At 36.0% G+C, this 141,352-nt stretch overlaps 6 protein-coding genes across 11 annotated transcripts in view; 2 read left to right on the forward strand and 4 right to left on the reverse strand.

The window, feature by feature from the left end:
- Positions 1-1,585, forward strand: part of LOC109189612 — a 6,835-nt gene extending 5,250 nt beyond the window's left edge. For all 3 annotated transcript variants that reach the window (XM_019340225.1, XM_019340234.1, XM_019340240.1), the window contains 2 exons: positions 700-876; positions 1,336-1,585. In XM_019340225.1, the coding sequence (XP_019195770.1) occupies positions 700-876; positions 1,336-1,549 (391 nt within the window). In that variant the 3' untranslated portion in view covers positions 1,550-1,585. The remainder of the gene's footprint in view (positions 1-699; positions 877-1,335) is intronic.
- Positions 1,586-1,739: 154 nt separating this feature from the next.
- LOC109189641 (probable aquaporin TIP3-2) lies at positions 1,740-2,985 on the reverse strand. The gene is made up of 3 exons (XM_019340257.1): positions 2,702-2,985; positions 2,369-2,619; positions 1,740-2,286 (listed from the first exon to the last, which is right to left on the reverse strand). Exons 1-3 carry the CDS (start codon positions 2,835-2,837, stop codon positions 1,885-1,887), a joined length of 789 nt encoding a protein of 262 aa, XP_019195802.1. The 5' UTR covers positions 2,838-2,985; the 3' UTR covers positions 1,740-1,884.
- A 43,466-nt stretch (positions 2,986-46,451) lies between these two features.
- LOC109190613 (protein FAR1-RELATED SEQUENCE 5-like) lies at positions 46,452-47,732 on the reverse strand. Its single transcript, XM_019341140.1, has one exon. The coding sequence runs from the start codon at positions 47,730-47,732 to the stop codon at positions 46,452-46,454; it is 1,281 nt and encodes a 426-aa protein (XP_019196685.1).
- A 2,991-nt stretch (positions 47,733-50,723) lies between these two features.
- On the reverse strand, positions 50,724-51,092 carry LOC109190620. The gene has a single exon (XM_019341151.1). The coding sequence runs from the start codon at positions 51,090-51,092 to the stop codon at positions 50,724-50,726; it is 369 nt and encodes a 122-aa protein (XP_019196696.1).
- Positions 51,093-51,284: 192 nt separating this feature from the next.
- On the reverse strand, positions 51,285-89,574 carry LOC109190628. Its single transcript, XM_019341163.1, has 6 exons — positions 89,437-89,574; positions 86,983-87,083; positions 86,322-86,375; positions 58,926-59,210; positions 51,852-51,923; positions 51,285-51,684 (listed from the first exon to the last, which is right to left on the reverse strand). The coding sequence occupies exons 1-6, from the start codon at positions 89,572-89,574 to the stop codon at positions 51,669-51,671; spliced, it is 666 nt and encodes a 221-aa protein (XP_019196708.1). The 3' UTR covers positions 51,285-51,668.
- A 1,241-nt stretch (positions 89,575-90,815) lies between these two features.
- Positions 90,816-97,006, forward strand: LOC109189664. Of its 4 annotated transcripts, none has more exons than XM_019340286.1 (7): positions 90,816-90,999; positions 91,118-91,304; positions 92,829-93,162; positions 93,755-94,468; positions 95,344-95,537; positions 96,505-96,628; positions 96,720-97,006. In XM_019340286.1, the coding sequence occupies exons 1-6, from the start codon at positions 90,951-90,953 to the stop codon at positions 96,614-96,616; spliced, it is 1,590 nt and encodes a 529-aa protein (XP_019195831.1). In that variant the 5' UTR covers positions 90,816-90,950; the 3' UTR covers positions 96,617-96,628; positions 96,720-97,006. The 4 variants fall into 4 exon arrangements, with proteins under 4 accessions (XP_019195831.1, XP_019195828.1, XP_019195823.1 ...); XM_019340283.1 differs by having other exon boundaries at positions 96,743-97,006; XM_019340278.1 differs by having other exon boundaries at positions 96,505-97,006.
- Positions 97,007-141,352: the final 44,346 nt, after the last annotated feature.

The raw sequence follows: 141,352 nt of genomic DNA on the forward strand, positions 1-141,352 counted from the left end.
AGTACTTAGATTGGATACCTGATCACAATGTATAGTGTATAGGAGGAGTTTCTTGTGATCCATCCCTATACAAACAAAAACAAAATTGTTCTTAGGGTTCAACCCAAGTTTATTGAATTCTCACTAATCTTGTTTATGTCTTAATTTTTCTTTGAACTATGTAGAAAATATGAGATTTGAACTGAAATTGGACTGGTTTGGTTCATGGGGTTGGGTAAAGACTTGGAATATTGAATTAATAATTGTCTGATTTCCCTGCTTGGTTTTCTTTTGGTACCATCCCTATTCCCTACCAAAAGAGCCCTTATTTATTTTGTTTCGATTTTTGAAGGGGCTGCTGCCTGCTGGTGGTTGACGAATTTCCATTCTTTTATATCTTGCTCTACAGTTACAGTTGAAATTGTTTGTTTTTGTGAATAAGTTGAAAGTAAAATTCATTTGTTCTGTGCATATTTGAAATACATGGATGATAACCCTATATTTTGGGTGTAGCAAAAGATTTGTGTATAGCTTTTGTAATCTACTGTGAGCACTAATGGGTGCTTTGTTTTGTGAATTAAAAAAATGAATAGTCATCTTTACTTCAGCATAGCCTTAATAGTCATTTATCAAACCATTATTAATTATGATAAAAGAGTAATAATCTTAATTATTTTCTGCTACTCCTTTATTTATTTGCAGTCTAATTCTATTGTGCAGGCAAGAGCTGTGCCCAGAAAAGAGAATGCTTTTCTATCCCAATCTCCCTAAAATTGCTGGATCTGAGTTTCTTGAGGCTAGAATAAGACACATCCACGGAGCTGAAGGGAGTGATTTTGCGTGTCACGTGTTTGGTCATACACATTTCTGCTGGGATGCTGTCCTTGATGGTATCAGGTAATCTGTGAAATGATAAATGTTGTTTTGCTTATATGATGAGAATTAGAATCTGATCTCAAAGTAAAATATAATGCCTCTATTTGTTGTGGAATGATGAGTTGCGTTTGAAGCTATGATGAAAAGATGCAACCACAACATTGATATGCTCTTTCCTTTTGTTAATATAAAACTTGTTAGTGACACAAGAAGTCAATAAATCAAAGAACAAGACTGGATTGATTGCTTATAAAGAAGGGAAGATACTCAACTAATAGTACAGTTAATCCTTATTCTAAATATTAGTGAGATAAATTATTAAATTACATGGATTCCATTTCCTCTATATATATATATATATATTAAGCATTTTAATTTGTTTTGAATTTTATTTTTTTTAATAAGAAGCTGTAGTATTGTATTACCATAAAGATATTCTCATTTTGTTTTTTTTTAAAAAAAAAAAAAAATTGTATGCAGGTATGTGCAGGCGCCATTAGCATATCCAAGAGAACGTAAAAGGAGAATGAATGGGGGAGAAGAATGGGTGCCATATTGCATCTACTCCGGCGGAGAATTCTCAGAGCAAGTGTTACCCTGCTATTGGTCTGATTACTATGCACTCAATCCGAGAAATCCTAAAATTACTCAACTTGCCCCTTGGGTTGCTACATTTTATCGTAGATCATCTTAATTAATTTTGTATTATGTATGTATGCTCTTCCTATCTGGCTATCTATATCAATTTATTAGCTAGGGAGCTGCAGTATTAATATATATTGTGTTGGTCACCACATAACCAAATTTATTATTATTTATTATAATCAAAAGCTTACAAAATGGAAACAACTAACATACATGAAGCACCAAAAAAACGTAACAGAGAAGAGAAACTAAGGAAACAATTCAAAACTGGACAGACGAGTTTGAACAACACCCTTTGGTCACACATATAAGGGAAGAAGCGAAGGTGGGTGGTAGTATAGTTGTTTGATTTGATAGTATAGTAGTAGTAGTAAGTTGGAGGGTCTAGTAGTCTTCTGCAGCAAGAGGCTGGTGATGAGTGTGGTGGGTGTGGGGAGGATCTGCGGCGGGTGGTAGTATGCCGAACTCGTAGATAAGGCCGGCTAAGCCTGCACCAATAAAGGGGCCGACCCAATAGATCCAGTGGTACCTCCATCTCCACCCCACCAAAGCCGGCCCAAAAGCTCTGGCCGGGTTCATGGATGCTCCGGTGAAAGGTGCTCCCACGAAAACATTAGCCCCTACTATGAAAGCAATGGCAAGAGGTGCAATGGTGCCTAAACTTCCCCTCTTTGGATCGATGGCGGTTGCGTAAACTGTGTACATCAGCCCAAATGTCATTATTATCTCCAGCAGAAGCCCACTCCCCCAACCTTCTCCGGCGGCTAAAGAAAATCCCTGAGGCCTCTGCATGCATAGGCATATATGATATATGATATATCATTATCCATCCATTAAATTAAACTAAATTAGATATATATATATATACCATGCCATCCAGGGAGACCCTGAGCAAGAGACAAGCTACTATGGAACCCAAGAGCTGAGCAATCCAGTAGTAAAGGGCAAGGAGGAAGGAGATTCTGCCGCCAACGAGTGCACCGAAAGTGACGGCAGGGTTAACGTGTCCTCCAGACACGTTAAGGGAGGATGCAACCGCCGCAAAAAGAGCGAGTGCGTGAGCAAGTGCCAGAACCGTCAAGCCCGACGCACCTAAAGCCGAATCCCGGTACAACTTGTCTGTATATATATATGGTCGTCATTAAGAAGCCAAGATATGATAGACGATGGAGCGGCTAATAATTAACATATATATATATACCTATGGCAAGAACGGCGCCTTCACCAATGAAGACGAAAAGAGCAGTGGAGAGAAATTCGGACAAGGTGGCACGCATGGAGTCTGGGTGAGTTGCCTCATCCGCCCTCCCGAAGGCGTATCTACGTGGCGGCGCCATCTAATTCTCCAATCCGGCCTAGCTTAGCTTAGCTTAGCTTGCTTGATAAACCAGTTGGATCAGTCGGTCGGTATTTCTCTAACAACGTAACTTTGAAAATAAAATTGCCAAAGAAAGAGATTGAGGTGAGAATTGAAGATGAGATGAGAAGAGAAGATCGAAGAAAAAGGAGAGAGTGCATGAGAATGCATAAGTAGACAAAATGAGGGGTTTGGACACTTGGGAGAAGGAGTGCGGGAAATGTGACACGTACTACATGCGTTGGCGCACCTCTCTCAACTCTCAACTCTCAACTCTCATCTCATGCATCGATATGCTCGCCTCGTCGTCTCATCACCCTAATCCATTATTACTTTTCACTTTTCACACCATTTTATTTTTATTTTTATTTTTAAATTACAAAAACGTACTGGTATGCATAATAAATGCATGCTAAAATTAAATTTTCCTAATTAATCTAATCTATATTACATACTACACAATATATAACAATTATATATATTACTAGCTTTTTACGTGCATATAATGCCCCTTGCTTTTTTTTTTTTTTTTTTTAATAAGTACTTTAAAGTATATCAATGCAAGATTATATTGAAATTGTTCAAGCATAGATAATTGAATATTAAATTTGCGTATTTAAATAGGCAATTCTAAGTTTACAAATGCAAGATAATATATATAGTCAAGATTAATTATAATTGTCAATAAAATAATTGTATAGGTATGGTTGAAAACAAATACGGGACATAAGGGAGACCAAATAAAAATTAGGACACAAAATATTAAATATATACTAATATTGAAGAGCTAACTGTTGATTGCCAAATAAGGACATTGCAAGATAGTTTTCCACTTCAATTTGTTGTGTGATTTGAATACTCTTTTTTTTTTTTTTTTTTTTTTTTTTTCAATAAATCCCTAAGCAGTTAATATGATTGGCTTAATTATATATTTTTTTTATTTTTGTATTTTTTTAAAAACAATTATTATTATTGTTATTGTTATTATTATTATTATTATTATTATTATTATTATTATTATTATTATTATTATTATTATTATTATTATTATTATTATTATTATTATTGTGAGTAGTGTTATTATTATTGTTATTTGTTTTATAATATATAGTTTATATTTTGTGGCTTTAGACGTAGTCTTTAGTTTGTATCCTAATAGATAGGAGAGATTAGAGGTGTACTGAGATATACACTCGTGTAATCTCTCTGTTCTAACTGAATTGAAAGAATTGAATTTCCATCTGGTATCAGCCTAATCTTTCGATCCTCCTCTCACCAAATTTCCCCCCTCCAACCGTATCCCACCATGTCAGCCGGATCGTCTGAGCGTACTCCCTCCGCCACCGGCGGCTCGTCGCCGGCGACTCCCAACCCCCTAGCCGGCGCCCATCACTTCATCTCTATGAAGTTGAACTCCCGCAACTACCTCTTCTGGAGAACCCAACTGGTTCCGTTTCTCACCGGCCAAGATCTGATCGGCTATGTCGATGGATCGACTCCCTGCCCGCCGGCGATGATCACCAGCACAGGTTCCGGTGGCGCGACGTCGGCTTCGACTCCGAACCCGGCGTACAGGGCGTGGCGGCTTCAAGATCAATCCATCTTGTCGCTTTTAATATCTTCTATGTCGGACGAAGTGCTGCATCTCGCGGTCGGCCGGACTACCGCCGCCGCCGTTTGGCAGTCCATTACCGCAGCCTTGGGGTCCAATACGCAAGCCCGATGCTTGAGCTTGCTAGGCCAGTTCCAGGCTCTCCGACAAGGTGGCGCGACTCCGGGCGAGTATCTTGGCCGGGCAGAGTTGCTGGTTGAAGCATTGGCGCAAGCTGGGTAGTCATTATCGACGTCCGAGCAGAACCTCTACGTCCTGCGCGGGCTTCGGCCGGAGTATCGGGCATATGCTGCGTCGTTGACCGCCCACGCCCCTGTCTCCCTTCCACACCTTGCAGATCACCTCCAGGCCGCCGACTTCATATTGGCGGATGACTATCCGAGTGGTGGCAGCAGCAACACACCCACCGCTCTCTATGCGGGTCGCGGCAGTTCTGGCCGGAACTCCGGCAGCCACGGTGGCGGAGACGGCGGACGACGTGGAGGCCGTGGTGGTGGCCGCAATCATCGGGGTGGTGGACGCAATAATCGGGGTGTACCCCGTTGTCAAATCTGCAGGTCTCAAGGCCACACAGCGGTCTACTGTCACAAACGGTACACCACGCAACCTCCTGCCCAGGCACACGTTGCGGTTTCCGGAGAGTCCCCGGCCACATCCACACCGCCGGAGGACGCGTGGTACCCCGATACAGGTGCCACGGCGCATGCAACTCCAGATGCTGGCATGATGGCCTCATCTGAAGATTACACCGGCCCGGATACGCTCAGAGTTAGAAACGGTACAGGTTTAGTTATCTCCCGAGTGGGCCATGCATCAATCCCGTCAAATTCCAAATACTTGTCTCTATCTAATATTTTACACGTCCCGAAATTAACAGTTCCGTTATTATCTGTTCAAAAATTCGCTAACGAAAATGGTGTTTTTTTTGAATTTCATAATCATCATTTTTTTGTGAAGGATTCCACAACTCAGGAGGTGCTTCTTAAAGGCCACACCTCCGGAGGACTTTACAAGCTTCCAGTGTCTCGGAGTCAGTTCGCGTTCGTGACTACTCGTGCTACACCATCGACTTGGCACCGTAGGCTCGGGCATCCTCACAGTTTGGTCCAGAATAAAATCCTTCAACATTGTCCGGTCACCAAAATTAATAATAGTTTCGGGTCATGTACTGCTTGTCATCTCGGCAAGTCTTCTAGATTTAAATTAGATAGGGTCAGTGATTCTAGCGAAAATATTCTAGACTTATTGTATACAGACATTTGGGGTCCAGCTCCAGTACTCTCGTCTAGCGGTTATCGCTATTTTCTTCTGTTTGTTGACGATTACTCCCGTTATTGCTGGTTTTATCCATTAAGGGTAAAATCAGACATTTATAAAATATTTGAAACGTTTCGCGTGTTGGTAGAGCGGCAGTTTTCGCGCTCTATCAAATCGATTCAGTCGGACTTAGGGGGTGAGTACCGAAAATTACATACCACCCTCCAGTCCCTTGGCATTAATCATCGCCAATCCTGTGCATACACGCACGAACAAAATGGTCGCGTTGAGCGCCGTAACAGGCATGTCGTTGAAACAGGTCTGACTCTAATGGCCCAAGGGTTGGTCCCGCAACAATATTGGGACCACGCATTCGAAACAGCCACGTGTCTAATTAATTATCTCCCGTCTTCGGCTTTACAATTTGAAAGCCCATACTTCCGTGTCCACAAAAAGTTACCACCTTATCAATTCTTACGAGTCTTTGGGTGCTTATGCTACCCCTATCTAAGGTCGTACAATCGGCACAAGATAGAGTTGCGTTCCACTCCCTGTGTTTTCCTTGGCTACCCTCCGTCTTTTCGAGGGTATAGATGCATGGACCTATCGAGTGGGAAAACTTACATCTGTCGCCATGTGCGCTTTGACGAGACAATTTTCCCTTTTGCCGCAGGTACAACACCGCGGGTTAATGAGCCACAACCCGCGCCATGGGCCTCTGGGCCGATAGTTCCAGTGCCCACTATCACGTCTGCGCATGTTCCTACAGATGAGCCAGATGACTCTAGCCCTATTCCACTAGCCCAGGAGACTCCGCTTCTAGCCATTGAGCCTGCTACCCTAGCGACTCGGGGACGAGGTCGGGGTCGGGGTCGGGGTCGAGGCCGAGGTAGGACTCAACCTCAGGAAAGGGACCACAGCATGCGGCTACGTCACATGACTCAGGGCACTAATGAGGAATTTCAAGCCTTGGTAACTATAACAACGGACCCAACGTGTTACTCACAAGCTGTGGGCCACCCACACTGGCGGGATGCTATGGACCAAGAGTTCAATGCTCTTCTCCATAACAACACCTGGCGGCTTGTTGCACCTGCACCGGATATGAATATAATCGGATGCAAGTGGGTGTTCCGTACGAAGCGTACGGCTGATGGCACGGTTGAGCGGCACAAGGCACGCCTTGTTGCCAAGGGTTTCAATCAGGTAGCGGGCGAAGACTTCTTCGACACTTTTAGCCCGGTGGTTAAACCAACCACGGTGCGCATGCTACTGTCACTGGCCATCACCCACAGCTGGACTCTACGGCAGCTAGACGTCCACAATGCCTTCCTAAATGGGCACTTAGCCGAGACAGTCTACATGAAGCAACCACCTGGGTATGAAGATCCAGCACACCCAGATCACGTTTGTTTGCTCCAAAGGTCTCTCTATGGTCTGAAGCAGGCACCTCGGGCCTGGTTCAAACGCTTGCATGATTTCTTACTCACTACAGGGTTCTGTGCGTCGAAAACGGATGTCTCTCTATTCTACTATGTCTCGGATGGATCTCGTGTCTACCTCCTGGTCTACGTAGACGACATCATCATGATGGGCAGTAATCCTACTTTGGTCAACACCATATTAAATCGTTTGGCTACGGCTTTTCGGATCAGGGACCTTGGCAAACCGAGCTTCTTCCTAGGCATTGAAACAATACACACGAGTGCAGGAATGATCTTATCGCAAAGGCGTTATATGAATGACTTATTGAATCGGGCAGGGATGTCAGATTGCAAGCCTCTAGCAACTCCAGCGTCCACGACACAAGCAGTGACCCCGTCTGACGAGCTGTTTGATAATCCTACTCAGTATCGTCGTATAGTTGGCGCACTGCAGTATCTGACCATCACTCGTCCTGACTTATCCTATGCTGTCAACCGATTATGTCAATTCATGCACTCACCGACCGTTGATCACTGGGCCATGGTCAAGCGTGTGTTACGGTATGTCAAGGGCACTATGGATTACGGCCTCCGACTAACGCCTTCAACTTCCACGTCAGTACAGGCTTATTCCGACTCCGATTGGGCTGGTTGTCCGGTAGATAGGAAGAACACCAGTGGGTATGCAGTCTTTCTCGGAACCAATCTCATTTCCTGGCTTTCCCGGAAACAACGGACTGTGGCCCGGTCGTCCACAGAAGCAGAGTACAAGGCCTTAGCAGATGTGGCAGCTGAGGTTACGTGGGTTGTATCCCTTCTCCGTGAGCTAGGCCTGCACACGGGTCAGCCGTCCAGTCTGTGGTGTGATAATTTAGGGGCCACATACCTGTGCGCTAATCCAGTTTTTCACGCCAGAACGAAGCATGTTGAGATTGATTATCACTTCGTTCGAGATAAAGTCGCATCAGGGGAGTTTGTGGTTAATTTTGTTTCGACTAAAGACCAGCTAGCTGACATCCTCACCAAACCGCTACCGGGGGCTAGGTTCGTGGCTCTGCGAGGCAAGCTCAATGTGGTTTCTCACCAGCCTTGTGCTTGAGGGGGTGTGTGAGTAGTGTTATTATTATTGTTATTTGTTTTATAATATATAGTTTATATTTTGTGGCTTTAGACGTAGTCTTTAGTTTGTATCCTAATAGATAGGATAGATTAGAGGTGTACTGAGATATACACTCGTGTAATCTCTCTCTGTTCTAACTGAATTGAAAGAATTGAATTTCCATCATTATTATTATTAAATTAAATATATATATACCCTTAGGTCATTTTACACGTTAATCTAAACAACTAATTTTTTCAAATATTTTTTTACCAATCGTTGATATAATTCGCTGGTCGAATTCGCTAATATAATCCGCTAACGCTAACCGCTAACTGCTGATTGTCATACAAGGACATTGCGAGGTAGTTCTCACTTCAATTTGTTATGTGATTTGAATACTCTCTTTGTCAACAAATCTCTCATGTAGTTAATATGATTGGCTTTATTAATTATATATATATATATATATATATATATATATATATATATATATATATATATATATATATATATATATATATATATATATATATTTTGGTATTAATAAAATACTTGGTAAATAAATATATAGCATTATTTTGTATTATAACTTTGATATTTAATTAAAAATAGTTCAAAAAAAAAGATAATAGACAATGTAGTGAATATAATCAATTGATGAATTTGAATGTAAAGAATTTTTACATAGGAAAAATATAAAGACAATATAACTAATAAAATTATTTCTCTTAATTTTGTTCTACTCTATATTATTCATACACATACATACATACGGATTAATACTATCATTTTGGCGCTGTCTGCAATGTGGAAACTAAGTAAGGTTCAAACCCAGGTGATCATGCTGCCAAGCCAGTGCCCCAACCGCTCCACCACCCTGGTTGTTGATTATTTCTCTTAATTAATTTATTGATAATGTATAATTTTTTTTTAATAAAGACATTGTAGGGTCAATGTAGTGAATTTGAATGTAAAGAATTTTTATATTGGAGAAAAATAAATACAATATAATTAATGAAATTATTTCTCTTATTTAATTTATTGATAATGAATAATTTTTTTTTTGAATAAAGACATTGTAGACACATAATTCTAAATTAAAGAAATGCGTCTGCATTATTTTTTGTTGTAGCTACTAAATTATTATTTAATTTAATAACAGTAAAATAGAGTACTCTTTATGCCAACTAACTTTGATTGGGATGGGTTTCAAACCTAAGAACTTTCTTATTGAAATTAATGAGTAAGTTAACAGTGAACTAACAGAAATTAACGAAAAAGATACTATTTAACGAAAAAGTTAACAAGATAATCATATTCATTAAGGATAAATTAGAAAATCGTAAGAAAAAATTAAAATTTGATCAATCTTAGCCATTTATTTAATTAAAAAATTTGACCGTCATTTTTTCTACCCAGCCTAACTCTCTTGGGCTCTTATTAGTATATATAGTAGATAGTAGATAGATAGTAGATTATGAGGCAGGCAACTCAATATACATGCATGCATGCATATATTTATTATTTAACAACTTAATTATAATTAGCGGGAGATTATGACGACTATATGTTACTCAAATTTTATAACTTTGATTAATTTTTTCACCATACATTCATCACCAATTTAAAATTAAATTATTATTCCAAATAATTTGAATTATACTAGATGTGTCTAAAAGCCTACAACTTCTTCTACCAACAGGATGAATTTTCAACCCAATAAAATATTTTTTAAAAAATGTACCTAAATTTACCTACTAAATTAGTGAATTAAGTTCGTCCAGACAATAAAAGTCTAAAAGTAACCGTATAGCTAGTTTGACTAGCCAAGAATACGCGCTACACAATGATCTGTATGACACGTGTTATTTGCATTATCCAATTTAAATAAATAGTTTGACAAACCAATTCAATGATACTACATGCACAATGCTCCTGTATGAGATATGTGTTATTTGGTTTATATATCCGTCCAAATAGCTCGACTAATTAACCAAGAATGCTACACAACGATCCTATACGAGCTGAGACATGTGTTAAACAAGCTTAATTTGCTTAAACATACTACATCAGTGCATATCATGGTGTTAGTATATGAGAACACACCAAATTGAATTGTATACAGCCGCAATTTCTCTGATATCGATGTAGTTGATTATTACTCTCTCTCTCTCTCTCTCTCTCTATATATATATATATATATATATATATATATATATATATATATATATAAACCAAAACAGAACTTCAATTGATATGGTTGGTTTTACGGCCACGGAGTAGTCAGGCGACGGGTCAACACAACTGTAAAAATATTAAGTAAAAGTTAAGAGAATATGTGGAGATAGTAATTGCACTTGTATTGAAATTAGTTTTACGGTGGGCAGCCGGACGACAGGCCAACACTACCGTAAAAGTACTATGTAAAAAGAAAATATTACATGTACTCCTATTTCTTACCCCCAATTTGTACTCCCTCTCACAAATTCTTGATGTTGACATATTTTCTGGAAACCACATGATAAAAATATCCAATCTTTGTTTGCCATGTTATGGAGTAAAAGTGAGGGAGTAGAATTTGGGAGTACATGTAGTAGAAGTCAAGTAAAAGGGATAATATTTGAGAAAAATAAGACATAGTAACACTGATTGTATTGAATTCATAACCCTTTACAATGTGACCCCAAGAGATTATTTATCGAAGAGATTTGGCCTTGAAAAATGCAAAAAAGAAGAAATTAACTAATCTGAACTTAGAAAAGCTTTTAAAACTGCCATATTTACTTTCTAATGAGAAAAAGGAAAATTCCCTACCACCAATGGAAAGAATCTCCGTAGAATCTTTGATCACTGGAACCGGCACTCGGTTAGGACACCCTCGACTGCCTAGTCTGGTTGCTCGACCGGGCCGACTGGCGGGCTGAACAAGGTGGCAGACGAAGACTAGGCTGTTGATCGAAGTCCTGTCTTCTCTAATCTTCTAAATGATTAAGCCGCTCTCTCCCGACTGCCTAGGGGTACACATGATAAAATATTGATTAATTTGATCAATTAATTGAAACAATCAAAGTATTGGTTTGGTTGATTAGGTAACAATTTCACGCACACGATAATTCAATTTTAAATTAGTCAAATTATTGAACAAATTTAGTCTTTTTGTTATTTATGTACATTACCAAAAAACTAATTATTTAAAATATTAACTATAGTCAAATATTCTTTATTGTTATGCATTATTTCTTTAGTAATTATTTAGTAAATTTGGAAAGTAAATGATAAAAAAAGAAAGATATCTTCTCAGTCAGTGATACCTCAATTACTTTAATATTTTATTTTAAATATTATTTTGAAGGATGAAAGTCACACCTTCCAAGCTTTGGTATGGTTTGATTCCATTGTGGATTCAATTGTAGACAAACAAGCATTCCATGGACAAAACATTTATGAAGGGTATTGCAATATGAATATAGAATTTCCTGATGCCAAATTAATAATGGTTACCTGTGGAGAAGTTGATCATCAAACTCCCACTCCTCAGGTGAAAATTGATGCAGAAGTGGTAATCGAAAAAGAGATTGATGATAATGTGGTTGACAATATGAGTTTTGGTGCAATTGTTGGTGAGGACTATACTAATCAAGTCAATCAATAAGAAATTAAAAATTTTACTGAGGAGGAGGTAGATCCTGCACCAAATACTGTGGTGGAACACATCAAGGTCGGTGAGGATTCAGCCCAAATTGAAGCACCAATTAGAGATAAAGCAACAACTACAATTGTGCATATTAAGTCTCCCCAATTGTTTCAAGAATCCATTTTCACACCAATATAATAGTGTTTTTGGAGGAAATTCTCATCCACTTTGCAGTAGAAATGATTCTTGAAATGGTCTAAATCATGACACCAATAAGGAATTCTGTTATAGGACAATCCAGTGAACATGTCGTTTATGATGTTTGGCAAATCAATCAATTAGTATCATCAAGGCATGGATATGCTCATTTCCATACCTACACATTGAGGACAAGGTGTTTTTGAAGGGGTGAGAGTGATACACCCTTAATTGTAATCATGTAGTTTATAAATTAGGAAGAGTTAATTATATTTCTAGAATTAGTAAGATAATTAGGGTGGTAGAACTAGGGGTGGGCACTTCGGTTCGGTTTATCCGAATCGAACCGATCTGAACCAAATCGAACTAGTAATAGAAAACTGAATAGTTCGGGATTTTGTAACCCGAATGGTTTAGTACCGAACCGAACCGAAACCGAACGGTTTGGCAATAATCGAACCGAACCGAATGCTATATAATTTTTTTAATAAATAATAATAATAATAATAAATAAATAAATTAATAATATTAATAATAATAAATTAATAATAATAATAATAATAATTATTATTATTATTATTATTATTATACAGATAGATGATTATTCAATTAACTATATAGTAATTGACACTTGTTCTTTTAATATCAACTATACAGATAGATGATTATTCATCTTATCAATAAAAATATTCCAACTGAATATTTTTATTTGATGTTTCATGTTTGTACTCTTTAAACATTGGATTTGAAGTTTGAACTACATGATTCATGTTTGTAATGTTTGAACTTTGAACTTTGGATTCTAATTTCTAAGTATGTGATGTTTTGGTAATTAGATTGCTATTAGTATGTGATGTTAGTATTTACTATTTAGTAGTATGTTTAAACTTTGAATTATTATTTTGTTATATAACGTTTATATTTTTGATGTGGATTATGTAAATAGGTATTGTTTGGTAGTATGGAAAATTATGAAATGTTGAAATTTGATGATTGTAATTCTCGTAAAGTTTTAAACCGAACCGAAGCCCGAACCGAATTAAATCCGAATCGAAACCAAACCGATTGAAACCGAACCGAACTATAATATTAAACCGAATGGTTCAACTTTTCTAAAACCAAAAAACCGAAACCGAAACCGAAATCGAAACCCAAAAAAACCGAACCGAAGACCAAAGTGCCCAGCCCTAGGTAGAACTTAATTAGTGGGAAAGTTAATATTGTGTCTAAATTCATTAAATATATCATTACCTTACATAGTTAGTATAATTTTAGTAGGTTAATTATTATAGGTATTAGTAAATTAGTATAAATAGGTGATTGTATATGAAGATGAGGAAGGAAGAAATATATTGTTATTGTGGTCTTTTAGGTATTTTGTTGGAGCTCTCACACCAGAATCCAGAAGCCGATTTGTTTTGTTGGTACATAAGAGAGTACCGATTGCAGGGACGGAGCCAAAGAGGGGACAGGGGGGCAGTTGACCCCCTCACCCCACCCCTACCCCACCCCATATATAGTCTTTGTATGTATATATGTATATATAGTACAAGTTTTAATATTAGTATAAAAAAAACTATAAAATGTAAATAAGAAGTGAGTTAAATTATGTGGTAAAGCACATATTTGGCAATAGTTAGGTCATGGGTTCAAATCTTTGTATCAACATATTACACACACGTATATATAATGTGTTTATTAATTATGTTTTATATTTTGTTATGAATATTTTTATAAAGTTTCAAGGGAAAATGGCACTTTTTCCCCCTGAGTTATATACTTATAGCACTTTTTCCCCCTCAATTATTTAGGTAAGCACATTAGCCCCTTCAATTATTCTAAAAGTGGTGGTTTTTCCCCCTAATATATTAAATTGACATTTATACCCTTAAAATAAACATTTTATTTATTTTACTTCTCCAACAAATTATTGCGTATACGTAGGGATGACCACGATTCGGTTCGAACTGAATCGGACACTATAGCAATCGAATTAAAAGTTTTCGGTTATGATTCAGATCTAGAACCCAATATTTGGATTTCAATTTATTAAAATTATGAATCAAAGAAATTGGATCCTGAACCGTGAACCAGCGGTTCCGGACCCGATTCGCGATTTTGAACCGTTTTTATTTTAAAATTTTATTTTTATTTTAAAAATAATCTAAATTCAACAATAAATGTATTTTATTTTTTCAGTTCGGAACATGAACCGTCCATTCCGGGATTTTAATAAACTCTAAATATCGATTTTCGATTCTAAATTGTAATTGGAATATTTCGGTTTGGTTGCTATAGTGTTTATTTGGTTTGAACCAAATTATGGTCATAATTTGTTGGAGAAGAAAAATAAATAAAATATTTATTTTAAGGATAAATATGTCCATTTAACATTTTAGGGGGAAAAACAGCCACTTGAATAATTGAGGGGGGAAAAGTGCTATAAGTATATAACTCAGGGGGAAAAAGTGCTATTTTCCCAAGTTTCAATGTGTTTCCGCCCCCCTCAATTGAATTTCTGGCTTCGTCCCAGGCGGGTTGTAGTTTCTTTTGTTCATACGTATTGTTTTCTTGCATTTAACCGGGCGTGTGTTCCAGGCGCATTTGCAGGTTACGTTGTGAAAACGAAATGGGGAACGGTCCCAAAAATCCCTGCAGAGGATGAAGGTTTTGGTGTGAGAAAGAAATTTGGGGTTCCTCAACAACACGAGGGAATTGGAAGTTGAGGGTGAGGAGTGCAAACTTTTGAAGCATTTGTTCTTGGAGCTGATGATGTTTTGGTGTGTGTACTTGGTCGTTTCCCGGGCATGAAGGCCATTGGCGGTGTGGGTGATTCGTGGGGTGTGAATTGTAAAACGGAAGCCCATGTTTTGTTCTGGTTCAAGAGCAACGCAGATAGACAGAGTGTTCTCAGATCACTGTATGCCTCCCCGGAAGATTTTGGGTAAGGATTCCTGGGCTGCCAAAACCTTGCTGGAATGTGAAGGCATTAAGTAAAATGGGTTATTCAGAGACAGAGCAACCAAGGAAATGAAGAGGCTTGCATTTGCCCGTATTGACTGCTCGGTCAAACAGCTAGACCATATATATAACTATCGAGCTTTGAACAACCAGTGGTTTTTGAAAATATAATCTTCCAGTATTCTGTTCTCGCTGTGGTAGTGGTAAGCATGTCACTCATGAGTGCTCCGCTGCAAAATGTTGATTGAATTGGTTATGTTGCTGGAAAGTGAGGCCCTCAAAATCAACAACGTAACTTGTCTGTGTGGAAACAAAACTTACATTAATTAAGGATATATATGTTATCACTCTACTTTGATATATGGCCTGGGAAGATATATGGCCAATGAGGTTCCAACTAGTGCCATAATAATCAACAGTACAACATCTTCCAAGTCATGGAAACATATTTTGAATTAATTAGTGTTTTTTTATCCTAATTTGTTTGTGGGCGTCTGTGTAAAACTGGCTGGATTTCATGGCTTATTTTGCTTTGTCTTGCTGTTCAATTCCTTTCTTTGGTTTCATTGTTGTTGCTTTGTCTTGGGCTTCCATGTTGTGGTTTTACAGGTTGGGTATTCTATTGTTGTGAATGTATTTCACAATTGGTTTTGGTTTAGTGCTCCATACGGCTTTTGGCTTGGGATATTTGTTCAGCTTGTATTTTCACTGTTTTTTTGGTCTGCTGTATTTTTCCTTTATATATATAAAAAAAAAAAAAAAAAAAAAATTGATGCTGCTGCTGTTATTTGGTTTTCTTGTTGAATTCAATATATTTTGAATTCAAATTTGGTTTTGGTAATCCACATGTCTACGGTAATCTTGGTGGGCTAATTTAATGCTTCACCTTAGGATTGCACGTGCTTATGATTGCGCAAATTATGCCGTGGAAACGTGTTCAGCATGCTTTGTGAACACGGTCTCAAACGACATTATTTTTACGAGAAAAAAAATAGTTAATGTGTTAACGACGTTTTGCATTCTATGTTCAAATTATGAATTTACATTTATTAAATTATAAATTTTCTGTTATGAGATTACGAATTTACAGTTATGTAATTATGAATTTTCTGTACACTCATAATCTCATAACAGAAAATTCATAATCTCATAAAAGAAAAACATTTATTAAATTATGAATTTTTTGTTATGAGATTATGAATTTACAGTTATGTAATTATGAATTTTCTGTACATTCATAATCTCATAACAGAAAATTCATAATCTCATAAAAGAAAATTCAAAATTTATAACTGCACATTCATAAATCCATGCATGCACATTCATAATTTATGAGTGTTGAAGAAACTTGCACGAAGAGGAAGTGAAACCGCAAAATGTGAATATGATGAAGAAAAGTCGCGCTATAAATTAATTAAAAAAAGAAAGATTGGTGGAAGATAACGATGCCCGTAAGCACCGTTACCGTTTCCATGGTGAACACAGTTCTATGGCATAACGATGGGGAGGGGGGGGGGGGGGGGGGGGGGGGGTGATTTAGGGCTATGCACTTTTTGTTTTCTAGTTTGTATTGGGCATTTGGGCTATTGGATATTTGGGTGGGCATGGGTTATTGGGTTTTGGCAAAATGAAATACAGTGTTGGACGATTGGTCCATTGGATATATATATATATATATATATATATATATATATATATATATATATATATATATAATTCAGTTCCCATGCGTTTATGCGGTTAAATCTGAGCCATTGATTTTCTTAAATCAACGTTTAGAATTATCAAAAAAAAAAATTAAAAAAAAAAACACGGTAGCAATTTGATCATTTTTGTCTCTAGGTCAAATTAAGGTGTGTGATTTTCCTTCTTAAGGTGAGTGATTTTTGTGTTTAAGGTGCATGAGTTTTGTGCTTAAGGTGAGTGTGTTGTGTGTTTAATGTGAGTAGTTGTGAAACTTAAGGTGCATTGTTTTCCTTTTTAAGGTGCGTGATTTTTGTGTTTAATGTGCGTGAGTTTTGTGCTTAAGGTAAGGTGCGTGAGTTTTGTGCTTAATGTGAGTAGTTGTTGAAACTTAATGTGCGTGATTTTCCCTTCTTAAAATTTGTTTGTTTGTTTTTTTTTTTTTTCTCAAGGTACGTCAGTTTGTGAAACTTAAGGTAAGCCATTTTAAAACCTTAGGTGCGTGATTTGTGTTTTGAAGGTGCGCTAACCGCACGGAAAGCCATTTTAAAACCTTAGGTGCGTGATTTGTGTTTTGAAGGTGCGCTAACCGCACGGAAAGCCATACCCGCACATAGTATCTATCCATATACTGAAACACAAAGAGCTAATAACGCCTCCACTGAGGCTCGAACTCACAACCTTCCAAATGGAAGTCCAACCCGGGTACCATTGGACCACATAGTCCTGGTATATATATATATATATATATATATATATATATATATATATATATATATATATATGTATGTATGTATGTATGTATGTATGTATGTATGTATGTATGTATGTATGTATGTATGTATGTATGTATGTATGTATGTATTTGCCCGACGATGCACAGAAAATAAAATTTATAAGTATTGTTGTAATGTTATGATACTATGCAGACTTAATTTTATTAAAAATGTAAATATAACTATACAATGTAATATTTAGTATTTTGGAAAGTTTAATTATGTAATTATTATGTGAGTTAATACCATATGAGGTCCTCCGAGTATAGTGATTTTGTCACGTTTAGTCCTAAACTTTCAAATTGACCATCTGTGGTCCTTCAACTTTCAAATTTAACCATTCGCCGTCCAAGTTAACCACCCATGGTCCTTCAAGTTTCGAAATTTAACCAGCTATGGTCCTCTTGAAAGGACCATGGTTGGTTAAAATTTAATAGTTTAAGGACCATGGGTGGTTAACTTGGACCACGAATGGTTAAATTTGAAAGTCGAAGGACCACAGATGGTCAATTTGATAGTTTAGGACTAAACGTGGCAAAACCACTATACTCGGAGGACCTCATATGGTATTAACTCTTATTATGTTGATTTTAAAGTTTATTGCTACTTGTATTATTATTTGAATTTGAATTTGAAATAACTAATTTAATTATATAGCTAATGTATTTAAATAAAATTTGTAAATAAAATGACAGGCAATATTTGTCGAAAATCTCCACCAAAAACTTATTCATTTAAAAAAGATTATTTATATAAGATTATGTTTATTTTACATCTAATTATTCCTTTTTATATATGTGTGACTTGACTCATTTGCACCCCTATCCATGCGAACCAACCGTTGGCACCTTACAGTGATAGTGTACAAATGAGCAAAAGCGTGGACCCAAGCTTATTATAATACGGACTCTTAAAGCGGTCCACCCGGTTCGCTCCGAGAGGCACTGAAGCTGGCCCAAAGGGGATCGTCACTTGTGGGAATTGAACTCGGGTTATCCCAAAATTCTCCCCCACAAAAAAAGCTCATTTGCCACTTGAGCTACCCTATTGGGTTGTTTGGTTCATAGGTTTACACACTAAGAATGGAAATCAAAATCATAGTTATTATTTGGTACTTTGGTTGACAACTTTTTTTTTTTTTTTTGATTAAAAGAGAGAGGGAGAAACCCTCGGGACTCAAACACGTCTAAAAGCTATCGCTCCCAGTTGATCGAGCTTGAGGTCCTCCATGATATCGATGGGTGCTTCCCGGAGATCCCGATAACCAACCTGGTGCTTGAGAGCCGCCGAGGCTAGCTTGTCAGCCACCACATTTCCTTCCCTGTGAGTGTGAGCAAACTCTATTTCCTGGAAGTGGGTTGCTTCGTGCAGGCACCTCCACACTGTATTAGTGGGGACCCCACCATCTCGTTGTGCTTTGTGTATGTCATCGATGAGGGCCTTCGAATCGTTTTCCACAATAAGTTTCGCAACACCCAGGTCTCTTGCCATTATCAGTCCTTTAAGAATCTCCCATGCCTCAGCTTCCATTGCAGTGCATCGTCCAATGTTGAAAGTGTAGCCCCGAACCCAGTTCCCGTGTTCGTCCCGAATCAAACCTCCACATCCCGCAGTCCCGTTTGATTTGCAACATCCATCAACATTCACTTTCAACCACCCTGCTGCCGGCTTCCTCCATTCCTTAATTAAAAAGAGTATCATTCCATTTTATTGGTAATCTAACTTTAAAGTTTGGATTAGTACTTTTAGATTTTTGTTTTGATTTTTTTTTTTTTTTTTGTTGTTGTTCATATTGATGCTTTGGATATCATTATATTAGGATCAATTGTCTTAATTTTTTATTTTTGAATTTTTAAAACATTTATTCCCATTATGGGATCCTACACAACCAAACATCAATATTGGTAATCATTCTAATTACACCATACTACCAAACATGCAAAATTAAATACTTTTATCAAAACTCATTACCATTACCAAATATTTGAATTAATTCCCATTCCGATTCCGATTCTGATTCTCATGTACGAACCAAATATACTCTCAATTCACGCGTATACAATGACTAATCAATTCACCCTCAGCTCGTCTCTTGTACTCAGTCTAGTTTCCATTAATTATCGTAACTTCATTCCTTATACTATTACATTTCAAACTAAGCTACGCTCCAGGCATCACAATATTAACCCAGGGTCGATTTTGAGCATGTCTAATATGTGCGACCGCACAGGACCCTCAATTTTTGGAGACCCTATATTAAAAAAAAAAAATTATATGTATAGTATACAGGGATTTCAAGCGAAGTGTAAGAAGATTAGATAAATTTGTGATAAGGTGAAATTGTGCCCAATTGGCAATTGCTTTAAAAATCCAATATATATATATATATATATATATATATATATATATATATATATATATATATGTATATATATATATATATATATATATATATATATATATATATATATATATATATATATATATATATATATATATATATATAGGGATGCACTCATGTGCGAATAAGTGCTCAGGAGGGAAATGCGAACGAATCAGCGCGAGACACGTGTCCAGATCTAATAACTTAAAAAAAATGCGGTGGCATTTTCGTAAATAATTGAACATCGAAGTGCAAGTAAAATCACTTACAAGTGCACCTACTTTCACCTATAAGTGCATGTAATTTTGCCTTGTTAGCATTCACTTTCCGCAAACATTCATGCACCTGGGTGTGCTTATAACTATATGTGCAACTATTTATAACTATAGGTGCAACTACTTATAACTATAGGTGCACCTACTTTTACCTATAAGTGCATGTAATTTTGCCTTGTTAGCATTCACTTTCCGCAAACATTCATGCACCTGGGTGTGCTTATAACTATATGTGCAACTATTTATAACTATAGGTGCAACTACTTATAACTATAGGTGCACCTACTTTCATCTATAAGTGCATGTAATTTTGCCTTGTTAACATTCATTGATCTGAGTTCAGCGGGTAGTAATACCCCTGAAAACCACTCGCAAACATTCATACACCTAGGTGCAACTATTTATAACTATGTGTGCAACTACTTAGAACTATAGGTGCAACTACTTATAACTATAGGTGCAACTAAGTATTGATGCTCATTGTAAATTTTTACTTGCACCGATAATACATTTTACATGCACTTGTAATACATTTTACTTGCACTTCGATGTTCAATTATTTATGAAAATGCCACCGCGTTTTTAAAAAAAATCAGTGTTTCTCATCCATTAGATCTGGACACGTGGACGGACAGAATCCATTCCTATTTCGCGCCTGGGCGAAGCATTCGCACCTGAGTGCGATTATATATATATATATATATATATATATATATATATATATATATATATATATATATATATATATATATATTGAATCCAGTGGAACCCCCCTAGTTAGGTGAGTTCGTGAGCCTAGATCTTATTCATTTATTTTTATTTTTGTACGGTTTAGATTTATAGATTGTTTTATTCCAAAATTACTGGTCTGCTATGCACATTTATTGTCTTACCGTGTCATAAGCGGTAAATGACATTTATTTCCTTTTTGTGTTTTGTGGATTTTGGATTCTCAAACGACGGTTCACCATTCCTCTCTCTCCATGGCTGGCTCATCCATCAAGCGCTCAAAACGTCGAAGGAGTTCTTCTGGCATTGGTATAGGTATTTCCTGCTTCATTCTTTGTTGCTGCTTAGATTTCTTTGGGTTTTTGTTGTTCCTTTTTTGGGGATTCGCACGGCGAAACGGGGGGTTTGGTGCGACAGGGGGGGTGAGTTTCCGGGGCGGCAGTGGATGTGTGTATGGTTGCAGATTTGTGCCTCTGACGGTTTACGGTGATTTTTGGAGTCAGGGGGTGCTTGGTATGGCGGGGATTTTGGGTTGGCCGGCGGTGGTGCGGTAGGGCTCTGGTGATTGAAGATTTGCAGTAGGTTTTTTTTTTTTTTTTTTTTTTTTTTTTTTTTTTGGCTTATATGAAACGGATTTTCAGTGTTTTTGGGCTAAAGGGGATGGGTGTATGGTACATTGAATTGTATTACCTTTAGCATATGCTTTTAATTGTGTTTTTTTTTGTATGTTCCTTATTTGTTTGCTTAAGAATATGTTAAGATTACAGTGTATGATTCCTTTTTAATTATGTGTTTGTTTTGCTGTCTGAGGGAATGGTATCTTTTAACTTTTTCCCATTAATGGTCCAATGAATTTTGGCAGGGGATGTTACAATTATGAATATAAACACATTTATGGTGTTTTAATGGTGGGAAAATTAGGTGGTATTCAAGTTAAGTTTTTGATTGTTTGTTGGATTTGTATATACAAGTATTTTCCAGAAGTTGTATTATCATTATATAGAGCTAGCAAAGTACTGTGAAATAATCTTCTGAAAATTAGGGAGGGGGTGGTCTGTATTTAAATGGTGGACTAGGGGTGTGCATTGGTGGAAAAAGGTTTGTGCATATTTGGGAAGAGGTGTGTGCATTTGATGTTCCAGATTGTTTGGCAGTGTAGTTTTTGTTATTTGGTTTGTGCATTGGAGACTTATGACGTGTGCGGTATCTTATTGCATCACTGTGTGTGGAAAAAATAGGTTTGGTGTGGTTGACTTCTTTAAATTCATTGGGTTTCTCTTTATAAAAAAAAATCTAAGTTCACCTGGTATGGTAGATACTTCTTTTGTTTGGTGTGTGCATTTTAGAGTGTTTTGGCGTGTGCAAATTACTTCTAGGGGGGATTTTGCATCACTTAAAAAAATAAGTGATTTTGTATGGCTGACTTCTTTTTATTGAACTACCCCTCACTTTATTGGTGTTTTTTTTTAATCATTTGTACGGTAAGATGGAATGAATTGTTGGAGCTTGTGGTTTGTGCCAATCATATATGTTAGTGTGTGCGTTTCAGTGTGACGCATGTGCGGAAAACACTGTGTTAATACTGTTGTATGTGCGTATTGTCAAGACTTAGGTGTGTGCGCTGTAGTTTACAAATTCATTATTTATTGTGATTTGAAAATTAAGAGTATATTGTTCACAATAAAATGCCATTTTATTTTTTTTTAATATGGCATAGCAGTTCAGCTTAGTTTAAAATAAAATGTCAAATTGTAGTTCCATTATATTGCAATTACCTAAAAATATAAGATGGGCGCTTAAAAAAGGGTCCCAAATTAAGATATTGCACAGGACCCCAATTTTTATTGGAACGGCCCTGTATTAACCACACAGGCTCCTCAACCCATTCATCCTCCTCTCTTCGGTGTGTAATTTTTTGGGTGTAACCCAAGTATTCATTGCCGTATACAGTAAGTCAGTAACTACTTATCCCTTTGCTGAATTATAAGCACTCTTTGGTGTGTAATTATTAATTTGTATCTGTCAAGCATCTTGTACTCAGATAGCATATAGTGACTCTCTTATATGGGAAGTTATGAGATCAATCCTCAGTGAAAGCGGTGCTGACTCTTTGTGCTTGAACAAGTTGAGAAAGTATGTTACATACTACAATATAATAGAGTCAGTAGTGTACTCAAAAAAATCTAAACTAGAGTTCACCATGCGTATTGTGAATTTTGATTAGTGATTAGACTATATAAATGTCATTAACATATTATATGCATATATATAAATAAACTCAAGGTCCACAATGTGCACGTTGAATGCGGGATTCGGTCTACAATGCACATATTGGACGTGGGTTCACGGTATAAGGAAATAAATTTTTACAAAAATAAAAGAATAAAAAAAATAAAAAAAGTTAAAATAATAATTAATAATTAATTAATCAATTCATAATTCAAAATTGATATTATGGAATATAATTTGATTGCCGGTCTCCTTCACATCAGACCAACACTTGGTTACATAAATGGAAAACAGACTATGATTCAACATAGATATAATTAATTATTATATATCTACTATCTACTATCTATCTATCTACTATCTACTATATACTATCTAACTATCTACTATATATATCTACTATCTATCTACTATTACTATACTAATAAGAGCCCAAGAGAGTTAGGCCTATAATGGGTAGAAAAAATGGCGGTCACAGATTTTAATCAAATGAATGGCTCAGATTAATTGAAAGATTGATCAGATTTAAATTTTACACTAAAATTTCCTAAAATACCCACACACCATTACTAATTCCGTTAAAATTTTAAGAATTGCCGTTAGTTCACCGTTAACTTACTCATTGATTTCAATAGAAAAAGGTCTTATGTTCGAATCTCAACCCAATCAAAGTTGGCATAATTAGTACTCTATTTTACTCTTATTAAATTATTATATAAATAATAATTTAGTAGTTACAACAAAAAATAATACATATGCATTTCTTTAATTTATAATTATGTGTCCACAACGCCTTTATTCAAAAAAAAAAAAATCATTATCAATAAATTAACTAAGAGAAATAATTTTATTAGTTATATTGTCTTTATTTTTCTTCAATATAAAAATTTTTTTATATTCAAATTTATTAATTGATTATATTCGCTACATTATCCTTACAATGTCTTTATTCAGTGAAAAAAAAAATTGTTAATTATCAATAAATTAATTAAAAGAAATATTTTCATTAGTTATATTGTATTTATTTTTCTCAAATGTAAAAATTTTTACATTCAAATTCATCAATTAATTATATTCACTATATTATCTATTATCTTTTTTCTGCACTATTTTTCTAATTAAATATCAAAGTTATAATACAAAATAATGCTATATATTTAATTACCAAGTATTTTATTAATACAATGAAAAAATTTAAAAAATATAATTAATAAAGTCAACCATATTAACTACTTGAGAGATTTTGTGACAAAGAGAGTATTCAAATCACACAACAAATTGAAGTAAGAACTACCTCGCAATGTCCTTGTTTGACAATCAGCAGTTAGGGGTTAGCGTTAGCGGATTATACTAGCGGATTTGACCAGCGAATTTATTTAATTATTAACATTTGGGTAGAAAAAATGACCGCCAAATTATTAAATCAAATGAATGGTTCATATTGTTCAGGTTTTAACTTTTTTCTTTTAAGATTTTCTAATTTATCCTTAATTATATGATTATCCATTTAACTTTTCCGTTAATTCACCGTTAGTCTAATTCTAATATTAAAGTCTAATATAAAATTATAACTACACCATTAATCTAATTCTAATATTAAAGTCTTAATAGAACTTAACCACAAATCCTAATGTCGGAATCTCCTCAAACAATATTAGTATATATTTAATATTTTATGCCCTAATTTTTATTTGTTCTCCCTTATGTCCCGTATTTGGTTTCAACCATACCTATACAATTATTTTATTGACAATTATAATCAATCTTGACTATATTATCTTGCATTTGTAAACTTAGAATTACCTATTTAACCCGCACCGGCTTAGCTCAATGGTTTTGAACCTCGGCGGCGGCAGTGCGGGAATTATGTCCAAAGTGGGCAGATTTCTTGTCCACAATGCTCTGTCGGGTCGGAGTGTGGGGGGCCCTTGGGGTTGGAGACTCAACCTTTGGGAGAAGAATTACCTATTTAAATACGCAAATTCAACCTTCAATTATCTATGCATGAACAATTTCAATATAATTCTGCCTTAATATACTTTAAAGTACTTATTTAAAAAAAAACATTGGGCATTATCCCAATCGCGCAATGCGCGTAAAAAACTAGTATACTAATAAGAGCCCAAGGGAGTTAGGCCTATAATTGGTAGAAAAAATGGCGGTCAAATTTTTTAATCAAATGAATGACTCAGATTGATCAGTTTTTAATTTTTCCTTAAGATTTCCTAATTTATCCTTAATGAATATGATTATCCGTTAACTTTTCTGTTAAATATTATCTTTTCCGTTAATTTCTGTTAGTTCACCGTTAACTTACTCATTGATTTCAACAAGAAAGGTCTTAGGTTCGAACTTCATCCCAATCAAAGTTGGCATAGTTAGAACTCTATTTTATTCTTATTAAATTAAATAATAATTTAGTAGCTACAACAAAAATAATAAATATGCATTTCCTTAATTTAGAATTATGTTATGTGTCTACAATATCTTTATTCAAAAAAAAATTAACATTATCAATAAATTAAATAAGAGAAATAGAGCTAGTAGCATTCAAAAAAAAAAAAAAAGAGAAATAATTTATTATTTATATTGTCTTTATTTTTCTCCAATATAAAAATTCTTTACATTCAAATTCATCAATTAATTATATTCTCCACATTGTCATTACAATGTCTTTATTAAAAAAAAGTTATTCATTATCAATAAATTAATTAAGAAAAATAATTTTATTTGTTATATTGTCTTTATATTTCCCCAATGTAAAAATTCTTAAATTCAAATTCATCAATTGATTATATTCACTACATTGTCTATTATATTTTTTTGTACACTATCTTTTAATTAAATATCAAAGGTATAATACAAAATAATGCTATATATTTAGTTACCAAGTATTTTATTAATACCATGAAAAAATTAAAAAAAAATTAATAAAGCTAATCATATTAACTACTTGAGGGATTTGTTGACAAAGAGAGTATTCAAATCACACAACAAATTGAAGTGAGAACTACCTCACAATGTCCTTGTTTGACAATCAGCAGTTAGTGAATTATATTAGCGGATTTGACAAGCAAATTATATCAACGGTTGGTAAAAAGATATTTGAAAAAAATTAACTGTTTAGATTAACATGTAAAATGACCTAAGGGTATACATATATTTAATAATAATAATAATAATAATAATAATAATAATAATAATAATAATAATAATAATAATAATAATAATAATTGTTTTTAAAAAATATATAATTAAGCCAATCATATTAACTACTTGGGGATTTATTGACAAAATTTAAATCACACAACAAATTGAAGTGGGAAACTACCTCGCAATGTCCTTGTTTGGGAATCAGCCGTTAGCTCTTCAATATTAGTATGTATTTAATATTTTATGCTCTAATTTTTATTTGCTCTCCCTTATGTCCCATATTTTGGTTCCAAATATACCTATACAATTATTTTATTGACAATTAAAATCAATCTTGACTATATTATCTTGCATTTGTAAACTTAGAATTACCTATTTAAATACGCAAATTCAACATTCAATTATCTATGCATGAACAATTCCAATATAATATTGCCTTTGATATACTTTTAAATACATATTTAAAAAAACATTGGGCATTATCCCAATCGCGCAATGCGCGTAAAAAACTAGTTATACTAATAAAAGCCCAAGAGAATTAGGCCTATAATGGGTAGAAAAAATGACGGTCAAATTTTTTAATCAAATGAATGGCTCAGATTGACCAGATTTTAATTTTTTCTTAAAATTTTCTAATTTATCCTTAATGAATATGATTATCCGTTAACTTTTTTGTTAAATATTATCTTTTCTGTTAATTTATGTTAGTTCACCGTTAACTTACAAATTGATTTCAATAATAAAGATGTTAGGTTCGAACCTCATCCCAATCAAAGTTGGCATAATTAGTGCTCTATTTTACTCTTATTAAATTACTAGTTTTTTACGCGCATTGCGCGATTTAGATAATGCCCAATATTTTTTTAAATAAGTATTTTAAAGTATATCAATGCAAGATTATATTGGAATTGTTCATGCATAGATAATTGAATGTTAAATTGGTGTATCTAAATAGGTAATTCTAAGTTTACAAATGCAAGATAATATAGTCAAGATTGATTATAGTTGTCAATAAAATAATTGTATAGGTATGGTTGAAACCAAATACAGGACATAAGGGAGAGAAAATAAAAATTAGGGCATAAATTATTAAATACCCCGTATATACTAATATTGAAGAGCTAACTAATGATTGCCAAACAAGGACATTGCGAGATAGTTTCCCACTTCAATTTGTTGTGTGATTTGAATACTCTTTTTGTCAATAAATCTTCCAAGTAGTTAATGTGATTACCTTAATTATATTTTTTATTTTTTTTAAAACAATTATTATTATTATTATTATTATTTTATTATTATTATTATTATTATTATTATTATTATTATTATTATTATTATTATTATTATTATTATTATTATTATTATTATTATTATATCATCATACCCTTAGGTCATTTTACATGTTAATCTTTTTTTTCGACAATTTTTACATGTTAATCTAAACAATTAATTTTTTCAAATATCTTGTTACCAACCATTAATATAATTCGCTGGTCAAATTCGCTAATATAATCCGCTAACGCTAACCGCTAACTGCTGATTGTCAAACAAGGATATTGCGAAGTTGTTCTCACTTCAATCTGTTGTGTGATTTGCATAGTCTTTTGTCAACAAATCCTTCAAGAAATTAATATGATTAGCTTTATTAATTATATTTTTTTAATTTTTTCATGGTATTAATAAAATACTTGGTAAATAAATATATAGCATTATTTTGTATTATAACTTTGATATTTAATTAAAAAAAAAATAGTGCACAAAAAAAAGGTAATAGACAATGTGTGAATATAATCAATTGATGAATTTGAATGTAAAGAATTTTTACATTGGAGAAATATAAAGACAATATAACTAATAAAATTATTTCTCTTAATTAATTTATTAATAATGAATTATTTTTTTAATAAAGACATTGTAGGGACAATGTAACAAATATAATCAATTGATGAATTTGAATATAAAGAATTTTTATATTGGAGAAAAATAAATACAATATAACTAATGAAATTATTTCTCTTATTTAATTTATTGATAATGAATAATTTTTTTTGAATAAAGACATTGTAGACACATAATTCTATATTAAAAAATAATATGTATTATTTTTTGTTGTAGCTATTAAATTATTATTTTTAATTAATTTAATAAGAGTAAAATAGAGTACTAATTATGCCAACTTTAATTGGGATGAGGCTCGAACCTAAGACCTTTAAATTCTTATTAAAATCCATGAGTAAGTTAACGGTGAACTAACAGAAATTAACGGAAAAGATAATATTTAACGGAAAATCACATTCATTAAGGATAAATTAAGAAATCTTAAGGAAAAATTAAAATCTGATCAATCTGAGCCATTCATTTGATTAAAAAATTTGACCGCCATTTTTTCTACCCATTATAGACCTAACTCTCTTGGGCTCTTATTAGTATAGTAGACTAGTTTTTTTTTACGCGCATTGCGCGATTGGGATAATGCCTAATATATATATATATATATATATATATATATATATATATATATATTTTAAATAAGTACTTTAAAGTATATTATGGCAAGATTATATTGGAATTGTTTATGCATAGATAATTGAATGTTGAATTTGCGTATTTAAATAGGTAATTCTAAGTTTTTTCATGGTATTAATAAAATAATTGGTAAATAAATATATAGCATTATTTTGTATTATAACTTTGATATTTAATTAAAAAATAATGCACAAAAAAAGATAATAGACAATGTAGTGAATATAATCTATTGATGAATTTGAATGTAAAGTTTTTTTACATTGAAAAAATATAAAGACAATATAACTAATAAAATTATTTCTCTTAATTAATTTATTGATAATGAATAATTTTTTTTTAATAAAGACATTTTAGGGACAATGTAGCGAATATAATCAATTGATGAATTTGAATGTAAAGAATTTTTATATTGGAGAAAAATAAAGACAATATAACTAATGAAATTATTTCTCTTATTTAATTTATTGATAATGAATAATTTTTTTTTTTGAATAAAGACATTGTAGACACATAATTCTAAATTAAAGAAATGCATATGTATTATTTTTTATTGTAGCTACTAAATTATTATTTCTACTATATATATATATATATATATATATATATATATATATATATATATATATATATATATATATATATATATATATATATATATACTAATAAGAGCCTAAGAGAGTTAGGCCTATAATCTCTTATGGTTGTTCGCTACATTGTCCCTAAAGTGTCTTTATTCAAAAAAAAAAAATTATTCATTATCAATAAATTAAATAAGAGAAATAATTTCATTAGTTATATTGTATTTATTTTTCTCCAATATAAAAATTTTTTATATTCAAATTCATCAATTTATTATATTCGCAACATTGTTCCTACAATGCCTTTATTAAAAAAAAATTATTCATTATCAATAAATTAAGGGAAAAGGGTCAAATAGGCCTTCGAACTTTAGCTTAAAAGTCAATTAGGCCCCTAAACTTTTTAAAGGTGCAATTACACCCCTCAACAATTCATTTAAGTGCAATGAAGCCCAAAAACAAATTAATGACCTGCTATCACAGGTCATTAGGGTTCAGGCCACCTTCCGGCGAATTTTCTGGCAAAAAAAAAAAGTGACCGACGAAATTTCTAATAAAAAAGTGACCGGCGAAATTTTCGACAAATCTAGGTCAGTTGCTGGTCACTTTTTTTTTTGCTGGAAAATTCGTCGAAAAGTGGCATGAACCCTAATGACCTGTGATAGCAGGTCATTAACTTGTTTTTGGGCTTCATTGCACCTAAATGAATTGTTGATGGGTGTAATTGCACCTTTAAAAAGTTTAGGGGCCTAATTGACTTTTAAGCTAAAGTTCGAGGGTCTATTTGACCCTTTTCCCATAATTAATTAAAAGAAATAATTTTTAATTTTTTTTTTGTTGGGAGAGAAATAATTTTATTAATTATATTGTCTTTATATTTCTCTAATGTAAAAATTCTTTACATTCAAATTCATCAATAGATTATATTCACTCATTGTCTATTATCTTTTGTGCACTATTTTTTAATTAAATATCAAAGTTATAATACAAAATAATGTTATATATTTATTTACCAAGTATTTTATTAATACCATGAAAAAATTAAAAAAATATATAATTAATAAAGTCAATCATATTAACTACTTGAGGGATTTGTTGACAAAGAGAGTATTCAAATCACACAACAAATTGAAGTGAGAATTATCGCGCAATGTCCTTGTTTGACAAGCAGCAGTTAGCGGATTATATTAGTGAATTTGACCAGCGAATTATATCAATGGTTGGTAAAAAAATATTTGAAAAAATTAACTGTTTAGATTAACATGTAAAATGACCTAAGTGTATACATAATAATAATAATAATAATAATAATAATAATAATAATAATAATAATAATAATAATAATAATAATAATAATTATTATTATTATTATTATTATTATTATTATTATTAGGGGTGGGCATTTCGGTTCGGTTTATCCGAACCGAACTGAACCAAACCGAACCGAACCGATCTGAACCAAATCAAACTAGTAATAGAAAATCGAATGGTTCGGGATTTTGTAACCCGAATGGTTTAGTACCGAACCGAACCGAAACCGAACGGTTTGGCAAAAATTGAACCGAACCGAATGTTATATAATTTTTTAATAAATAATAATAATAATAATAATAATAATAATAATAATAATAATAATAATAAATTAATAATAATAATAATAATAATAATAATAATAATTATTATTATTATTATTATTATTATTATTATACAGATAGATGATTATTCAATTAACTATATAGTAATTGACACTTGTTCATTTAATATCAACTATACAGATAGATGATTATTCATCTTATCAATAAAAATATTCCAACTGAATATTTTTATTTGATGTTTCATATTTGTACTCTTTAAACATTGGATTTGAAGTTTGAACTACGTGATTCATGTTTGTAATGTTTGAACTTTGAACTTTGGATTCTAATTTCTAAGTATGTGATGTTTTGGTAATTAGATTGCTATTAGTATGTGATGTTAGTATTTACTATTTAGTAGTATGTTTAAACTTTGAATTATTATTTTGTTATATAACGTTTATATTTTAGATGTGGATTATGTAAATAGGTATTGTTTGGTAGTATGGAAAATTATGAAATGTTGAAATTTGATGATTGTAATTCTCGTAAAGTTTTAAACCGAACCGAATTAAATCCGAATCGAAACCAAACCGATTGAAACCGAACCGAAGCCGAACCGAACTATAATATTAAACCGAATGGTTCAACTTTTCTAAAATCGAAAACCGAAACCGAAACCGAAACCCAAAAAAACCAAACCGAAGACCGAAGTGCCTAGCCCTAATAATAATAATAATAATAATAATAATAATAATAATAATAATAATAATAATAATAATAATAATAATAATAATATAATAATAATAATAATAATAATAATAATAATAATAATAATAATAATAATAATAATAATAATAATAATAATAATAATAATAATAATAATAATAATAATAATAATAATAATAATAATAATAATAATAATAATAATAATAATAATAATAATAATAATAATAATAATAATAATAATAATAATAATAATAATAATAATAATAATAATAATAATAATAATAATAATAATTGTTTTAAAAAAATAAAATAAAAATATAATTAAACCAATCATATTAACTACTTGGGGGATTTATTGACAAAAAGAGTATTCAAATCACACAACAAATGGAAGTGGGAAACTATCGCGCAATGTCCTTGTTTGGCAATCAGCAAGTTAGCTCTTCAATATTAGTATATATTTAATATTTGAGTTAATACCCATTTATGTCACTCGACTATTCGGTAATGCGCAATTTAGTCCCATAATATTAAAAGTACCCAATTTAGTCCTCTAACTTGTAAAGTCATACCCAATTTGGTCCTCCGTTACAATTTACATCCATCCACCGTTATAGAGATAGACAAAAATGTCCTTTTATCTAATAGTTGAGTGACCAAAATGGGTATTAACTATTATTATCTAATAGTCGAAGGACTACCACCACTACCACTACCACTACCACTACCACCACCACTACCACCACCACTACTACCACCATACCACCACTACTACTACTACTACTACTACTACTACCACTACCACTACCACTACCACTACCACGACCACCACCACCACCACCATACCACCACTACTACCACTACCACTACCACCACCATTACCACTACCACTACCACTACTACTACTACTACCACCATACCACCACTACTACCACCACCACTACCACCACTACCACCACGACCACCACACCACCACCACCACCACCACTACTACTACTACTACTGGGACAACGTCACCCACCACCATATTACTTCCAATAGTATTATTTTAAAAAATAAAATGTAAACTACTATAGTCAGTCTGTTTGTCCTTAAATGTGGTGTGAGTTAATTGACTAAAAAAAACTAATGAAATCTCAATTTATTTTCTTTTACTTAAATAAACATATATGATTAGAGTATACTAATTATTATCCTCTTGAATCTAACCTTATAATTGTTATTTGCTTCCCAGAGTTGACATATCCATTACGACATCATATGATGTATTCTAAGATTTCTCCCATTTTTAATTTGTTTAATGTGGTCTTTGTTCTTGGAAAATGATTTTCACAAAACATTCTTTAGGCTGATCTCGATGAATCCACTATCAAGATGTCTTCTCTTTATTTATTTATTTGGTGAAGAGAAAATTTCGCAATCATTATTTTATATGTGCCCGAAACTCGAGAGAGTGCTGACAAAAATCAAACTCTATAATGATCTTCAAATAATGCTTCACTCACTTGACCACTCTTTAGTCCTTTTGGAACATAACAATATCTTTTGATGATTTGATTTGGTTAACGGTTAATTCTGTTTGAAATTGTCGATTAACTCCCAAATTTTAAATATATAAATAAATAAATAAATAAATAATCTAATATGTAAAAATCCCTATAAATTTGTAATGTTGTTATGGTATTGTTTTTGTATATTCCTTATGGATTTATTATTATACTAGTATTTGTCCTGTGCGATGCACGAGAAACATGTTATAAAAATATGCCCTATATGAGGTTTATTCATATATAAAAATTTATTATTTAATAATTATGTGTGAATTGCTATGATAAAATTATGAACATAAATATATTTACAATTAAAATAAGAATTGATATTTAAGGAGGGTGTTTACTACAAATCTTAAACTCTAGAAATCTCAAAGGTCTAAAAATTTTTATCCGTGGTGACTGAAAATTGTAATTCAATTACTATTGTAGTTTACTAAGTTCTTAAAAATGTGTAATATTAAATACTATGTACTAAATTTTTAAGATTGACCTTATTAGAATAATCTCAATTGAAGTTATTTGTGAGTTTTTGGATGGATTGAATGAGGCAAGAGAGATGAAAATGAATTAAGGTTAATTTGAATTTTTATACACCATGTAATAAATAAATAAATAAATCTTAACTATAATATAACCATATGGTTTGATGAGCAATTATTGTTACAATAATTACTCACCAAACCATATGGCTATATTATAATTAAGATGTATTATGTTAATTAGATTTATTATTATGTGTATTATTTTTACGATTTAACCGATCGATTAACCAAAAAAACTTCAGTTCGGTTAATTCGGTAATACAAAGTTCGATTCGATTAACGGTTAATGTTTTAAAAACTTCAGTTAAAACGGTTCGGTTAACCGATTGCACACCCGTAGTCTTGATATACAAAACTAAACTAAGAGCAATCCCATTTATGATTTTTTTGTGGGGTCCAATATGGGTTGGAGAATAGAGAAGAAGGAGAGAGAGAGAGTGTGCATTTTGAACTCCTGAGAGATAGTAATTTTTTGTAGGTCCAGGAGAGAAAAAAAATGTAGGAAAGACCGCGCATGATTTTTTGTGGTACATTTTAGTTTTTAAAATAATAAAAAGTAATATGGTGGCAAGCGGAGACATTGTCCCACTATCAATAAATAATAATAATAATAATAATAATAATAATAATAATAATAATAATAATAATAATAATAATACCCATTTTGGTCCCTCGACTATTAGATAATAATAGTTAATACCTATTTTGGTCCCTCGACTATTAGATAAAAATAGTTTATACCTATTTTGGTCCCTCGACTATTAGATAAAACGACGTTTTTGACCGTCTCTATACCGGTGGATGGATGACAATTGTAACAGAGGACCAAATTGGGTATGATTTACAAGTTAGAGGACTAAATTGGGTACTTTTAATAGTATGAGACTAAATTGCACATTACCTAATAGTCAAGGGACCAAAATGGGTATTAACTCTTTTATATTTTATGCCCTAATTTTTATTTTCTCTCCCTTATGTCCCGTATTTGGTTTCACCATACCTATACAGTTATTTTATTGACAATTATAATCAATCTTGACTATATTATCTTGCATTTGTAAACCTAGAATTGCCTATTTAAATACGCAAATTTAACATTCAATTATCTATGCATGAACAATTTCAATATAATCTTGCCTTGATATACATTAAAGTACTTATTTAACGCAATGCGCGTAAAAAACTAGTAATATAATAATATTGCCTGCTGCAAAAGGCAGAGAAAAGTCAATGAACCAATACCGCCTCCACTAAGGCTCGAACTCACAATCTTCCAAATGAAAGTCCAACTCGAGTACCATTAAATCACATAGTCTTGGTCTTCTATACATCATATTAAAAGTTTTTATATATAGAATTGCTTCAACATTTCAAATTAAAAACTATGATCCGCTTAGAAATTCAAAATAAAATAAAATAAAATAAAGAATTTTTAAAGTCATTTTGTAGTGTTTGTGTATCAATGAAAAATGAAGTGGAAAATACTCATTCTATTCAAAAGAATGAAAAATGAAGTAAAAAATAATCATTCTATTCAATTAAAGGAAAAAATTACTAATTTTGGCGAGGTCCCATCTCCCATGCTCAGCTCTCCCACTGGCATAACGGCGAATGTGGTTAGCAAGTGCAAGCGTTAGATGTAGATGCATGCAGTGATAAGTCTAGGTCGCTCATATTTATAGAGAACAAAATAGAGTTGCTGATATATATGTTGGCAAGGAAATCATTGAAGTATACATAATATATTGAAGTGTGTTATTTCTGCCTCAACCGAAGAATGATGTTCTTGAGCTCTGAACAATGACTTCATGAGTGTCAATTTGGCTCATGTAGTCATTAGAGATAGTTAGTTGGGGTCTCCCCCTTCATTCGAAAAAAGAATATTGTCTTAAAAATGATTGAATAATTGTAACAATTTTTTAAAAGTTATTGATAGTACAATAGTAACGAAAGATGACTACTTTTGGTGACCAAAACTGAAGGTTCTAGTGACAGTTTTAATTTTGTTATTACTAAGTATACAATTTCTTGCAGTGTGTGATTTGAATTAGTATAAATATATCACAACCTTCTTAAGGTTGTGTATAGCTGTATGCACGTATGCACTTACATAGACAAAAAGTTTGTTACACGCTTAGTTTCTAATAAAAGATATTGTTTCCTACCACTTATGGGATCCACACAATTGCTTATTTGTATTGCCGACAACCAATCAATATTACTAATCACTTTTTTTTTTTTTTTTTAATATCATTTTCAAACAAATTTGATTAGTAGCCCCCCAAAGGAGTTACGAAACGGATGGAGCTCTTATATAGTTTGCGAGCTATTATACAATAATAATATAATTTACCCAATTTAAATTTTCAGATAATGACAATAAATTTATCTCATCACAAACAAAATAAAAAAAAATAAAAAAATAATAATAATAATAATAAACAAATAATCAATTAGCAGTCCTAGCTATGTTTGGCATATATATATCTTAAAAGTTAATTTAAATGCTTAAAAGTTAATAACTATTAGCTTATTTTGAAACTCTATATATCTCTTACAAAAAAAAAATAATAATAAAAAAAAAAATAAAAGTTTAGAACTTAGGATGTGTTTGAAAATTCGAAAAATGATTTCCGAAAATCATTTTCCAGATTTCCTGTATTTGGTAAGCAAAGGAAAACTTGGAGTCAACGGAAAATAAGTCTTGGTCAAAGGAAAATGAGCCTATTTCTTTTGGGAAACAACCCCCCCCCCCCCCCCCCCCCCCCCCCCCCCCTTTTTTTTTTTTTTGGGAGAAGCCATTTTCTGAGTACATTGTGCGACCTTCAGTAGCTCAGTCTTCTTCTTCAGCACAACCTTCTTCATATTCAGCATGAACTTTTGGCACTCTGGTCCGCTGAAAACGAGATGGAAACCATAATGCCAAATTTCTAACCGCTGAAAACAATCCACATGGTTTCCGTGCAGAAACCAAAGATTTGTTCTAGTTTTCATGCCAAAAACCAGAGATCTATTCTGGTTTCCACCGAAAATCAATGAAGTTTTCATTTTGTTTTGTTTTGTTTTTTAATATTGCTTGATTTTTTAATATTGTAGTATTATATTTAAAATTGTATTATTATTATTATTATTATTATTATTATTATTATTATTATTATAAATATTGTTATATTATAAATAAAATAAATCAAATATTTTTTTTTTGAAAATAAAGTGGGAATTTCATTAGAAATAAGCCGCTATAAATAAAATATTTAATTATACAATTCTGCTTATTTTCCACTGTAGGAAAATAGTAGCTTTGTTACCCGGGGTGCTAGCCCTAATAATAAAATAGGGCCCAAAGTGGTTGCTGAATAATAAATAATACGTGTTTCCGAATAATAAATAATACAAGTTATAACTCTAATAATGAAATAGAAACAATAATGTTACTATTAGGAATTGAACCTTGGCGTGTCAATAAGAGAGAGATGATTTAAACCAATGAACCAAAAAGGATTTGGTAGTGAGCTAAGGGAGGGAATGATACCTATTTATATTGTTGAAGAGCTCACGGATGGTTGACAAATGGACGACATCAGGCACCCTACACTTTGCTTCCAACGCACTCCCATGCATAAGTAGAGCTTCCTATACTTTAATACAATAGATCTTGAATAGCTTGGTTGTTTGAAACTTGTGTTGTTATAAATGGGAGGTTGTGGGTTTGATACCCCTTTATAACACTTCTTATAATATTTTGCTCCAAGCTTTCTTATTTTCTTAGCCCAATAGATTTCCATTATTCTTATTAGGCCGACACTTTACCATAAAGATGGACACCCCCGCTTGGACGGTTGGACCAAGACTTTTCTAATAAAATGGACCTCCAGGTCCTATGTTCCCATCACACATTTTGAAAATGTTTTTTTTTTTTTTAGAAAATGACTCATTTTTCAGAAAACATTTGCCAGAAGTCATTTTTCAGGTTTCCAAACACAACCTTATTTGTAAATTAAAATAAGCAATAAGCTCTACCAAACCATATTGATCTGTTGGCTTTGATTCTGGTATGTCTCCTAGCTTTTTGGCATATCCTTTTGACGGTAAGTATGTTACCGAAAATATAATAGAATAACGAATTGTATTGCTTCAGTATTTCAGTACAGAATATTCAGCGTGTCCTCTGCTAAGCTAGGAGAGCCATACTTATACTGAGTCCCTAACGGTAACATCATAATGAGGCATAATGAGGAGCTGAGCATTCATTTCTCTTTCTTCAGTGCGCGTAGTAAATGACCTGTAGTAATGCTTCCACCCGTTGGAATTCTGTCTGTTGGAGTCTTTTACCGTTGTTCTCTCTGTTGCACCCGGGTCAGATATTTGTTGGTGGTTCGAATCGGGTGCTTGACCCATTACTCAGTCTCTTCCTATATAATGCTTCTAAATTTCCAGCAACTATACACTTGTGGAAGAACAAACATCTTTTCCTTTTGTTTTCTTCAATTCCGGATTTCCACTGGACGATGGGGAGCTTAGCAAGTGAGATATGTTTATACACGAAGTCGTCACCGCCCAATTCATTCCATCTCCTACAGCTTAATCTGGCATTGAGGAGATCATCCCATGAATGCGCAGAAACCCTTGCAAGAATCTCGACGACCAATTCTTGAGGAAGCGAATGAATAGAAGACGGAACAATATTATTAGTTGTTTTGGCGGCGGCAGTTCTCCTCCTCTTCCTTCTACGGCGTCCTCCCTGGGAATAGGATTAGGAAACAGTAGGAATAGGAAACAAATTAAGGAAGCTGAGCTGGATTTCTAATTTCGTTTAGGAAACAATATAATGCTTCCAAATTAATTGTTTGTTGCTGTTAGGTCATGGCACGCGGTGCATGTATTCAGCTTCTTTAATTTATTTGAAGTTCCCAGCCCTAATGTATTCAAATTCTGAGCTAATGATTTCCATTCCTATTTATTTCCTAATCCTATTCCCAAGGAGGACGCCGCAGAAGGAAGATGAGGAGAACCGACGCAGCCAAAACAACTAATAATGTTATTCCGTCTTCTATTCATTCTCTTTCTCAAGAATTGGTCGTCGAGATTCTTGCAAGGGTCTCTGCTCATTCATGGGATGATCTCCTCAATGCCAGATTAAGCTGTAGGAGATGGAATGAATTGGGCGGTGACGACTTCGTATATAAACATATATCACTTGCTAAGCTCCCCATCGTCTAGTGGAAACCATAAATTGAAGAAAACAAAAAGAAAAGATGTTTGTTCTTCCACAAGTGTATAGTTGCTAGAAATTTAGAAGCATTATATAGGAATGGACTGAGTAATGGGTCAAGCACTCGACCCGAACCACCAACAAATACCTAACCCGAGTGCAACAGAGAGAACAACGGTAAAATACTCCAACGGACAGAATTCCAACGGGTGGAAACATTATTGCAGGTCATTTACTGCGCGCATTGAAGAAAGAGAAATGAATGCTCCTCAGCTCCTCATTATGATGTTACCGTTAGGGACTCAGTATAAGTAGAGCTCTCCTACCTTAGGAGAGGACACGCTGAATATTCTGTACTGAAATACTGAAGCAATACAATTCGTTATTCTTTTATTATATTTCCGGTAACATACTTACCGCCGCCTTCGATTCCATTGTCTTTTTATTTGTCATATTGGATTGAACCCTAAGGGCATCCACAACTCTTCTTCCATGATCTCCCTTTATGTGGCCCTTTAATTGAAACGACATCGTTTTCATCTTCATATTTAAACGGATTTTGCAGTTTAATTTTCTCATTTTCTATGTATCTACACATCTACTAATCTATTTCAAGTACACAATTCATACTCTTAATATACACAATTCCATAACACAAGACACAAAAGTTATTTGGGTTAGGGTTAGTTATTTGGGTTGGGTTGGATTTTGTTTTTTTGTTTTTTGTTTTTTGTTTTTTGTTGTTTTTTTTTTTTTTTTTTAAAGTTTTGAGCCGAGTTTTGGCCATATGAAGAAGGACTTTGATTTTAAAGGTTAAATAAATGGGCCGAATAATTAAGTTGATTGTTATTGCAGGTAATTTATATCCTACACTACGGCGCGTGTTGCACTATGCGCCCAGATGCAAAACGAGGTCATTTTAATTTTTTTTTTTCCGAAATTTCCCGCCCCAGTGAATGGCAGTAGTTTTTTCTTTAAAAAAAATCCGCTATTCAAGAATGTACATAATGTTATACTAGAATACACATAATTGTATACATGAATGTACATAATTATATAACAAAATATACATACTCTTTTTAAAAGATAATACACATAATCTAACATAATACATAATAAACATAAACTTTTAACATAATACACACAAATTTTTTGATTCGGATGTACATAATTGTATAAAAAGAATGTACATAATTGTATAAAAAATGTACATAACTGTATGAACCAATACACATAACTGTATGAACAAATACACATAACTGTGTGAACAAATACACATAATCCCAGGAACTTCCTACCGCACCTCCCAAAACGACGTCGTTTTGGGAGGCGCGCGGCGCACAGTGCTATGTGCGCCGTGGTGTAGGGTATAAAGACTGGTTATATTTGATAAACAATATTTATGCTGTGGAACTGTGTTCATAATGCGCATGGTGAACACGAGATAGATTCATAATTTCTAAACTTTAGATTTATAACATTTATATTGTAGATTCATAATTTCTAGATTCATAATTTCTATACTGTAGATTCATAATTTCTGTACTCCGAAGACGAAATAATGCGATTGCGAAGAGAGAAACGTCGTTAACAACAAATGAAAAATAAAAAAAAATTATGAATCTACAGCATAGAAATTATAGATCTACCCCTGTGTTCACCATGCGCATGATGAAAACGTTTCCACAGCATAATTTGCGTTTGATAAATTAGCCAATTATTATTGCATGGTCCACATAATTGTATGGACCATAAATAAAAAATATATTCTTAATATACTAAGGGTACATTATTTATGTACGTAATGTACATTTTTTGAAAGTACATTTTTAATATACTAAGGGTACATTATTTTATATAATATACTTTCAGTACAAAAAGAATGTACCTTTAGTACAAAAATAATGTACTTTTAATATATTAAAAATGTAGTTGGTATTCATGGTCCACACAATAATTTGCCTAAATTAGCTGGGTTTAACTACATAAATTTACACATGTAATTATTCTTTTTGTTTTTCTTTTAAATTTTATATTTATATAAGATATAATTTATGTAATTATTTTTCCATCTAATTTTTTAGTTTTATATTTATAATAATTTACAAATTGTGAGGCATGCTGGATTTTTTAAAGAAATTAGTATTTAATCATGGATAGTTATATATATATATATATATATATATATATATATATATATATATATATATAGAGGAGTGATCACATATGGCATATACATTAGGTGTGGCAGTGTGGTCAAATAAGAGCCGTCTGATCATTTCAATCCAACGGACAAGATTATAATTTTATGGCGCGCCTATTTATCTATAGCGTAGCAGAGAGGGGTAGATCTGTCATTTCATTCTATTCAAACACTGTGTGAAGCTTCCTTCTACAAGTCATATCGATTCATAATCCCAAAGCACAAGAGAACCGCTCCACTTCTCTCACTCTCTCGGCGACGACGTACTCTCCTTACTCCACGAAAGACGGCGAATAATGGTGAAAAAGGGCAAGGAACCGGCGCGCATGGGTATGAACTCACTGCATTCTGTAATATATACTCGAAATAGACCTTTTTGTGTGTTTTAATTGATGATCGGTGTATACTAAATAGGTAATTAGAGTATTTTCAGTGCCCTACATGCTTCCACTCGTCCATATCGTTTTTGTTCTGTGCATTGTCAATGGCATCGTGTAATATATTTCAATAAATACTGGTGTAATGGTGTATTTTTTCATTGTGCTTGTGTGTTGACTGTAGTGTACATTTCAATACCTACTGGTGTATTCTGACATACCTCAGTTGAGTATTGTAACCAACATTGTTGTGTGTTTTTCTTTGATATTGGTGTATTTTTTCGTTGTGCTTGTGTGTTGACTGTAGTGTACATTTCAATACCTACTGGTGTATTCTGACATACCTCAGTTGAGTATTGTAACCAACATTGTTGTGTGTTTTTCTTTGATATTGGTGTATTTTTTGATTGTGCTTGTGTGTTGACTGTAGTGTACATTTCAATACCTACTGGTGTATTCTGACCTACCTAAGTTGAGTATGGTAACTAAAATTGTTGTGTGTTTTATTTTGATATTGGTGTATATTTCACTAAGTAATAGTGTATATTTCACTAAGTAATAGTGTATTCTGGACTACATCACTTGAATATAATAAAAAACGTTGTTGTGTGTTTTAGTTTTATATTGGTGTATTATTTCTTGTGTTTGTGTTGTTGATTGTAGTGTATATTTCAATAAGTAATAGTGTATTCTGGACTGCATCACTTGAATAGAGTGAAAAACATTGTTGTGTGTTTTAGTTTGATATTGGTGTATTTTTCAACATTGAGCTTATATCATGCAGACACCAAGAGGAAAACATTAGAACTAGAAGATCCCCCGGCAGCAAAACAAATAAGGAGGCAACAAGCCCTTGACTTCATTGATAGAATCGAGGTTGAGCTGCAAAATGAAGATTCCGAGCAACAAAATCAAGATGAGTCCAGCTCAAATGATGAGGAAGATGTACTGGATGTTGAAGACAAAGAAGCCGGCCTGAAGATACGACCCCTTCCCACCCAATTAATGAACCCAATTGCAGACCTAACTGATCCCCAACGCAGAAGTGTAGAAGATATTGGACTAGGGAGACTTCTTGACCTGAATATTACCAATGTCCCAAGGAAGTTGGGGCTCTGGCTTGTTCAAAACTATGACGCTAGGAGCAACACGTTAAACCTGCCAACTGGTGAACGACTACCCATCACAGAACATGATGTTGCTGCCACAATGGGGCTGCCGATGGGAGGCATTGAAATTGTTAAAAGGGCATCCAAGGAAGTGTCTACACTATTGGCTGGCTGGAGAGCAATGTTTGGAAAGACTAACGGCCACATCACCCCCCATATTATGTCTGAGCATATGTTGAGACTAAATGCTCCTGATCCTTGGTTCAAAAGGCAGTTTGCACTGCTTGTAATGAGTGTATTGGTTGAGCCCCAAGTCAATGGTTATGTCAACCAAAGCTACATTGATAACTTCCAAAATGTTGACAACATCAAGAATCTAAATTGGTGTAGAATGCTCATCAATTCGCTCATCACCAGCAAGCAGTCATGGCTGGACAGTGTTGATGGGAGATACGGAGGACCAATTATTTTCCTGATGGTAAATATACTACCAGCAAGATGCATCTAATTTATTACCCACCGATCAATTAATACTCTAAAATGCAAAATGCAGATATTCTATGTTGACCGTGTGGTGCTCTACCGGAGGACAGTCCCAAGAAGCTTCCCTGCCATGAAGAGCTGGACATTTAAGCTGCTCCGTCAACGAGAACAAGCAGAGATAAAATCTGGTGGCTTTGGATATGGCCGTCTTGAAGATGCCTTGCCATTGGACAGCACACCGTTCAAAGAAGGAAGTCCCCCCCCCCCCCCCCCCCCCCCCCCCCATTGATACAATCTGATGTTCGACCCCAACCACTGGCTATTGAAAGTAATGCACCACTTCCCACTGCGTTACAGGTAAAACAGACCACTTGAGTCACATTCATGGTGTACTCCCTTATATCTCTTTTACTGTTTTTAAACCTATTGACTGTTGTGCATCTTACAATGCGGTACCTTAATCAGTTTGTGTGAATAAGATAATGTACTATAATGGTGTGCTTCTTAATAGTATTTAGTGCATATTTTGATATACATTGGTGTGTTTTATTATATCCTTGATGTGTATATGCAGGAGTTTGTTGATGAGATTACTAGCAACACAAGGACAATTGCAACAAGTTTGCTGAGAATATCCAGACTGATTGAAAATGCACCTGCTGCTGTTTTGGAACATCATACATTCAAGCAAGTTTTTGAGTTTGCTAGACAAATGCTAGGATTCAAAGCACAGGAAGATGGACAAATGACATTTACCCAAAGCGAAGACGCCTACTGGAGTGACCCTGAGTTTCTGAAAGCAGTTGATGAGATTGTACGTGCGGTGAACAAAAGGAACTTCTTAAATGATATACCCTCTTTCAGCTTGGGATTGTCACAGGATGAACCAAACAAAAGCTGGGCAGATGTGAGTGAAATTGCACGTGACTACCAGGATGTTAACGAAGCTGATGAGCCTGCTGAAGTTCAATTGGGTGTGGATGATGATCAAGCAGCAAACAGACACCAAGAATGCCCTGAGACAGCTCAACAAGAACCCCTCTCTGACCACCATAAACAGGCCTTGCATGAGACTCACGCAGCTGACACTAATACTGAGGTAATAAACTATAATAAATCCAACATTAACACACTATAAAACCTGATGCTCTCACCTTTAAATATTACAGGTCACACCAGAATGCCAAGGGCAGCCAGCCCCTGCATCGAGTCCACCCCCCCCACCCCAACCAGCAGACAAGGGAAAAGGCCCAGCTAGAGTGCACAGCCCAATTGCACGAAGACCGATCACATACGTTCTTGACATTGACACACCATTATCTGCAACAGAGGAAGCTATCAGGCAGTGGGTGTTGGAAAGTCCTAATCCAAATCTGTAAGCACAACACATTCTAGAAACAATAGTGTGCTGTTTATAAATATTTGGTGCATTATATAATGATGTTGGTGTATAAATATCCTATGCACATTGATGTGCTATTCTATGTGATATTAGTGTATATTATGTTAACTATTGGTGTGTTTATACTAAATGATTAGTGACTGATTGTGTTTTATACCTAACATATTTCTTTTGTTTTCAATAGGACCCAAGAACTGTTCAAGTATGAAGGAAGGGTAATCCATTGGAAAGATATGCTGTCAATGAGGCCAGATTCACAGATCCCAGTCTCTATAATTGATGCTTGGGCAGCCATAATCAACATCCGTGAGTCAGAAAGAGGATGTACGAAGTTCATTGCTTCGTTATGGACAACAGTGAGTTGAACATATAAACCTAGCTTCAACTTTAACCAGCTTACAGTTCTAACAAAAATACCCTTACAATTTGCAGTTGTACACCGTTGTGGACCCACAGGGAGATGAGGACGTTAGATTTGCAAGATTCAAATCAAAGTACCTTGAAGACAAACTCATCGCTGGCGACGTTAGGTGGAACAGCATTCTATACGTAAGATGTTAATATACATTTGATGCATCCTACTGTTTATCTATTTGTGGTGCATTACCAAGATTCGTACTAATCCCCGTAAAAAACATATCTTTTTTCTATAACAGTTTTTGTTTCCAATTGTATCATGCAACCACTACTACCTGCTTTCCATTTGCCCACTAATGGAAAGATTTGACATTATTGACAACTCTTCTGTCACTGTGAAGAAAGAAAACAAGTATGGGACTGTGCTTGCAAATATGGTAACGCACTAAACCCTGTCTGATTACATATAATTACTGCACAACTACAACAAAAAATGCTCAGATTGTATTACTTGATGCAGCAAAAATTCTTGTCAAGGTTCTTGTCTGACCTGAAATCCTCATACAAGGCTGAGAAAGTGAACAAGGTGAAATCTAAGATAATGAAAATGCCTTGGAGAGATGCACACAACAAGGTAGATTGTGGGATCTTTCTCATGCGACATTTAGAGACTTTCCGAGGGCAGACATATGATCAGTGGCAGTGTGGACTTCAGAAGGACAACAAGGACCAGTTGAACAAGCTACGAGTTCGATACATGGCTGCCCTAATCATGTCAGACTTAAATGAACACAAACATAGAAACATTCAGCAGGCAGCAGAGTTCCGGCTTTGAGCATGACATTAATGTGGAAGAAAGACACTGTGAATATCTCTGACTTGACATGTTTTTTTGTGGTTTTTGATGACCAGCAGTTAATTTTTGTGATGCCAGACATCTAATCTGACAACTACATGTGCTCTTTTTGCGCTATAACAATGCACCATATGCTATAGTAAAACGCACCATGATATATTCTAACATGCACAAATATTTCTGTGTTATAAAACGTCTGCATACCTGTAAAATACACCAACCACACAAGTAAACACACACCATTGATATTTATTATAATCAATTTACATGATTCAGTATACACTATTCTGACTGTAATATACACTACATTCAAAACCATAATACATGGTTGAATATATATAAATATGCACCACTATATGACTGAAAACGCACCACTGTCTATTATAAAATGCACAATACCAACCACACTCCAAAAAATCTGATTCTGTGTTATGAATCATCTGCATACCTTTAAATACACCAATCACACATATAAAACACACCACAATCACACATGTAATTCAGAATACACTATAAAATACACCAAATTGTGTGTCAAAACGGACCGTTATGTATTGTAAAACGCACAATTCCACAATGTCTACAAAATCCGAATTCTTTGTGTTATAAAATGTCTACACAACTGTAAAAACATCAAATTCCACAATACAAACCAACTAAGAAAACAACACAAAACTCTAGCCATTTAATGGGCACGTCCTACTATTATGGCCATATTCATCACAAGTATGACATTTCCTTGATTGCTTTACGCACTTATTCACAGCTTTCTCCCTTGCACTCTTCATCTGCTTCCCGCCGCCCTTGTTCTTAGCTTTAATTGGATCACGCACCTCCACTGTTGACCCCTGAGACACATCACCACAAAATGATTTAATCACACTTTCTTTGCTGCTACCAGCTACCCCATTGTTATCCTCACACCCATCTTTGATAAAGAACTCCCTTTGCTCACAAATAACACGTCTTAGTTTTTCCAACCGTTCTACATTACCATCAGCCAATCCCACGCAAGCATAAATTTCAGACCACATTAGATTAGTAAGCACCCTAACATTGTCCACTTTAGCCGATTGGTCAACAACCGTATCATCAATATCAAATATTGGCTTCAAACTAGCACCTTTTGTCCACCGAGACACCAAATACATAGAAGGAATTCTCTCAAGTCCATGATCTTTAAACACAAAAAAAATATGCCTACACACCAACCCCATCCGCTCAAACATCTTGCATGAACATATAGCACTACAGTCAGCCAACAAAAACTCCACAGACCATGCCTTCTTGTCACCATCTTTTATCCCATAGCACACCTTACCCTCGCACTCACACAAAGACACCACTCGACAAGAAAAACAACCTTCACAAATCTCTACTTGCACATCATAAAATACAGAAATGGTATAGACATCCATTGCATGTTTCTCCAGCGCCAATGGAGTCTTCAAAACAGGAAAGCATGATTCAGAGTCAGCAGTCAATTTTGCTTGGGCATGTCGTTGTGCACTAATAGCACTATCAAAATGCACCAAAAACTCAACCAAACTGGAATGACCATTGGAGAAACTGCCAAAAAAACTATTTTGAGACTCTGATCGAGATGTTGTCCTAACAAATCCCGACATAAACTCATCATGAAAGTATGGAGATGCCCAAAATGTACGAGACTCAAACAAGTAACGAAACCAACCATTATCACCCAAACCATATTCCTCTATAATACGACTCCATAAATCCTCAAAAGTTTTGGAATCTATAGATTTGTTCCAAACAATGCCATTCAACTTCCTCCTAAACACCTCGTCCTTAGCTAAAACCGGTCCAACCTTCTCGCCAACCTTGCACATTATATGCCACATGCAGAATCTATGTTTTGATGTACCAAACACACGAGCAACTGCAATCTTGATAGCTGGATCTTGGTCAGTAACGACACAAATAGGTTCATGACGCATGGTTTTCTTAAATCTCTCCAAAAGCCAAACATATGAGTCTACGTCTTCCCTCGTAAGTAAACCAGCACCAAATGTGATGGATCTCTTATGGTTATCAATTCCAGTAAATGGGACAAACACCAAATTATACCTACATAATGCACAACCCAATAACTACTGAATATACTAAATATAACAAAACACACTATTTGAAATCAAAATATGCACCAATATATTATACATAATACACAATAACTATAAATTACTAACCTGTTAGATCGGTATGTAGCATCGAATAAAACAACATCACCAAACAATGCAAAGTTCTTCCTTGATACTGCATCTGCCCAAAAAACCCTTGTAAGCTGATCAACATCATCAACGTCATATTCAAACTCGAAAGCCTCACACAATTCACGCCTTTTAAAAAGCGTATCTATGAATAGTTGAGCATCACCATTCAATATGTATGCCATCAAATCACGCTTGAAATTCTTAAAATCCACCCCAGTAGCCCCAACATTGGAATACTCACCAACAATCTCCTTAAACAGCTTATACGATCGAACATACCCAATATTTGCCCGAACACAACTTGCAATGAACATTTGATGGCCAGTATCAAGACTACGATTCACCTTTAAAAACTGCTTAGCAATAATTGAACACATCACATGAGTGTGTCGTTCCTCCAAAAAATGCACAACAAACAGTCCATTAAACTTACGCTTAAACACCACTCTAGTCTTGCAGCCAACCCTATTTGTCACCCTCCGTCTCTTCACAACAATAGGCTTACCATCACCAACACACGTAGATTGAGTACTATAAATACTCTGTTTAAACCCCTCTCGGCTACAAAATACCTGTCTCTCCACAACAACACCATCCCTCCTCCTCCGAATTGTACCCTTTCTACAATCAAAACCAACATACCCAGCATACTGTTTATAAAAAACAATAGCACAATCCAATGAATCAAACGTTTGCCCCACCATAGGCTTCAAACTATCAGTGCAAACTGGACGCCAATACTTAGTCAACCCAGGAGACGTTTCCAAAACACATGCATTGTCTTCCGCCTCAACATCAGTCAAACAGTGTTCACTGGCACCCTGACCACTAGTCTCTACAGCAACATCAGTTGAATTCCCTTCATCACACTGACTCCCACTTCCTTCTACGCAACCATCAATATGACCACCATCAGTGGAATGCTCTGTATTGCATACACCACCACTGCCTTCTACACCGGCATCAATTGACGTATCTTTATCACAAACGAAGCCCACCGGGTCCATAATAATAGCTGCACACCATGTATATATAATAACACACTAAAATAACCAATGCATGACATTTGGTAACTACAAAACACATAAAATACTATACTACTTAATATGCACCACAATCATGCAACTTTCACACTATATTAACACAATAACACACAACATCGTAACAACAACAGTGACTTATCTCACCACCAGAAAAATATCAAACCAGATAAAAAAACGCTATACTACATTAATATGCACCACGATGATTCAAATTTCGCACTGTATTCACGCATTAACGCACAACGTCGTACAGCAACATCGACTTATCTCACCCCCAAGAACAATATCAATCCATATAAAACCGATATAACACATCCATGACATAACAAACGGATATTATTATGATCAAAATAAAACTACAAACGTCAATACATCAATACATACCATTCTCCATCGCACAAACTGCCCGGTATACTCAGATTGCCCTACCAACTGATCTCCGGCGACCTTCTCCGATTTGCGAACCGATCGCGATCTTGAACTTCCCGAAATTGCGATGTGATCGCTATCTTGATCTTCTCTTCACCAAGTTGCCGATTCTCTCTGAGTTTACATATATAGAACAGAATAGAATAGAAATTACCTTATATACATTCCCGTAACCATGTAAATGAAATTACATAACTACCCCCACTTACCAAAACGCGAACAACTCTTCCTTATTTTTGAAAATACGCCTCTGCCGTTAGATTGCCTTGATCCAACGGTTCAAATATAACCACACTGCCACACCTAACTACACTGCCACATTTGAGCATTATTCTATATATATATATATATATATATATATATATATATATATATATATATATATATATATATATATATATATATATATATATATATATATATATATATATATATATATATATATATATATATATATATATATATATATCTTTTCTAAAGAAAAATTTTATAATTTTAATTAATTTTTTAATAATTTGTAAAGAAATTTTTAATAATTTATAATTTTGATTTTTTTTATGTTACTGATTAACTTTTTATAATCAAAATAACGATTGATATGAGACCATAATATTATACTTAAATTTTTTATACAGTGTATCGCACGGGTAAAATACTAGTAACATTTTAATACAAGAATCATATATTTCACTAACTCATTCACCCTTTTTTAGCAAAAAATAAAAAATAAAAATAAAAATATAATAATTATTGTTTAGCCATTAGCCAAAAAAGGGACAACACACGATGATGAATAATGAATTGATGACTATTGATTCCAGGAATCTACCTAAGCCGGGTCTTCGTCTTAAAAGTCAACTTTGAATTACATTAAATTTTATTTTTCTCCAAATTTAGGGAAACAAACAAATTAAAATAATTTTTTTAAAAAAAAATTAAATTGCATGAAAAACTGAAAATTATTGTGTTAGTAATTACTGTTTGAAATTAAAGAATTATTACTGTTTGAATGCTACTGACTCTATTACAATTTAGTATCAGTTCATAAACTACTTTATCAACATACTGAAGCATAAAGAGTCAATGCCGCCTCCACTGAAACATGAATTTCAAAGAACATTGCTCATTTAATTTGTTCTCTCCCTCATCTCTCTCTCTCTATATATATATACGACTTCTCTTTCTTTGTTTCTGTTAAACATCTTTCTCACCTTTTTTTATAAAAGAGGGAGGAGTAAAACCAGGATTAATAACTAATCCTCACAATATTTGTGCCGCCCAAGAGACCAAGTTCATCTTCTCTTAAGGCTTCAAGAGCTGTTCCAGGGGGGTGCTCAAACCAACGGAAGGCTTCATTATGCTCATGAGCTTTCTTAGCCAGAATGTCGGCCACCTTGTTCTTCTCACGTGGTGCATAAATGAATGCAACCTCCCAGTGTCTTCTCTTTGCCTCTCTGCATTTCTCAATGAGGTTAGAAGCAGGGCCTCCATAATCGTTGCAGTTGTTGAGGATGGAAGTTGCCTTCGCACAATCTGACTCAATGACCAACTTCCGGAATCCCATCTCCCATGCTTTTTCCATTCCAGTATAGATTCCCCAACACTCGGCTTCCATGGCGCTGCAAGCACCAATCGCACCTTTCTTTGTTTCTGTTAAACATCTTTCTCACCTTTCACACCCTATATCCAGTACACCAAATTGGCGCCAAGAAATAAGCTAAGAAGATTGAAGATTAAAACTAACATCACAGAAATATGAAGTTTTCTTGCCCAGTTTTGAAGTGTTTCGGCTCTGCATCAGAAAGGTCAGAGGAGAGAGAAAGCCGACATGGTAAACACACACTTCAAATTAGAACTCCCTTTTGTTAATTTCTGTCTGGTTTTTGAAGCAAATGAGGTTTTAATGTCTGGGTACGAAACAGGAGAAGGAAACGGGGAGAGTTTCGGATATTTTCATACGAGGAGCTGAGATCTGCGACTCAAGGGTTCAGATCATACTGCAAGATTGAGGAGGGGGGATTTGGCATTGTGTACAAGGTGATTGAGACACGGTTTTCATCATTATTATTTATTAATTCATTATCCACTTGCAGGTTGGAGCAATTTTATAATGTTTCTCCATAGAACACGGATGATGATTGACAGACAACCTTGATTTTCTGGGTTTTTGTCATCTGCAGGGTCGACTTTTTCAGCAAATGCTAACCCTGTACCAGTGTACCACATTCTGTTAATTAACATAGACAATAAGTTGTACTCAAAAACTAAAAACAAATATAAAGGGAATACATTTCAGTCAACATATTGCATCAGATTGTTCACTGGCTCAAAATTCAGCTCACCTCAGTAGTTATACACAGCCTTATTTACTTACCTACTATAATTGTTGAATAATAAGCCTATCATATCTCTCAAGAGGGTGAAATGAACCATTATCCATTTTTTCCTACACTGGAGAAAGGTTTTAGCTAATATTTTACAGATTATTACTTAAGCTTGTTAACAGAGGAAATCTCGTGCCAAAAAGTAATAAATTTTCACTAATAAAGTGGCAATACCAAAATGCAGTCATATAACTGTAATATAAACACATCAAGTCCAAACACTTTTAGTATGTGACTAGTCATAACAACAACAAAGGCATAGATAAAGACCACCCTCTTCCTCTTTGATCCTAAAATCTGAATCACAGTTACCAGTACTACTGCTATTTACCAATCTTTTATCTGTATCTTAAGTATTCAACCTTTTAATGTGAGATTGGACAGAAATATTCCCCTTAAATGAAGCACTTGTTTGGATTGCACTGAGATTATTACAAATTTACAATACCTCACTACTTTGCAAGTAATGGATTTAGTTATCTATTTATTTTTTACTAAATCCTTCTGATTACAAAATTCATTATTAACAAAAAGCTGTCCTTTTATTGTATGTTTTGAATTAAAATCCCTACTTTTTGAACTATGTTGCCATGCCTACTTTTTGAAAAACCGACAATTGGTTTCGGTCAGTTATATGGGTTACCAAAAACCCTAAAGATTAACAAATTATCTGTTGACTCAAAGTGTTTTGTCAAAGTTATGTGCAAAAGGAATACCAGATCTATAAAGGAATACCAAGCCTAAGAGGAGTAGTTATTGAAGAGTACTAGTTCTAAAGGGAATTGTTATTGAAGTGTTTAGTTCTAGTCTGATTAGGAATAGCTTTATTATTCACGAATCTGTTAGGAATAGCTACTATAAATAGGGGTTGTCCTTTCTTGTAAAACTCAAGCATTCAACATTAATCTGGTGAGGTACGAGAGTCTTTGAGAATAGGATACTAAATTTCCCTAGAAAGTAGTACATGTGTTTAGGTTTCAATAGTTTGGTAGGAAAGATCATTCTATTGTGTAATCTCAGGTTCCAAACAGTGTACTTTAAATATTGAGCTTTTAGTGGATTTAGGCAAGTTCTCAAATTGAGAAGTGCCTCGCAGATTAGGGTTGTTTGCCCGAACTGCGTTACAGATCGTTTGTGTTACAACGTCAGTTTCAACATCATTGTGTGCTGCTGTTATGTTTTCGGGTGAAAGCACGCGTCAAAGGGCGAGTAGGGTTATTGGGGTTGTCTATGTTGAGAGATAAATATAAGGAACAAAGATAATAGGAACGTTTTGAGAGTTTTCCCACCTCTTGATTTTAACTTAACTTCTTTCTTGCTTGTCCTTTTATTAGAATGAAAATCCCCTTTATATAAGAGGGTTACAAAGACTAGTAAAACATAAAAAGGAAAGGAAGACTAGCAAAAACATAAAAAGGAAAGGAGAATCACTAAAGATCCTTACCCTAATTATTTGCTATCTCTAAAGGAAATAAATCAATTCTAATAGTAAAGATAATAAATCAGTTATAATAATAAAGATATTCCCTTAATCATCATATCATTACTCCCCTCTTGGACATCAAGCTTGTCCTCAAGCTTGAAATCTAGAAAAGTGGGAATTGATTAGTCTGGGGTCGTTGCGTCAATTGGCTCATCGTCCCCTTCGCCATTAAAGCCAAGCATGTATAGTTGTTGTTTGCAACGATGGCCCTTTACCCATGGTTCATCACAATTATAGCAGAGGCCACGCTTTTGGCGCTCTATCATTTCTGTCGGGGAGAGTTTATGGAACTGAGGGCGTGATTGTGGCTGTTGGTGCACTGTTATGGCGCAACTAGGGGGTGTTTGGGATGGGAAAGTTTGTCGGGGAGGTGCATTGTGAAGCAGGAGGCCTTTACGAGCATAATCTCGTGCTATGTTAATGGCCTCATCAAGAGAAACTGGCCGCATCCTTTCAACATCTATACGTAGAACCTCATCAAGGCCGGCTGTGAACAGATTGACTTGTTGAGAATAAAGGACGTTGTCAGCTCTAGCGAGGAGGGTCTGGAAATCATCTATGAATTCGTCTAAATCCCGACCATGTTGTTTGAGGTTTGCCAGTTCACCTAACGGGTTGATGCTCCGGGGTGGTCCAAAACGGAGGGTGCATGCACCTTTGAATTGATTCCAAGAAAATTGTTGACCATCCTGCATGCGACGTTTGTACCACAGTTGGGCGCTATCGAACAGATAATACGCTGCTGTGGTAACCTTCTCATGATCAGAATGCGGTGATTTATCAAAGAACAACTCACAGCGATGGAGCCAAACAAGAGGGTCCCCTTTGCCATCAAAAGTGGGGAACTCCAATCTGGTGAATCGTGTAGCCGGAATGGGAGCAGCTGGCTGCGGCAGTGCAGTCTCCGGAGTGGCTTGGTTGCCATGAGAGGCTGCCACAGTTGTGGAAGTGGTGGCCTGCGATGTGAAGAAAGAGTGCACCATCTGGGAGAGATTGGTTACTGTTTCGGTTAGAGAGTCCACAGCTGCAGGAAGGTGTTCCAGTTTTTCGATGGATGCCTGGATAGCTCGGACCTCGTCCTGGAGTTTCTTGATATCGCCCATATTGACGCCCGGCAACGGAACCAAAATGTTATGTTTTCGGGTGAAAGCACGCGTCAAAGGGCGAGTAGGGTTATTGGGGTTGTCTATGTTGAGAGATAAATATAAGGAACAAAGATAATAGGAACGTTTTGAGAGTTTTCCCACCTCTTGATTTTAACTTAACTTCTTTCTTGCTTGTCCTTTTATTAGAATGAAAATCCCCTTTATATAAGAGGGTTACAAAGACTAGTAAAACATAAAAAGGAAAGGAAGACTAGCAAAAACATAAAAAGGAAAGGAGAATCACTAAAGATCCTTACCCTAATTATTTGCTATCTCTAAAGGAAATAAATCAATTCTAATAGTAAAGATAATAAATCAGTTATAATAATAAAGATATTCCCTTAATCATCATATCAGCTGCGCTAATATATATTTAAATTGGTATCAGAGCCAAACTGCTTAAGTTATTAGCAGGATCCTAATGGAGTTTCCCAGAGAAGGACTGTCAAACACTAGGCCACCTGCCCTCATTGGCACGAATTTTTCCTACTGGAAAGCCAGAATGCAAATATACATCTTGGCACAAGGAGAAGGTGTCTGGAATGCTATAGAAAACGAATGGAAAACTCCCGTTGATGATAAAGGAAACATAAAACCTAAAATTGACTGGAGTGAAGAAGAAAAAACAGAATATAACTTCAACTCGAAGGCAATGAATGCAATCTATGGAGCTGTGAGCGAAGATACCTTCAAACTGATTGCCTCTACTCGCATAGCCAAAATTGCGTGGAGTATATTGTGCGATCATCATGAGGGAAACACAACTGTAAGACAATCTAAGCTTCAGATGATACAAACTGAATTTGAAAACCTGAAAATGGAAGAGGAAGAAAGCATCACCCAATTCAGTGCCAGAGTTTTAAGTATATCCGGAGATGCATTCAACTTAGGCGAACCTATACCCGAAACATAGGATCGTCAAAAAGGTACTACGCTCACTACCCGGAAGATTCCAAATGAAAGTCACCGCTATTCAAGAACATAAAGATCTAAACACCTACAAACTGAGTGATCTAATGGGAAATCTTCAAACATATGAGCTTGAGATACTGCAAAAAGGGAAAGATAATGACAAAGGAATTGCGTTCCAATCAAAGCAGAAAGGAAGTCCAGAAATTGATACTGAAACCATGGAACAATCAATTGCTCTCCTAACAAAGAATTTCAACAGAGTTCTCAAACAATTTAACAAATTTAGAAACAAAAGTGCTTCAATCAATCAAGGGGACTTCCCAACTGGACAAAATCAATCTATTTCAAAAAGAAGAGACAGTTCAAATACAGAAGGAATACAGTGCTATGAATGCAAAGGTTTTGGACACATCCAATCAGAATGTGCCACATACTTGAAAAGGAAAAATAAAACATATATATCAACCCTAAGCGACGACTCAGATAGTGAAGAAGATGATAGCAACACAAATTTCGTAGCCTTCACCGCTAGCCATGAAAGCAACAATAGCGATGACATGCAAGAGTTACTAGAGGCATACACTCAACTAAATGCCAAGTGGGAGCAAATCATCAAGAAAAATTTGGAACTCATGGAAGATAATCACTATTTGAAGAATGAAAAAGAACGAATAGAGAAACAATACAAAGAAGCTCAAAACGAACTATTAGACTTCAAAAACAAAGAAGCTAAACTTCTACAAGAAATCAAGGAGCTTACCGAAAGACCCAGGACTCCAAGCACAGACACTAGTGAGAATCATCAAACCGAGACACAGGAAGTGTCACAACAGCACTTCCGACACCGAAGAAGAATAAGGTGCTACTATTGCCGCAAACTAGGACACATCAAAACTCACTGCTACAAGAGACAGAATGATCTTTACTATAGACAAAACAACAGAGTGTGGCCAACACAGAACAGAAATAATAGTAAGAAAATCTGGGTAAGAAAAGACCAAAATGTTGCATATACCTCCAAAACAAACAAAGAGCAAGATATATGGTACTTTGACAGCGGATGTTCAAGGCATATGACTGGAAATTCAGAAAATCTTGAGAACATCCAGTACAAAAATGAAGGGCATGTCACTTTTGGAGACGGTGGAAAAGGACAAATTATTGCAAATGGTACCTTGAATGTCCATGGGCTGCCTAAGTTGTCAAAAGTCCTTTTAGTACAAAGCTTAAAAGCAAATCTAATCAGCATAAGTCAGCTTTGTGAAGATGAACTCAAAGTAGAGTTCTCTAGAGAGAGTTGCAATGTGTTTAATCAGAATCATGATTGTGTCATGATGGGAAAAAGGTCTACAAACAAATGCTACACATGGGATAGTGATCTATCCGGTTTACAGACAACCATCAGTCAAACACAATTATGGCACCAACGTATGGGACACATAAATTTTCATGACCAAGGAGTATCCCCAGGCTATTCATCAAATAGTGTGATCATTGATGATGTAACTCCAGCAATAACCACTGATGATGACAAAAGTCCAAGAGTTGTTGAAACAACTGTTCCAACACCTCTGACTAATGATATGCAGAATTGCAGAACAGAAACAAAGCCAAATGAAGAAAAGGATAAAAGTCATCCTACTGTCTTAAAAAATCAGAAAAATCATCCTTTGGAAAATATCATGGGAGATCTCAATCAAAGAATAAAGACTAGAGGAAAGAAACAAGATTTCCACAAAATAAAAGGAGTATACTGCCACACCTCCAAGTTTGATCCCAAAAAACATTGATGAAGCCTTAAACTGTAACAGATATACATGATTGGGGTATAAAGTTGAGCTATGACATATGTGAACAAAATATGAAGTTTGGATTGCACTTACAATGACTCCGAAATTCTGTCGAACAGTTGAGGCGCACCCAAATGCGAGAGGGGTTTGTATAAATGAATACAAGTACGAAACTAATTTCCAATCAAAACCCGTTACTGTCCGGTTATTATAATAATCTCCATGGAAGCCAATGACATGAGTCTTCGGGTGACTTCATTTTCTTGCTACTTCAGAAGAGAGCCTGGTGCGAAGGATCACCAGAAAATCAAAGAAGACGGGGAAATCAGCATCTTCAATGTATCTACCATGGATGAGCACGTCAGAACGGCTCCTCCGCCGTTTGATGACGGCGGTTACGGCGGATACGCGCCACCGTACCAATCAGCCGGGGGATTTCCGGGAGAGTACGATGAAGTGACAGTTGAGCACTTTCCTCAATCCGTCCACAGTCCCGATCCCTATGGATTCGGGTCGGATCCGCACCCAGCTTTCGAATCCTCTACCGTTCCGGTTTCAAACGGCAATGGAAATCCATATGATCTCGGAGAAGATTCCACCAGAATATTCATCTCTGATGGCCCGGTGCTTCCTCTTCCAAATGAAATGCATGATGCGGGCTTTGCCCTGCGTGAATGGCGAAATTTGATTTACAGATCCAAAACCACTTGAACTTATCTATGATCAAATCCTCTACTTTTGTGACTGTGTGGATCTACTTTACCACACATTGGTAAAATGTACAGAGACAGTGAAGAATTCTCTTCACTCACACATTCAAATACAAGTATCAAGTTTTTTTTTCCAAGAACTCCAGGAATCAAGTTTAGGGAGAGAAGAATCAACTAAGGGGGAGAAGAATAGGAAATCAAGCCACTATGAGATCAAGGTTTTTGCCAAAAATTTGACAAAGGGGGAGATTGTTGACTCAAAGTGTTTTGTCAAAGTTATGTGCAAAAGGAATACCAGATCTATAAAGGAATACCAAGCCTAAGAGGAGTAGTTATTGAAGAGTACTAGTTCTAAAGGGAATTGTTATTGAAGTGTTTAGTTCTAGTCTGATTAGGAATAGCTTTATTATTCACGAATCTGTTAGGAATAGCTACTATAAATAGGGGTTGTCCTTTCTTGTAAAACTCAAGCATTCAACATTAATCTGGTGAGGTACGAGAGTCTTTGAGAATAGGATACTAAATTCCCCTAGAAAGTAGTACATGTGTTTAGGTTTCAATAGTTTGGTGGGAAAGATCATTCTATTGTGTAATCTCAGGTTCCAAACAGTGTACTTTAAATATTGAGCTTTTAGTGGATTTAGGCAAGTTCTCAAATTGAGAAGTGCCTCGCAGATTAGGGTTGTTTGCCCGAACTGCGTTACAGATCTTTTGTGTTACAACGTCAGTTTCAACATCATTGTGTGCTGCGCTAATATATATTTAATTATCCAACAATTAATAGTTAAAAACTCCAATGTGCAATATAATTCCAAATATTTCGAACAACTGTACAAAAATTTACATAAAATATTTCAAACACACTGTACAAAAAAAGATTACATAAAATTCACAATAACACACTATCCAAACACATTAAAATTTCAAATATTAATGAAAAATTAAAGCGATGGCAGCATTATAATGTATGAAATCCCTTTTGATTTTAATATGTAAAAAATAAAAAAAATTACCTTAAAATTACAATGCTTGGCTGAGGGGCGTCGGGGCGAGGCTGTTGAGCGAAGCCGGAGGACCGTCGTGGCGTCGTGCGTTGCGCAAAACAGGAGAACTGGAGAACCATCGTGCGCCGCGCAGAACCGGAGAACCGTCGAGCAAGAGACTGGAGAACTGAAGAACGTCGTGCGTCACTGAGACCGGAGAAGCAGAACTGCAGTCTGCAGAAGGCTGTGAGAGTGTGATTGCCGCGTAGAACGGTAGAAGTGTAGAACCCAGAACAGGAGGGAATGAATTATGAATGGCAGAAAATCTGGGATTAGGGGGATTAGCCGATTAGGGGATTTAGGGCTATTTTATCAAAAAAAAAAAAAAAAAAAAAAAAAAAAAAAGGTGGGGGGATTTAGCCTTTAGGAGTCTGGTTCACGGAATGACAGATTATCTTAGGGAATGTTAAATTGCTGAGAATGTTAGATTATTGTGTTTGGTTAAAATTGGAGTATGTAATATACTCATGTTTGGTTTAGGGTTATCTTTATTAAATAAAATATTGAACTTGAGAAACAAAATTATTTTATATGCTAACCTAACATAATAAAAATAAAAAATATATAATTACAAAAATAATTATATATATATGTGTGTGTGTAATAAACTAACATAACCAAGGTTATCTTACATAACCTTAGAAATTGAAGGGAATCACATTCCCTTCAAAATCCTATGTGGAGGGAATGTGACATTCCTGGGGAATGTTAGATTCCATGAGATAATGTGAACCAAACATAGGAATGTGAGCTTTGAAATGTTATATTCCCTTGGTTATATTATATAACCTGAATCAAACGCCCCCTTAGGGCGCAAATTATGCTGTGGACTCGTGTCCACAATGCTTTGTAGACACGAATCCAAAACAATGTCGTTTTAAGGGAAAACGGGCGGCCTTTCACTTAAAAGAATTTTTTTGATTTTGTCTCACCGTTACGGTGTTATTCGTTTGTGACATTATGAATGTACAGTTATAGAATTATGAATGTAAGTTATGGAATTATGAACACAGAGCTTTGACATTATGAACATATAGTGATAAAATTATGAACATAGAGCTCTAAAATTGTGAACATAGAGTTTTGAAAATTATGAATTTACAGTTTTTGAATTATGAATGTACAGTTACGGAATTATGAATGTACAGTTATGCAATTATGAATATACAGTTATGGAATTATGAACACAGAGCTCTGACATTATGAACTTACAATTATGAACATATAGTGATAAAATTATGAACATATACTCCTATAACAAAGTGGTCTGAAATTATAATAAAAAAAAAAAAAGTGAAAGATAACGGTGTCACTAACGGTACCGTTACCGTGTCCAGCATGCATGCTGGACACAGGTCCATAGCATAACGATTGTTATGCTTGTGGAAAAGATTTGAATTGAGAACACTTGAGCTGATGTCTTCTCTCATTTCGACCGTTTGGACCTCGGCGCAATCATTATGATGTGAAACCGTGTCCACCTTGCAAAGTGGAAAGTGGACACAGTTCTATATTCATAATTACTGAACTATATATTCATAATTATAAAATTATATATTCATAATTTTTGAACTTCATATTCATAACTATTGAACTTTATATTCACAATTACATAACTCTATGTTCATAATTACTGAATTATATATTCATAATTATAAAGTTATATATTCATAATTTTTGAACTTCATATTCACAATTATTGAATCTCTATATTCATAATTACAGAACTATATGTTCATAATTATGTTCACAGCTCTATGTTCATAATTATAGAACTATATATTCATAATTTTTGAACTATAAATGTGACAACCCAAAATTTTATTTTATAAATTCGGTTTTAAGAAATTCCAAAATAACCATTTTTCACTCTTACAAAATTTTTGGGACAAACACGGTGCTTGAATAAATTATTTTAAGTGACTTTTTAAATAAATTCAACACCGAGAAGTTTTATTTCTAAAATCCTAAATTTTCGGGTACATTGCGTACCAAAGTTTTGAACTGGAATTTATTTTGAGTGAGACCGGGAGAAATCTGAGAAGCCTAAATCAAGTGTTTTACCTAGAAATCATTTTTGAGAAATTCATTTCTAACCCCAAACTATTTTGAATCTTGAATTCTAGCCCTTGGTCCATGATACAAGGTGGAGCCTAAAATTGTATCTTTACACTTCTACCCTCAAACCCTAAGTATAAAGTATAGGTTTCTTCCTTATAGCACTATTCATTTCCACTCAAATCAGCAGAAACCTTTCGTGCTTTCTCTTCCTCTCCCTATCATCTTCATCTCCTTCATTTTAGAGCTTCTACTAGCAAAGCCTAGGTCCAAGACTTGGTAAGGTTTCATCTCTTCTTCTCCATCTTCCTTTGTTGGCTTGTTTTCTAAGATGATGGTTTCTAAGCTTAGATGTATTTTTGGGTTGTTGTGGTTGCTTGAGAGTTGGAGATGGTGGAAGAAGATGAAACTAAGGAGATGAGTTTAGAAATGGTGTTGACTAGAACAAGGATGCTCAAGGTATAACCCATGGATTCCCAAATCTAGTATTTTTGCCCTAAGCTATGTGATTTAGTGATTCATGAGTGAAGATATTTATTTATTAGATGTTTAGAATGGTGAAATGTTTATTGTTGATGCTCAAAATGATGAATTTTGGTGTTGTGATGCTATGAAACTTAGTATGGATTTTTGGTATTTTTATCTGTGTTGTTTGGGTAGAAGCAGAAAATAGCAGAAGCCTCCCCACGGACCCTCCGTGCCCCGTAGTGGCTCACTGGTACGGGGCAACGGATCTACAGGAAGGAAATTCGTCACCCCGTAGTGGCTCACCGGTACGGGGTAACGGATCTACAGGAAGGAAATTCGTCACCCCGTAGTGGCTCACTGGTACGGGGCAACGAATCTACAGGAAGGAAATTCGGGGCAACGAATCTCCCCACGGACCCTCCGTGCCCCATAGTGGCTCACTGGTACGGGGCAACGGATCTACAGGAAGGAAATTTGGGGCAACGGATCTCCCCACGGACCACCGTAGTGGCTCACTGGTACGGGGCAACGGATCTACAGGAAGGAAATTCGTCACCCCGTAGTGGCTCACTGGTACAGGGCAACGGATCTACAGGAAGGAAATTCGTCACCCCACGGACCCTCCGTGCCCCGTAGTGGCTCACTGGTACGGGGCAACGGATCTACAGGAAGGAAATTTGGGGCAACGGATCTCTCCACGGACCCCCGTAGTGGCTCACTGGTACGAGGCAACGGATCTACAGGAAGGAAATTCGTCACCCCCACCCCGTAGTGGCTCACTGGTACAGGGCAACGGATCTACAGGAAGGAAATTCGTCACCCCGTAGTGGCTCACTGGTACGGGCGGGCAACGGATCTACATGAAGGAAATTCGCCACCCCGTAGTGGCTCACTGGTACGGGGCAACGGATCTACAGGAAGGAAATTCACGGATCTACATGAAGGAAATTCGTCACCCCGTAGTGGCTCACCGGTACGGGGCAACGGATCTACAGGAAGGAAATTCGTCACTAAGCCCCGTAGTGGCTCACTAGTTATGGTAGCAGAGTATTAAGCGTGTCATTAAGCCCCGTAGTGGCTCACTAGTTATGGTAGCAGAGTATTAAGCGTGAGGCCTGTGATTGATTCCCAGTGTCGAGAATCCTTTATCAATTTTAATTATGCTTGGTTTTGACTTGGAAAATTGTTTATGGTGGGATTTGAACCCCTAAACCCTTGTTTAATAATCAAAGCCTCTTCTACTTGAGCAACTACAACCTTCAAGAAATTATCTTGGTGTATATATTATATTATTTGGGCTTGAAGGTTTTATTTATATTTAAAAGTATTTTTATAGAAAATCATAAATATGTTGAGAAAGATTTGAATTACCAAAAGCTATGATTTGTCAAGAAAGCTCTATTTCAAGAATTATATATATGAGTATATATATTTTGGGAAATGTTATACTTGATTTTGAGAATATATACATATATAACTATGTATGAGATATATATTTGATCACAAAGATATTTGAAACTTATTCTTTTATTTTCCTAAAACTACTCAGATAGTAACATCGTATATTACCTAAGAGCTTTTGATCTATAAAGTATATAACCCTATGATCCGTGAGTTGCTCCCTGTGCAGTGGCGGGCCCTTGTGGCTCAGCTACGTGTCGTTGCGGACCAGGTGTTATGGGCCCTTGTGGCTTGGTACCTCGGGGCCGTCTTGACGCACGTTTGGGCTTTGATTTCGTTGAATTTGGTTTAGAATTGAGCATGTTATAGTAGAATTTGTGATGGAATGCTTCACATAAATGTTAGTCTGAGTTTTCTGGTTTTGGGATTTGCTTGCCATTGCCTTCCTGTTGATATTTGAGTATTTGAATAGAGAAGCATGAACACTTTGTGAATAAGCGTTGATAGAAAAGCATGAGCCTAAATGTTTTGGTTTTCGCTAGCAAAGCATGCCTAAAGTATTTGCAATAAATTGTTGAAGCTTCACTGCCAGTTTCATAATGTTGAGTATGTTTACTGTGAGTATATTTTTGAGTTCCAATGACATGTTAAATACTTGCTAAGTGTTAGTTGAGGAGATTTGTCAAGTTATGATTTACAAGAATGATTTATTGAATTATTGAGATTTCACAGTGATATATAGAAGTGAAGTATGGTTGTACGGTAATCTTACATTTCGAGCATATCATGTTTTATGAGTGTTGCAAAAATCGGGCCTAGGCGCTAGGCGGTCGGCCACCTAGACGCCGATTAATCGCTCTAGGCACGTCCCCAGGCGCCTAGCGATTTTTTCAACCTTGTGTTTTATAAGCGCATAAATGGCCAACGTGGGCCTAAGTACTATTTTCCAAAATTCATGAGCATGTGGTATGTCATTACCATGTTGAATTGAGAAATTATGTGCATTGTTTGCATGAGCAGAGATTTTGCATATCTTGAGATGCATGGGTGATATATCTATCTATAAATCTATGGTGAGGAAAACAGTTTTTGGAGGACCGTTTGTGTAACGCCCCTGATTTTCAACAACTTTTAAAACCAATTAAAGCTTAAGAAAGAGATAAAGTCTGCTCATTAAGATTAAATTAAGTGGAAGCTAATAAACAAGTACGGGAGATGTTATGCCACACCTACACATCTATAGCTGCACATGCTAAGTCTAACCAAAACGTCATAGTCATACTTATAAAAATCCACGGCTCACAGGCTACATGTCTAGCTAAAACAAGTCACAAGGAGCTACACTAACTAACGATCTGCTAGCGCGCTCTCCAAGATGCTACTCAAAACCTGTAAAGCAACATAAAGATAGGGGATGACACCCGGTCAGCGAACATTGCTGGTAACCCGTCAATACGCGTTAAATAGCATATATAAATAGTATAAGTTAAAACCATTTTCGAAACGGAATACAGTATATATCATTTCAAAAGCCATAGAGAAAAGTCAACTTCAAAGACTCATTCACACTCTCAAGGAAAAAGGAAATCAACATCCTTATGACAACAACAAGACAAGAATACCAACTGTAACCAATATAACTCGAGATGTATTTTACTGATCACAAAGTATAATACATCAAGACATGCTCATTAGCAAAGAATAGACATACACACATTGGCAACTACATGCCACAGTGACAACTACATGTCACAAGTTCTAACCTTATGCCCTGTTCCAACCTTATGGCTACCCCGGCCTTATTTCAGTTCCAACCATTACCTCCTAGTGCCACCCTGTACTTTTGAGTCCAACCTTTTGCCTCTGAGGACCGTCGTCCCCACCGCCGACACTCCTATTCACCACCGATCTCTCAGTACACGAGGGTACCATTCAATATCATATCACAAAACCGCCAATCTCATGAGCAAAGCTCAAATAACAAACCACCAATCTTAATCATGGCCACACGAGGACCTCATCATTACCAAGAAGACTAAGGCCCCATAAACCTTAATCAAGCATCAACCAAAGGGTACAACGATTACATATGTTCACATCATAAGAATCAATCAACGGATCACAACAAAGATATGAAACAATACTCAAAAACGAAGGATTACAATCCGACACCAAACGATGGTCAACACAAGTTGCCAATCTCACTAGGAAAGAACAAACCGCACACACTAGCATTTCAACATCAAACTAGCATGCTTATCAAACGGGTAAACCAAAAGTAGTTCCATAGAACATACAAGACTCAACATCAATCCAACGAATCACAAAGGTGGACCACAAGCACGATTCAAGACACCAAATCCTACGTGGATTCCTAACATACCGTTCTAGACATACGAAACATCAAAAAGACACTAAAATCGCCCAATAAAACAATATCGGGAGGTCAAAACATCAATACCGAGTCAAAAGAATCACGGGGAACAAATCCCCGCCACAATCCATATATGTTCCCCGCGGGTACACACCCACGATACCACGTTCCTCGCGGGTGGGGCGGCGGGTGGTGCCCTGCCCGCGGGTACCAACCTGTACTCCAAAATATCCCTTCGGGGATTTTCAACAAGTCCAAATTCAAGTCCAAAACACCCAAAATCTTACACAATACAATAATATGACTTGAACCCAAGAAATAGCCAAGCAATGACATACAAGAACCCTAAGAACAAGCTCTAAACATGCATTACCACAAGACAATGCATCAAATCTCACATTTCAACACAAGAATCACAAGTAGAAGCCAAGAAATCATCATATAAGTAAGAAAATAGGTTTTGTAAAGCATGGGTTACCTTTGTAGCCTACAACTTCACTTTCTCACCCTTAGAAAGCTTCTCCTAAAGTCCTTCTTCCACACCAACTTCATAAACAAACCAAAAGACAACAAAGATTTTATTTTTTTAGAAAAAAACAACTAAAAGGATGCTAAAAACACCAAGAGATCAAGAATCTTACCCTCACCTATGCTCAAGATTAGGAAAGTAGGAATCTTGGAAGACAACTTGTAAGATTTAGGATACCCAAATTTTAGCTTGGAGAAGAAGCTACCAAATTCTTAGAGAGAAGGTAGAGATTTTGTGTTTAGATTGTTGATGGATGAAATGAAGAGATGTCTCTAGGTTAGCTTGAAGCACAAACCTTAGGTAGAAAGACAACTTTGCCCTTACTAAAGTTGGAAGAATTAGGAGACAAGGGAACAACCCAACAAGCATAAGGTACCACCCTTTGACCTTGATTGACTAGTCAAATTCTAGTTCTTCGACTATTGAATTTTTAGGAATAAATTAACAAAGAGACTAGGATTAATTCTCTAATTAATCCTTAACTAGAGTTTGGATTTCCAGGATGCCACAGTTTGGACTATGTCCTTTCGGAGTAAAAGAAGAAGATTCAGACAATTGCGATCCGATAATCTGTAATGAGGCGTATTCCCACGTTACTAAGAGGTTGGAAACTGCCCGCCAGACTTGGAATCTTGGTCAGGGGGTGTGCACACTGATAGTTCGATACCTGATTCCACACAGAGAGAGAACCAACAGATTGGTTCTGTGGACGGGAGGAGATATTGGGTTGGCTATACGCCGTTCCCAATGGGTTAATTCACACCATGATGACTCCCTAAACCGTCCACGAGTGTGAGAAAGAGAGTGAGTCAAGAGAGACTCAAGAGAAAGAAAGTGAGTCAAGAGAGACTTAAGAGAAAGAAAACGAGTCAAGAGAGACTCAAGAGAAAGAAAAACAAGTCATTTATGACATCAGAAACCTCCACAGAAAAGTATTCTATTTTACAAACGAGTGTATAAGTATACTTATAGTATTGCACGATATTGCATAATAAGAATGTTTACACGAGATTGCATTTGAGTATAGTATTGCACGAGATTGCATAACGAGAATGTTTGCACTAGATTGCATAATGAGAATGATTAACCGAGAATGTATATTGAGCATGATTGCTTTAGTTGCATTTTGATGTCTTATATATCTAGTTTGCATGATGAGAACTTGAAAGCATGAGAATAATTTCGTATTGAATGATAGTATGCAATTACTTGATAGCATGAGTTTGTTACGATGAGTTTTGTTATGAGAGATATGTGTTGGAGTGGTTATGTTGATGAATTATTTATCGCTGAAGCATGCATGTTGATATTATAGGTTGCGAGCATATAGAAAGTCTGTGGATTATCTTAAAGTTGTCTAAGTGTAGAGATTGCTTGATTCGAGGTTATAAACAAACGTTTTTCCAAAGTATATACTGTAGTACTTTACAGGGTTGAGTGTGGTTATATTTAGCTTCGTGTTAACGGGTGTTTTCCTACTTGTCTACTTGTTGTTTTGCAAAACGCCTTTCAGGTGGGCCCAACATTTGAGAGTTGATCAAGTTAGACTAGCTTAGTAGATCTAGTAGTCTAAACTCTTTTTATCATTATGATGTTTTGATGATGGATTGTAGACTTATGCTATGTATTTTTGGTGATAGACACCGTGGTGTTTTTCCCCCAAGTGAATTTAAATTAAGTAATTTAAATGTTAGTTTGATTTAATGACTTAGTTTTATCCTTAGCCTGTGCAATCACCGTGGAGAGGTGGTTGTGGCGATGACATTCCCACTAGTTCGTTATTTAAGTTTGTTTATCCGCTGCTTAGCTTATCTTGATTTTGGTTTTAGAACTGTGAATAAGTTTAAGAAAAGTGGGGTGTTACAATATATTCATAATTATGAACAGTTTTGGAACCGTGTCCACCTTGCAAGGTGACATCCCCCCACCCCACCCAACATATAGCACGCCTCCATGCTAGGGGAAAAGGCCTCTGCCCAATGACTGCCGTGCTAAATATTGCATACGCGTCGCAATCGCCAGGACCGTTCCCGCAAAGCAGTCCGACTAAGCTGGCGGCCACCTGAGTCCTCTTTCCTTGCTAGGACCCATCCGCCCCCTACGGACCACCGGGGTGGAGCCGTCATAAGCATGTGCGCACCCCTCGCACCACCGTGCTCACATAGTCATACCTCTAGGACCCCAGCATAACGCACAACAATATAAGTATGTCCCGCTCTAATACCACTTTGACACGGGCATAGAGTCCGGCACAGCACACAATACCCGTGCAGCGTCCTGGGACCCCTTATACCCCACAGACCAACATTATCCTCATACGTGTCACACTGGTTTCACCATGCCATGGGCTCATCAGGGAAGCGACAATAGATCCCAACTAGCTGTGCCCTTCGAATCGCATCGGTCCCCTTCATAGTTAAGTCCAAGACAAGCGATAGACTCCCCAAACTAAATTGGGTCGCCGTGCCTAACTCAGCCAGACCTTAGCGTCTAAGGCAGAACAACCCTTAACGATATTGATGCCTCCTTCACCCATTTGGCATGCTAACCAGTTGCCATTTCAATCTTTGGGTCTTAACACGGTCACGGAAAAACAGTCTGTGAGCCTGTGACAGTAACAGCGCCGGAGGCACGACCCAACCAATTAAGGCAAGGAGCGCATTGCTTGCATAATGGACGACACGTTCGGTGCACACCCGTGGGGCGGACTGGTCAGCCCATCCCAAAGTCCAACTACGAGCTTTTTAACTATAACAACTTAAATATACGCTATTGGACCTGGAATTACCGTGGCTGCTAGCACCAGACTTGGCCTCCAATGGATCTTCGTTAAGGGATTTAGATTGTACTCATTCCAATTACCAGACTCAATTGAGTCCAGTATTGTTATTTATTGTTACTACCTCCTCGTGTTAGGATTGGGTAATTTGCGTGCTTGCTGCCTTCATTGGATTTGGTAGCTGTTTCTCAGGCTCTCTTTCCGGAATTGAACCCTAATTCTCCCTCACTCATCACCACCATGGTAGGCCACTATCTTACCATCGAAAGTTGATAGGGCAGAAATTTGAATGATGAGTCGTCGGTGCTATGGCCATGCGATCCATCGAGTTAACATGAATTATCGTAGCAATGGGCAGAGCCCGCGTCGGCCTTTTATCTTATAAATGCATCCTTTCCAAAATTTGGGGTTTGTTGCATGTATTAGCTCTAGAATTACTATGGTTATCCGAGTAGTAGTTACCATCAAACAAACTATAACTGATTTAATGAGTCATTTGCAGTTTCACAATCTAAATTAGTTCATACTTACACATGCATGGCTTAATCTTTGAGACAAGCATATGACTACTAACAGGATCAACCAGGTAGCATTCCTCAACGACGTCGCTGCTGCACAAGGCGCACGATATGCCCCCCTCACTCGCTCCTAGGAACAAGGGAAAACGAACACAATTGTTAGATATAGGCGATAGTTTCAGTCGTATAAAATGCGTCAAAAGGGACAGATTAGAGCTCGAGCCCCGTGCCCTCAAGGTGCACCGAATTATAGAGCTCGGGTAATTGATCGCGTGACAAGGCCGTGTCACTTTGCAACAACCGTGGAATGCTAGTGATGCCTTTGCATCCGTCCTGTGTCTGATCAACACTTGTTGCGAGGATGAACGCGCGACGAAATGTGAATACATTAAGCCATCAATGCCATGCGAGGTGTGCAACATATGAAACCATCTTGCAACAAAGGCCGTGCACGCTTGTGTCATCTTAAATGAAGAGGCGTACTTGGCAGGATGTCGCTGCTCGAGTAGGGATCCAACCTGACCGCACACGCCGATTACCACTCACGCACCGTCTTGCATCGCGAAACACGACATGTGCTTAACCGAGGACCGACAAGAATCGTGTTCGGACGAATCCACACACGAGCCCCCACCGATGCTGGTCGTCACGACAGTAGCGCCCGCGTCGATAGGTACGAAAGAAAACTGAATTCCAACTGAGATTGCACCGCATCTCCTTGCACACATCGATTGTTAGTCCATCGCACCGTTAAGTGAAAGCCCGCTCGAGGTACTCATGCCCCAACCGCCAGATGCTTAAACAACAATCGCTGTGCGCGATTCAAATTGGCAAAAAAAAAAAAAAAAAAAAAACTGAATTCTAACCAAGAACGTTCCACATCTCATTGCACACATCAATTTTCAAGCTGTCGCACCATTTAGTGAAATCCCTCACTAGTGATCCTCAAGCCCTAACCGCCTAGTGCTTAGCGAATGCTCGATGTGCGCAATTCAAATTGGCACAAAAAACCCGAATTCCGACCCTTAGACGCAACCCATCTTGTCAAACGACGCATTTGCTAGACAATTTTACCGACTTGTTTTAGCTCTCGCTCATAATTGAATCTAAAATTGAGCACCAACCTACCGACTTTTAGCTACCTCGTGTGTTGCCTACTTCGATGGGCGCGAATTCCCGCCTTCCCTCCGTCCAACGCACCGTGTAACACCCCCGATTTTCATGCCATTTTAAACTTAAACATGCAAGATATGCTAACCGTAAGCATAAGCAAAACACAGCGGAAGTCTAATTATATAAAACTGGAAAACGGAGAGTGTTATGCCACGTCCACACTAAGGGCATGTTTGGTTCATGGAAAATGTTTTCCAAATAAAATGTTTTCCTTGAATTTGAGGAAAACTAGATTTTCCTTTGTTTGGTTCATGGAAAACATTTTCCTCAAAAATGAGGAAAACATTTTCCATGGCCCCCCTTGGTATTTTGTTTTCCATGGAAAACAAGTAGGACAATTATACCTCATCAACTTTTCTTAATTACAATTATTATTATTGTTGTTATTATTATTTAGGGGTATAATTGTCTTTATACTCATTATTCCTTACAATTCCAAACTCAACCAAACAATAGAATCGATGTTCCTAGTAATTTATTTTCCACCAACCAAACAATGTAATTAATCTTCCCGGTAATTTCTTTTCCATGGAATTTCAATTCCATTTCCCCTCAAATATTTTCCGCGAACCAAACCGGGCCTAAGTGAACGCCTAGGCAACAACACCATCAACATCAATCTACGAAGTCTATCAAAAGAGGCACACAGGCCCAAAACATAACTAAAAGAGTCTAGGGGACTAAACTAGCCATCTCTATATCGCGCGCGCCACTACTCGGGACCTGAAAAACACATAAATAATGGGACGACGCCCGGTCAGCGAATGATGCTGGTAACCCATCAATACACGTTAATTATCATACATAGATAACATATACAAAATCATTTTCGAAATGGAATACTATATATATCAGTTCAAAATCATCAAGAGAGAAGTCAACCACAATGACTCTATACCACTCATAACAAGGATAAGGGAACACATCCCAAGACACATCAAGGAGTGACAACGACGACACAAGTAAGGCTCAAGGCGTATTCTACCATCACTCAGTAGAATATCACCCGACATGCTCAACACAAGAGAACAAAGAGACACACACTGGCAACACATGCCTTCATGACATCACTCGTCACGAATAGAGAAACACACATCGGCAACACATGCTTTCGTGACATCACACATCACGAATACAATAATCCTTCCTTATGCCCGGTTCCAACCTTATGACTACCCCCAATCTTATAGCTAGTTCCAACCATTACCTCCAGGACCCCTGTACATCCAAGTCCAACCTTATGCATCCGGGAACCGTCGTTCTCCCACCAACAACCACCAACAATTTCCACCAACAAGTAGTACACGAGGGTACCAATCACACACACGGCCGAAGCCCTCCCAAAACACATGAACCTTACACACAGGTCACAAACTCCACAATCACGTCATGGCCACCACGAGGACCACTGCCGTACCTTGGTGACTAATGTCCCATTCCATTAATCGTGCAATCCAGGTACAGCCACACACACAACACCATCATAGGAATCAATCAACGGATCACAACGAAGATATGAAACCATACTCAACAAGGAAAGGATCACAATCCGACAACAACGATGATAAACACAAGTCATCATCCACAATAGGAAAGGACAAACAACACACGCTAGCATTTCAACACCAAACTAGCATGCTTATCAAACAGGTAAACAAAACATAGTTTCGAAGAACACACAAGACTCGCCATGGTTCAATGAATCACAAGGTTGAACACTTAGCACGATTCAAGACACCAAAACCTACATGGAATCCTACCATATAGTTCTAGACATACAAAACATCAAGAAGACACTCAAATAGTTCCACAAAAGAACATCGGGAAGTCAAAACATCATTTACCGAGCTAAAAGAATCACGGGAACAAATCCCCAACCATCAACATATAAGTACCCCGCGGGTAGGGCCACGGGTGGACCCCCACCCGTAGTTCCAACCGCGGGAACCATGTTTCTCATTACTCGTACCCCGCGGGTGGGGCGGCGGGTGGTGCACTACCCGCCGTTCCGCCCGCGGGTACAATACCCTGTACAAAAATATCCCTTCGGGGATTTTCAACACCAAGCTCAAATTCAAGTCCAAAACACCCAAAATCTCACCAAATACAACAAAATGACTTGAATCAAAGGAATAGCCAAGCAATGGCATGTAAGAACCCTAATAACAAGCTCTAGATATGCATTTTCACAAGACAATGCATCAACACTCACATTTCATAGCAAAATCACATGTAGAATCCAAGAAACCATCATATAAGTAAGTAAAATAGATTTTGTAAAGCATGGGTTACCTCTTGTAGCCTAAACCTTCACTTAATACACCTTTTCAAGCTCCTAGCAAGGCTCTCCTTCAATCCCAACTTCAAGAACACACCAAAAGACCATAAAGATTTCATCTTTAGAAAAAGATACGTTAGAAAGCACTAAAAACACAAAAGGACCATAGATCTTACCCTCCTAGATGCTCAAGAGTAGGAAAGATGGAATCTTGGAGACAAACTTGGAAGATCTTGGAATACCCAACTTAGCTTGGAGAAAAAAACTAGCTAAATTCTAGAGAGAAGGAGGAGCTTTTTGTTTTGAGAGTGTAAGGGAAAGAATGAAAGGCAACTCTAGGTTAGCTTGGAATACAATCATGAGGTGAAATGTCTTCATTACCCTTACTAAGATGGAAAAGTGTAAGGGAACAAGGGAACTATTCACAAAGCTTAGAGTACAACTCATTGACTTGGGTTGACTAGTCAATTACTAATCCCCGACTATTGATTTTTCAGGAATTTAAAGAATAAATTACTAATTAGATTAGGATTAATTACTTAATTAATCCTTAAATGGAATTCGAATTTACGGGGTGTCACAATCATTATATTTCAAAAGAAAGGTTTAGGGTTCAAAACTCAATATAACCAATTTAATTTTTCTTACATATATAGATTGAACTTTTTACCTAATTAAATAATTTTAAAAAAAAATTCCTAAGTATAAGTCGGGGTATCACAGATACGTCCCGTCAACTTCGTATAAAGAGGCGGGCACCCTTTACGAAGCTGGCGAGACGACGGGGGGCGGGGGGGGGGGGGGGGGGGGGGGTTCCACCACTAGACAAAGCGAACCGGATCGGCCGACTGGCACCTCAAGTACCACCCCCCGTATAGTACATAAAAAATATAAAAACCCTAGTGACATGAGCACCTCAAGTACCACCCCCCGTATAGTACATAAAAAATATTAAAACCCTAGTGACATGAGCAGATATAGTTTGTCCCGAAAATCAACGAGGTTTTGGGGGTATTTCAGACATTTTTTCCCTATATTATTGCATGTCAATTTAGTTTAAAACATTTTAACAAGGCTTGATCAATTAGAAATAAATTTGGATGCATCGGGCAATGAAAACGATGATGTCCAATTCGGTCGTGCTGCTGGGCACACTAACCTAGCTGGCTTAGCCAAGTGGCTTGGGACAGTTGGGCTTGTAAGAGCAATATATAGCATATTTGTTGGGTCATTCATTAAGAAGTATAATAAGCTCTATAACAAATAAATATGATATTTTGGCAAGAGAACGACGTTGACCAACACATAACAGACCGTAGTTCTAAACGCAATCACAATCGTCGTCAATTTATGCCAAGGCATAACACATTGTTGTTCCCAACGTAGGAACCATTGTCACCCATTTTGGGCAAGGCATAGCACACTGCCGTAAGCAATGTAGGCATCACCATCAACAGTTTAGGCCAAGTATTGTCGTCACCCACCGTAGCACATCGTCGTTCACAACATAAGTACTTCCTGATGTTATGATCTCATTGTACTCCCCTCAAAAGAAGTAAGTAACTAAGTAATTGGACATTCTAATGTTGTGATCTCATTGGTATTCCCTCTGTATAGTTTAATAGATACTTACTCCCATTTATTTCATTGATCAAATAAATATAACATTTTGAAAAGAGAACAACATTCTACGACGTTGACCAAGACATAACACACTGTTATTCCTAACGTAGTAGCCCAATGTCACCCAGTTAGGATAAGGCATAGGCCATATAGCACACCTTTGTTCCCACCGTAGGAACTGTCGTCACCCAGTTAGCCCAAGGCCTAGCATCAGGGATATTGCACACCGTCGTAAAAGGTGCTTGGTTGGTTGGTCGGAAAATCTCTAATGGGTGATATTGCACATCGTCGTTCCTAGCATAAGGCCTATCGTGACGAACATAGGCACCGTCGTTCACAACACAAGGGCCTGTCGTTATCCAGTTAGGCCAATGCATAGCCTAACGGTCATCATAAGTACTTTGGCGGTTGGTCGGGGAACCTCTAATGGGTGATATCGCACACCGTCGTTCGTAACGTAGGGCTTGTGTAGCCCATCGTAGGCACCGTCGACACCCATTTAAGCCAAGGCATAGGGCCTATCATGCCCAACTTAGGCCATGTCGACACCCAGCTTAGCCAAGTCAAAGCACACTGTCAAGCCTAACTTAGGCACCGTAGGTACCCAGTTGGGCCAAGGCATAACACACCGTCGTTCCCAACACAGGGCCTGTCGTCACTGTCGTACCCTTGGTACATGCTGTCGACCTCTCGCCGGAGTTGCGGCGGCACAGTTTCTCTCGGAGATCTACGACAGAACACGGATGGCGATTGCGCAGGCCCCCTCACTAACGATCGCGGCAATGTTACTAGCGGTGATTGCAGCGACGACATTGCCAGCGTTTCTAGAGCATGGGGTTCTTCTCCACTTGTGGGTTTGTCTCATACCTCTTGGGCTTGGTCGGCTCATCCGCTCGAGGTTTCTTTAGGGAGCCTTCTTCTTCATGCCCCTTGATTCAGTTTGCCTCTTCAGCTTTTGCATATATGTCGGCTGTTGCCATTAGAGCGGCATTTGTTATCGGGGTCTTGCATCTTAGGCTTTTATAGAGATTCCCAGCTCTCTCAAGGCATTAACGAACATAGTTATTGCTGATTTGTCATCTATATCCTCCACTTATGCTTCTTCCGTTCGCCAACGGATTAAGAAATTAGTCAAGGTTTCGCTAACCCCTTGTTTCACAATGGTGAGATGCATAGTGTTTTTGACTCTTATTTCCTCTCATAAAGTGGGTGATAAATTTTAGGAATAGGGGTCAAATAGGCCACTCAATTGCACACCAAACTACAATTAGGCCATTGAACTAAAAAAAATACAATTGGGCCACTGAACAACACAAACTCATACAATTAGACCCAAAATGACCTGTTTACCTAGAACTATGCTGATAGGGCGGTTACCTATTTTAAAAATAATTTTAAATAAAATAATTAATTAAAAAAAATTATAATCAACCGGCCGGAGACGAAGGTCCCTTCATTTCCTGGCCATGGAGACGAACGAATCTTCGTCTCTATGGCCGACCGTTCTATTCTAGTTTTTTTTTTTAAATTAATTATTTTATTTAAAATTATTTTAAAAAATTACTTTTAAAATAGGTAACCGCCATGTCAGCATAGTTCTAGGTAAACAGATCATTTTGGGTCTAATTGCAAGAGTTTTTGTTGTTCAGTGGCCCAACTGTATTTTTTTTGAGTTGGATGGTTTAATTACAATTTTGTGTGCAATTGAGTGACCTATTTGACCCTTATTCCTAAATTTTATAGCTAAATCGTGAAAAGAGTCAATGGTACTTCCCTTGAGGTTTGTGAACCAACGTTAGGCTTGTCCCGACAAGGCCGGGAAAAATGCCTTGCACATCATTGCTTCCGAGGATCCCCATCAGCATCATGGCGGCCTGGTAGGTCATGATATGCTTTTAGGGGTCACCCGAGCCATTGAACCGCTTGATACTCGGGGGGTTGAAATCAGAAGGGATGGATTGCCTTCGGATTTGGCCATCGAACCTCTTGATAATCGGGGGGTTGAAATCAGAAGGGATGGATTGCCTTCGGATTTGGCCATCGAACCGCTTGATACTCGGGGGGTTGAAATCAGAAGGGATGGATTGCCTTCGGATTTGTCAGTGGGTCTGGAGGTCCCCTCCTGAATCCCTTTCTTTTATTTCCCGTAGTCCATTCTGACCCTCGATCCCGAGGTTCTAGGGCGACATCTCCCCTACCTCTCATGCTGTGTTCGGCTCGGAGTAGGCCTCGCCTGACCCACCGGGAAATAGTAATGTGGGGTCCTAGGGCAACCTCCCATCCCTCGGTAAGTAGGGTCGGTGTTAGCCTCCACCTCCAGCGGGGTCGAGTGGGCCCTCCTAGCTATTGCGCCTATCCCCTTGCACGCGGGCTGGGCGACACTGGTCGAGGCACTCTTATTGGGGGTTGGGCCCCCATCCCTCGGTAAGTAGGGTCGGTGTTAGCCTCCACCTCCAGCGGGGTCGAGTGGGCCCTCCTAGCTATTGCGCCTATCCCCTTGCACGCGGGCTGGGCGACACTGGTCGAGGCACTCTTATTGGGGGTTGGGCCCACTCTCCTGGACCCCGCACCTCTCTTTATTTGCCGCTGGTTGGGCCCACGTGGGCTTGGCGAGTGTTTGCTTTGGGATTTGAATGAAACAGGTAAGGACTAGGAACACACAATTTTCGTAGCGGTCTCCATGGGACTGGCCCAAACAAACAATGCGAAACCCACAACCCAATATTGTAAGCTTGAAATGACACTACTGAGAATCGAACGCTGGCCTATAGGTTTGTGAGGAGAACTCTGAACCAACCGAACAGAAGGGATCTCGTGTTTAGTGCCTTGTCTTAAGCAGACCATCCTCCCTCTATTTATACTGCCACACGCCTCACATGCACCGTCACTGATGGAAGGCGACCAGTGGTCGCTATTGGATTGTCGCTCAAATTGTAGTGATTTGTAATAGCAGGTCATTAACCAGTTTTAGAGCTTTATTGCCTCAACATAAATGTTGATAGGCTAAATTACACTTTTAAAAACTCTATGCACCTTCTCTTCTTAATTTTGATTTAATCTTGTTAGATATCAAAGATAGGTTTAGTTGGTTTTCCAATGTGTCCATCTCCTTTGTCAAGCGATTTACGAATCGGGCAGCCCATTCTCTAGCTCGGGAGTCCGCTTCAAAGTCAGGTGGCGAGGAGTGGTTTTTCCACCATCCTTCTTTTCTTTGTAATGTTGTTTTGGATGATTTATGTAATGAAATTTAGTCTTTGCTCTTCAAAAAAAAAAAAAAAAAAAAAAAAAAAAAAAAAAGTCTAGGCACCTAATTAACAATTTGAATATAATTTAGGGGAATATTTGACCATTTTCCCTTATAAATACTAGTATTTTCTATGCGGGGTGTGCAAAAATAGGTGCCCAATATTAGTACTTTATATTAAAATTTTAGAAATTTAAATTATTGTAAATAATAATAATAATCGAAAGCATTTTAATAAATTTAATATTTATAATTTAGGAATTAACAAACATATAACTCCAATATATAATGTGTATAAAAATTACTATTATTGAAGAAGATAATAAAATATATGGTGGATGCATGTGCATGATAATAATAGTGGAAAAGATAACGGAAGATATAACGATAGGTGTATATTTATCCAAAATATTGAATAATCTTTATATTTATATTTATTTTTTATTTATATATAATAAAGCAGAATCTAGCCACAAAATTTTCCCTCTAAAGTGTCAATGCATTTTGATAGAAACAAAATTAGCAAGTATGAATGCATTAATTGTGTGTGTAGATGTATTTATACATATATTTTTTTTAAAGTTATTATGTGTATTTATATTTTATAAATTATATTTTATTATTATAACTCTATCTTTATCTCTATCTCTATATATATTAAAGCATAATGAAGTATGGAAAAAACTTTATTGTGTTCAAATTTATTGGTAAAGTTTTATATTTAATATAATTTGTGTATATATTCATTTAAACCTTAATTATAATTAATTTGACTCTACATGTATAAAGAGGAGAAATTAGATATAAAATAAATATAGTTCTTACATAAATAATCTTTTTTAAATGAATAAATTTTTGGTGAAGATTTTTGACAAATATCGTCTGTTATTTTATTTACAAGTTTTATTTAAATACATTAGTTATAATAATACAAGTAACAATAAACTTTAAAATCAACATAATAATAGCATAATTAAACTTTTAAAAATATTAAATATTACATTTATACTTATATTTTTAATCAAACTAGTATTTGCGCCCGTGCGATGCACGGAATAGATTTGTTGTAATATATTAAGAATATTTGGATTGATATATAATTATTTAAATTAGAATATCAAATATTATATAGTGCAATTGAAGATGTGATTTGAATCATTTGAATTTTGATGTTATCATTGCTTGGATTTGAGCAAATAATTGCTCAAATTAATAGCTAATATGTAGATGTACGCATCCGGTGCTGTAATTTTGGAGATTTTATTTATCATCATTTAATATATTTTTTTTTATAAATTAGGCAAATGTGTTTTTTCTCTAGCAACTCAGTTATAGCAATGAATTGCTATCTTAATTCATTTGTATATATGAAAAATATATATTTTTGGCTAGATATATAGCAATTTTGTCATTTAAAAAAACATAATATCATCGATTGTATTCACACATTATTGAAACCTCTTTGAAGACGACATTGGTAGTGCCAACACAATTTTGTTCATCCTCGTCTAGAGCTAACACCTTCCGTCCATCAGGACAAGTTACTCAGGTGAAAATATATAATGGTATAATATCACTCAATTAGTGATCCTTTTATATTTTTAGTCAATTAGTAATATCATATTCATTTTCAACCCATTATTCTTTTTTATTTTCAGTCAATTAGAATATCAGATTCATTTTCAGCTAATTATTCTTTTTTATTTTCAGTCAATTAGAATATCAAATCCAGTGATATCTTTACCTAATTTTCGTCCAATTTTTAATTTACATTTACTATTGATGATGTAGAATACTATTATTAAAATATTTTCGTCTAATTTTTAATTTTTGTTTCATTTTTAATTATAATGCAATGATCTGGTCATTTATTTTTTTATTTTAGTCAATTATGGATCATTAGTATCAATTTCCTTTTATATTTTCAGTCAATTAGTCAATTAGAATATAGATGCAGTGATATTTTTACCCAATTCTCGTTCTATTTTTATTTGATGATGTAGAATATTATTGTTCAAATATTTTCATTTTATTTTTAATTTTCTTTCCATTTTTAATTTACCTTTACTATTTTTAAAGATATGTTTTTACTATTGATGATGTAGAATATTATTATTGAAATATTTCCTTTCGATTTTTAATTTTCCTTTACTTGATGATGTAGAATATTATTATTGAAATATTTTTGTTTCATTTTTAATTTCCGTAAATATAGTGTCAACTATTATATAATAATGCATATTACATGTTAATTTATAAAATTGTAATATGATTTCTTACTGGGCTGTGGTATATAGAAGGTAATGAGAGAGTGACCAACACGAGAAGGGGATGGAGGCAGTGCAAAATGAAGAATTACAATTTTTTTAGTCACCAATCCACTGTATTTATAGGTAGAGAATTATAAATTAATAATATCAATTTCCTTTTCCAATTTACATTCTTAATCAAATATTATTTCACCTTGATCCAACAATCTCCTTTTCTATTTTAAGTCAATTAGAAATGTTTATAATTTTTAGTTAATTAATAAATAATATCCATTTTCTTTTTCAATTTGTCTAATTTTCATGGGTTTCCTTTTCAATTAAGACCCTTTTATATTTTCAATTAATTAATAATATAAGTTTTCTTTTTCAATTTATATTTACTATTGTTTGAGCGGGAATTTTACAAAATAGGATTTTATTTATTTATTAATAGTATAGATAGATTTAAATTTTAATTATAAATTACATAAATAATTAGTATTAACATTATTATTATTATTATTATTATTATTATTATTATTATTATTATTATTATTATTATTATTATTATATACATATTAAATATTAATTGTAAATACTATTTGTATCCAATAGTAATAAAATGGGCTGGATAGAAAGTAAAGTAATGAAAAAATTATTATTATTATTATTATTATTATTATTATTATTATTATTATTATTATTATTATTATTATTATTATTATTATTATTATTATTATTATTATTATTATTATTATTATTAAGGTAATGACATCACGGTAAATATTTGTTGGAGACTAAAATAGGGTAACCATATGAGGATTGTCAAAATAACATATTACTCATTACTCAATATAAATAAATATAGGTAATCAATAGAAATACCATATTAAGTAATATTATCAATTAATATGTTTTAATTAATTTCCATTATACATTTGATTACCAAATAAGATTTATTAATTATTTGACAAATAAAATATTTAATTAATTTGGTAAAAAAGTTTGGGCGGAAAAATGAAATAGAAGGATTTTTTTATATATATTTTCGCCCTTGCGATACACGGAATAGATTTGTTAAAATATTTTAAGAATATTTGGATCGATATATAATTATATAAATAAATTATTACATCAAATATTATATAATACAATTAAAGAATTGAGTTGGATCAATTGTATTTTTTGATGTTATCATTGTTTGAATTCGATCAAATAATTGTCCAATTAATAGTCAATGTGTAGATGTACGCATCTGGTACTGAAACTTTAGAGATTTTTAAATATCAATGTTCAGTGAATTATATCTGTGGTTCATATTTAATTTTGAGTAAATTATTAATATTCACTAGTATTTGCGCCCGTGCGATGCACGGAATGAATTTGTTGTAATATATTAAGAATATTTGGATCGATATATAATTATTTAAATTAGAACATCAAAGATTATATAGTGCAATTGAAAGTATGGTTTGGATCATTTATGTGTTTTTATGTTATTAATTGCTCAAATTAATAGCTAATATGTAGATGTACACATGCGGTGCTGTAACTTTGGAGATTTTATTTATCATTGTTCAGTACTTTTATAAATTAATCAAATGTGCTCGTTCTCTAACAACTCAGTTATAAAAATGAATTAATATCCTAATTTATTTGTATGGAAAATATATTTTTTGTCTAGATATATAGCAATTTTGACATTTAAAAAAACATAATATCACAGATTGTATTTACATACTATTGAAACCTCTTTGTAGACAACATTGATAGTAACAACACAATCTTGTCTATCTTCGTCTAGAGCTAACACCTTTAGTCCCAAAGGATGAGTGACTCGGGTAAAAATATATAATGGTAGAATTTCAGTCAATTAGTAATCCTTTTATATTTTCAGTCAATTAGTAATATCAAATTCATTTTCAGCCAATTATTCTTTTTTATTTTTAGTCAATTAGTCAATTAGAATATTAGATGTATTGATATTTTTACCTAATTTCTGTTCCAGTTTTAATTGATGATGTAGAATATTTTTATTGAAATATTTTCTTTGTATTTTTAATTTACTTTTACTATTGTTTAAAATATGCATTTACTATTGATGATGTAGAATATTATTATTGAAATATTTCCGTCCAATTTTTAATTTCTGTTTCATTTTTTAATTAAAATGCAATGATCTGTCAATTTATTTTTTCATTTCAATTATGGATCATTTTTTATTTGTAGTCAATTATTAATATTCATTTCCTTTTATAATTTCAGTCAATTAGTAATATCAGATTCATTTTTAGGCAATTATTCTTTTTATTCTCAGTCAATTGGTCAATTAGAATATCAGATGCAGTGATATTTTTACCTATCCTAACCATTTTTAATTGATGATGTAGAATATTTTTATTGAAATATTTCCGTTCCATTTTTAGTTTAGCTTTACTGTTGTTTAAAATATGTCTTTACTATTGATGGTGTAGAATATTATTATTGAAATATTTCCTTTTCATTTTTTATTTACTTTTACTTGATGATGTAAAATATTATTATTGAAATATTTTCGTTCCATTTTTAATTTCTGTTCCATTGCTTAAAATTGTGAAAGATTTATGATATAATTGTGATTTGATTTATTCTACTATGTAATATTATTGTGAAAATTTAAAATGCAATAATCTGACAATTTTCTTTTCAATTTTAGTCGATTATGGATCATTTTTTATTTTCAGTTAATTATTAATATTCATTTCTTTTCCAATTAACCTAATTTCTGTTTCTTTTTTTTTCATTTTTAATTTTCAGTCAATTATTAATATTCATTTATTTTCCAATTTACCTAATTTTTGTTCCATTTTTAATTGATGATGATGTAGAGAATTATTGTGAAATATTTCTGTTCATTTTTTAATTTACCTTTACTATTTACTTTTTTTTTTTACCTTTACTATTTACTATTATTTGAGCGGGAAATCAAGTAAATAGAATTTTGTTTTTAATTATATTATAGATTATAGATTTTCCAGCAATCCAAACACTATGGATAAAGAAAAGTCATTTCATTAAGAAAATTAAAAATAATTAAATTAAATCTAATCATGCTATATTTATTTGTAACTGTATATTAATTTCATTTTGAAATCATTGGTTCACATATTTGAATTATTTATTTTTTCGTTAATTATTATAAACAAAAATGATACTATACTAATTAATTTATGATATTTATCAAATTGTATTTTTTAAAAAAATATAAGATTTACACATGTTATGAGGGGTTAAAACATATTTTAAAATTATTTTTTATTAGTAAGTATTTTTATTTTTAAAATATTTTCCAGCGGCCCACACAATCCCTTAGTCTACCATAAAAAATTGATAAAGAAAAGTCATTTCATTAAGAAAATTAAAACTAATTAAAGTACATCCTATATTTATTTGTAACTATATATTAATTTTATTTTGAAATCATTGGTTCACATATTTGAATTATTTATTTTTTCTTTAATTATTATAAACAGAAATGATATTGTACTAATTAATTTATGATGTTTATCAAATTGTATTTTTAAAAATATAGTGTTTTACCGGCAATTTATATCATGCACCAGGGCACGCATTGCATCGTGCGTCCTGATGCAATACATAACTGTATAAAAAAATACACATAATGATATAAACAAATACACATAATAACGTCAACCCCCTTCCGCGCCTCCCAAAACAACGTCGTTTTGGGAGGCGCGGGACGCACAGTGCTGCGCGCGTCGTGGTGCAGGGTATAACGATTGTGTTTTACCCGTGCGTTGCACGAATTTTTTTTTTTTATGAATTTAAAATTAAAAATAGAAAACAATGAAAATATATTATAATGTACAATATAATAATATGGTTGGATTTTTATATATTTGGTCAAGTATCTATTTTCATAACATACAAAATTTAAATTTAAATTTTGTATGTTTAATATAATCTCTAATCATGTACATATTTAGATAAATTTATTGAAAAATTCACATAATTAAGTTTATTTATTCCTAATTGTATTTCATATATATTATAATTCTAAAAATATGAATACTAACTAAGAGAATTGTACTTCGAAATCAATAAAAAAATGTAAATTCTAAATTTTGTATGAATAAATTTAAACTCTAATCGGACGCATTTCCTTATATGATTGTATAATACATTGTATATACACATAATATTTATTAATATGTATATAGAAAAATTCTATAATATAATTTCAATAATTATAATTTATATTGATAGATTTATAATTAAAAAATTACATATAGAAATTTAAATATTGTATGATTATTATAGTGTATTTTTTTTTTGAATGCTACTGGCTCTATTACATTGTAGTATCTGTTCATATACTTTCTCAACCTACTGAAACACAAAGAACCAATAACACCTCCACCGAGGCTCGAACTCATAACCTTCCAAATGGAAGTCCAATCCGGGTACCATTAGACCACATAGTCCTGGTTATTATAGTGTATAATTGTATGTAAAATTATAAATATTCATGTTTTGTTAATTTTATACTTTCATTTCTTTAATTATATTTCATATTTTATTAATTATAATTTAATGAAATTGTCACAAATATTTTTAGGGAAGAAATATTATATTTTTTAGTTTCAATAATTATATTAATTATAATTAATAAATATTGTGGCAATTACCATAATAATTTCATTAATTATATTAATTCTAATATTTGTTCTCTTCTAATATTTAAACACATTACCATAAAATTATCATAATAATTACACGAAAGAAGGAAAGAAAATTATTAGAATAATTACCATTAATATTAAAAATTAATTATATATTAATGTGAGTATAATTTATTTTATGCCAATAATATTATACATTAAGTATATATATATATATATATATATATATATATATATATATATATATATATATATATATATATATATATATATAATTATTGAAAAGAGGATATAATTTTAAAAAGTAAATTATTAATTAGATTACATAATATAACTGTCCTACTAATTGATTTCATACTACTATGTATAATTAATATATTTGAATTTTTTTTAAAGCTAAATACCTATTAATTACCTTAATAATTAAGATAATTTTTAGTCAATCAATATTCAATAGTGCTAAATGTATTACTTCAAATTTTTATAAATAAGATATAATATTATTAAATCGAAATAATTAAAAATAACGTGTCCATATTACAAAAGATTTTATAATAGTAATTTTTATTTCCTAATAGAATTTGTCAATTGTTAAACATTGTTTATGGTAATTATTGTATGACATTTAATACTAAGATTATCAGGTATAATTTTTATAATTAAGGTATAATATTATTAAACCAAAATTATTAAAAATAATGTGTCCACAATATAAAATAAATTATACTTGTCTTAAATAATTATTATTAATATAAATTTATAATTATAAATTTGTATACGAAAAAACATAGCAACTGAAATTTCTGGTTAAAAAAAAAAAAAATCTCTCCATTTTTTTGTCACCAATTTATAGGTAGAGAATGTGAGAATTATAAATTAATAATATAAGTTTCTTTTTCCATTTCCTTTTCTATTCAGTCAATTAGGGATTTTTATAATTTTCAGTCCATTAATAATATACGTTTCATTTTTCAATTTGCATAATTTCACTTTCGTTTTCCAAATCCGTGTTTCATCTGTTATTCCCATACATAATATTCACGTTACTATAAATTGATTAGCAATTAATACATTTACAATACCATAATTATGCAATATTACCAATTAATACATTTTAATTAATTTACATTAAACATATGCTTACCAAATAAGATTTATTAATTATTTGACTAAAAATATAAAATATTTAATTAATTTAGTACACGAGTTTGGACGTGAAAATGATGTAGGATGATTTTACTTTATATATATATATATATATATATATATATATATATATATATATATATATATATATATATATATATATATATATTAATATTATTGTATTACGTTCATATGAAATAATATTACCATACATACTTGTTAATATTTTGATTTATTAAATTGTTTACAATTCATATTATGGTATGAATAATTCTTATGCAATATACAATTTGGCAACTCAACTAATATTAAGATTTCGCGCAATGAACATATTTCGTCTTGTGTACTCATTTGACCGGAAATATGAAGGTTGGTTCAATAAATCGTAAATATTACCAATTGTTTGGTTAGAAAATAATCTTTATCAAATAAAAAGTAATTAAATTGATAAATTATACTTAAAAGGTAAATATTATGGGTTATTTTCTTATATATAAACCTTTATTGAATTATTTTATTATAAGGAGCGAAAAATTTTATACATAAATTGTTTTATAATTTATTTTGATCTTGAGGTCACACACACACACGCACACACACACATATATATACACACGGTAAATATTACAAAATACTTGGTTATAGAATAAGCTTTATTAATTTATATATAAATTAAAAATGATTAAATTGTTAAATTATACAAATTGGAAAACTCTTAACAAAAAATTAGCATGGATGTAACCACATCCATAAATTTGATTCTATTTCGTAAATGATTTATAAAAATCTGTGTGATTTTATTTCGAAAATTTCAAAGAATAGTGCAGAGTAGTAGTAAATTAAGGTAAATATTACCCAAAATTCTTAAAACCAAAAACATATTTGATCTTATTGAGAAGTGAGAAATGCCTATTACATAACAATAACAAAATATAAAATTATAAGTGAAGTTGAATGTTGGAATAACTATACAATCTTTAGAGCTATTAACATATCCATCATTATTTGAATCACATTCTTTCGAAGAATATGCATATGTAGAAAAGTACCATGAATTTGTAGTGTAAAAAGAAAATGTTGTAAAACAACCATATGCATAAACTAAAAGTTTTGAAATATAAACTATTAAAATTACGATCATAGTACCAAAAAAAAAAAAAAAAAAAAAAAAACACCTCTTTATCATGGACTACACACTCTATAGAGTTTATTGTTTCAGAACCTCTTGCCTCTGGAAGATGAACAACACGGAGCACTCCAACATTGATTCTATTCCAAATGAGTGTAGGATGAAGTTGACTACCAACAATTTCGTTGTGACTTCCTGCTACAACAATTAGACAATTATATTATTTTTAAAATAAATATATAAAAAATAAAAGAGAAATAATTTAAAAAATAAATGTAGTGTCAACTATTATTATATAATAATAATGCATATTACATGTAAATTTATAAATTCGTTGTAATTGCCAATGCTTAACATCATTGTAGTTTATCCAGTTATTGTGCGTACCTTCTACAACGTGGGCACACGTGGTGTTGGAAGTCATCAACTCTCCTTAATGCATGTAAATAGTTGCTCAGAACCATTTCAATTGTCTCTATATTTGTATCCTGCAATATTTGCAAAAGATGCAGAAAAGAAATAAGAACATAAATTAAGAATTATGCCATTGGAAAATGAAAGACGCAATACATAACTCACCCCAGTACAAAAATGAAGAGTTATAATTTTTCTAGTCACTAATCCATTATATTTATAGGTAGAGATAGAGAATGTGAAAATTAATTTCTTTTTATATTTTCAATCAATTTGCCTAATTTCTGTTTCCTTTTTTCATTAGAATCCTTTTATATTTTCAATCAATTAATAATATCAGTTTCCATTTTTCAATTTATATTGACTGGATTTCACAATGGTATATTGGTATTGCATAATATTACCAATTAATAGCTTTTATAACATTTTCATTTTACATTTACTTACCAAATAAGTTTTATTAATTTGACCAATAAAATATTTCATTAATTTGACTATAAAAGTTTGAGCGGGAAAATTACATAGGAGGATTTTACTTTTATATATATATATAGATATATAGATATAGATTACCTTTTCCAATTGGTCAAATTTATTTTCTATCTTTAAGCAAAATGATCTTCCTTACACATTCTATACATAATTACACATCTTTATATATACGCATTGTAATGAGCTAGGTTCCATAATTTTCGATAAAGATGTACTACAGAATCAGTCATAACTAATTTCTTTTGAATCATTCATACGTATTGCAAGAACATGTCCATCTTTAATTACACAATTTTCCTTATAAATTGTGGATACTAAACGGTTCTATTCAATTTTTCATTTGTAAATATATATCTTTACATAACTATATTTCTAGTAATATATATATATATATATATATATATATATATATATATATATATATATATATATATATATATATAGATTTTTTTTAAAATATTTCTAGTAACTTTACATTTTATTTTATAAAATATATAACTGAGATTAATATTCTTTTCATCCCGGCTAAACCTTTTTTTTTTTTTTTTTTTTGACATACTCGGCTAAACCTTATAATTACACAATCCTTATATTCTTAGTACAAAATAACATTTGATGTAAAAATTATTAATTTCCATCTCGATTAATATTCTTTCCATCTTTAATTACAAAATTTTCCTTATAAATTGTGGATACTAAACGATTCTATTCCATTTTCCATTTTTAAATATATATCTTTACATAACCATATTTCAGCAACGTATATATACAATTTTTTTTTATATATATTTCTAGTAACTTTATATTTTATAAAATATATACCCCAGATTAATATTCTTTCTATATACTGAGTCAGTTTGGAAGCATTTTTCATTGCCATTTGAGTTACTCAATTAATTGATTGGAAATACAAATTTTATATATTCCTTGTCATTTTTAATCAAGTATTAATTATCATTTCATTTTTCAATTGGCCTAATTTGCATGTCATTTTTATTCACAGTCAATGATTTTTTAATACATATTAATTAATTATTTATTAATAACATATTTTTTTTTTATATATTTCCAGTAATATATTCTGTGCCATTTTTAATCAAGTATTAAGTATCATTTTCTATTCAAATTTACCTACTTTTCATGTAATTTTTATCCTCGGTCAATGATTCTTTTTGATACATTAATTAGTTAAGTTACCTATACTATTGTTTGGGCAATCTGACCATTTTATTTTTCATTTAAGTCAATTTGAGATGTGAGTTGTTGTGAGTTGTTGCTTTTTACAGGGCAGCCAATAGCACTCCAGGAGATGTTGCGGTCATGGTTGCAGCACGATGCTATGTCTCCTCGACTATTGGCCGTGAAGGCCGCTGGATTGTACTTGCATTCTTATTTTCAAGCAGCTGCGTTTTTTACTTAGTTATAGTCTTTGGTCTAGTGTTAGTCATCTAGCATGGGACTTGGGGCATGTATGTTATAGCCCTGGGGGCCTACTTTATGTTATCTCATTTTATTTTCTAGCTTAGTTTTACTTAGTGGGATTTTGGTCGTGTGTGGCCTAATCCCTTCGACATTGTATTGGCTTCAGTCTTTCATTTATTATTAATAAAAGTATCCTTACTTGAAAAAAAAAAAAGTCAATTTGAGATCAATTTCTATTCTCTGTCAATATTTTTTTTAATACATTGAACTCATATATAGAATTATGAGTTTCTCATCAAAAAAAAAAAAAAAAAAAAAAGATGTAAAGAAAAAGATTGTGTTTTTTAACAAAATTGTAAACACGATCTGGAGTTCACAACAAAGAGATTTAGCTAAGCTTCTACTACCAGACATGTTTTCATTTGTAGTAATGTAGAGCTAGTCCTAAAATATCAGATATCATCACATACCTTATGCTTTCAAAAATTTAAAAAAAAAATAAAAATCACATACGTTATGTTTGTCGGTCTTTTGAAGATAGAAAAGACCACCATTGCCCAAATGGGTGCTCGGAAGCTTCCAATCTGAATCAATGTCTGCCAAAACTGTAAGAAAAACTACAGAAATCACGACGGAGCGCAGCATTGCCATGCCCATATAATTTCATTTGACACGCACACTACAACCTAAAAATCAAATGTGATATGTTTCTGGGCATTAACCAATTCCAAGAAACACCCACTGCACAGAAATTTTCAACGAACCCAACTCAAAAATTTGTAAAGAAAATCCCGAGAAAACTAAGATTTCTAAAGATACGACATTAAAATGTTTATCATTAACAATACAAAAGCTGCGTTTTTCTTCCGGCTTCGACGTAATTTCACAAAAAACTTTGGCCAAGACTTGCCTGAAGCTCAGTGGTGACAGGATACTCATCCATGTCCGTAGTTCTTGTTAATGGCGGCCATGATAAGCTTTTCGCACTCAGGCTCCATCCAAGTGGTCACAAACGACGCCAAGTTCAACCTCGGATTCCTGTCCAGAATCATCAGCTCATCATTTATGATCTGGAACGCGGTTTCCTTGGGGATCGAGTTCTCTGGCATTTTAAACATGCGATCATTCGCCAGCGTTCATTTTCTCACTTTTTTTTGAAGTAACCTAATCGAAGAACATAAAATGGAACGGAATAAATAGAGTAAGGGGTATATATTTACCGAGGAAGGGGAGCTCAAACGTATCTGGAAGCGAAGGTTGAGCAAATGGAGACCCGGAAGCTGTCTTCGACAAAACCATGGTGAGACTGATCGGACAGAGGAGAGAATGACCGGTTGGTGATAATTTTATCATCAATAAAATACCATACATAACAATACCATAATCACGTAATAAAAATTAATTTCCATTAAACATTTACTTACCAAATAAAATTTATCAATTATTTAACTAATAAAATATTTAATTAAGGTAATAACATTATATAAATTATTATTATTATTATTATTATTATTATTATTATTATTATTATTATTATTATTAGATTACATAAATGCCCCTAAGTTTTGGGGGGAAAACTTGATTAGGAGGATTTTATTTTTATATATATATAGATATAGATATAGACTAATTCTGAGCTCAAGAACTCAAGTACGTTTTTCTATTTCCACTGACCATTACTTTCTTTGCTAATTCAAAGGATGTCAAAATTTTAATTGATAAATTTGTTAAATTAATAATAGTTCATGCATCGCACGGGACAATTACTAATACAACTTTTATATAACATAATGTATATAAAAAAAACACAACAAAAAAAACGGACATAAATGAGTGGTATAACCATCATAAGAATATAATAATAATTAGCAAATGACCCCATAGAACAGCCCAAATATCGACCAAAAACCCTTGTCCTGATTTCTGTTAAACCCCTTCACTGAGTTGACAATGAAGTGAGAGGAGACGGAGGAGGAGGAGTGTTGTATAAATCCAACGACCAACAGAAAGGGTTCAGGGATTTGAATATGAAGTTCGTTGGTCGATTATCTGTCTCAGTCTCAGTCTCAAAACTAGGTATGTTCTACCAGTTGTCTCCTCTTTGATTTCGACATGAATTGTTCCCCAATTGCCTTTTTTTTTTTTTTAGTTTGAATTCCTGTGTGATCCACAGTAATTGCATATTTTATGGCAGTCTTATTGGATGCATCCAAGTTTGTTCGTGGTGCGTCTGCCTCGAATGCGCGGTGGAGGGGAATATCATTTGCCTCCGCGGCTCCTTCTCCGACTCCTCCGGCATCTACTTCACCCGAAACAAAAAAGACTCGCAAAAGGGTCTCCAAAGACGAGCGCAGAGCTATGGTTCAAGCCTTTGTTGACAAGTAATCATACTGTAATTCTCCTCGGCTTGGTTGCCGTTCCTTTCAAAAATGTCTATCCATTATATATGTATACACTGTACACAGCACTTAGTTGGAGCTTGTAGTACTTTGGGATACATCTGAAAAAATATTTTTGACATATTAAACTTAATGTGTAGGAATGTTTCTTCAGTTTTAACATTCTCCTCTGTTTTACTAATATTTTGTTTTGCTTTATTTGTATTTCATTCTTCTTGGTCTTTTGTTATTGTTTTTTTTGGGTGTGACAGTGTTTAGTTGATGTTGTTGATGGAAGATAGTTTAGAAGAGTAATCTCTAGGTTTCCTACCCAGTGTTTGAGGATGGGTTGTAGACAATGGATTTTGTCCTTGGTTTGATGGTTTTTTTTTTTTTTTTTTTTTTTTTCATGCTTACAATCCAATGACTCTACTCCTACTCCAAGCTCTGTCCGACCATGACACTGGGTTTAAATTTTACTTTGGAGCTTCATTCTTCATTTAGATGAAGTGTTATGTACTTGAAGGGTATTCTGTAAGCAGTAAAAAATAATTTAATAATGGTATGAATGATGAGAGGGGTATCAAAGCAAAGCATAAAAAGAAACATAATGCCGTTTATCCCTGGTCATCACATACCCAACTAGACCAATGAGATGTTGCTATTGTTCACATGAGCGCGGCCCAAATGCAAATAGGAACAAGCACCAAGCCAGATCTTCAACCATGAACCTAATTTGTTTAGTGATAACTTGCCATGGTTGCTTTGATTCTCTTAACCTCTTTTCTTTAGTTCTCAAATATTATCAGGTTTTACTCCCCATGTTCATTTGCTAATGATTTTTATATGTTAGGACATTTTTTTTGCTTGAGCTTTTAGCTGCATTGCTAATAAAAAATGTGTCCATTGCTAAATCTTTTTTTTTTTTTTTTCCTGGTCTTCTGTTATGTGCTCGACAAGCAAAAGAAAAGGAAAAAGAATGAAGAATATTAGTTGAAAAAAGGAAAAGAAAACGCTGGGTTTGCTTGAGACTCAAAACGCCCTTGTCCCTTAGATTGGGATTAAAATTCTACTTTCCATAAATTGTAAATAATTGTCCCTTTTATAATAGGGCAGTACAATGATTCCCAATTTAAGAATGATTAATTATTTGGTAGTTTTCAAATAACCAAACTGTCTAAATTAATTAATTTACCAATAGTAAAAACTAAATAACTATTTAGTAGTTTCTAAATACCTAAACATATCTGAACTATGTAATGTAGTTTTAATAAAATAAGACTTCTTCAGAATAGGCTTGTCCCTAGAATGTATCATCTTCTATGACTAAGATACATAACTGTGAGTTTAGATATTAAACTTCTTTCATTACTTGTTTACGTGCTGTCATTTAGACTACATATGAGGTCTTCTGAGTTACAAACTGTTCTAACATATTTCACCTTTGTGTGAAGATTGAACAGTTAATTCTTGAATCTTATAGTGATTGGAACTGAAACAAGTAAACTATTCAATGTTGATTTGTAGGTATAGAACCATGAACTCAGGAAAATTTCCAACTCCTTCTATTGCTAAGAATGAAGTTGGGGGCTCTTACTATTTTGTCAGGAGGATTGTTCAAGAACTTGAGTATGAGTGGAAAATGTCATCCCTGAATATGAAGGGAGATACTCTTCAAGAGAAGGATGTTTCTATCAATGATGACTTGACCGGTAATATCAAAGAGCTTCAAAAAACTCACTTGCCATCGAATATGGAATCTACAGGTGCTCAAATAAAGGGCACAACTTTCAAAGATATTGAAGCAGTGGATGTGGGTGAAATGACTTTGTTACATGGCAGGGAGAGTGCTTCAATGATGGTGAGTTCCAAAATTGTCTTGCTATGCATTTCATTAATGTGGTCCACAATTATACTTTCTGCATTGGAATTTTTGGGTCTAAAAATATGAAGCATTCAAGCATCCACACTGCAGATACAAGACATGGACAAATACATTCCAGAGTTTTCTCATTGCATGTGATTTTTGCAAATTAAGGTGCATGATTCAAAAATATTTTTAAAAAAAAAAAAAAATTTAAATTCTGCTTTGCTTCCAAACTCTTGGTTGCATTCTTTCACAATTTATGGTTCACACTGCAATTTTTTACAGTGATAGCAGTATAGTACCTTTTTCATAGTTTCTTGAGCTTTCACAATGCTTCCAGTTTATGGTCGATTTAACCCTCATCATGACTAATGAATTGAGATGGAGTATCTTTAGTGTGGGATCTTTCAATCCTGCCTTGCTCTTGTAATTTTCTTATTATTAGACGATGATAACAAAGTTTTTAGCATCATATTTCAAAAGTCTCCTACTGTACTGCATGTTCATAAACAAGTGACAAGTCTAGTTGTAATATGGGATTGTACTTTCGAAAGCATAGGAAACTAAGCATATTTTCAATTCACAGTGTAAGAAAGCAGAGGTCGATCTGAAAGAGGAAATCATCACCACTGAAGATAAGCCAAAGTTTGATAATCTGAAGCTGCTGGCTGAGCAACAGCATACAGGAGTGGATTTTGAGGATTCCAATATCCAACATATTGAGGAAGAACTAGGGCAAGCAATGTTAGTTGATAAGACTACGTTGAATGATATTGCAAATGCTTCGAAATTCGCTGCAAGAGAAAGAAATCTCCTAACAGTGGAAGCTAAGCATATTTTGGATTCAGGGTCAAAGAAAGCAAAGGTTAATCTGAAACAGAAAATCACTGCTGAAGATGAGCTGAAATTTGATGATCTGAAGCCACTGGCTAACCAACAGCAGCAATCAGGAGTTAATAATTTGGATTCTAGTATTCAACATATTGAGGCAGAGCTAGGGCCAAGAATTTCTATTGCTGCTGAGTATGCTGAAAGAGAAAGCCATCTCTTAGCAATAGAAGCTAGGCATCTTTGTGATTCACAAGCTCAGAACGCAGAGCTTAACCTGAATGAAGTAACCTCTACTGAGGATATGCTGAAACTTGATAGCATGAACCCCCTGGATCAGCAACAACAGTTAACAGGAACTCTCCCAATGGGCTTGGGGGATTGTAATATCCAACGTCATGAGGCAGAGCTAGGGCTAGAAACTTCAATTCCTATTGAAAAGACTCCGTTGAATGATATAAGAAGTGCTTTGGTAAGTATCAAGCAAGTCCTTATAGCATCACTATTTTGATTTTATTATTATTATTATTATTATTATTTTTGTTTAGGAGTCCTTGCTACCTTTTTAGTTCCTAAAATAGTATCAAATTGTAAATCCAATCTCTCAGTTATATAGTGTTGCAAATGTTTTCCTTAATTGTCCCCTAAAGTGACTTTTTTGCTCATTCATGTCTCAGCAGTCATTAGTTTTGTCTTTAAACTTTGCATGTATTGTAATTTATCATGTCACCCATATTTTTATATTTGGCATGTGGGATTAGAACAGTACAAAATTTAAGATGGAACTAACAACCCCCATGACATGGGGGATAAAAATAGCCAATTTAGGGAACAATTAATGATGACAGTGCAATGCCACGTCTTTAAGGGATTAGATTTACAAATCATACTAGATTTATTACCTTCTGTTCTGGGGGTTTGTCCAAGATGCTGCATCAAGTTCATGATGTCTACAAAAAGATCTAGATTTCTGATATTTTCTAAGGGCCAAGTATAAAGTCAAACAAGCCTTACCTGTTAATTAAGACTTAATCATAGTAAACCTAAACTAAAATACAGACTTCCTTCAATTCTTTCTATTATGTTGTGAGGAAACTATAGGTGTTTTGGGTCAAAATAAAAGAAAAATGAAGGGAAAGAGACCACAATATGCTATTTTGCATTTTTGCTTTCCATTTCATTTTCCATCACTCTGACATTTGAACATTTTTCAGTGTTTGTAAACTGTAAAAGAGAGATTCTTTGATTTTCATGCCTTTTTCTCCAGTTGTTATTTTTTGGTCTTATATGACAGTCAAATACATCTTCTGTCTTGTGCACCTGTAAAGACTCAAGTTTGTATTGCAGGGGTGTAGTTCTAAATATGCTACAGGAGAAAGTCATCTCCAAGCAATGGAGGCTAAGCATGTTATGGATTCACATCCTGAAAAACTAACGGATAACCTGAATGAGAAAATATCTTCTTCGAATGAGCTCAAATTTGATGGATGGAAGCCCCTGGTTGAGGAGCAACAACCATCTGAAATGCGAGAACTTACCAGGTAACTACAGACTACTTGATTTGGTGTAATAAGTATTTTCAATGATGTGCTATGACCATTATTACCCATGGGAGTGCAATAATTGTATCTGGTATTGCTAACGAGCTTTAAGTGGAATGTGTGTGACCTTTAAATGTTTCCACAAATTGATGCACTGGTCATGAACCCCAGATCTTATTAATCAACTTTAAAATGGGGGTAATGGAACTTTATTTGAACTACAAAGAGATATAATGTAGTGTTTATTATAGGGTTTGCCTTTTATCATCATTAAAAGTTTAAAACTTGTAAGTGTAAAATACAGTTTCGAAAGAATAACCTAACTTTCTATTTTCTCCTTTTAGGACTTTGGTGATATGCAGTCCAAGGTCTTATTACCATAGTTATGTTACATTGAGAGGCTTAATTCCACTTCACTTAATCTGAGATTTTCTGGAAAAGGTTTCCAAATTTTTTGCCACCATTGTGCTCCCATTTGCAATCCCTTAATATTTGGAAAAGCTACTATATTGAACTTATTAAACATGATGAAAGGAAGAAACTTAGGCCCTGTTTGGTAAAAAATTGGCCTATAGGCCAATTTTAGTTTATTTGACCACTATTAATTGTTTGATTTAGTTAAAATATCAATATAAAATGTTTGGTTAATTAGCTTTTTGCAACTCCAAAAGGCTAAAATTCAAAAAGCTACTCCAAGTAACTTTTTCAATTAGCTTTTTGAGAAAAGAAATTATATCAAACAGCTATCAGCTAACAACTAATTTACCAAACACTTTTCTACAATCAGCTAATGTTATCAATTATTTATACCCTCTAATTAACACAATAAGCTAACAACCATTTTACCAAACAGGGCCTTAGACTGATAATGGTCTCATTCATTTTTGAGTTTTGTAATACATGATACTAGGTATGCATTTTCCCTCTAGTTTACTCCTGGCATGATACATGATTTTTCATCTTGTAGGGAATTACCTAATGAGAAGAAGGATGGTGTGCAACAAAAAGATCAGCCTTCTGTATGGCAAAATCTGAAATCTTTTGCAGATGGAATTATCAGCTTTTGGAGGAAACTGTAAACTTGTGTTCAGGTAGCAGCTTTAATTGTTGACTTAAGACTTGATAATTAAATTATACGGAGTATTTGTGTTCTTTAGAGCTAATTTTCCTGTCTAAATTTAGATACTAGCTGTTTTATGTTTCAGAGCTATCAAGATTTTGACATAGAAATAGATCTAATGTACCGGGATGGAGAAATTGGGTACATTCAATGTTCACTAGAATGGCACTGTAATTTTCAGAGTTATCTGGTTCATGCTAAATTGCTAATCTACCAGAAACTGCAACTTCTGGGATGCGTTGAATGCTTCCCTCCCATGGAAGGTGAAGATATGTAAATCGTATTGATTTATGAGATGTAGATATGGACGTTTTTCTTAATTTCTATTTTAATATTTTTATCTTTTAAAGAGTATTTTTTTGATGTGTTGTTTGTTAGTGTTACGAAAGTAAAGAGAAGATTTATGAATAATTTTTATATTACGGGTGATGGAATAATCACAGATCCGGATCGGAGCAGGTCAACACGGACCGGGTCGGACCCTGCGCCCACCCGAGATGCATGGCGAATCGCCCCGGGGTCGGCCCAGTGGGGGGTTGGCGTTGGCCGACCTCCCTGAGCTCAGCCGAGCCCATGCTCGGCCCCTTGGCCGAGCTCCGTGCTTGGCCAAGGGCTGGGTCCTCCCGTGGAGCGAGTCTCGCGGCGCGGGCCGCGGCTCCTCTCGCGGGCCCAGGGCCTATAGCGGCCGGGGGTATATAAACACCCCACGGTGTTCTAATCAATCATCTCTTACCTTCAGACAATACTTGTAACGTTATTACACGTCCCGAACCTCTGTAATAGCATTTTATATTCAATTAATATAATATTATCGTTTTATTATTAGTTCATCATATTCGTACATATATACGGGTTGTATAATCTGGACTCCCGGGTTCATATAATCCATCATTGGTGCTCTTTTTGAGAGCGGCTGTACAAGCTTAAGCGCTCTCCCTATTATCCTCTATCTGCAGCGATGACAAGATCCGGGTCGAACACCCACAACACGCAGGGTTCACGCGACCTCTCCCTCGCCAACCACCCCAACGAGACCACGACAAGTCGACAGACTGTATACAGATCTTGTCATAAAAGAAGATCTTATCACACAGATAAGATCTCGAGAAGGAAAACCGATAAAGGAATTGGAAGATTTGAAGAAGAATATCAAGATGATGGATACCACATCAACGTTAGACAAAATTCTGGACTCTAGTAGAAATCCAAATGATAAAAAGGGTCTTGGATTCGAACGAGGAGAATCTTCGAATAGTGTTCCTATGTTCATCAAAGAGGGTATGTCAACTGCTACATCAGTTCACAATTTTGAACGAGGACAGTCATCCCGGTCAGTTCAGAAAAATGAAAAGAGGAAGATATATGATCGAAGTGCAGATACTGACTTTGGCAGAGTAGCTCCTCAATCTCAGTACTCAAAGTTCAAAAATAAGTTTGTCAGAGTCCGACAATACACTCCCATTTGCCACTACTGTCAAACAAAAGGTCACACTCGACCTGAGTGTTATTTCTTCTACAGAGATCAAAGAAAGGAAAAATATCAGAACAAGACTATTACACCGTTCACGAGACAGGTTCGGGTCAGAAAGTCAGAAGTTATATGCTACCCCACTATAGTTCTGACTGCTTCTACGACTGAAGCTAGATGGTATTTCGACAGTGATTATTCCAGGCATATGATTGGAAATGTAAAGTGCCTTATGGCTGTTCAACCTAGCAGTGGATCTGTTACATATGGCGACGGGCAAAAAGGCAAAATAATTGGAAAAGGTACCCTGAATGTACCAGGTTTACCTCACTTAGAAGAGGTTTTGTTAGTCAGTGGTTTGAAAGCAAATCTGATTAGCATCAGTCAGTTGTGTGATCAAAACTGGAATGTGTGCTTCGATCGTAACTGCTGCAGAGTCAGTGACAAAGCAGATCAATTAGTCATGGAAGGAACACGATCCTTAGACAACTGTTATGTTTTGACAAACAAAAATTCTTGTCACCTATCAAAATCTGATGAATCAGAACTTTGGCATAGACGACTGGGTCACATAAACTTCAGAGATATGGATAAACTGATCAAACTAGAAGCTGTGAGAGGAGTGCCTAAGATCAGAATAGAACAGGAGAGAGTTTGTGGTGCATGTGCCATTGGGAAACAGATAAGGACTCCTCACAAAGCCGTAAGAGTTATCACCACTGTTGCAAAAATCGCCCCTAGGCGCTAGGCGCCCAGCCTCCTAGGTAGCCTTGGCGTTCTAGGCGCCCTAGGCGGTCCCCAGGCGCCTAGCGATTTTTTCAACATTGGTTATCACTACTGAGAAATGTCTAGAGCTTGTTCACATAGACCACATGGGGCCAACTCAGACTGAAAGCATTGACGAAAAGAAATACATATTTGTGTGTGTAGATGATTTCTCTCGGTACAGCTGGGTATACTTCCTAAGAGAAAAATCTGAAGCCTTCAATGCCTTTAGAACCTTGTGCATAAGGGTTCAAAAGGAAAAAAACGAGCCTATAATAAAAATTCAGAGACTGAGAAGTGATCATGGAAAAGAATTTGAAAACTCTCTATATTCAGATTTCTGCTCCGAGAATGGAATATCACATGAATTCTCAGCTCCTAGAATAGCCCAACAGAATGGTGTGGTGGAAAGAAAGAATCGGACCTTTCAGGAAATGGCTAGAGTTATGTTACATGCTTCTCACCTGCCATAGCGCTTCTGGGCTGAAGCAGTTCACACAGCCTGTCATATAGTGAATAGAGTCTATCTTAGACCAGGAACGACCACAACACCATATGAGATCTGGAAGGGAAAGAAGCCAAACTTGAAGTACTTTCATGTGTTTGGGACTAAGTGTTATGTGCTGGTGAGCTGTCGTAGGCTTCCAAATTAAAACCTTACAAACGTAGTAGCGGGAGTAAGGATCGATCCCACGAGGAGTAACTAGTTTAACTTTTGTGCTCAAATTAAAGGTAGGGGGGTTTGGAATATATCGAGAATAAAGATAAAATAAAAGAGAATTTAAATAAACAAGAAATTTAATTGAACGAATAAAGCAATGAAAATAATATATCAAAAACACTTATAATAGGAGACCTTGTTTAGTAAAGATCCACCACCGGAATTCAACACTGATCATTGATTAATAAAGTAATTAATATGCAATTGAATATTTGTCGTGAAATTATTTCATTTCTGTTTTCCCTTAGTTGTAGGTAAATAAAGCACAAGCGGTTTAATTACCCCTAACTACTAAATAATCTAAGACAAGCGCTATAGATTTAATTTAATAGCAGCAATAGGAACTAGGAAAACCGACAAACTAAATAACACAAGCACAAGCGGTTGCATTTAATTTAGGAAAATATTCTACCCGAGACCAATTATCACTAAGCCATCAATAATTAACCTCAGTTGCTACTGAATATTAGAATAATTTGTAGCACAACATTATCTAATATAGCAAATAATTATATCAAATAAATAACTAGTAGGCCTCCCTAGCAATTAAATGATACAACTATTCAAATAATTTAGAAGAATATTTAATACTCAAAATGCATAAAAACATATATATAATAAAGTTAAATAAATAACCTTACAGCGTTATGAACTCCGGGGCTTCAATTCACTAAACCAACTAGAAATTAGCCACAAATGGACATTGATAACAACTTCAACGAATACTATAGAGGAGGGAAGAATGAACCTTTTACAATAGAAAACCTTAACTATTTATATATTTTCCCAATCATTTTCTACCACTCATTTTTCCTATTATTTTGCCTTATGCCTGAGTCTTCCACAATTCCAGCCATGTTATTATGATGCATGCCTGTACAAAAAAGAAAAAATCAATTGTAAAGTTTAGATTTATAATATATATATATATATATATATATATATATATATATATATATATATATATAAATATATAAGTAATTATAATGTAGTACGCACTATATGTATCCTATAATGCATTCTATATTATATATATTATATTATATATTATATTGTATATTATATATATATAGTATTAAGTACGTAGTATGTACTCTTATAAATTATATATTATATATAGTATATATAGTATAGGAATAGATTATACTATGTATATAAAAAGAACTAATTATTAGATAATATTAAATAATTAATATAAAAATATTAGGCTAAAGTGTCATCCCGCACCATGAACTATAAGCGTTTCTTCATGCTGCACCCTGAACTTTGATAAGTGCTATTTGGAACCACGAACCATTAAATTTTTATCGCCTAGACTTTTTTACAGGTTGACATCAAGTTACAGGTTAAAATATGCTGATGTGGAGGTGTTTTTTTTATTAAAATATGACATGACAACCTTTTTTGACGTTCTCAACATTTTTGACTTGCACTGTATTCGCCGTCAGCTCCGACTACGACGACCCGCCGCCGCTCGACTCCACCTGCCCCGCCGGCCACCAAGCTCCGTTGTTGCTCGTCGCTGCTAGAAGAAGAGGAAGGCCGAAGGAGAGGTCCAGCCGCACCACTGCTGAGTTCCTCTACCGCTGATGCTCAGCTGCCACTGTCGACGAAGAGAGGAACCATGGAGTCAAGCACCCCGCCACCGCAATCGGTCGCCGCGGCTGACGTTCACCCAAATTGTCGACCTGCTACTTCTTCTACGCCGGAGTGTTGGAGAATAAAATACTCTTTGATATTCTTATATACTCCGATGGAATATAATTCTTGCTGAATTAAATTTTTGCAAATAAAATAAGAGTTTTACACATGCATGCATCTTATGTTCTGTCCCCAACTCTTTGATATTCTTATATACATAAGTATATATGTATGTATATGAATATTATTTCTGAGTTGTGACTGTTTAGTTGGAGTGTACAATGACTACGTGGTTGTTTCAAAGAAAATGAACCACGTTGTCTTCATCGCCAATGGCCCTACCAAGACCAAGATCACTTGGAACAAGAACTATGTTGATGGCATTGGCTCCAGGTCTCCATCTTTTTGTCTCTGTGCACCCATTGCGGCGGCAACGTGATGGCGGTTCTGGCCCAGGAGGTGCACCGTTGTGTATAGTGTTCTTCAGTCGACATTATTTCCGGCCATCCCTCCGCCGTAGATGATAAATTGCAGTCGTGCACCACCCAAGAGGCTTGTGAATAGCTTGAAAATCCTCTATTTTGCCTTCGCACAGGTATTGTTCTTCATCTCTCTCTCCTGCACTCTTTCTCTTCTCTCTCTCTCTCTCTCTATATATATATATATATATATATATATATATAGTTAGACAGGCAATATAATGAACGAATTGCTTGCACTTGCAGAGAAACATAGAATGAGGAAATGAGAAATGAGGAGAGAAGAAGCGTACAGTTTCCGATGACCAATGGTGTGAATCGGAGAATGAAGATCAACCAGAGAATGAAGGTTTCGTTCAGAGACGGACCTAAATCGTAGCTATTTTTTGAAGAACCGTGTAATTGGAAAGGGGAAATATCCATCGGTTGTAAACCCAAAGGAAACAACAGACGTTAATATGAAGATGATCATGAAACTTCCCGGCGATTTACAGAAGGAGCTCAACGGTAGCAGGAAGAAATAGATGGCGTTGAAGATCAGTGTGCGGATGGCCTTCAGTCCACATCAAACAATGGTCCTTGAAATGGGTGTTGAATTTTAAAATTAAGTCCACGTCAGCGCATTACCAAATGCCATATCATCAAGGAAACCGGAAAACCTGTAAAATAGTCTAGGTGAAAAAAATTTAATGGTTCATGACTCGAAATAACACTTATTAAAGTTCAGGGTGCGGCATGAAAAATCGCTTATGGTTCATGGTGCGGAATGACACTTTAGCCAAAATATTATAAAGATGTACCTAAAATATGAGCGTAAAATATGCCCATCAAATTCCCCCACACTAAAACGTTTGCTTGTCCCCAAGCAAAAATATTATTTGCGAAGTAAATAGAAATGAAATTCCCAAAACTCATAACATATCATGAACAACAATCTGAAGCACCCTGCAATTACTAAGTTAGCACCCTGTTTGAAAATGGAGAAAACTAAATAAGTAAGCCCTCACAGGAATATCACTCATCACTCAAGTGTTTGATGGGTATAAATTTCACTTAAGTTCATTCCTATAAAATTGATCTACCATAGGCTTGCATATCTTCTCAATCACCACTACAAGAGTCATGCGTGACACAAATCATAAGGACTTTTCACAGGTTGTAATGGGGCTAGGGTTAAGGTAGGGAATTTTTAGGAAATTAGCTTAAACAAAAGCTTCAAACTAGAGGAACAAATAAATACAAGTAATCCAACACCCTCAATTTCCAATAAAAAAAAACACATCCCATTGAGGTACAGAATGCTTCCTCAGTATTACCAGAATTTCCCCTTACTTCATTTATTTAGAAGTAACTTCAACTCAAAATCAATTGCTGATTCTTTTTCATTTTCTCATAAATTTTCAGCAATATTCTTCTTTTTCAAACGTATATTCTTCATTTTTCCATTTCATTTTTTTCAATTTTTCATGTTTTTTTTTTGAATCGTGAACTGATTCCTCTTTTCTTTTTTCATAGAAGACCAACGACATATTGGCAACGAAGATACAACTCACCTCACTCTCAATCATATTAATAAGAGTAAGTGATCTCCCCCACACTTATCCTTCCCAACCTCACGTAGATTACAAAAATGATCCAAAATTTGCTCCACTAGTTATTCAGCTGGGTGAAGGCATTATTTTAGATATAAAAGGCTTGTAATGTGGTCCAAAATAAAGAAAGGAATGGCCATAAAGCTCAAAGTGGTTAACAAAGGGAGATAAATCATAGGACAAACCGGTTATTTGGCTAGTGAGGCTCAAAGTCAAATAATGGCCTTAATCACATTTGAATCATGCATGGTCTAATTAGCTTTAAAAGAGAATCAAGGCAAGTTCTAGAGAAACAAAATTATGGAAGAAATCACACAAAAGAAAGAAAATAAGACCGAAGTGTCAGTCAGTGGCTCAAAACACTCACAGGTTTATTGCTTACTTAATATAGCCACTACATATCAAACAAGAGATGCTAACAAACTAATCACAACTTGCCAAACTATTTATTCAATCATGTTATGCATTCCAAGAAAGAAAAAAAATATTATTTTTCAAAATAATACTTATTTTGCATAAAATATTAATAAAATATTTTTTGAAAATTATGAAATAAGAAAACAAATAATAATAAAAATTTGTTTGACATAAGCAAACAAACAATAAAACTAAATTAAGTAAACAAATAATAAAACTAAATCTCCTCCCCCACACTTATTATCAACATTGTCCCCAATGTTGAATAAAAACATGCAAAAAAAGGGTTATTGAATGAGAATAGGGAATAAAATAAAATAAAATAAAATAAAAATGGAACAAACACACCTTAGGTTGCCTCCCAAGCAGCGCCTTTGTTTATCGTCGTTGGCTCGACTTATGATATATCTTTAAATTTCCATCGTCTTTTTGAGTACCTTCGATGATTATGAGTATTCAAAGAAACAGCCCCTTCATGCAGATTAGGACTCAAAGATGATTTATTATTTGGTTCTTCTTTATTTTCAATAGAAGCAATTGCATTAAATTTAACAAGTTTCAAGGAATCAACAAAAATTGCAAAATTATCATCACTAGGAGATTTCATGGTATCATAAATATTAAAGTTCACAAATTTACCATTAGACTCCATTGTAAGCATGCCACTATGAATATCAATTTTCGTTTTTGCGGTTTTTAAAAATGGTCTTCCTAACAAAATATGAGAAATTTGATTATTATTTTCCATATCAAGGACATAAAAATCAGCAGGAAAAACCAAGTTATTAACTTTAACAAGCAAATCCTCAACCACACCCCTAGGATATGTAGTAGATCCATCAGCCAATTGAATTACTATATTAGATTTATTCAGGGGTCCAAGATTTAAAGAAGCATACACAGGATATGGCATAACATTAATAGAAGCTCCTAAATCTAACATAGCATTTTCAAGTTTAACACCACTTATCATGCACGGAATAGTAAACATACCTGGGTCTTTGCACTTTTCAAGAAGATTGCCTTGACTAGCCATAGAGACATTCTCGTGCACTTTCACTTCATCAACTCCTTTATTTTGTTTCTTTTTCAATGTGCATACCTCTTTTAGAAAATTTGCATAGCGAGGTGCCTTTTTCATAGAATCTAAAAATGGTTTATTAGCCTCACATTCACGAAATGTCTCATATAAATCATTATTTGAGTTTCCTCTTATTGGTTCCAAAAGAGCTTGAGGAAAAGGGGGTACTGGTTCATAATCAGAAAAAGAAGAAAGGTTACCTTGGGACTTCTCTTTATTGGCAATGTTACCTGCACTTATTTCCTTGTCTAAATCAACATTCTTTTCCAGCGACATACTTCCCACAGTAATTGCACTTACATTCTCTTTAGGATTAACAATTGTTTGAGAGGGTAGTTTGCCAGAGCTCTGTGCTTCCAACCGACTAACCGTAGTTGCTAGTTGGCCCATTTGTCTTTCCAAGTTTTGAATACTAGCCTTTGTTTCTTGAATACTAGCTCTTGTCTCTTGTTGGAATATTTGTGTTTCTTGTTGAAACTGCAAAGTGTTAGTAGCAAGAGATTTAACAATATCTTCTAGATTCATACCTGAGCTAGAGCTTTGGGCTGGAAGGAAATTGTTGTCTATACTGTTGAAAGTTGGAACGATTCTGAACAAACTGGTTCCCTTGTGAGTTCCCATAGCTAAGGTTCGGGTGATCCCTCCATCCAGGATTATATTTATTAGAAAATGGATCATACTTACCTTGAGGTTGTCCAGGAAAACCTCCAGCCATGTTGACTTGTTCAATAGGTTCTTCTTGAAGAGTTGGGCAGGCATCAGTTTGGTGCCCAACTACCGAGCAAATTCCACATGCTTTTACAGTTTGCATATTGCCTACTACTAATTGACGGACAAGAGTAGTTAAACCAGAAATTTGTTGTTCAAGAGCAGAAATATTTACCTCATTCACATGCTTAGACGGTTGGACTATTCTATTGCCAAACTGTTGAGAATTGGCAGCCATGTTCGCAATTAGAGTTCTTGCAGCGTCTGGTGTCTTGTCAACTAAAGCACCACCGCTTGCAGCATCAATCATGCTTCTATCTATTGGAAAAAGTCCTTCATAAAAGTACTAAATGAGTAATTGCTCACTAATTTGATGGTGTGGGCAGCTTGCACAAAGCATTTTGAAACGCTCCCAATATTCATATAATGACTCTCCATTGTTTTGCCTTATACCACAGATTTCTTTCCTAATGTTGGCCGCCCTTGAAGCTGGGAAATATTTTTCAAGGAATGATGTCTTTAAGTTATTCCATGTGGTGATGCTCCCAGAAGGTAGATAGTATAGCCAATCCTTCGCTGAATCTTTCAACGAAAAGGGAAAGGCTCTCAACTTGATTTGTTCTTCAGTAACCCCTGTGGGTTTCATACTCGAACACACCACATGAAATTCCTTTAAGTGTTTGTGCGGATCTTCACCTGCAAGTCCATGAAAAGAAGGCAAAAGATGAATTAACCCAGATTTTAGTTCAAATTGTATATTAGCATCCAGAGCGGGAAAAGTAATGCATAAAGGTTGCTAATCCAAATTTGGAGCTCCAAGCTCTTTTAAGGTCTGATTTTGAGCCATGGGTTCCTCTTCGGAATCAGAATTGTTGGAAGGTTGAGGGTCGGTAGCCAGATCACTAAACTCCAATTTCCGCAAAGCTTGTTTCTTCCACCTGCATACAGTTCTTTCAATTTCTGGATCGTACGGCAAGATTTTTCGATTAGCAGATCGAGTTATAGGCATAAACAAAAAGAAAATATATTTTGATTTGCAATTATGTAAAAGTAATGAAAGAAAAGAAAATTATTATTTTTATTTTCGTTTGGGACAAATTGAAAAACAAATAAACAAATAACAAAATAAATAATTAAATAAATAAACAAACACAAAATAAGCTAGAAAATGTCCCCGGCAACGGCGCCAAAATTTGGTGAGCTGTCGTAGGCTTCCAAATTAAAACCTTACAAACGTAGTAGCGGGAGTAAGGATCGATCCCACGAGCAGTAACTAGTTTAACTTTTGTGCTCAAATTAAAGGTAGGGGGGGTTTGGAATATATCGAGAATAAAGATAAAATAAAAGAGAATTTAAATAAACAAGAAATTTAATTGAACGAATAAAGCAATGAAAATAATATATCGAAAACACTTATAATAGGAGACCTTGGTTAGTAAAGATCCACCACCGGAATTCAACACTGATCATTGATTAATAAAGTAATTAATATGCAATTGAATATTTGTCGTGAAATTATTTCATTTCTGTTTTCCCTTAGTTGTAGGTAAATAAAGCACAAGCGGTTTAATTACCCCTAACTACTAAATAATCTAAGACAAGCGCTATAGATTTAATTTAATAGCAGCAATAGGAACTAGGAAAACCGACAAACTAAATAACACAAGCACAAGCGGTTGCATTTAATTTAGGAAAATATTCTACCCGAGACCAATTATCACTAAGCCGTCAATAATTAACCTCAGTTGCTACTGAATATTAGAATAATTTGTAGCACAACATTATCAAATATAGCAAATAATTATATCAAATAAATAACTAGTAGGCCTCCCTAGCAATTAAATGATACAACTATTCAAATAATTTAGAAGAATATTTAATACTCAAAATGCATAAAAACATATATATAATAAAGTTAAATAAATAACCTTACAGCGTTATGAACTCCGGGGCTTCAATTCACTAAACCAACTAGAAATTAGCCACAAATGGACATTGATAACAACTTCAACGAATACTATAGAGGAGGGAAGAATGAACCTTTTACAATAGAAAACCTTAACTATTTATATATTTTCCCAATCATTTTCTACCACTCATTTTTCCTATTATTTTGCCTTATATGCCTGAGTCTTCCACAATTCCAGCCATGTTATTATGATGCATGCCTGTACAAAAAAGAAAAAATCAATTGTAAAGTTTAGATTTATAATATATATATATATATATATATATATATATATATATATATATATATATATATATATATATATAAGTAATTATAATGTAGTACGCATTATATGTATACTATAATGCATTCTATATTATATATATTATATTATATATTATATTGTATATTATATATATATAGTATTAAGTACGTAGTATGTACTCTTATAAATTATATATTATATATAGTATATATAGTATAAGAATAGATTATACTATGTATATAAAAAGAACTAATTATTAGATAATATTAAATAATTAATATAAAAATATTATAAAGATGTACCTAAAATATGAGCGTAAAATATGCCCATCATGTGCTGATTGATAGGGAACAAAGAGGGAAGTTTGAACCTAAGAGCGATGAGAGCATCTTTCTTGGATACTCTCCAAACAGTCGAGCCTATAGAGTCTACAACAAGAGAACTCAATCTGTAATGGAATCAGTAAATATTGTTATAGACGACAATCCAAACAAATCAGTTGAAACAACAGTGACTGATCCAGAGACAGATCCTCCTCTCAATGAACTGAATACTGCCGATGACAACAATCAGCCCAAAACACAAGAGTCCTCAGATGAAGATCAAGAAAGTTCTGAACAGGAGACCATTCTTATTGATGATACGGGTAAAGACAAACCCACCAGAACTCAGAAAAATCACCCATCAGATAACATCATTGGTGATCCAACAGATGGGATGAAGACCAGGAGCAGAGTAAGAAATAATCTGATAGAAATATCCGGATCTGCTTGCTATACCTCAAAGAAGCTTTACAGGATGATCTGTGGATCAAGGCAATGCAAGAGAAGCTACACCAATTTGACCGAAATCATGTTTGGGTTCTAGTACCAAGACCTGATTGTGTCAACATAATTGGAACAAAGTGGATCTTCAAAAATAAAACTTATGAAGCTGGGAATATTGCAAGGAACAAAGCTCGGTTAGTGGCACAAGGATACACTCAGATAAAAGGAATTGACTATGATGAAAAGTTTGCTCCTGTGGCGAGACTAGAGTCAATCAGAATTCTGTTGGCAGTCGCATGCATTCTGGGATTCACACTGTTTCAGATGGATGTTAAGACAGCGTTTTTGAATGGATATCTGCATGAAGATATCTATGTGGCACAACCTAAAGGCTTTGAAGATCCAGATTATCCATCCCATGTCTACAAGCTCAGAAAAGCTCTCTATGGTCTTAAACAAGCCCCACGAGCATGGTATGAACGACTGACACAGTATCTACTACAACATGGTTATAAATGAGGAAGTGTCGACAAAATGTTGTTCGTAAAAGCCACTGGAGGTCATGTCACCATTGCTCAGATCTATGTGGATGACATTGTGTTTGGATCTACTTTACAAAAATACACTGATGAATTTGTAAATGTCATGAAGGAAGAATTTGAGATGTCCATGGTTGGTCAACTGACATATTTCCTAGGGCTGCAAGTTAAGCAAAGTCCTGAAGGGTACTTTATCTCACAAGAAAATTATGCTAAGAATTTAGTCAAGAAGTTTGACCTGGAATCATGCAAACCATCCAGGACACCGATCTCTACCTCCACAAAATTATCTAAAGATGACATAGATGTAGCAGTGGATAACACAGTCTACCGAAGTCTTATAGGAAGTCTGCTGTACTTGACGGCTAGTCGACTAGACATAATGTTCAGTGTTGGAATATGTGCAAGGTATCAATCTGATCCAAAAGAATCACACCTGATAGCTGCTAAGAGTATTCTGAAATATATAAAAGGAACAATTCAATATGGGCTGTGGTACTCCAAGGACAGTGAACTGAGTCTGGTTGCTTATTGTGATGCTGACTGGGCAGGAAATATTGATGACCGAAAGAGTACTTCTGGAGAATTCTTCTTTGTTGGAAAAAACTTGGTATCGTGGCTGAGTAAGAAACAAAATTCAATTTCCTTAAGTACTGCAGAGGCAGAATACATAGCTGCTGGTGGATGTTGTACTCAGTTAGTATGGATGAAACAGATGCTTTTAGATTATGGTCTTACTCAAGGAATTATGACACTCCACTGTGATAATGTCAGTGCAATCAATATCTCAAAGAATCCAGTTCAACACTCCAGAACGAAGCATATTAATATAAGACATCACTACATCAGAGACTTGGTAGAATCTAAGGAGATTGAGTTGGAGTACATTCAAACAGATAAGCAATTGGCTGATATTCTGACTAAGCCCCTAGATGCAAATTGGTTTGAGATTCTCAGATCTGCTCTGGGAATCTGCAAGATTGATTACTAAGGCAGTAAGCTATACAGAAGGAGAGTATATGGTATTAAGTTTCCGGGTCAATAACCAGCTTTGACTTCCTTTTAAACTCTCTTCTGTTTGTTAAGAGAATATCTTAACCTATATTACCATAAAGTAATTAGCGTTTTTTTCAAATTTCAAATCTTCTTTGCATCTGTTTCTTGCCTAAAAAGGAGGTATACCGTTGCGTCAATTGTGACACCCCGAAATCCAAATTCGATTAAGGGATTAATTAAGTAATTAATCCTATTTCAATTTGTAATTTAATTCCTTAAATTACTGAAATTTAATAGTTGGGGACTAGTAATTGACTAGTCAACCCCAAAGTCAAAGTTGTACCTTGAGCTTTGAAAGGAGTTCCCTTGTTCCTTACACTTCCTTATGTTAGTAAGGGTATTCTTGACCTTTCACTTGTTGTTAGTGTTGTAACCTAACCTAGTAGACCACCTTCATTCTTTCCCTTACACTTTCTAAAAATCTAGCTCCACATTCTCTCTAAAAAGGTGGGTAGCTTTTCTTCCAAGCCAAATTGAAGCTTTGCCAAAACTTCAAGAGTTGCTTCCAAGATTCAACCTTTCATATATTTGGGCATCTAGGAGGGTAAGATCTAAGTTCATCTTGTGTTTTTAGTATTATCTAAGGTGTCTTTTCTTAAAGATAGGATCTTTATGATCTTTTGGTATGTCCTGGAAGTGGGTTTGGAAGGTGAGCCTTGAGAGGAGCTTGTTGAGGTGTAAAGTGAAGTCTTTAGTCTACAAGAGGTAACCCATGCTCTACAAAACCTATTTTTCTTACCTATATGTGATTTCTTGGATTCTACATGTGTTTTGCTATGAAATGTGAGTGTTTATGCATTGTCTTGTGAAAATGCATATCTAGAGCTTGTGTTTAGGGTTCTTGTGTGCTATTGCTTGGCATTTCCTTTGATTCAAGTCATTTTGTTGTATTTGGTGAGATTTGGCATGTTTTGGACTTGAATTTGAGTTTGGATATGAAAATCCGCGAAGGGATTTATTGTGGTACAGGGGTGTACCCGCGGGCGGAACGGCGGGAAGGGGTCCAACCCGGCGCCCACCCGCGGGGTACACAGGATTAGGCAGCCATTACCCGCGGGCGGAACTGCGGGTAGAGGCCTACCCGTGGGCCTACCCGCGGGAACGTCTTGTGATGGTGGCGGGGATTTGTTCCCCGTGATTCTTTTGACTCAATATTCGGTCTTTGGACTTCCCGATGTTCTTTTGTGGAACTATTTGAGTGTCTTCTTGATGTTTCGTATGTCTAGAACTATATGGTAGGATTCCATGTAGGTTTTGGTGTCGTGAATCGTGCTAAGTGTTCAACTTTGTGTTTCGTTGAACCGTGATGAGTCTTGTGTGTTCTCCTGAACTATCTTTGGTTTACCCGTTTGATAAGCATGCTAGTTTGGTGTTTAAATGCTAGCATGTATGTGTTGTTTGTACCTTCCTATTGGTTGATGATAACTTCTGTTATTCATCGTTGTTGTTGTTGGACTGTGATCCATTCCTTGATTGAGTATGGTTTCATATCTTTGTTGTGATCCGTTGATTGATTCCTGTTGTGGTGTGATGTGTGTGTGTGGTTTTACCTAGATTGCACGATTAGTGGCATGGGACACTAGTCACCAAGGTATTGCAGCGATCCTCGTGGTGGCCGTGACGTGATTATGGAGTTGTGACCTTTGTGTAAGGTTCACGTGATTCTTGGGTGGCATGTGTTGCCGTGTGTGTGATCGATACCCTCGTGTATTATGAAATCGGTGGTTCTGTTGGAGATCTGTTGGAGAGGGGACGACGGTCCTCGGAGGGAAAAGGTTAGACTTGGTGTACAGGGGTCCTGGAGGTAAAGGTTGGAACTAGACATAAGGTTGGAACCGGGCATAAGGAAGGCATATCAACTCGTGATGGGTGATGTCACGAGGGCTTGTGTAGCTGTTGTTGTGAGTTCTCTTCTTGTGACGTGTGTAGTCACAAGGGCATGTGTTGCCATCGGTCTTGTCTTTATCTTTTGTGTTGTGGTTATCCTTTGTGGTTTTGGGATGTGTTCCCGTATCCTTGTTGAGAGTGTTGAGTCTTGTGTTGACTATTACTCTTGGTTCGTACTTATATATATGTATTCTGTTTCGAAAATGGCTTTATAACCTATATCTTACTTATGTATGTTATTTCACATGTATTGGTGGGTTACCAGCATTATTCGGTGACCGGGCGTCGTCCCATGTTTTATTGTGTTCTTTCAGGTGATGTCTAGACGAGTGCGCGGTCTAGTGCTTGCTAGTATAGCTTCTCCCTCTTTGTTTGGTGGCCTGTGTGCCAGTTTAGATGTAGCACTTTGAGACAATGGGTTTAGATGTAAACATTGCAGATGTTGCCGGTGCGTTCATCCTTTTGGTGAACGTGGCATAACACCCCGTGTTTTGGATTATGTTTATCTATCTATCTTTCAGTCTTCCGCTGTGTTTGTTGTTTAGTTCAGTTATCTGCATGTTTAAGGCTTTTAAATAGCATGTTTTTAGGGGGTGTTACAGTTGGTATCAGAGCCTAGGTTTTAGCCTAGGAAGGAGTTAAGTCTAGACTTTCTAGGTGGCTAAGTGTGGTTTGAGACCGTTAAGCGACCTTAAGAATCTAAGTGTTAGGCTTAGGACTCTAGGTTGCGCGGTGAGCTGAGTGTTTATTTCTGTTCTTTGCTTGTTTGCTATCTTTTGGTAAACGTGTTGTTGTTGTAAAAGTTTTCGATGCCTCCTCATCCCCGAGCACGCACCCCGGAGACCCCAACAAACGAGTAGCTCGCTCAGAATCTCCACCAGCTGACGCAGACAATGCAGACGCTCAGTGAAGCCTTGCTGAACAACAACCACGCTGTGCCGCCTCCTCAACCTACTGGGCACCGCGATATAGGTCGCTTGGTGTCGGGACATAGGCCGCCAATCTTCGCGGGTGAAGAAGACCCGGTGGTCTTGGAAGAATGGATGAGGGTGTTCGACAAGATCTTCGCGGTTGTGGGTTGCCCCGAAGAGAGAAGAGTAGAATTGGCAACGTTTTACTTTTGTCATGAAGCGGATCTGTGGTGCATTCATGAGGGTCCGGCTTACCTTGAAGAGCCTGAGTTCGACTGGTCCGCGCTTGAGGACAGGATGCGCGAGAGGTTTTACCCAGCACATGTGCGAGCCGCCATGTATGAAGAGTTTCTCCACCTGCAGCAAGGATCCCTGTCTGTGGTCGAATACCACAAGAAGTTCTTGGAGTTGGCACGTTTTGCTAGGATGCTCGTGCCTACGGAGCTCGCTAAAGTCGAGAAATTCGTGGCCGGTTTGAACTATGAGGCGCGAAAAGCTTTGACTGTGAGCAGGCCGAGTTCTCTTAAAGACGCCTACGTGAGTGCCGCCGATCTGTATCGCGTTCAGCAGCTTCAGAGAGGATCCTTTGAGCTAGCCAGGAAGAGGGTCGAGAGCGGAGGTTCTTCCACCTTTAAGAAGCCACGACCGGGTTTTCAGGCCAAGAACGTGTCATCCTCATCTCAAGGACCTCACCGGATGGAGCAAGGGAATCAAGTCAAGACACCTCCTTGTCATAGGTGTGGGAAGTTGCATGCTGGTCAGAACTACAGCGGCTTCGCGTTGCGATGTTTTCGTTGTGGCGATAGAGGTCACAAGGTTGCGGAGTGCCCCCAGCAAGCCGGTCAGAGAGCGTTGCCACCACCCCCGGGAGCCGGAGGAGCATCGGGAGGTAGTTCGGGCCGTGGAGCAGTTGGAGCTAGGCCACCAGGGAGGGTCTTCATGATGGGGCGTTCGCGGGCAGAGTCTGAGGGTTTGGTGGAAGAGGAGTTGGCAGGTAATCCTTTCCTAGCCTATCCTTGTTTTTCGCGAATATCGTGTTTTTTTTTTTGTCTTGAGTGTTATCTTGTGTTTCGTCGTTGTCTATATGAGTTACTTGGCAATCCTTGGCATGTTTTTCTTTGGTAATGATTCCTTTGGAGTTAGGTGTAAACTCTTCTTGTTAAGTGACTTCTTTAGTTTGGCATATAAGTTTCGTTGTGAAGTTAGCTATCCATCTTTGGAATGAATTGTGCTTGGGTTAATTCTACCATCCTTATATTTGGTCATTCTTGCAACTATCCTTTTGAGAATCCTCTAAATTTTCCCAAGTATTCTTTGAAAGTTGAAAATAGCAAATCCATACCAAAAATCCTTCCTTGAGTAGCTTAAAAGTCAAGCCAAAATGTTTAATTATAACCTTTGAGTTTCAAACCCAAGCCTATTCTTTGCCAACCCAATCTCTAAACCACTTAAACCAATTATCTTTCTTAGAACTTACCCAATCTTAATTCCATTTAAACTACAAAATCCTCATTTTACCCAAATCCCCAAATTAAATCACCTTTTTCCCCAATTTTTCCCCAAAATCCCTAAATCCCAATTTCTTTCCCTCTTCTCCCCTATACCCGTGTGTTCAGCCAAGACCACCCCTCCCCCAACCCGTCACCACCCACCGACCCACCACCTGCCGTCGCCACCACGTCGCCGCCGAGACCACGCAGCCGCCGCCGCTAGTCGCCGACGCCGCCGGAGCTGCTGCCGTGCCGGGAAGCCGAGCAACGTGAAGAAAAGAAGCAGCGAGAGAAGAAGAAGAAGTAGGGGAGAAAGTCTTGGGTCCTTTTGTTGAGCTTTGGGTCATCATCAATCATGCCTAGAAGGTCAAGTTTGGCAAGAAAAGCGGAATGGGTGGATACCCATTACATTGTTCTTGAAGGTAAAGCTTTTGATCCGAAATCTTTTCCTAATTCTTTGTTGGACATGCTTAGATTCCAAGGTTTGTTGGATGGGTTTCTCGCCATAAGGGCCGAGACTTACTCGAGTTTAGTAAAGGAATTTTATCGTCACATGGTTGTGACAAAGGAGGGTGATAAGCTTGAGATCACTTCTAAAGTGAGAGGTGTGAAGGTTGTGCTTTCTGAAAAGAGGCTGGCTTAGCTTTTGAGTTTAACTGCTTCAGGAGTTGCTCAGTATAGTGGTCATTCATGGATTAGTACGGATACCATGGGGTACCGGGACTATTTGAGCTATTTGTTGGGCCGTACGAGTGGTTTCACTCAAGCTTCAAGGCCGGAGAAAAAGTGGTTGTCCGCGGAACAACGGATTTTGGTTATGTTGGTATCGGATTGTTTGTTGCCTAATAACAACAAAAGCAAGTTGTTGGGAAAGTTGGAGTGCACCTTTGCCTTTTGCCTCAAGAATATGGTTAAGTTCAACTTGCCAGCTTTGATGTTACAGCATATGGTCTTCTGTCGGGATCATAACCGGAAAAGTCTACCGTATGGGATGGTGTTGAGCTGGATTTTGGTTAGAAAGGGTGTAAGCGTGGATGGTTGTCTCCCGAAGGCCGTGGGAAAGTTGGTGTTGGATGCCACCAATCTTCGGAGTTGTAATTTGTTTCAGTTGGAAGATGGTGATTACATCACGCTTGAAGAAGTGGCTAGGAAAGCACCAGAGGAAAGGGCCGAGTTGGCAACAGAACTTGGGATTCACGCCGGGAAGTTGAGCCTCGCAGTCCAGAGTTTGGGAGGCGATGAAGAAGTTGAAGATGAGGTCAATCGTGAGGATGAGGTGGGAACACTGGAAGCTGTTGAGGCCGGAGAAAGTGACTCGGAAAGTGAAGAGAACCAACGAAGAAGAGAAGGCCGCACCAAGAGGGAGCACGACTCCATGACGCATGAGGAGCGTGTTGTAGCCTTGCTTCGCCAGCAGAACCGCATAATCGAGGAGGGCTTCGCCTACATGATGACACAGTTTGTCGCAGTGAACCAGAGGCTAGACCAGATTGAAGCCAGTTCAAGCCGCAAAAGAGAAGATGAAGAAGAATCTAAGGAGGCCGAGGAGTTCTAGCTTGTGTTGTGGTAATCCCGTTTGCCTTTTCTTTGTTGTTGTTTTCTTCTTAGCCGTTGTTAGTTTGGTAGTAGTTTGTTGTTTGCCTTGCACTACATGAAAAATCACGAATCGCGATGGAACATCGCGACGGATAAAATTCCGTCGCCATTTAGCGACCGAAATTGCGACCGAAAATATTCTGTTGCTAAATGGCAATGGAAAAGGCGACGGAATTAAATTCCGTCGCGAATCTTGGCGCAAAGATAAAATAAAGCCCGCGAAATATTGGCGGCAAAACATTCACGATCGAACTTGCGACCGAACTAATTTACGTCGTTCATTTCGCGACGGAAAAGGCGACCGCTTTTTGTTCCGTCGCGAAATGGCGACGGAATTGACGACCGTCTCAATTCCGTCGTTAAAGGAATTAAGTTTTTGTGTATTGACTAAATATTGCGACGGAAAATGCGACCGATTTTTATTCTGTAGCAATACTTATTTTTTTTATTTATTTTTACCTTAAACGATGACGTTTTGAATACCAAATTCAAATTAAAATGAAATAAAACTTATAACCCTATGCTACAGGTAACACTCAGACTCCACGCTCGCTGCAAACACTCGCCGCAATCCGTCGCAGAACACTCAGAGTCCAGCACCACCGTCGCCGTCACCGTCACCGTGCAGCTGTCGCCTCCTCCTCCTCGCAGCAGAAATCATTCGCCCACCTTCTCCTCCTCACAGAAATCAGGCTCCTGATGAATTATTAAATTTGAACCCTAATTTCATATGAATAGCTAGTGTTTTGAATGGTGTTGTGTAGGATTTTATGCCTGGTAGATTTTTCCCTTTTCCTGTGCATGTGAACAAATCTGGATTTTATGCCTGTAGCTTTTCTGATTTCATAGATATAGTTGAGTTCTCCTCAAATTCGTTAGGAAGGATTATGTGCGTGTGAACCCTAGCTGGCCTTGGTTTCCTATTTGAGAAGGCCGCTCTCACTAATAGTGTATATATGTGTCATTTCAGTAATTTTTTTCTTCTTTCTTTTTCTCTAAGTTGTCCTAGTTTGGTAATTCTTCTTTTATTTTCTTTCTTTGGCATTACTTGTGTAGTTCACTATTAAGATCAATACTTATTGGTTTTTTTAGCTGTTCAATCTAATTAATGATGCAATTTCTTGTCTATAAACAAGCAAACAGTGGAAGGGTACAAGAACAAAAGCCATGTTTCTTGTATACCCTAAAGGAGTCAGAATTGTTGTACATACAGCCAATATGATACATGTTGACTAGAATAACAAAAGCCAAGGTTTGTGGATGCAAGACTTTCCTGGGAAGGATCAAAAGTGCCAAGTATGGAATGCGGATTTGAAAGATACTTGATTGACTATCTAAGTATGTTGAAGGTAACAATGAGTGAAAAATCTAAAAAATGAGGTCAAAGTTCCATTGCTTTGAGTGTCTATCTAGAACTGTTATATTCAAAGTGGAATTTCACATTGTTTGTTGAATTGTTTGTAATTGTACTTCTTAAATTGAACATATTCCATTGAACTACTTCCTTTCACTTTGACCTTGTTTAATTTAATTTCAATGCTTGCAGTGGCCTGAGTTCAGTGCCAATATACCAGCACTTGGCAACTGCATCATGAATTAATCATTTTCCAAGAAATTCGACTATAGCAGTGCAGGGGTAATCACTTTTTGGATATTGCTCTAATTCATTTTAACTTCAATTCTTCTCTTTTCTTAAATGTGCTCAAATTTCATGCTCATATTTAGAGAGCATCTATGAAATGATTAATTTTTTTTTCCTTATCTATGTTCTTGTACCCTTGCAACTCGAATAATGCTATACCCTATAGATTCACATCCTTCTTTGTGTCTTCTGCAGTGCATCCATCTCAATAGCGGGAGAGCGAGTACTTCATCATCACCTCCATCTCAAATTAATTGATTTTAATGGTTGCTTGTTAATGTTGTTTAGACATGAATTGACTATTATAATGTATTAAGTGTAGATTGATAATGTATTATTATGTTGTTTATACTTGAATTGACGATTATTATGTATTAAATGTGGATTGATAATGTATTATAACTTGAACATAATTTAGAACTATGTTATCTTTTATTTTAAAATTAATAGTAATTTTTATATTAATATTTTAAAAACATTCATTACTATTTAAAATCATAATGTTATTTTAAAATAATTCACAAAACGCGACGGAATCGCAACGTAATATTTGTTGCAAACGATGCGACGGAATCACGATGGAAAATATTTTTTTCGTGTTTTCTTGCGACGGAATTGGCGACGAAAAAGAGAATATGGCAACGGAATATTCGGTTCAGAAATAACCACGGAATTGCGACACGAAAAGGTTCCGTTGCAAAATGGGCGACGGAATCGCGACGGAATATTTCCGTCGCAAAATGACGACGGGAGTATTTCGTCGCGAAGCCCGTCGCCAAAATTTGTGACGGAATTATTCCGTCGTCTATCAAAATACGACAAGGTGATAGACGACGTTATAAATTCCGTCGCCATTCCGTCGCGAACCGCGATTCGCGACGGAATATTGCCCATTCGCGACGGAAAAATTCCGTCGCGATTCGAGATTTTTCTTGTAGTGTTGTATGCTTTTTTTTGCTTGTTGCTTTGTTGTTTAGTTATCTTAGTAGTTGGTGTTGGTTGTCTAGTTCTTAGTTGTTGACTAGAAGTCAGTGTTTGTGTTGAGGCTAGAGTTCTTGATGCTCAATTTATCCGTTTGTTAAACTCTTGCCAATCCTTGATTTGATATGCCTACTTTCTTGCTTTGAAATTCTTGTGGATTCTTTTGAGTTTTGACCAAGAGAGTTTGTTCTTGAACCTCTTGTCACAATGTTGTTTCCTATCACCGTTTGCCTTTAATTCGTCGTACCCAAGCTTCGGGGATGAAGCTTCTTTGAAGGGGGAGAGGATGTGACAACCCGAAATCCAAATTCGATTAAGGGATTAATTAAGTAATTAATCCTATTTCAATTTGTAATTTAATTCCTTAAATTCCTAAAATTTAATAGTTGGGGACTAGTAATTGACTAGTCAACCCCAAAGTCAAAGTTGTACCTTGAGCTTTGAAAGGAGTTCCCTTGTTCCTTACACTTTCTTATGTTAGTAAGGGTATTCTTGACCTTTCACTTGTTGTTAGTATTGTAACCTAACCTAGTAGACCACCTTCATTCTTTCCCTTACACTTTCTAAAAATCTAGCTCCACCTTCTCTCTAAAAAGGTGGGTACACTACAAGAAAAATCGTGATTTGCGACGGAAAAATTCCGTCGTAAAAACGCAAAATTCCGTTGCAAATTTCGTTTTGCGACGAAATTTTACATTTTCACAACGGAATTCATTCCGTAGTGTCAAGGCTTGTCGTATTTCATTTCGTGACGGAAATAATCCGTCGCGAGCCGTGGCGACAGAAAATGGAGACGGAATTGTCTGTCGTGAAGTAAGCGACGGAAGTCATTCTGTCGCGAGTCCGTCGTAATTTTGGCAACGGAAACATTTCTTTCTGTCGCCATCGCGTGAAAAGTATTCCGTCGCGAAACTCATATTCGGTTGCATATTTCTATCGTGAAATATAACGATGGAAATAATTATTCTCGCAATTCCGTCGCTAACCTTTTCGTTGTAAATTTGTATTCCGTCGTAAAAAAACAACAAAACAAATTGTCTTCGCAATTCCGTTGCTAATTTTTCTGTTGCAAATTTCGTATTCCCTCGCACAAATTCGTCGTAAAAAACGACAAAACAAATTTCCGTAGTAATTCCATCGCTAGATATTCCGTCGCAAAATTTGTTTTCCAGTACAAAATTTCGTCGTAAAAAAATTACAGAACTAATCGTTGTCGTGAAGTAAAGTATTTCAAAATACACAACAATTCATCATCTCCTTCCAAATACAACCAACAACTCATTAGTACAATCACCATGTCTAAATATTGTTCACAAAATTCTCATCAATTCATTAGCTGAATAATGCTTCATACCAGAAGCTCAAATAAGGCTACTAAGAACAAATATATAAAGTTTCTCAAGAAAATAAATAAATAAAAAATAAATAGACAGCAAACAGAATGGTATGTGCAATACAGACTTCCACAAATATTTCCCTCTACTGGCATCATCCTTCTTACCCAATTCTTGATTATCTGTCTTATTTTAGCCTTTTATATATCTTACCCAAGGACTTCAGTATTGCCTGCATCACCTTGCTTAAATGAGCTACAATGAAACTTGTCCGCTTCTCGTAAATCTTGCATTCATATACTCATAACTCATTGAACATACCCTGCCACATTCAAACTTTCGAATTTAAGAATGTTTGCATATATGTTAATGGTCATCACTAGCACAATGCAACTACCAATTTCTAGCAATAATCACATTAATGGTTGGCATCATGATAGGAACTAGAGTACTGAACTCAACTTTCAGTTTTGAAATCAGTGGAGAAAACTGTAATACTACTGATAAATAGAGTCATGTATTTCATTGGGTTATGAATAAGAAATAAATTTTGTTTACAGTGTACTATGGCCAATTCTAGCCATTACATAAACCAAGTACGCACAGACTCCGTCTATCGTGCCTATGTCTAGTTTGATATTTGGAGTACCGTTCGTAGGTTGTATGAGTCTTATATATTGCATGCTAGTTGAATTGGTATCCCGTTGACCTAGGTGAAGGAAGTATGAACCCCTTAGGATTATTCTTAGTATGTGAAGGATCACGCATAGGTTTTGTTATACGTTTTCTCCCCCTTCCCAATGTGTTAATGTGGGTTGCATGTGCTTGCTATGTGTTATGTGTGCATGATACCCCAATTCGGTTGCGATCGGATTGGTCATTCCTGAGCTGCGGTTCAGAAGCTGGCTGCGGTCAGATTTACACTCTTGGGCTGCGGTCCACCGTTTGGTTGCGATCAAACGTTTCTACATGAGTTGCGGTTCATATTTCCTGGCTGCGGTCAGATGACATACTCTTGGGCTGCGGTCCACTGTTTGGTTGCGATCAAACATTATGATGAGCTGCGGTTCATCGGTCGGTTGCGATCGACCCCTCCGTGTTGCGATACGGGGCAGGGTGCTGCGGGGCCGTGTCAGAGCTATATGCGCTGACCCTCATGTATGGGCATGCGATTGGTCCTGTGGCACCAACAAAGTGTGCTTATGTGATGAGATATGGATGAGTTGTTGTTATGAGTACCTTGGGGTGTGACTATGGGATTTATGCTAGGGATTCGTATATGTTGGGTTAGGGATATTTATTGTGCTCATCTTTATCTGCCGTGCCGGTTTGTAAACTGTATATGCTTGGTATAATTGTCGTCTGTGCTTAGCTCTATCTGTTGAGTCTATCCCCATTTTAAAAACTAGAGTCTCGTAGGATATATCTTCATGCTTCAAAATGGTTTTCGTATATCTATATATATCTCTATATGTAATGTATTTCAACGCGTTGGAGTGGGTTACCAGCATCTCTCGCTGAACAGATATATTTGGCTTTCAGGCACAGACGAGTAGATCACTGGAGCGCGCTAGAGATTCGAGGCATAGTGTAGATAGTTTCCCTTTCGGCCTGCGTGCCATTTACATTATTACGGAATTTAGTTAGTTAGCATGTGCATCTGAGTTCTCCAGCTCAGGTGTGGCATAGCACCCCGTACCTTTATGTTTAACAATGCTCTGTTTGGGATTTAATAAGAGAATACCTTTATTATATAAGTCTTTAAAAGTTTTAAAATTTCGGGGTGTTACAGTTGGTATCAGAGCCTAAGTTTGACCCTAGGATAAGACTCTTAAGACCGGACTTTAGGACATTAGGCTTGAACTCTAGGTACTTAGGAACATAGGATTCAGGAATCTTAGGACGCGCGGTGAGATTGTGAAACCTACACGTAACCTCCCCTCACCTTATCCCTCTCTAACTTAAAATAACTTCCCCCTACGCTTACCACACCAAGGTAAGGGTGCAGCACACTGACTCATCGATACAATAAATATTGACCCTGAAAAGCAGCAGCATGGCGCCAACAAGAAGACAGTCAAGGATCCCACACTCCTCAAAGAATGAACCCGAACCTTCAACCAAAGTCCTCGGGTTAGTGGGATACCTAGACGAACGCCGCGTAGGGATAGCCTCATTCCACTTCAAGACACGAGGCTGATCTTTGATAAATCCACGAAGAACCCACTTATGGGCAACAACTAGGGGTTCAACTAGGAGTGCCTAGGGGCACGGCTACGGGGACGATTCCACCCCGCACCTGTAAGGGCAACCATGTACGAGTAAAATCCTCCACCTAAAACAAGGGATGACCACCATCAGGGAATACCACAAACGATCCCTCCAGCTGGCTCGTTTCGCGCCTGAATTAGATCCTACAAAGACAACCAAGATAAAGAAGTCTGTGATATACCACAACTACGAAACCCAGAAGGCCCTAATTGTAAGCAAACCCCGCACACCCAACGAAGCCTACACCAGTAATGCCAACTTCTACCAAACGGGGAATTTAGGGACAAACCCGAAAGAAGGAGTAACGGAAGTGGGAGACCGCTCCCTCCAGCATGAGCGAACCCTTCCGGAACTGGTTAAGAATGGGCGCAACTATCCCAGCCCGGAGACCGGGAACGCCAATTAAATGCAAGAAAGAAAAGTAGTACATAAACAACGTCTTTTCTCAATCGTTAGCACGAATTGTCGAAAAGGACTCGATATGACAAGAAGAGGCGACAGACGCATGGAAAGTATCATACAACTAGAGCCTCCCGGCGATAAGGGTCTTACCTGGGAACAAGGACCTTGATGGTTTTAAGACACCGTAAGAAGTACATGTAACACACAAAATTGCCAAAACACCATGCGACGTCAAAGGCAGTCAATCAATGCATTCCAAGGAAGAGAAATGCATCACCAAGCACTTGGTCACCAAAGGACTGAACAAAGAACGAGCGACAAGCCGAACTCCAAGAAAAACCAAGAAAGCTTATCATTAATCAAGCAAGGCAAAGACAAAGTTGGCTTATAACCAACCACCCGGTGAAGGCGACGAGGTTGCTAATTGGAAACCGGACCCGACCTACTGAGCAAAAATAACATGCGAGAGTCTTGACTCATCTATAAACTCGTACCTAAGGATCAATAAAACTATACGATGGGCCACCCTATGTATTCAAGTCCCTTCTATTGTGCACACGGACATGGGGCTTGTCGGGACTTGAATCTGTGCATTCTTGGGATTTTCCCCGAAGGAATTCACTCTTCCTAGTCACCTTCCCGCGGGTTCCCAACGGGACCTTGACAGGTCCCCAACAGGAGCTTGGCAGGCGGACGGCCGCCCACCTCGCGCCCACTGGTACAATGTGCTGATTTCTTAACTCCTCACTTTATTGATTCATGACGCACTTGTGTGCCTCGATTGATGAAACGCGAGTCTTGGGTAAAGAACCATGGGTCGCCCAAACATGGTGTCATCGGTAAAAGACCTTGACACGCAAGACACCATCGGAAAAACACAACCAATCGCATTACACGTGGGGTTGAAGTTGGACTCTACGATGCAACCGACTAGGGATGATTGGCATAAAGGATTGTGCAAACCAAGGAGGCGAGTTGGGAACTCGTGCTAAGGACTCACAAAGAGCTTAAAAGGTCAAAATTCTAAGGATGGATCGGGACTCCTTCAAACCATGGATATCGTTCAAGCAAATCAGAGGACTCCTTACAAGTTGTATGGAATCGAGAGCGACGTAGTCCGTGGTGCTAGGCAAAAAGGTAAAGAGCACATTTGTGCCAAGATCTCAAGGGTCATTAAGGACCCACAAGGAAATGAGATGACTCGTAAACTCACCGTGTCATTCCACAACGAGATTAGGTAACCAACTGCGCTTCAAGAAGAAAAAGAGCATGCAAGGACACCTTCATCATTAAAAGTAACACAAAAGGGCACAACAAGCCGAACCTCAGGGAAGACATGAAGCCTTACTAAGAATTTCATTCCCTAAAGAGGAGATGAAATTCAATAAGAAGAGCAAGTCAACCCAAAGTTTATCAACTCCCAAGAAACTTTGGGAAGAATTCGGGAAGTGCGCCCTGAGAGATTGGCTTGGTTGACCAAGCTTGGTCAAGACCTTGGACGCATTAAAGAAGTAAGTGTTAAATCATCACGGGAGATTCCCTCAAGATAGGAGAGAAGAACGAAACTTTAGCCTGGGAAGCAAGGTCTAACAAGGATCTTAGAGTCAAGCAAGTGCCAACACCAAGGAAGAAGGATCATCAATTCGTCAAATACGTCGTGATCAAAGCATCAAACCAGAATAGTCACTTAAGATCGAGAACCCTTAACCCATCCTAGCCGAATTCCCTTCCCTCCCTCGGAAAATCGGCCCCCTCCTTATTTCAAAACCCTTTCTACCCTTCAAACCACATTCTTGATTCCCTATTTTAACGATTCCATACAAGGTGGCAACCTCACACCCTAAGTTGCAACCTTGAAAACTTTGATCCTAATTCCTGAATCCACTTTGTCCTCAAGTTTGAAACCCACTCTCTTAATCCATTTAACCCAATCGTTCCCAAAAACCCAGTACACATAGATATACTATTATATATTCTTCCCATAGAATACATTCTCTATATATGACCACCATATTACTTTTGACTCGTTATTCCTGAAATGATTTCTAAGCTTCGGGGACGAAGCTTCTCGTAAGGGGGGGAGAGTGTAACACCCCGTGTTACGGCCTTCAATCCCAGATTAATTATTTAATCCCATTAATAATAATTAAATATGATCTAATTCGGTTAGGTTTCCCTTTAATTAATTAATAAAGGCCTACCATGAACCGTGGACCCTTGCCTAAAGTAGAGTCTTAAGCCTACTAGGAATAAAGAAATTAAACCTTTTACTCTTCATATTATGATTAGGATTCTCTTTAATTAATTAATATGGTCCACTATGGACCATGGACCCTTATCCCTAAAATAAGCCCTTAGTCCTATAAGGAATAGAATTAGTAAACCCATACCATTAAGACCCTAATTAGGAGTCTTAAATATATAAATAGGGATATAGGAAGCACCTAGATCTTTCACCACCATAATCTCTCACCACACAAGAAGTTCCAAGAATCCCCTTAGGAGAAATCAAGAAAGAAGAAGGCTTAAAGAAAGACCCTTCATAGCCAAGGAATTAATTAAGGCTAAGAGGTAACCCATGTCTCAACAAAACCTATTTTCATAGCTATGATTCCCCTCTTAGGATTTCCCCATAATTATTGTGTATTGATGAATTGTGATATTATTATTGATAATTGATGGGATGATTCCATGGGTGATCTTGATGATGAAAGGTTCTTGATAATTATGATATTCTTGATGATTATATGATGTTCTTGATGATTATATGATGTCCTTGATGATTGTAGGATGTTCTTGATGTTTATGTGATATTCTTACCGAATCTTGATATTAGAAGATGAATTGTGTCCTTGTTGATTTAAAAATGATTAGAACCCTAGGTTGTATCGTATGGAATTATTCTTGGTATATTGGGTGGGAATTCGCATGATTGGGTGTTGATTATGTTTAGAAAAGCATGATAGGTTATGTGTCATATGTTTCTCGATCTTTGATCTGTTAATTGTCTACGTGTGTTCACTTCTATTCTCATTTGCGTAGTCAGTCCTCTTAGCTAGGGTTTCCAGACGAGACCTCAGTTCTCTCTTCTCTTCTCTGAGTTCTCTCTATCTGCGCAGTTGCACCTTGTGATTTTAGTCTCCTCAATCCTTAGTTCTCTCTTCTCTCTTCTAGTCTTCTTTATTAGACAGAGACTACTTCTTTGTAGTCTCTACTCTCTTTTTCCGGTTGGTTCTGTACTTCTGTTCTAGTCTTCTAGACGACGAGACATTGAGTGGTGGTCACTGGTGGAAGCCCTGAGTGTGACAACCCAAAATTTAATTTTATAAATCCAATTTTAAGAAATTCCAAAATAGTCATTTTCACTCCATTAAAAATTTTTGAGATAAATTGGTGTTTGGATAAATTTGAGTTACATTTTAAATTAATTCAACATCGAAGCTTATTTTTATTCAAAAATCCTAAATTTTTGGGTACTTCGTGTACCAAGTTTTAAACTGAGAAACCAATCTGAGTGATACCGGGAGAATTCTGAGAAGCCCTAAACAAGTGTTCATCTAGAAAACTTTTTAGGAAATTCATTTTCAACCCCAAAGTATTTAAATTAGCATTTCTAGCCCATGGTCCATGAAGCATGGTAGACCACAAACCATCCAAAACTTGTCTGATTCCATCTTCTAGCCTAACTATTTACCATTTTGCCCTCCACCAATCATGAGCATTTCTCCTAGGGTTTTAGACCCTATATAACACCACTTTTGCTTTGTGTTTTTCCTAATCTCCTCCCTCCCCTCTCCACTCTTGTCCTCTGTAGAAAGATAAGTTTTAGCATTCATTTCCTCCATTCATTTTCCATCCTAAGGTTTCCTTTCCTCAACCTCTGAGTTTTTAGGCATGGCTTGTGTTGTTGTTTGAGGTATCTAGGTGGTGAATGGAATGGTGTATGAGTAGAGAGGAGGCTGAGATTCAAGCAAGAAGAAGACGCAACAAGAGGTATAACTGTAACACCCCGAAATTTTAAAACTTTTGAAAACAATATAATAAAGGTAAATGATTATAAATCCCAAAATACGTTTATAAGGACACGGGGTGTTATGCCACACCTGAGCTAGAGAACTCAGGTGCACAGGCTAAGTTCTAACAATCTCAATCAGTATCAATACAAATCATGGCACGCAGGCCGAAAGGGAAGAACTATCTAATCTACGTCCCAACCTCTAGCGCGCTCCAGTGATCTACTCGTCCGTGCCTGAAAGCCAAATATATCTGTTCAGCGAGAGATGCTGGTAACCCACTCCAACGCGCTGAAATATAATACATATAGAGATATATATAGATATACGAAAACCATTTTGAACATGAAGATATATCCTACGAACTCTAGCTTTTAAAACAGGGATAGACTCGACACATAGAGCTAAGCACAAACGGCAGTTATAGCAAGCATATATAGTTCGCAACAGGCAAGGTAGATAAGGCTGAGCATAATCAATAATCATAACCCAACATAAACAATCTCCAACGTAAATCCCGTAGTCACATCCCCAAGATACTCATAATCACAACCCATCCATATCTCATCACATAAGCACACTTTGTTGGCGCCACAGGACCAATCGCATGCCCATACATGAGGGTCAGCGCATATAGCTCTGACACGGCCCCGCAGCACCCTGCCCCGTCTCACAATACGGAGGGGTCGATCGCAACCGACCGATGAACCGCAGCTCATCATAGTTTGATCGCAACCAAACAGTGGACCGCAGCCCAAGAGTATGTCATCTGACCGCAACCAGGAAAATGAACCGCAGCTCATGTAGAAACGTTTGATCGCAACCAAACGGTGGACCGCAGCCCTATATAATATTTATATACCTGACTGATCGCAACCGGCCTGGTTAACAGTCAGTATGGTTCTCAACCCATCCAACTGCCCGTATAGCCAATTTGATCGCAACCAAATTGGGGTATCATGCACACATAACACATAGCAAGCACATGCAACCCACATTAACACATTGGGAAGGGGGAGAAAACGTATAACAAAACCTATGCGTGATCCTTCACATACTAAGAATAATCCTAAGGGGTTCATACTTCTTTCACCTAGGTCAACGGGATACCAATTCAACTAGCATGCAATATATAAGACTCATACGACCTACGAACGGTACCCGAAATATCAAACTAGACATAGGCACGATAGACGGAGTCCGTTGGGACACCACGGGGGTCGGGGGAACATCAAACGGGGAAGCCAAAATCTCGGGTTGGGGTATTTTCCAGTGGGTAGTCGGTGGGTGAGGGTTCACCCGCCGGCGTTACTGTTCCGGGCAGCGGGTGCCCGGCGGGCAGCTGCCCGCCCGCCGGCTGCCCACTGCCGGGACTGCCCATCTTGGCCGCGGGTAGGTGGAGTGTACATGAGTATATATTTATAGTATTGCACGAGATTGCATACGAGTATGAGTATAGTATTGCACAAGATTACATTTGAGTAGAATATCGTATGTGTTTGAATAATGAAAATGTTACGTTGATTTAAGATTGTACATCGAGCATGAACGTATAGTCATATTTGAAGCCTTGTATATCCAGTTTATGTGATGAGAATTTGATAGCATGAGAATACCTATTGTATAGTTTATTAGCATGATATTACTTGTAAGCATGAGTTGCTTGTTAAGTTTATTGTGAAGTTTACATGTTGAAGTATCTAAGTTGTTAAGTCTTATATATCGAAGCATGCATGTTGATATTATAGGTTGCAAGCATCTAGAAAGTACGTGATGGATCTAAAGCTGTCTATGAGATGAGTTTGTTGTATACGAGTGAAATCAAATGCTTTCAAAGTATATTCTATAGTACTTTACATGGTTGAATGTGGTTATACTTAGCTTCGTGTTAACGGGTGTTTTCCTATTTGTCTATGACCTTTCGGGTGGGCCTAGCAGTGAGAAGTGATCGAGTTAGATTAGTCTCGTAGTTTGAGATGTCTAAACTCTTATGCTTTGTTGATGACTTTATTATCCGGATTTTAGACTTATGTTTATTTGTAGGCTTTGATGATGTAGATTTTTGGGGTGACCTTTTTCCCCCTTATGATTTCAGTTTATATTATGGATGTTAGATATTTATTTTGTTTCTAGTTCTACCCTTTAGCCTGTGCAATCACCACGGAGTGGTGGTTGTGGCGGTGACAATCCCACTAGTTATCTTTTAGCTATTTAATTCCGCTGCTTAGTTTATGATAATTGTGGTTTAGATTTATGCTTAAGAGTTAGAAAAAGTGGGGTGTTACACTGAGTCCCCTGACTAGTGTAGTGGTGTTGTGGTGGTGTCGTCGACTTCCAGTGCTGATATTTGTATACAGAAGCCCTCGTTCTCCGGGGTATTTGTGAGAAACGAAGTAACTCGCAAACCCTACTTTTATACATTTTCAGTTCTTAAATTTATTGTGATATATTATGTGTCTCTATGATATTCTAGTGGAAGCACTAAATTTGTTATTGCAAACCCTAGTTTTGTAAAAGTTATTTGTTAAATTTATTGGCATATTACTCTGAGTATATTGCGAATTTGTGATCTATTTTGTGTCTCTATGATATTCTGGTGGAAGCACTGACTTTTTATTAAAACCCTAGTTTTATAAAATTGATTTCATAATTTGTGATATGTTCTGCGACATTCTGGTAGAAGCACTGACTGTTATTAAACCCTAGTTTGATAAATTTGATTTGTTATAATGCCATGTCCCTTAAAGGCTTAAATTGGTGGAAGCCCCATAGAAATCCTTATAATGATGTTGATGAAATGAGCTGTATATATATTATAACAGTCTCTGATTCATCTGGATATTGAAAATATATCCCTGAATCTGGATTTCTTTGTATTGTCTGTTTATGGATGTATGTCCTTAATTGTATTTGTATATTTGTATTGAATGATTTCCCTAATTATTTAATTATGCATTCCTGTAAAATGATGACACAAAATGCATCTGATTCTGGAATGCTTAAATGCTTTCATGTGCTGCCTCACCTGCCTGAGTGCCTGACTGTCTATTATTCTTGAATTTTGAATATGAGTCCTACTGTTGTACTGATAGTTAACCATTTTTTCTATGGAAAATATCAGTATGCCTGGTAGTCAACCTCCCAACTCTTCAACTGAGGGAAATACAGGGTTGGAAGCCCAAACTGTTGAGAAAAATAATCAACAGAATGTGCAACCTCCTGCAGTTCCTAATAAGAAGAGAAAACATGTTGATGCCAGATCTAGAGTATGGGATCATTTTGAGAAAATAAAAGACAGTAATGATGTTACTATGAAAGGAAAGTGTATTTATTTTGCAAAAGTATATCAGTGTGAGTCTAAAAAACATGGTACATCTTCCTTGAGAAATCACATGTTGAGTTGTATGCAGAACCCTCACTACAAGGATACTAGGCAGTCCCTTTTAACATTTCAAGTTGTTACATCTTCTGATTTATCTCAACCTTCTGTGGGGGAAATAAGGACCTGGTATTTAATCAAGAATCAATTAGGAGGGCCTTTGTTTAAATGATAATCATAGCTAAACTGCCCTTTAGATTTGTAGAGGGAATATGCTTCAGGAGTTCATTGTTATTGCTTGTCCTGGGTTTATAGTTCCATCTAGATGGACTATAAGTAGGGACATCCTACTATCCTAGTGGTCTATGAAGAAGAGAGACTGAAATTAAAGGTATTCTTAAGGGGAAGCAGTCATAGGGTTAGTATCACCACTGACTCATGGACATCCATCCAAAGGATTAACTATATGGTAGTTACTGCCCATTTCACTGATTCTAAGTAGAAGCTCCATAAAAAAATCTTGGCATTTGTCCCTGTTACCTCTCATAAAGGTAAAAATCTAGCCAAAGCCCTAGAAACTTGTTTGCTTGAGTGGGGCTTAGGAATGTTTTGAGTGTGACTGTTGATAATGCCTCATCCAATGACACTGCAATGGGGTTTCTAAAGACTAAAATTGTGTCTTGGGGAGCATCTACTGTGAGGGAAAAGTATATTCACATGAGATGCATTGCCCATATCTTGAACTTGGTAGTGCAAGATGGTCTGAAATACTCTGATAGTTCTGTCAAGAAGGTCAGGGAGGTGGTCAGATATGTTAGAAACTCTCCTACTAGGCTTAAGAAGTTCAGCGATTTAGCTTATTTGTTGAATATTGAACAAAGGTCCTCTTTGTGTTTAGATGTTCCAACCAGATGGAACTCTACCTATTTGATGTTTCAATCTGCATTGATTTACCAAAAAGTGTTTGAATCTTTGGAATCTGATTATTCATTCAAGTCTGTTTGGGTAATTCTATTCCTAATTTTATGGACTAGGAATCAGTTGGTGGTTTGGTCAAGCTATTAAAATGCTTTTATGAAATGACAATCAGAATTTCTGGTTCTTTGTATGTCACTTCTAACACATTCTTCATAGAGATTTCTGATTTGTACTGCCTATTGAAGGGCATGGTGGAAGCTGATGGGGGCCATGGGGCAGTGAGTGTTATGGGGAAAAATATGAAGGAAAAATTTGAGAAGTATTGGGGTGATGTAGATAAAATGAATCTAATTATTTTCTTTGCAAACATTCTAGACCCCAGGGATAAATTAGAGTATATGCCTACTCAACTTAATCATATGTATGGTGAGCAAAAGGGTAAGCCATACTATGAAAAAGTACTTGCTGGTTTGACTGAGTTGTTTGATGATTATTTTGTCAGTGCTAGTGTCTCTTCTGTTCCTGCTTCTACTCAGTCTTCATCTGTCTCTGTTGGTAGTGATTCCTCTCTATCTGCACCTGCCTCTGTTGGTAGGCCACAACATTTACTCAAGTTCTAAATTAAAAAACAAAAGATTGGAGTCTGGGTTTAAGAAAAAAATTGAGTTGGATATATACTTAAGTGAGGCAGTAGTTGAAGAGGAAGGCTCCTTTGATATACTTAGATGGTGGAAGATTAAATCTAATAGGTTTCCTATACTGTCTAAGCTTTCTAAGGATGTCCTAGCCATCCCAATCTCAACTGTTGCCTCTGAATCTGCCTTCAGTACATCTGGGAGAGTATTGGATCCTTTTAGGACTTCATTAACTTCAAAAATTGTGGAAGCTTTGGTGTTTACACAGGATTGTCTTAGACAGCAAAATACTCCTTTATGTATTGAGGAGAACCTGGAAGAGATAGAGAGGTTTGTAAAAGGTGAAAAAGTTTACACTACATTTCCTTTAGTTTTTTCACATTTTACATTCCTTATTTCTAATTAATTGAAAATTGCTTATTTTGCAGAGTTAAGTGTTGATGGTGGAAGTGGGAGGTCTCTTGGTTCTACACTGGCTACGATTCCTGTAATATTATGCTTTACATTACTCATTTACTCAATTACTTGTGTATGATTTATTGCAATCTTTACACTATTTGACTCAATTGCAATATAATCTCTCACTTGGTATTCTTTTAGGCCATGGTAACTGATTTTATTAAGTTGCTGGCTTGATGCCTTGATCATTTGCTTGCATTAGGCCACTGTAAGTATGAATGTATGATAATGGTAAGGTTGCATTAATTTGCTGGCTTGTGAAGGCTTGGTAATTTTGACTAAGTTGCAGCCTCAAGTCCCTTTTGCATCTGCTATTCTGGTAAATGGTAATCTGGTTGGTAATGTTTCTATTTTACTATGTTTGTCCATCTGTCCCTTTTCCATGGCAATGATGAAGCTTCCACCTTTAATCTAAAAAGGATTAAGTTAGTAAGTTGCTCTAAACTTATTGTTTATTGTAGCAATTTGCCCTTAATCCAAAATTGATATGGAAAAATACTTACTGAGCCAACTATATAAATATATATAATAATCCCTTTTTGTGTTTAATTTAGAATTCTAATGCAGACATCCAGTAATGCTTGCTTGTGTACTAATTCTTTTTACTAACTTGTTACTTGTCACAATTCACAGGAAGAAGAGTAGCTGAGTATGTGACTAGGTGTAGGAATCTGATGTTTAGTTGCTGACTGACTGACTAATTTGCTGTAAAATGTGAAAGAATTAAATCTCAATCTTGCTGAATGCTGATCTAGTTGAGTGCTTGACACTTCACTATTGTGTATTTTGTAAAGAGTTAATTACCGAAATGGTCCCTTGACTATAGTGAAATTACCAATTTGGTCCTTGACTTTTTTTTTGACCAATTAAGTCCCTCAACTTTAAAAATCTTAACCAATTTGGTCCTCCGTTTGTTTGACCGTTAGTCAACCGTTAACTTGGGACCAAATTGGCAATTCGCTATAGTTAAGGGACCATTTTGGTAATTAACTTTAAGGGTGGGCAATTTGTTAGTGTTTTTATTTTGTTCAAAAACCCCAACGTATAATTGGCAATATTATTATGGCAAATTAAGATAGGGTTTAGCTTGGTGTCTGTGTACTCTTACAGAATACTAATTGATCAGGTTTATCAACAGACGCACTGACACTGAAGGTCTGATAAAGGAAAGATGTTTCCAAAAAGCTGAACGCGGTTTAAGAAGACTGTTTTGGAAAGAATATCATCGGATCTATTTTGGAAGGTATGGACCGAATCTTTAAGATTGCATTCTTCACAAATTGTCCTACCATCTACAATCAAAGATATTTTTGGAGAGTGTTCTTACAAAGGAAGTATAAGTATCCTCATTCGGTCAAGAATTAGGGCGATGGTTTTAAGAAGACGAAAACACTTCATGCTATACAGAGACATATATCTTTGATTATCGTGCCTCTCCTCAAGACAATAAGTTCTTGGTGATTATGATGAAGAACTTGAGAAGAACTATCATTGTTTAAACGAATGGACGCGAAGATCACTCAGTTGTGGGAACAACGTGGGACTGCGTCATTGAAGCGGACTGCATCAAAGTTAGCTCTCCAATTGAAGGGATTTCATTGGACTTCTACATGCGTGGCTCTCCGACTTAACAATCCACTAAACCTTTGTAGACTAGGTACGTACCTTGTGTGGGGCACTTGGGTGAGATTGTTGTTTCTCTACCTTTGTACATTGGATTATAAGTTAGTGGATTGGACGCATCGATGATCGTCCCCCAGATGTAGATACACACTGTATCGAACTGGGTAAATATCGTATGTGTTGATTTATTATCTGCTCTAGTTTTTTCCTCTACAAACTAATCTGCAATCTATCTAACTGACTGACAATTCAAGTCACCGAATCAGTCAGTCCAATTCATCAGTCGTTTATCTCTAATAATAATCTTAAACTGAGGAAATGCAAGATTACATGTGGTATCAGAGCTTTTAAGTCTACACAGTGACTTGATCCTTACGAGAAGACTTTTTTTTGCATTGTTCTCTCTTTAAGAAGTTGTTTACTTGGCTGTTTGTTGGGAGTTTGTCTGCTCTCTGCTTGTGTGTTTTGGCTGGTTGTCTTTTGATTCAGGATGGATGCAAGTATGAAACCACCAGAATTGGATGGTCACAACTATTCTTTCTGGAAGGCTCGAATGGAGATTTACCTTCAGGCACAAGGTACCAGAGTTTATCGTACTGTTCTCACCGGATGGAGTCCTCCGACTGTTCAGAATGCTGACGGAACTGTTGGGGCCAAACCTATAGAGACATGGACTGAAGATGAGATGTCGTCCTCTGATCTGAACAATAAAGCATTGAATTCTATTGTAGGATCTCTGCATGAATCAATCTTTACCTTAGTCACCAGGATAAAAGAAGCAAAACGAGCATGGGAAATCCTTGAAACCAGATTCGAGGGTACTAGTGATGTCAAGCAGTCAAAACTTTAGTTGCTACTGTCAGAGTTTGAAGCTCTCAGAATGGGTGAAGAGGAAACGATCTCAATTTTTCACAGTCGGGTTCAGAATTTGATTAATAGAGCTTCAATTCTTGGTGAACCTTTTACTGATGAAAGAGTGGTTAAGAAGATCCTTCGATCTCTACCAAAACATTTTTGAATGAATGTGAATGCAATTCCGGAACACACAAGCTGGGAGAAGAGGAGTGTGGGAGAACTTATGAGAAGCTTACATACTTATAAACTTGAAGTGCTGGCTGATGATGAACCTGCAGTCAGCAGAAAAGGCAAGTCAGTGGCCTTTGTTGCTGAAGCTGATCGAGAATGTGACACAGATGACATAGATTATGAAGTTTTGGCCTTGCTAATAAAGAATTTTAAGAAAATATTGAAAGGCTTCAATCGAAGGAGTCAAGGACAATCTAACAGGACACAGTACAAAAGTGGAAACTCCTCATATCAGAAAACAGAAACACCCTCCTTCACACAGAACAGTCAGTCCCAGACTGGCCGAACAAGACAAATCAGAAGTAATTCAACTGACACAGTTAGACCTCTGAATCGATCAGTGCAATGTCGAGAGTGTGAAGCATTCGGACATATAAAATATGAATGTGCAACTTATCTCAAAAGGAAGAAAGCTATGTCTGTGGCGACCCTAAGTGATGATGAGGAGGAAGCATCAAATGACCAGTCTGAAGACAATGTGGGAAACTTCGTGGCCTTCTTCACAGCTATAGAGAATCAATCAGAAGAGAATGAAACCGATGAAGAATCGTACATATCATCAGATGACTTTGAAGAGAGGCATACTCAACTAGAAATGGAATTTGCTAAACTAGTTGGAAGTTGGGAACAACTGGTGAAAGTCAATAAGAATCTGAATGAAGATCTGAAGCAGTGAGATGAACTCCTGAAGAAACTAAACACTGAACTTGTCACAAAAGAAGATCTTATTACTCAGATAAGATCTCGAGAGGGAAAATTGATAAAAGAACTGGAAGATCTAAAGAAGAACATCAAGATGATGGATACCACTTCTACCTTAGACAAAATTCTGGATTCTGGTCGAAATCCCAATGATAAAAAGGGACTCGGGTTTGAACGAGGAGAGTCCTTGAAGACAGCACATGTGTTTATCAAAGAAGGTACATCAGTTGGTAAACCGGTTCATAGTTATGAACAAGGTCAGTCATCACGGTCAGTACAGATAAAGCAGAAAGGAACCATGCACACTCAGATTGATGAGACTAAGTCTGGCAGAGTCAAATTTCAATCTCAGCACTCAAGGTTCAAGACTAAATTTGTAAAAGTTAGACAATACATACCCATCTGTCACTACTGTCAAACAAAAGGACACACCCGACGTGAATGTTACTTCTTCTACAGAGATCAGAGGATGGAGAAATATCAGAACAAGTCTATTACCGCCTTCACAAAACAGGTTTGGGTTATGAAATCAGAAGTAATATGCTACCCTACAATAGTTCTGACCGCTTCTATGACTGAAGCAAGATGGTATTTCGACAGTGGATGTTCCAGACATATGACTGGGAACGTCAAGTGTCTCGTGGCTGTTCAACTTAGCAGTGGATCAATTACGTATGGGACGGACAAAAAGGAAAGATATTTGGAAAAGGTATCCTAAACGTACCAGGATTGCCACATCTGGACGAAGTTCTCTTAGTCAGTGGTCTGAAAGCAAATCTTATTAGCATCAGTCAGTTGTGTGATCAGAATTGGAATGTGTGCTTCAATCATGACTACTGCAGAGTCTGTGATAAAGCAGATAGAGTGGTGATGGAAGGGACACGATCTTCTCCACAATTGTTATGTTTTGACAAATGAAACTGCTTGTCTAATATCTAAAACAGACGAATCAAAACTGTGGCATCGACAATTGGGACACATAAACTTCAGAGATATGGACAAAATGATCAAATAGATGTTGTATGTGGGATACCTAAGTTCAAAATAGAACAGGAAGGAGTTTGTGGTGCATGTGCCATTGGAAAGCAAATAAGAGCTCCTCACAAAGCAGTAAAGATAATCACGACTGAGAGATGTCTAGAACTGGTACATATAGACCTTATGGGACCAACCCAGACTGAAAGCATTGGCGGAAAGAAATACATCTTTGTGTGTGTAGATGATTTCTCTCGTTTCAGTTGGGTATACTTTCTGAGAGAAAAATCTTAGGCGTTCAATGCCTTCAAAACTCTATGCATAAGAGTACAAAAAGAAAAAGACGAGCCCATTATAAAAATTCAAAGACTGAGAAGTGATCATGGGAAAGAGTTTGAAAACTCCTTATACTCAGAATTCTGTTCCGAAAATGGGATAGCTCATGAGTTCTCGGCTCCTAGAACAGCACAACGGAATGGTGTGGTAGAAAGAAAGAATCGGACCTTGCAGGAAATGGCTAGAGTGATGTTACACGCATCGCATCTGCCACAGCGTTTCTGGGCTGAAGCAGTGCACACAGCATGTCATACAGTGGATAGAGTCTATCTCAGACCAGGTACGTCTAAGACACCATATGAAATATGGAAAGGGAATAAGCCAAATTTGAAGTACTTTCATGTGTTTGGAACAAGATGATATGTTCTAATCGATAGGGAACAAAGAGGAAAGTTTGAACCAAAGAGTGATGAGGGCATCTTTCTTGGATATTCTCCAAACAATCGAGCTTATAGAGTTTACATCAAAAGAACTCAAGCAGTGAATGTTGTTATCGATGATAATCCTGAAGAATCAGATGAAACAGCGGTGATTGATCCAGAGACAGATCTCCCTATCAGTGAGTCGTTAAAAACAGCTGATAAAACCAAACTGTCTGACACACATGATTCATTAGAAGAAGAGAAAGAAAGTCCCGAACAGGAGAACACTCTCTCGGATGGTGATGGTAAGAATAAGCCCACCAGAACTCAAAAAAATCATCCATCAGACAACATAATTGGTAATCCAACAGATGGAATGAACACCAAGAGTCGGATGAGAAGCAATCTGATAGAAATATTCGGATTTTCCTGCTACACCTCAAAAATCGAGCCAAAAAATGTGAAGGAAGCCCTGCAGGATGACTTATGGGTTAAGGCAATGCAAGAGGTGCTACATCAGTTTGAACGAAATCATGTATGGGATCTAGTACCAAGACCTGACCGTGTTAACGTAATCGGAACAAAGTGGATCTTCAAAAATAAGATTGATGAAGCCGGTAACATTGCAAGAAACAAGGCTCGATTAGTTGCTCAAGGATATACCCAAATAGAGGGAATTGACTATGATGAAACGTTTGCTCCTGTTGCAAGACTGGAGTCAATCAGAATCTTATTGGTAGTAGCGTGTATTCTGGGATTCACACTATTTCAGATGGATGTTAAGACAACATTCTTGAATGGGTACCTGCATGAAGATATTTATGTGGCACAACCTAAAGGATTTGAAGACCCATTTCATCCAACGCATGTCTACAAGCTCAGAAAGGCTCTCTATGTGCTCAAACAAGCTCCTAGGGCATGGTACGAACGTCTGACACAGTATTTGTTACATCATGGGTATAATCGAGGGAGTGTCGATAAAACCCTGGTTGTTAAAACCACTGGAAGTCATGTCACTATAGCTCAGATTTATGTAGATGATATTGTCTTTGGATCTACCCTACAGAAATATATAGATGACTTAGTGAAGGTCATGAAGGAAGAATTTGAAATGTCCATGGTTGGTCAACTGACTTATTTTCTAGGACTTCAAGTTAAACAGAGTCCTGAAGGGTACTTTATCTCACAAGAAAAGTATGCTAAGAATTTGGTCAAGAAGTTTGATCTGGAATCATGCAAAACACCCAGGACTCCTATTTCCACCTCCACAGAGGTATCAAAAGATGATACTGGTCCATCAGTTGATAACACAGTCTATCGAAATTTGATTGGAAGTCTGCTTTACTTAACCGCCAGTCGACCAGATATAATGTTCAATGTTGGAATGTGTGCAAGATATCAATCTGATCCCAAAGAGTCACATTTGATAGCTGTTAAACGGATCTTGAAATATATCAAGGGAACAATTCAATATGGGATATGGTATTCCAAAGACAGTGAACTCAGTCTGACTGCATACTGTGATGCTGATTGGGCAGGCAATATTAACGACAGAAAGAGTACATCAGGTGGATGCTTCTTTGTTGGAAAGAATTTAGTATCATGGCTAAGCAAGAAACAGAATTCAATCTCTCTAAGTACTGCGGAGGCAGAATATATAGCAGCTGGAGGATGTTGCACTCAGTTGGTCTGGATGTAGCAAATGCTTCTAGATTATGGTCTCACTCAAAGGACTATGACACTTTACTGTGACAATATCAGTGCAATAAACATATCAAAGAACCCAGTTCAACACTCCAGAACGAAGCATATTGATATAAGGCATCACTATATCAGAGAGTTGGTAGAATCAAAGGAGATAGAGTTGGAATATATTCAAACAGACAAGCAATTGGCTGACATACTGACTAAGCCTCTGGACGCAAATCGGTTTGAGATTCTCAGATCTGCTCTGGGAATCTGCAAGGTTGATTAGTAAGGCAGAATGATAATACAGAAGGAGAGTGTGTGATGGTCTCAATCTCGGGTCAAAATTACATCTTTGACTTCCTTTTTAATCTCTCTTCTGTTTTTGTTAACCTTGGTTACCAAAATTAATTAGCCTCATTCAAATTTCAAATCTTCTGTTGAATCCCTGAAAAGAAGCTATACCGTTGCGTCAATCACATCACAGCTGCATGTATTCTGACAGCCGCATTGAATAGTGTTCACCACCCTTGGGATTATATATTTCATCGGGTCAATATTGATGAGAGAAGAGTCCTAAACACTACATTGCTCTCTGTTAATCTCTTCTGATTCTCTACCTAGGGTTTCTCTCTTCTCATTCCCAAATCTCACAACTATGGCGGATGCAGTGAGGAATATTATCATCAAGTTGGGAAGGAAAATCCATTCACCAGAAACCACAACGAAGCATGTGAAAACACTCCTCCAACTCACAATGAAAAAGAAGCTGAAACTAGACTCTGCTCTCCACGACGAGATCATAGTCACGGTGATTTCAGACTACCCGAAGTTCTATGCGGACTGGTCGGACGATAATACAAGCGATCTTCTTATGTTGGCCTCTGAAGCGAGCGACGATGTTAGCCCTGCCTCCATTGCTGAACCTGAAGATGGGAACCGTGCTGGGGCTTTCCTCTAATATTTTGCCCAAAGAGCTCTGGAATCGGAAGAAGTCTCGCGTCGAATGGCAAAAGCTCGCTCTCTTTACCTTCAAGATGCACAGGACGAAGCCAAACATCGTCTTGAGATTCTACAAAAAGGTCTAATACTTCTGAAACTCCTATTCAGATTTCCCCTGATAAGCCTGCTGATTTACTTTCTGATGATATTGAGTCTGCTCTACCTATTGCACAATCTGATAATGAGAATATGTCACTTTCTGCTAAGCTCTCTTTATCTGTTGATCCACACCATGTATCTTCTGACAATTTTGAGTCTGCAAAAGTTGTTCTTGACAGTGAGTCTGAGGGAAAAGTTTCAAAGTCTGATAAGGTCGATAATTTGAGTCTGGTTGTTTACTCTGCTGATGTTGAGCGGTCTGCGCTTTCTGTTGTTCCTGTGTCTGACGTTGTTAAGTCTCCGGTTGAGTTTTGCCCAGTTGATGATCCTCCTAACGTATCTGCTGAGATTGATGCTGAAAAATCTACAAGTCCTCGTCCATCTAATTCGATTGATAGTGTTCCAGTCTATACATCCACTACCTTGGCTGAAAGTCTTGATCACATTCGTCACTTTGTTGGTTTACCCTCTACCTCAGTACCTGAGCCATACAGAGTTATTCATCCTAATGATCTCTCTGTGCAAATAGACAGTGATGATGAGAAAATTCTGGCTGAAGTGTATGGTCCACAAGCCCCATCGTCTGACTCCATTAGACCCCTTACAGTGGAAGAGACAGTATATCCAGACTCCACTACTTTCAAAATTATAGAAGTCTCCAAACTTCTTGCATCTTCATCTGCTCGTGTGTCTGAGACAAGCAATTCGGTTTCACCAAGTCCTACTTATCATTCTCCTGCTAGAGAAACAAGGAAATCCAAACGCAAAGGTGTTCCAGAAAGAGTGGCTGTGGAAACTGGTGATGATAATATTGACACTGTTCAACCAGAGAAAAGATGACGATCAGCTGAGTCGGTGAAGGCTGAAAGTGATCCACCTGTCCAACAAGTGTTTAAAACCTTGAGATCGTCTGTCAAGAACAAGGCCCCTGCGACTGTTTCCACCACTGCTACCAGAAAGGTGAAAGCTTCAACAAGGTCACGAGGAAGGAGTGTGACTCCTGATGTGCAAGCTGCCTCTGATAGTCCTGACACCACCATTTACATGCCACAATTTGTTTCTGCTACAGCTCAAGGCAAGTGGTCTACTATGGTGAGACGAGAGCTTATTGTTCAGCGATCAGTTGATGAGAATCAGTTAAATTCTGTCTGTGATGTATTACCCTTGCTGAGTAAGGTTGGCCTCCTAAAGACTGTAACATCAATTTGCCCCTACTCGAAGCTGTTGACCTACGAGTTTTACTGCAATCTAAATGAAGAGATTGACAACCTTACGGGGACCCGGTGCCAACAGATTTTCATTAGAGGAAAGTGGTATGTTTTCGGTCCAGACATGATCAATGACTATTATGGGTTGAAGGCTGTTGACGAAGAAGAAATTACAGATTGGGATTTGGTTGCAAGGACTCTTACTGGTGGTCAGACTCCAGTATGGCCTACAGGTGATATTGACACTCTGTCCAGCTCGGTGCTTACCTCAAAATATGTTATCCTCCACCGTATTGCACTGCACAATTGGC

Source organism: Ipomoea nil, unplaced genomic scaffold, assembly GCF_001879475.1.
Source record: "Ipomoea nil cultivar Tokyo-kokei standard unplaced genomic scaffold, Asagao_1.1 scaffold0202, whole genome shotgun sequence".
In the NCBI taxonomy this organism is placed as follows: domain Eukaryota; kingdom Viridiplantae; phylum Streptophyta; class Magnoliopsida; order Solanales; family Convolvulaceae; genus Ipomoea; species Ipomoea nil.

Bases quoted from the DNA above. Each gene is read 5' to 3' on its own strand.
- LOC109189641 (XM_019340257.1), bottom strand. From the start codon at position 2,837: ATGGCGCCGCCACGTAGATACGCCTTCGGGAGGGCGGATGAGGCAACT. The intron at 2,620-2,701 runs GTATATATATAT...ATATATATACAG, and splicing joins AGGCGCCGTTCTTGCCATAG to ACAAGTTGTACCGGGATTCG. The intron at 2,287-2,368 runs GTATATATATAT...CTATGCATGCAG, and splicing joins GGGTCTCCCTGGATGGCATG to AGGCCTCAGGGATTTTCTTT.
- LOC109190628 (XM_019341163.1), bottom strand. From the start codon at position 89,574: ATGGCAATGCTGCGCTCCGTCGTGATTTCTGTAGTTTTTCTTACAGTT. The intron at 59,211-86,321 runs GTAATATTTACC...CCCTAATCCCAG, and splicing joins TTTGGTTTTAAGAATTTTGG to ATTTTCTGCCATTCATAATT. The intron at 51,924-58,925 runs GTAATTTTAAGG...TCTCCAGTGTAG, and splicing joins ACGCCCCTCAGCCAAGCATT to GAAAAAATGGATAATGGTTC.
- LOC109190620 (XM_019341151.1), bottom strand. From the start codon at position 51,092: ATGGAAGCCGAGTGTTGGGGAATCTATACTGGAATGGAAAAAGCATGG.
- LOC109189664 (XM_019340278.1), top strand. From the start codon at position 90,951: ATGAAGTTCGTTGGTCGATTATCTGTCTCAGTCTCAGTCTCAAAACTA. The intron at 91,305-92,828 runs GTAATCATACTG...GTTGATTTGTAG, and splicing joins GTTCAAGCCTTTGTTGACAA to GTATAGAACCATGAACTCAG. The intron at 93,163-93,754 runs GTGAGTTCCAAA...TTCAATTCACAG, and splicing joins GGGAGAGTGCTTCAATGATG to TGTAAGAAAGCAGAGGTCGA.
- LOC109190613 (XM_019341140.1), bottom strand. From the start codon at position 47,732: ATGCGTCATGAACCTATTTGTGTCGTTACTGACCAAGATCCAGCTATC.